At 35.7% G+C, this 139,827-nt stretch overlaps 17 protein-coding genes across 23 annotated transcripts; 8 read left to right on the forward strand and 9 right to left on the reverse strand.

Moving 5' to 3' along the window:
* The first annotated feature begins 9,240 nt into the window (after positions 1–9,240).
* LOC121252166 lies at positions 9,241–14,004 on the forward strand. Its single transcript, XM_041151664.1, has 5 exons — positions 9,241–10,040; positions 10,177–10,244; positions 10,391–12,172; positions 12,749–12,860; positions 13,050–14,004. The coding sequence occupies exons 1-5, from the start codon at positions 9,881–9,883 to the stop codon at positions 13,784–13,786; spliced, it is 2,859 nt and encodes a 952-aa protein (XP_041007598.1). The 5' UTR covers positions 9,241–9,880; the 3' UTR covers positions 13,787–14,004.
* Positions 14,005–14,303: 299 nt separating this feature from the next.
* LOC121252305 lies at positions 14,304–15,378 on the reverse strand. The gene has a single exon (XM_041151901.1). It carries the CDS (start codon positions 15,250–15,252, stop codon positions 14,560–14,562), a length of 693 nt encoding a protein of 230 aa, XP_041007835.1. The 5' UTR covers positions 15,253–15,378; the 3' UTR covers positions 14,304–14,559.
* A 684-nt stretch (positions 15,379–16,062) lies between these two features.
* LOC121252296 (chloroplastic group IIB intron splicing facilitator CRS2-A, chloroplastic-like) lies at positions 16,063–20,549 on the reverse strand. Of its 3 annotated transcripts, XM_041151885.1 has the most exons (10): positions 20,360–20,549; positions 19,625–19,862; positions 19,477–19,561; positions 19,302–19,369; positions 18,094–18,144; positions 17,912–17,985; positions 17,065–17,123; positions 16,886–16,962; positions 16,680–16,723; positions 16,063–16,420 (listed from the first exon to the last, which is right to left on the reverse strand). In XM_041151885.1, coding segments are annotated over exons 2-10 (693 nt in total). In that variant the 5' UTR covers positions 19,859–19,862; positions 20,360–20,549; the 3' UTR covers positions 16,063–16,419. The 3 variants fall into 3 exon arrangements, with proteins under 3 accessions (XP_041007819.1, XP_041007817.1, XP_041007818.1); XM_041151883.1 differs by lacking the exon at positions 16,680–16,723; XM_041151884.1 differs by lacking the exon at positions 16,680–16,723 and having other exon boundaries at positions 19,646–19,862; positions 20,360–20,548.
* A 485-nt stretch (positions 20,550–21,034) lies between these two features.
* Positions 21,035–22,288, reverse strand: LOC121252308 (zinc finger protein GIS3-like). Its single transcript, XM_041151905.1, has one exon. The coding sequence runs from the start codon at positions 21,888–21,890 to the stop codon at positions 21,216–21,218; it is 675 nt and encodes a 224-aa protein (XP_041007839.1). The 5' UTR covers positions 21,891–22,288; the 3' UTR covers positions 21,035–21,215.
* A 6,515-nt stretch (positions 22,289–28,803) lies between these two features.
* Positions 28,804–36,011, forward strand: LOC121252195 (plastidic glucose transporter 4). The gene is made up of 14 exons (XM_041151720.1): positions 28,804–29,094; positions 29,425–29,682; positions 30,648–30,759; positions 31,261–31,328; positions 31,757–31,889; positions 31,972–32,071; positions 32,180–32,292; positions 32,908–33,001; positions 33,132–33,285; positions 34,235–34,381; positions 34,483–34,556; positions 34,753–34,841; positions 35,028–35,142; positions 35,490–36,011. Exons 2-14 carry the CDS (start codon positions 29,433–29,435, stop codon positions 35,670–35,672), a joined length of 1,632 nt encoding a protein of 543 aa, XP_041007654.1. The 5' UTR covers positions 28,804–29,094; positions 29,425–29,432; the 3' UTR covers positions 35,673–36,011.
* A 2,369-nt stretch (positions 36,012–38,380) lies between these two features.
* On the forward strand, positions 38,381–41,921 carry LOC121252283 (delta(7)-sterol-C5(6)-desaturase-like). Its single transcript, XM_041151852.1, has 3 exons — positions 38,381–38,761; positions 39,611–39,916; positions 41,280–41,921. The coding sequence occupies exons 1-3, from the start codon at positions 38,533–38,535 to the stop codon at positions 41,573–41,575; spliced, it is 831 nt and encodes a 276-aa protein (XP_041007786.1). The 5' UTR covers positions 38,381–38,532; the 3' UTR covers positions 41,576–41,921.
* A 1,169-nt stretch (positions 41,922–43,090) lies between these two features.
* On the forward strand, positions 43,091–50,312 carry LOC121252172 (chloroplastic group IIA intron splicing facilitator CRS1, chloroplastic). Its single transcript, XM_041151669.1, has 8 exons — positions 43,091–43,942; positions 44,644–45,175; positions 46,425–46,555; positions 47,489–47,839; positions 47,922–48,078; positions 48,992–49,284; positions 49,413–49,472; positions 50,064–50,312. Exons 1-8 carry the CDS (start codon positions 43,190–43,192, stop codon positions 50,103–50,105), a joined length of 2,319 nt encoding a protein of 772 aa, XP_041007603.1. The 5' UTR covers positions 43,091–43,189; the 3' UTR covers positions 50,106–50,312.
* Positions 50,313–51,474: 1,162 nt separating this feature from the next.
* On the reverse strand, positions 51,475–56,777 carry LOC121252266 (alpha/beta hydrolase domain-containing protein 17C-like). Of its 4 annotated transcripts, XR_005938189.1 has the most exons (8): positions 56,235–56,762; positions 54,483–54,519; positions 53,898–54,134; positions 53,768–53,815; positions 52,753–53,215; positions 52,439–52,479; positions 52,246–52,342; positions 51,475–51,753 (listed from the first exon to the last, which is right to left on the reverse strand). XR_005938189.1 is itself a non-coding variant. In XM_041151823.1 (5 exons), the coding sequence occupies exons 1-5, from the start codon at positions 56,543–56,545 to the stop codon at positions 52,817–52,819; spliced, it is 1,032 nt and encodes a 343-aa protein (XP_041007757.1). In that variant the 5' UTR covers positions 56,546–56,777; the 3' UTR covers positions 52,603–52,816. The 4 variants fall into 4 exon arrangements, 1 of the variants encoding a protein (XP_041007757.1); XR_005938191.1 differs by lacking the exon at positions 52,439–52,479 and having other exon boundaries at positions 52,246–52,395; XR_005938190.1 differs by lacking the exons at positions 51,475–51,753; positions 52,246–52,342; positions 52,439–52,479 and adding an exon at positions 52,499–52,518.
* Positions 56,778–68,494: 11,717 nt separating this feature from the next.
* On the forward strand, positions 68,495–69,529 carry LOC121252132 (ATP-dependent DNA helicase PIF1-like). Its single transcript, XM_041151615.1, has one exon. It carries the CDS (start codon positions 68,495–68,497, stop codon positions 69,527–69,529), a length of 1,035 nt encoding a protein of 344 aa, XP_041007549.1.
* Positions 69,530–70,654: 1,125 nt separating this feature from the next.
* On the forward strand, positions 70,655–72,006 carry LOC121252133 (replication protein A 70 kDa DNA-binding subunit B-like). Its single transcript, XM_041151616.1, has 6 exons — positions 70,655–70,757; positions 70,843–70,921; positions 71,033–71,189; positions 71,346–71,503; positions 71,617–71,737; positions 71,848–72,006. Exons 1-6 carry the CDS (start codon positions 70,655–70,657, stop codon positions 72,004–72,006), a joined length of 777 nt encoding a protein of 258 aa, XP_041007550.1.
* A 3,035-nt stretch (positions 72,007–75,041) lies between these two features.
* On the reverse strand, positions 75,042–76,338 carry LOC121252333. The gene is made up of 2 exons (XM_041151940.1): positions 75,448–76,338; positions 75,042–75,266 (listed from the first exon to the last, which is right to left on the reverse strand). Exon 1 carries the CDS (start codon positions 76,149–76,151, stop codon positions 75,651–75,653), a length of 501 nt encoding a protein of 166 aa, XP_041007874.1. The 5' UTR covers positions 76,152–76,338; the 3' UTR covers positions 75,042–75,266; positions 75,448–75,650.
* Positions 76,339–77,149: 811 nt separating this feature from the next.
* Positions 77,150–84,809, reverse strand: LOC121252174 (LEAF RUST 10 DISEASE-RESISTANCE LOCUS RECEPTOR-LIKE PROTEIN KINASE-like 1.4). 2 transcript variants are annotated; one of them, XM_041151671.1, is made up of 4 exons: positions 83,602–84,809; positions 78,840–78,869; positions 78,421–78,744; positions 77,150–78,333 (listed from the first exon to the last, which is right to left on the reverse strand). In XM_041151671.1, the coding sequence occupies exons 1-4, from the start codon at positions 84,389–84,391 to the stop codon at positions 77,405–77,407; spliced, it is 2,073 nt and encodes a 690-aa protein (XP_041007605.1). In that variant the 5' UTR covers positions 84,392–84,809; the 3' UTR covers positions 77,150–77,404. The 2 variants fall into 2 exon arrangements, with proteins under 2 accessions (XP_041007605.1, XP_041007606.1); XM_041151672.1 differs by lacking the exon at positions 83,602–84,809 and adding an exon at positions 80,723–81,625.
* Positions 84,810–85,958: 1,149 nt separating this feature from the next.
* LOC121252295 (LEAF RUST 10 DISEASE-RESISTANCE LOCUS RECEPTOR-LIKE PROTEIN KINASE-like 2.7) lies at positions 85,959–87,292 on the reverse strand. Its single transcript, XM_041151882.1, has 2 exons — positions 86,533–87,292; positions 85,959–86,142 (listed from the first exon to the last, which is right to left on the reverse strand). The coding sequence occupies exons 1-2, from the start codon at positions 87,275–87,277 to the stop codon at positions 86,120–86,122; spliced, it is 768 nt and encodes a 255-aa protein (XP_041007816.1). The 5' UTR covers positions 87,278–87,292; the 3' UTR covers positions 85,959–86,119.
* A 5,111-nt stretch (positions 87,293–92,403) lies between these two features.
* LOC121252257 (EVI5-like protein) lies at positions 92,404–98,217 on the forward strand. The gene is made up of 9 exons (XM_041151814.1): positions 92,404–92,667; positions 93,441–93,736; positions 93,840–94,035; positions 96,016–96,186; positions 96,270–96,386; positions 97,277–97,474; positions 97,567–97,626; positions 97,706–97,804; positions 98,003–98,217. The coding sequence occupies exons 2-9, from the start codon at positions 93,594–93,596 to the stop codon at positions 98,102–98,104; spliced, it is 1,086 nt and encodes a 361-aa protein (XP_041007748.1). The 5' UTR covers positions 92,404–92,667; positions 93,441–93,593; the 3' UTR covers positions 98,105–98,217.
* Positions 98,218–99,086: 869 nt separating this feature from the next.
* LOC121252234 (putative glutamine amidotransferase GAT1_2.1) lies at positions 99,087–101,176 on the reverse strand. The gene is made up of 4 exons (XM_041151774.1): positions 100,908–101,176; positions 99,968–100,701; positions 99,629–99,835; positions 99,087–99,460 (listed from the first exon to the last, which is right to left on the reverse strand). The coding sequence occupies exons 1-4, from the start codon at positions 100,996–100,998 to the stop codon at positions 99,164–99,166; spliced, it is 1,329 nt and encodes a 442-aa protein (XP_041007708.1). The 5' UTR covers positions 100,999–101,176; the 3' UTR covers positions 99,087–99,163.
* A 2,609-nt stretch (positions 101,177–103,785) lies between these two features.
* Positions 103,786–112,599, reverse strand: LOC121252155 (RAB11-binding protein RELCH homolog). The gene is made up of 20 exons (XM_041151641.1): positions 112,261–112,599; positions 111,793–111,945; positions 111,027–111,205; positions 110,035–110,142; positions 109,068–109,238; positions 108,405–108,974; positions 107,947–108,021; positions 107,722–107,850; positions 107,565–107,639; positions 107,084–107,293; positions 106,712–106,864; positions 106,400–106,614; positions 106,107–106,224; positions 105,871–106,003; positions 105,604–105,802; positions 105,421–105,526; positions 105,194–105,334; positions 104,989–105,112; positions 104,528–104,644; positions 103,786–104,448 (listed from the first exon to the last, which is right to left on the reverse strand). Exons 1-20 carry the CDS (start codon positions 112,457–112,459, stop codon positions 104,069–104,071), a joined length of 3,555 nt encoding a protein of 1,184 aa, XP_041007575.1. The 5' UTR covers positions 112,460–112,599; the 3' UTR covers positions 103,786–104,068.
* Positions 112,600–116,838: 4,239 nt separating this feature from the next.
* LOC121252134 lies at positions 116,839–117,252 on the forward strand. Its single transcript, XM_041151617.1, has one exon. The coding sequence runs from the start codon at positions 116,839–116,841 to the stop codon at positions 117,250–117,252; it is 414 nt and encodes a 137-aa protein (XP_041007551.1).
* Positions 117,253–139,827: the final 22,575 nt, after the last annotated feature.

Consider the following 139,827-nt stretch of genomic DNA (forward strand, 5'->3'; position numbering starts at 1 on the left):
TCGAGCATTTCTCAAACCATACAACAAATCCATAACCTCAGCATATGTATTAGTACGATAACCAATATAGCCACAAACACCCAATATGAAACCACCCCCATGATCCCTTACAACTCCCCCACACCCGAAAACCCCGGGTTACCCTCGAGCAACCATCCACATTAAGTTTGCACCATCCATTTTTTGGTCTTATCCATCTCACAATTTTTTCTTTTTGAGCACCAACTCTTGGAGGAGGAATATTTAAAGATTGTAATAAAACAACATCACTTTTACATATAACATTCTTTCCTTTAAATTTCAAAGCCACCCAAGACAACCAATATTTAATAGAAATCCAAACCATATCAATAATTTCATACACACCTTCCATTCGGGCCTTACATCGTCTCCACCACAAACGCCATGTTATAATAATAGGGAGTAAACCAAGAATTTGTCCACGACAAGAAGAGCTTTTAGCACGTCTAAACCAACATTCAACATTTTCCTTCCAGGTACGACCATGCAATAAAGGCATACCTAGTTGTACACAAAATCTACTCCAAATTTGTGAAGCAAATTCTCCCATAGCAAGCACATGATTTTGATCCTCATAAGCACCCAATACACAACAATCACATTTGGAGACGATATTGATACCCACTCTCCGCAACCTGTCATCAACAGAAAGACAACCATTCAAAACTTTCCACATTAATATAGACATTTTTTTTGGAAGAAAAGGATGCCATATCCATTTTATCCAAGATTGTAAAGGACTATGAGAACGAATGCATTCCCATGCACTACGAGTGGAGAACTTCCCATCCCCATTTGGTATCCAAATAAGAACATCATCACCAACTTTCAAATTTCCCAACTTTTCAAGCAAAACATCCGTTTTCTCTATACCAACCAAACGTTGAAACAACTCAATATTCCATCCATCCACCATTTTACAATCAACTAATTTCAGAGAAGGCAATTCCATAATCTGGAATTCATCACACAAACGCCTCTCACCCACCCAATTATCCCGCCAAAAGGACAAATCACCATGTTTAACCCTCCACACTGAATGATTCTGAACATTCGAAACATTTTTCAAGATCATTCTCCAAAATCTAGTGCCCTTTTGAGTATTAACCATAGAAATATGTTCAGCACCAACATATTTTGATAAAAAAAATTGGGCCCATAAAGATTTACCTTGTAGAAAATTCCAAGCAAGCTTCATATGGAGAGAAGTTTGAACTTCCTCTAAATTCCTCAAACCAACCCCCCCTCCAAGACCGGTTTGCACATAGTGTCCCATGCACACCATTTCTTCTTTTCCTTTCCATTAGCAACTCCCCAAAAAAATGTACTCATTAATCTTTTAATCTTCTCAATAACCAACTTTGGCGTAGATAAAATAGACAAGCAGTGTATCGGAATACTTTGCAAAACATGTCTAAGTAAAAGAAGCCTAGCTCCTTGTGAGAGTAATTTACCTTTCCATCCCTCTAATCGGATCTGAACTTTGTTGACCAACTCATCAAAATGACGTGATAGCAAACGTCCTGAAATAATAGGAACTCCCAGATATTTAAAAGGTAATTTTCCCTCAATGAAACCAGTTTGTCGCAAAAGCATACGTCTCCTTGCCAAACTAATTTTATTAGAAAAAATTATAGATGATTTTGTTTTATTCACCATCTGTCCCGACCAAGCTTCATAATCATGCAAAATCTTCATGATAGAACACAAAGAATTCTTTCTCCCGCTAGAAAAAATGACAAGAACGGTTTTATTCGACCCATGTGAAAAGATTTCTTTATCAACCGAGAAAGAATTTCCTTAACAAGAATAAACAAATATGGGGATAGAGGATCACCTTGCCGCAAACCTCGACTACTCTTGAAAAAACCTTTCGGAATACCATTCATAACAATAGAAAACCAAGGAGTAGAGATACATTGATTGATTAATCCACACACGAAAGGAGAGAAACCAAGAGCTTCCAAAACATGAATAAGAAACCCCCAATCAATACTGTCATACGTCTTCGCCATATCAATTTTGAGGACCACATTTCCCCCACGTGCTTGCTTATTAAGTCCATGAATCAATTCTTGCGTCAAGCTAATATTCTCATAAATACTACGCCCTGGAATAAAGGCACCTTGTTCTGGAGAAATAATATTAGCAAGCAAAGGAGAGAGTCTATTTACAAGAATTTTTTAACATACCTTGTAAATGACCGAACATAGACTAATTGGGCAAAACTTATCAAAACTTGATGGATTTTCAACTTTTGGAATGAGCACCAAATATGAAGCAGTATAAAACCGAGGCAAAAGACCCCCACGAAAGAATTCAACCACCGCATCAATCACATCTCGACTAACAATATGCCAGCATGATTTAAAAAGCCAGAATTAAAACCATCCGGCCCCGGGCAACTATCCACAAGAATGGACCAAAGTGCATCATGAATCTCTAATTCTGATGGGATTCTACTTAAAGCATTATTATCCTCATCTTGAACCACCTTATCCACCAAAAAACCCAGATCCGGAAGTGCACTACACGGCCTAGCCTCCAAGAAATTCTTAAAATAATCAATTGCGCCCATATGAATCTGTTCCGGAGACGTAAGCACTATCCCATTCCCAAAATTCATCCTTTTAATCATGTGTCGATTTTTTTTACTGACTGCATGGAAGAAAACACTGCTAGCCTCTCCTTTTTCCAACCAAGTTTGCTTCGCCTGTTGAGCAAGGCGAGTTTCTTCTCTATCCATCCACACCAAGAGCTCTAGCTTGGATGCCAACAGGTCAGACTCTAGCTCCACAGAATGCCCATCAGCTTGCAACCTGGATTCAATACCCTGGATACGCTCCTCCAACTCACTGATTTGCAGATGTGTTCGGCCAAACACCATTTTATTCCAAGTCTTCAACGCAACTCTCAAGCGTTTCAATTTACTAGCCAACCGAAAAAGACCCAAACCAGAAAATTCCTCCTTCCAAACCCGAGCTACCATCTCCATAAAATCATTATGAGACGTCCACATTTGTTGGAATTTAAAGGAAGGGTAACCATAAGGAGCAGCATTCATCTCTAGTTTGATAAGCATTGGAGTATGGTCTGATGTATTCCGAGGGAGATAGGTAAAAGAACAATCTGGAAATGCTTCCAAAGCCTCAACATTTAATAGAGACCGATCCAATCTAACCCAGCTCCGAGCACTAGCTTGATGCCCATTACACCAAGAAAAAGAGTTACCAGAAAACTGCATCTCAAGCAGCCCACAAGCATCAATACAGGAATTGAACTCCTCCATGGCACAAGCCAAACGAGGGCTCCCTCCCCGTCTTTCCCCATCATGCCGAATAACATTGAAATCTCCCATAACAAACCATGGGAAATCTGAAGAATTCAAGCCAGCTAATGTACTCCACAGCTGTCTTCTCTCTAAATAGCTACATTTAGCATAAACAAAAGTTAAAAGCAAAGTTCGCATCTGCTCAACAATAGTCACTGTCATATGTTGCTCACTCACACTTTGCACAACCAAACTTACTTCATTCTTCCACATAACCCATATTTTCCCACCAGTCTCACCATTTGAACTATATGCATCAAAATCCAACTTATTACACCACCACTGTAGCCTAGAAGAATTAGCCATCGGCTCAGCCAACACAAGAATTTTCGGATGATAACGAGACACCAATTTTATAAGTCTCCTCCTTGAAGTACCCAATCCACGTGCATTCCAAAATAAATAAGAAACCATTAAAGATTAAGTCTAGAGAGTTTGCTTATAACCCTAGTAGAGCCACGAACCTTCTTTCCTTTATCTTTTTTTAACTCTTCATTGCAAACCCCTGAGTCAGACATAACATCTTTGCCCCAATCCAACGAGACACTATCATCCTCAAACTCCGTATCCGAACTCACTTGCACATGATCCTCCCAATTAACAATACCAGTAGGCAGAGGATTAGTCATCACCTCCATCTGTTGTATATAAATATGTGGCACTCTGATAATAGCACCCACCTCCACATTCAATCCATCATCAACACTCACCACAGGCACTATAGTACCGCACTCCTTTTCCAACTTCTCGTTTTTTTTTCCCCAAGATCATCCTCCATATGAACCTTATCGTGACCTGTTATTACCTCCATATATTTATCACCCATCCCTTGTAATATCTCACCATCACCAATAATAGCTTCTGCACCCATCTGTTTCTCAACATTAAGAGGCTCACTTTGAGTAGTACCATCAACCTTCTCCTCATCAGTAATATTCCTTGCATCATCCTCCTCCATCATAGGCAACAGTTCCTTAGAACTATTTCCATCAGTTGGCAATACCAGCACATCCCGATCTAGTTTCTGCCAAACTTTATCTTTCCCCTTCATAATTTTCTTCTCACGATCACTTCTGGTTAACTCCTTTTTGCATGTCTTTAAATTGTGTCCTTGCGTTCGGCAGTTCATGCAGTACGCAGGTAAAGTTTCATAAAGCACCTCCTGATACAAAACCTTAGGGTTCCTTGGTGTACCAATCCACAATCCCATCAACGGTTCCTTGGTAATATCCATCTCAATACAAACCCTAGCCCCATCCGTTCGGGTTGAGCAACGTGTAGAATTATCCCTCTTCAAGAACCTTCCAATCGGCGCAATTATACTACGCAAGAACGACTCATGATAGTAGTTTGGAGGGAGACCAGGTAATGTGATCCACACCGAGACCAGAGCAGGTTCCAAATCTTCTCGAAATTCTGTGCTCCAATGAAAAATACGATATTGAATACCTTCCATATCCAATGATTCACGAGCAAGAGCCTTAACCAGATCATCTTCCGTAGACATTCTAATAAATTCATTCCTCAGTTTGTTCATAGCAGAAACAACAGGCTGAGCCTGGAGTCCCCAGCGAGACCGAATGAAGGCCCGAATATTATCCAGTGAAGGTCTTTGTCTCAAGAACTTAAGGACCAAAGAAAACTTGAAGGGTTCAGCAAATTGTTCAAGCTCCTCCTTAGAAAACAGCACACATACAGCACCATCAAAGGTTTTAGGAGCACGAAACGGAACAGTAACCTCAGGGAGAGGTTGTGGAGTGTCCGCCATCATATCTGCAAAGGACCTATGCCGTGAACCAGACACCGAGACACCCCTGAGGGGCTCGGCGACAGCCATTGAACAGAAACAATACAAACCCTAGCAGAGCAAATTTTTTTACGTGCCATGTCAGCCCTTGGCTTTTTTCCCAAAAATTTTTAGATAGCATTAAATAGTAAATACTAGGAAGTGACAGACTTCAATTGCTCTAATTAATGATCTATGGTATCTACTTCCTGTCGATATAACTTTGCAAATTGTGTGGATTGAATGGTTTTTACTTGTATATTCATCTTGATGTGTAATTAAGAAGTTAAAATACATGCATCTAGAAAGTGGAGGAGTACTAAAGGGTTTGTATCAATAAGAAAAATAGATGAGAGACCTATATTATATGATGGAAGGGACAAGCAATGGCATAATTCAACTATTCAAGTGCACATGCTTTGGAGCGGTAAATGACAGGTAACGGTTACTTTCATGGCTGTCCCATGCATGCTGTTCTTCTTTTTATGCTTTTGATATTTGATCACTCATGGTCATGTACATACTTTGATTTGGTTCCCTTAATATCTGATCTTATGTTCTTTACATGATGAGGAGTAAAAGGTTAAGATTAGGTAGTTGATCGCTATTATATGCGTGGAGGAGTGTTTGAAATGTTCTTTGAATTTGATTTTGAGAGATAATGAATTGACAACTTTTTCTCTGTTCTACCTTTTGAGCTTGTTTTGTTTTGCTTTGTTTTTCCCTGCACAATGAATTCCAATTCCATGATCTTATGTGCTCATCATGTCATTTTCTCATGGCCCGGCCGTTTCTTCTTGTTTTTTTGGGTGTATTTATCATTTTATTTGTATGCATATGATATGATCTGCGTTGGGAAACTAGGACATGCTAGTTGTGTTGGTCCCACATGTTTCCACAGGATGAGTCAATGATTATATAGATTGCCTTGCGCATGCATGGTTCGAATCAATTATATATGCATGGACTCAGTTAATTATTAGATGAGCTAGCTTTGCAATAACATCATTTTCTCATGATCCTTTATATCCATATATCGTGAGGATTCATGAGGATGGATGAATTAATGTGGATTCAAGCATTGATTTCTTTGTGAGAGCTTCGGCCGCCACCAATTTATAAGACTCATCATTAGCAGACTACCTTTTGTTCGATTGAAAGGGTCTAATTCCTACTACAATCAGGAAAACAAAGCTCGAACAGATGAAATGGATCAGTTTGCACCATTAATGTTTGTTTGCTCTCCATTATAATGCAACGTCTGGCATCATGAAGTGTTAAAGAAAGATGGCTCAAATCAAAATTACAACTTGTTGGGAAGATAAAACATATCAGAAGTTTTTGAGTTAATAAGACCTTTTTCTTAATGAGTGTTAATGATTAGCCCTCTTTGATGGACCTTAATTCATGGACTTTTAGGACCATTTTTACGTGGAATTGTCCAAGCTGAGAGGCAACCTGTTATTATTCCTCCCAACTGTAAAACTGTAAAAAGGATTTTGTCAAAGTTTTTTTGTTTTTGTTTTTTGTTTTTTGTTTTTTCTCGTCAGGATCTTGTCGTGGCTTGATTTGGGCGGCCTGATTCAGTAGCTTTATGTTTTTTGGTTTTATTTGGTTCCTCAAAAGGAGAACTAGCACTGTTCAACTTCGCAAAATTGTTGAATTAGAAAAAGAAAATTAGGGGTTCCGACGACGAGTACCGAACAGTTTTTATTTTTATTTTCTTATTTGATGATTAAGAAAGTATTTTTTAATGATATTATAATTTTTTTAAAATATTTAAGGGATTAAAAATATATATAAAAAAAAAAAAAAAAGAATGCACGTATTAGGAGGATTCATCGATAGCTACCCATTAGAAAAAGGCCAATAAGGGCCAGGAAAGAGTGTCTAAGACTGCATAATATATAGTTCTGAGGTGAAAAATATTTTAGCTACACAACGATAATACAAAAATAAATCATAAATTGATATGATTTAATGTGATACGTCAGATTATGAAGTTATTTTTATTATAAAATAGATCTAACGAATTTCATGAAACTCCGTCAATTTATATGTTTACTAGTGTGTAAATTTTTCTTTGAGCAATGCTAAGGATCCCGCTGGGTGATCCCGTTAAAAAAATATTATTTAATAATATTTTCTTAATCATTACGTAACCAAAAAAAACTAAAACATAAAAATAACAATTGGAACGAGATAGATGAACAGGATTCCCAACGGGATCTTTTATGTCTTAGCGGTTCTCTTATGAGAATAGAGGAAAATAGGAGTGAGGCTGCTGAGGTGGGGGATGAGGCCGGATCCGGATGATGGTATAATGCAAACCACATGCATGCTCTGGATCGAGTAGTACTACAGCATGACAGGCAAAGATTGCTTTCATGCAATGGTTGTCTCCTTTTTGGTGTTTGCTTGCCCATTGTGAATTTACTTTTTGAGTACGCTGATCTGAAATATTTTTGGATACATGCATGCAAGAGAAAATGAGTTGCTTACTCGTGTACACTATATGCATGGAGGTACTAAATTGACGACAACAGTTACATCAATATCGAAGCATTATTGCTTTCAAGAAATAAATTGACCAGTTTATTATTCGTAAGTTTGTGTGGCGAGGACTGCATTAATGCCCGATTTTGCATATGGATTCGGCAGTGGCTTCATATCCGTTTGATCATTAAATAAGATCTCGGAGTAGGAGTGTCAATATCATGTGACATCTCCATCAATCCAATACAAATACAATGCAAAATTAGCAGATTTATGTTTAATATAAATAAGTTCGAGTCGCAACGAATTGACTTGTTAAGACATAATTAATAAACGGATTAATCCGCTTAATATTTGTAATATTGATATTTCTTAATATGCTTATGTTTTTATTGTTAGGATTGTAATTTTAGACTTATGCTCATATTTGTTATTGTTGAGTTTGTAATATTGACTCGCTTAATCTGAAATCAATCCGTTTAATTTGAAATCAACCTGCAATAACTTGTAATATTGATATTTCTTAATATGCTTTTATTTTTATTATTAGAATTGTAATTTTAGACTTATACTCATATTTGTTATTGTTGGGTTTATAATATTGATTTATTATAGGTTAAAATCTGAAAATATTGATATTTTTTTTTGTTAGTATGTAGTATTAAATTTTTTTTTAGATATTGTGACTATTAATAAAAATAAATTTCAATTTTAATGTAAAATTATGTTAATTATATTAAATAGATTATGCGAGTCAGCTCAACCTATTTATATACTAAAATTGATTGTTTCGAATAACCGAATTTTTAAATAGGTCGTGTTAGAATTTAAATGGCTAATTTGTTTAGCTTAACCTATTGCGTTTGAGTTGACCATATAATTTAATTCTTTTTGAGAGAAAATTTCAAAATAAGGAAGCTACGATTATTATTTTCAACTTTTGAAGCAATTATATTTTAAAACAAAAATATTTCTATAAAATAAAGAGAGCAATGGCGAAAACAAGTCATGCATCTATGATTGCTGGTCTATGGTTACTCTTTTTGAAGACTTTATGTGGAGCTAAACGTAGACGTAAAAGTAGAACAATTACGTGCATGCATGGCTGTTTCGAAGGACATGCCCATCGCTAATCATTAGACCGGGTTTAGCCAAATATAAAGCCAATGTTGGTCGCTCTAAAGTAAAGCGGTGTCACCATCTCTGCTGTATTCTCTCCTCGTTCACTTCTTCTTAATTAATAACATGCAGTCGCAAAACCCATCAACTACTAATTTTCGATAATAACATATACATTTATTTATATTTTCGTATGTTTAAATATGGAAAAATATTTTAATTATAAATTTTTTTTATAAAAATAAATTAAAACTGATCTAATTTAATTATACATTTATCTAATTTAATATGATAAATTAAATCGTAAAATTATTTTTATTGTAAAATTAAATATTTTATAAAAACTATAACATATTTTATTATCATGAAATAGCTGCGTAGGTGTTGACCAATAATCTGGTGCGCGTGGGGTCCTCTCTTTGTCCCCCCTCAGAGCTTATCCTAGTCACTCAACTCTCTCTCTCTCTCTCTCTCTCATGCGCGCTCAGCCCTGTGGCAGAGAGACAGAGAGCCTCACACAGAGTCTCGAGCTTCTTCAATCTGTGGAGCTTTGGCAGCTTTGCGAAGTTTATTCGAAAACATACATAAGATTCCATTCTCTTTCCCCCTTCATCTTCTCTTCTCGTCGACAATCGCTTTCCGAGTTTTGTTGTACCGAAAGCTTTTTGGGCTCAGGTCGTTGTTGTGTGCAGCGTTGTAAATACAGATACTACTGGCAGCGTTCTCTCTCTCTCTCCCTCTCTTTCTCTCTCTTCACCTGTGCTTCGTGGAGCGTGCGTCGTTGTTTTGCTGGCTCCGAAGTGTTGCTTTCCGGATTCAGCTTTTTGGTTTGTTGATTAGATTTGGCATTGGTATTGTTATTTCTGTACGGAAGGTTCATGTTTTAGGATTTGTGCTATCGCTAGTTCCTCTCTGGATTTCGAGTCTGATTGGAGAACTCGGCGCTGTTTCTTCAAAGTTCTAAGAGAGTTAGGGATGTAGTTTCGGTTTCTGTAAATGCATGTTTTAATGACAATGCAAGGTTGGGTTTGAGAAATTTGGAGGCTTTAGTGATTTTTTTTTTTTTTTTTTTGCTTGTATATGAGTGGTTGAGGTGATTTGGGGATTTGTCCTTCCGGTTTGGAGAAATGAATGAGAACACCGGGGACGCGTCGTCCTCTTTGGCCATTACTACAGAGAAGAGGACGCATAGGCCTGGTGGTTGTGTTGGGATCTTCCTTCAGCTTTTTGATTGGAACCGGAGATTCGCAAAGAAGAAGCTCTTCTCCAAGAAGCTCCTTCCTCCAGGTCACTCTCTTATCCACGGGACAAAACCCCTCATTGCTTCATAATTTCTCACTATATTTCTCGCTATGTTCACACAAAAACAAAAATACAAATTTCCCCTTGGAAAAAAAATTGATTTTTGTCTTGTGTGTATTAGTTCGAGCAAAGAAAGCTTCCTCGAAGTTTAAAGGGGATGAGAAGATGCCCATTTCCAAGCTCCATTTGGTATGCATTTTACTTTGTAGAAATATGAGTTCTTGCTGTTTGGTATGTCTCTTGGTTATGAATTTTTGTTTCTGCCCCTCTTCTACTTGTAAAGCTCCTTGTTTATTGTTTTGTAATTTGGCATTCCGGTTATGTTTGAATCATAGATTGCTGATGAGAACAGCGGGGGTTTCCCAAATGTGAAGAAAACTGGAAATCGTCGGTTGGATTTGGAGAAAAAGAATGAAATGCGGACTCCTGGTTTGGTTGCTAGGCTAATGGGTCTTGAATCCATGCCGACTGTGCATCGAGATAAGCCTAAGAAACCTTCATTCTCTGATAAATATGGTATTGAAGAGGAGAAATTTGTGGCTAGTCATGGTGGGCTTTATAAGGAGGAGTTGAATCGGGACGAAGGAGGAACCAAGCAGGAATCGAGGCCTCAGAAGCTTCGAAAGACTGGGCTGTTTGAGGGACAGACAGTAACTAGGTTTGGAGCTGAGGCATTACAAATTAAAAGTGTTTTGTCACGGTCGAGAAAGCACCATCATTATCACCCAAAGCTTGCTTCTCCGGTGAAGAGTTCAAGGATTTCCTCTGGGAGGAATGTGCCTCGAAGCTCTCGATTAATTGGTGCTGCTACTAAGATTTTGGAACCAGGCCTGCAAGCTACAAACAGAGCTAAATGCGCTCTTGCTTATTCAAGTTCTTTGTATCATTCTCCCAAGGATGAGATGGAGACAGAGAGAACCTGGTTTATGTCACCAGATACATTAGAACAACCCAGTTATAATGGGGGTTTAGCCCATCCTTTGATGGGGCAGACATCTTGTACAAATTGTGGTAATTTGGTGGCCTTGGGACCAAATGCAGAGGAAAAGCCATCTGCTTTTTTTGCTTCAAATGTTGTTGCTTCTCAGGATTCTGGATGGAGTAAACCAAGGCCACCTGAATCCTCCCATGAGCAAGAAAGGGAGGCATTTTTCCTAAGAAGTAAGGACCAGGTCGTTCCTCTTGTTGCCAAAGCAAAGGACAATCTACAAGACAATAATGATCCAATTACAGAAAGAGTGCCTCTATCACACGAAGATCAACGGCAATTGCAATTACTGAGCCACACATGCAAGCCTCAAGGAGACAAAACATCTTCCATGGCTTTCAAGCAGAAGGTGCAAACAGTGGATCGAATGTTGTTAGGCAGGGATAAGATTCCACCTAGGTCTAAACTAAGTAATCTGCAGAGCCGAAGAGTCTCATCAGCTGGAAATGCTGCTACTGGGACCAAAGATTTTGTCACTTTGAACCGAAGTCTAACCGGCCGAACCAGGCCCAGGGTGATTAGTAAGGTAGACACTTCTGGGTTTGACACAGTGAAGAAGGTTTGTAATGGACAGGATGAATCCTTACCGCAGTTAAGGACTCCGGTGCGAAAAAGGAGAACAATAAATGCAAGCGGGCAAACTGAAAGTACAGGTTTTGTCAGTTCAACTATTGCAAAAGAAAGAAATGTTTGGACTGATACTTCGAATGGAAAATGCATGGGACTTAATGCTCAATCCATGAACCAAAATATTGTGAGTGGTAGATTAGCTGGTCGAGGAGATGGAGAAAGAGCTGATGGAAATAAGGAAACCGATGTGATTTCTTTTACATTCAATTCCTCTGCAAGGCACAAGACTGGAATTCCTGCAAAAATAGAGGAGAAAATGAGGGATGAAAATGGGAAGATACCTTTTCAAAGGCCATTGCCATTGACAAGAGATGCTTTAGGGGTCCTTCTGGAACAAAAATGGAAGGAATTGACTCGTCAAGAAGATGAAGAGTTGATAAATGGTGCTCCAGTAAAGACATCCGCTGCTATAATTCTCCAAGAGTTAATATCTGCCTTCACAGCAGAGCAACCTTGCTCTCAGGATGGTCATATGTTCAATAAGGATATAGCTTTCAAGGTACTGATCATGCTAGCATCTTTCATAACTTATGTTTGTGTGGTTCAGCCGTGTTGCTTTACTTCAGCCAAATCTTTACTGTTTGGACAATTCAACCCACCCACGCAGAACCAAAAGGCGTTATTATTTTAACTGGGATTTTTAATTCCATATTTTGCCTTTTCTGTCAATGAATGCATGTAGAGATACCATTGGAACACGTATGTCTCAACTTGTAAGCCTATTAAAAATCGTCTTTGGTGGAAACGAATCATTACCTTAACCATTTACTGGGATAATAAAAGTGTCTTTTACCATTAGGATGAAAGGACGACTTGTGTCAAACAGTCGGTTAGCATTTAAAGTGTCTGGAAACTGCTGACAATTAGTTTAATTTGCTCCTTTCTTCAGCTAGGTTTTCCTTGTCGATTAGGAAGAATTTTATATGCCTGCTTGTTTGATTGTTTAATAGCTGGCTTTCAAATATGATTATTATTGGTCCTTTATGCCCTTTGATTTTGTGCTATTGTTGAGTGAATAGTGTTTTAGCAATTGTCTATTCCTAACAAGTGCAGTTTCTCTCGTTTCTTTCTTCAGACTAAAGCAGAGATAGATGGGCTGGTTGGAAGTTCATGTCAAAGTCATCATCTTAGCCCTGGATCTGTTCTTGAGGCCTCGTTTTCTTCTAGTAGTCTGGATGAAAGCCCAGGTGAAAAAAAGCTCTCGAATAACATTCTAGAGATTGGAGGACAAAGAAATACATAGTGCCTTTGTATACCCGCTTTAGATTGACTGATCTCTGAAATGAATTGTTGAAACACATCCTTTTTCTTTCCCATACATATGATTTCAATTTCTTCTAAGTGTTCTTATTTCTGCCTCCAATCTTTGCTTGCAGTTCCCAGACATAGGTTGTGTCCCGACCTTATGGATTACTCCTATAACCAGTTACAACCACTGGCACCTGATGCCGGTTTTTGGGACTCAGCAACCTCATCAAATAAAGGGATGGAAAGTAGACAGATGGTAGTCGATTATGTCAGACATGTCTCGAAAATATTGGACATCCTGAATCTTACTGGGCCAGGGCTGACGGGAATTAAGGTTGCTCAAGCAAAGGAGGTAATCTTGAATGCTGAACTCTTGTTTGGAAATGCAACCCCGCATACTTTTGATGGAATGAAAGGTTTTCTTATTAGCCCTCATCTCCTTGATGGAATGGAATCTTTTGGTCGTACTGCATGGACAAATTATATTGGCTTTATTGGGTTGGAGGACACCAAAGAAAGAAACCACCTACGGACATTTCTTTTTGACTTGATCGTAGAATGTTTAGACTCAAAATATGGTCAATACTGTAACTCCGGATTCAAGACATGGTCAAGGTTGCCATTACACATGGGTACAGAGAAGTTGACTCTAGATGCTGCAGAGGAGGTTAGAAGGTGGACAGATTTGGCTGGGATGATTCCAGATGAGATAATAGAATTGGAGATGAGTCATTCCTTGAGGAAATGGACAGATTTTGATACTGAAGCATTTGAGACTGGTGCCGAAATTGATGGGGACATACTTCAAATCTTGATTGAGGAAATTGTGATGGACCTTTTGGATGGCAGGCCAGGTTCCTTTTGAAATTTCGTATGCTGACTCACCAGACCTTCTCCGTTAAATAAACCATGAAGATTTTGTACAAACTGATCAATTGTATTTATTGAAAGTGGCTACTGGATTGAAAAGATTAGCACTGTCCAAAAAGACAGGCCTTCTTGGATGTAACTTGTCTTGAAATAGCCAAACCGTTTGTAAAATGGTTTTTGTTTAGTGAAATTTCAGTCTGGGATAACTCACTCCGAAATGAGCCTGTCCATTGTTTCAAAGCAGGATTGTTACAATTTTATAAGAACAGTCAGAAGGATCTCTTTTGTGGCTTGGTCATCGACAAATGGTTAATTTTGTAATAATTATAATTTTCTATTTTAAATACTTTTATAATTATGAGAGAGAGATACAGACATAACAAGTGGAGCTCGACCTTATACCATCTACAGTAGCATTTAATGCAGTGAGTCTAAAGATTGAATGCCAATTAACCCCTTTTTTCCATAAAGCTTTTAGACGGAATTTCAAACAATACAGACAGATGGCCATGTCCTCAAGTCTTTAAAATCCCATTACGGAAGAAGAGAGAGAGATCCACGGGATCTCCATCAGTATGTTACAATCATATCTGACATTCACATCCATAGCTAAAAGAAACAACTTCATCTTCAACATCTGGAGAACGCCGTGAAAGATTACTCTAAAAAACTCGTGAAACAAACCCAATTCCAAATAAGAAAAGAAGAACGAATGAATTGTAAATCCTATATGAAAAAATACCGCCAGGTCCGCCACGACCGGGACGTTCAAAACTGTCTGTACCCCAGAACAGTCTTCCCCATCCCTCTTCTGCTCCTTCCACCCCGGTTTTCTCCATTAATTGCATTCGCCGCGGTCGAGGACAGCCCTTTCAATTCCTCAACACTAGCATAGCTCTTCCTTGCCATCAATCCCCCAGCACCACCACCCCTCTTCTCCCCTGCACTTGCCGACTTGCTCCCTCTTGAATTGGACAGAACCCCATTAGCTTTGGACCAGTTCTTTGATGGCGGTGTCATCTCTTGCACTGATGGAAGGGTCATCACCGGCTTCCGGTTCTCTTTTCGCAATGCTGCTGCGAAATCGGGCACCGACTGCGCAAGAAGGGAGGACCTTTGGGGCCTAGAGACAGAACTCCCTTGAAACTTTACCTGTTTCTTTGGAGGGGTTAGCTTTGGCTCGTACGGTTCCGGTTCATGTTGCTTTATTTCCTTCATTCTTAGCTTTGCTTCTCGCAGCTCAGCGTAAGCACGGTATCTGGGGCCTCTCTCCATGATAAAGCTCTCCGTAATGAGTCTGAGCGGAACGGGTTGATTGGAGTTTGAATTCTGAGAGCGGATGAGAGATATGGGGTCGAGGGCGTGGAAGAGAGACTGAAGCACGGGATTCGGTTGATGGGTTTGCGGCAAAGAGCCGTTGGTCTCTGCCATTGCTGATGAACTTGAGGTTCGGCAGAGCATCGATTGACTGAATAGCTTTTGTAGTTTCTTATTGGGGTTCTCTCTTCACCTTTTGTAATTAAAAATTTGATCTTGCAACGGTCTGATAGACTCAGGAGAGGGTAAGGGACAGAGAGAGATAAAGATAGGCCCGTGCGTCACTTTCCAATCTTCTTTTTAACCTTTTGGGAAGTTTCAACGTTCTAATTGAGGCCATTTTAAAAAAAAAATAGAAAAACAAATTGATCGAGTCCATAACAACCGTCTGATTAGTTGGTATTCATGATGGACGTTTAGGATCTACCCGATTTTATAGGATCCCATAGGGATGGGATTCTTCAAGTTTAGGGTTTTTGGTAGGGAGTGCCTGCGGACCATTCATGGATCGTACGTTGAGGGCAACAACAAAGTCGTTTTTTCAAACAAAAATTATAGATATAAGCTCCACCCTGCTATTTAAAAATATATAATTTTATTTTTTTACAGATATCATATTGAATTGAAATATAAAATATAAAGATAAATAAAATTACATATTTTTAAGTGGTATGTAGATTAAACTTCTGTGTAACACAACTCTTTTTCAAAAGGACATTTTTGTTGTGATTTTGACAAAAAAGTTGCCAAGTCGGCCATTTGATCGATTTACATATGGCTGCAAATTAGGCTCCTTGTGACCAAATCGTATATAAGAAAGGGTCCAAACTACACTCGTAGTCTGAAGAATTCAGCAAGCTTTTTTTTTTTTTTTTTTTTTTTTTTTATACTGGAGTTACGTCAATCAGGCCATAAACCTTTGAAGGACGAACAAGCATTTTAGTGCACCTTGCATGACATAAACTTCCATCAATTGGGGAAATTAAGTTTAACGTGCTATAAAAAAATTGTGAAAGATTATTACACCTCTTCGGTTGCTGGTATAAGGAAGAATACTGCAGGAAGTTTCACCTCCTGGCTCAAAGATGAGAAGCAACCAACCGAGCAAAACACGCAAGGATAACGTCGATAGGCGACTTGTAATAGCGTCGGATTGACTATTTGTATCTTTCTTCAATCCTTCCATCCGTTAGAATCAGACTTTATGATACTTGTATTTCTGCCCCAAATTAAATCTATTGATGTTTTCACTAAATCCACGGAGTACCAGGCTCCTGACAGCCTCAACCCCTTGTTCAAGGGCTGCATCAATCTGTCCAGATAGCTACTGACAGTTAAAAATCTTTGATAAGTACTACTCTACAAAATTAAAAAAAAAAAAAAAAAGTGAAAATGCAGACACATGCACCAAGATATACACTTGAGCAAGCAACTCCACAAAATTTCATGCGGTGATTAGAACCATCTTAACAGCCACATGCACCAGAGGAACATAAATTTAGCCTAGTTAGTATATCGTTTTCTTTATTGGTAAGTTAAACACTTGCTGCGATCTTAAATGCCACACCCACCATGCCATTCTCTTATAGGAGGGGGCTGGAAGGTGCCATTTGTCCTACAGATTATTGTGGAATACCAAAACTATTAATGCCTCAGACTAGCATAATTTATGCAGGAATGCAAAACAGTTAGAAGGACCCAAATAAGATATATATGACGTAGCATATATTTCCAAAGGCAGAGAACACTAGGCAATACCACGTTGACAATAACAAACCTGTTTGCGCTCTACTGAACTAAACTTCTGGAGAAGAAAAGCTTTTAAGTCCATGGTTCCAGGGGGATTTCCGATGCCTGCAAACATGAAGAGTCTTGAACTTTTCGATGACGGGATGTGGAGCTCTCCAAATTAAGGAAATACTTTTGTATGCAAGTGATGGTACTTAAGGGACTGACCTATGCACAACCGAGGAAATTGTCGACAACCATCCAAATGCTCCATTACGCTCCTCATTCTGTAAAAAGAGATCCACTAGTTATAGAATATTCTAGCCATGAATGAGAGATTTATTAACTCTTAGAATTAAGATGCTATGAGGCAATTGAATGAATGGTAAAACTGGATAAACCCATCAAGTTTTTCTTAACTGAGAGAAGAACGAGTTTAGCTGTTTCACTTTAATTACATGGATTCTATTTGATGTAAACGTTTGGAAGCTGTCAACACTACTGCCCTTTCTAGAATCAACATACACGACTAATACAAGATAGAAAACACAAAAATTAAATGATTGTAGTTTTTTTTTAATTTAAATAATAAAAAATGCAGTTATGTTAGTTTAGTTGGAACTTGGAAGTATAAACCCAAATAAACTCAAACTTGTCAACATGCAGTCATATGTATGTGTGTGGGAAATTACATAGCTAATATCTCCCCCATTTCCACGAAGACAAAATCTCTCCCATTCCAGCAAGGCTGCTAGACTATGTCGGAAAAGAGAGATTACTAGAAACCTATAATCATTAGAAGAAGACAGTTCATATTGCATGCCAATGGCTTTGAATTCAATGGTATTCCCAACCTTTATAGGTGAGAAAAGTAAACCCTTGGGTTATGTAGACCCAAAAATAAACACTTCATTTTAACACACTTAGCAACGCCCATTAATTTGTAACATAATAACAGATATGTTGGCAGACTAAACACCTCATCTGCTAGGTTGCTAGTAAAAGTTTTCCCTGCTAGAATACAATATCCTTAACACCATACTAATTATCAGACAAGTGATATCCAGGAATATACCCATTATGATGGCCATGTCCTCCTTTTGGCTGAAGCCTCAAAACACCACTTGGTAAGCTCATCTCATCATAAACCTACATGGGTAGGTCGGGATAAAATATATTTTCATAATAATCTACTTAAAGTGTCATGAAAAGTTATTTGTCAACCAAGACAGTGGATGAAGGTATTAAAATGCATACCAATAAAATATGACGCAATGGTACTTGATAATATGCGGCAAGTGGCCCAACCTTATCGATGGTGAAAAGAAAAGAAAAGGTCAGGGATAATATATGAACATCTTAAGGTGCCTAGGAATGAAAACACGTGCATATCCACTTATTCTACCAATGAAAGGGGGAGACATTTGATTAGAGTATAGAGATAAGATAGAGTAAAACAAACACAACACAGACAATCGTAATAATATTGATATGCTGAATCAACATATAACCATGCCCAAGGTATTTACTGTCATCATCTGATAAAGATGTTTAATCAACATCAAGATATCATTTATTCATTTACTACATGCCAAAACAAGGTATAATTGTGTTGTGGTATAATTTACCACCCGTACGGAGGGAAGATCTGATACTATTTACTTAAAGTGAGCATTACATAGGCAGGACTCTGTAGTCCTCATGGTGAGTACCTTTCTACCAGAACTATAGTTGGCTCAAAACAACTGTAGAACACAGTAGCATGCTCTTAAAAGGCATTAGTTGAAGCATAACCAAAAAGATAAAGCCCATCAATTTAAATTATGATTGAGTGGTCTAGATCCGCAACGTTGATAAGTTACAACAATAATTTGGAATGTGTAGCTCGTACTTTAGTTGGGTTGGGGGGGGGGGGGGGGGGGGGGGGGGGGGTTAGAATTATGGTGTAGGCATTTATATGGATTTAACAAGAAAAACACCGGCAAAGCCACCCATGACCTTCTGCATAAATCAATGGTAACAGAAGATAAATGATACAGAATACCATTATGCAAAATCCACATATGATTCCAATGGAATTCACTTGGAAATTCCAAATTATCCTTTATGAAACTAAAAAATGATTTGCCTTCCAACATCACACTCACCATGCTTACCCTGCTAGTGATTGAAGGAAAAAGAGGAGGAACAGACCATATTATACAAGCAAGTCAAGGTTATTTAGTACCATGGAAGTATTTTTGTCGTGAGAAAAATCTTTCTTTTCAATTCTTTTTCACCTACATCATTTCCATTTGATGTGTTTTATCCATTCACCTAATGGTGCACATTGTCATTCTAATAATTTTTTTAGCCCTCAAAGAGAAGTTTCATATGTTGGCTGTGAAGAAAACATATGTACCCATCAAGACATTGATAAAACTAAGAAACCAAACTATAAAATGAAATATAAGATAAGAACAAACTGCTTCTCCACTGTAATTCACGTAAGCTTGAGGCTTTGCCAATAAAATCGGCACCTCGCCAATGGAACCTGTACTGATCACAAAAGGAAATCAGGATAAACATCACTCCCAATGAAAATGGAAACTTGAATATAAAAAAATGACCAACATGAGTAAGAATAGGGCTGATGAGCACCTATTCCAATTAAGGTCTTTGACTGTATTGTGTTCATTGATATGCCCTCTGCTCGTGAAATGCTATCGATCATTTCAAAACCAACCTGATAAATAGAATACCAATTACTAAGATGGAACAAAGGAAAAAAAATATAAACGTGAAGTACCTTCTGGAAGTATTGCATTACATTGTGCCTTGTACCATGGTACTTATTACCAGGGTTTCCCAATCCAACGATCAACCAAGGAGTATACTCCATTTTTGCACCATTGCTATTATCCGGCAATGAAGCACGTATAGAAAGCCTCGCTGGAACGGAACGCTTTCTGAGAAAATGAGGGCAACTGGCGCTTCTTGGATAGGATATGCAAGAATTTGGGGCCGAGACCGCATACAACATTGACCTATACACCAAAAGCTACCACACTATCAAATGGTTGGTTTCCACGGTTTGAATAATGAGGCGTCAACGATTAATTTGTCACTTAGGAGCTACAAAGAAATTCTTATATTTATTTCCTTTTGCTCCCCTTTTGTGGGCATCGAGTTTTGAAAACAATATTTGGCGAGTGTTGAAGAATTTAACTCGGCTAAGCCAAATCGTTATATTGATGAAAACTTCAGCATTCGAACTCGGTGGCGAGGTTTGTTTTCATTTTATGCATTTCTTTTCCAACATTTTCTCAGCAACCAAACGGGGCCAAAAGGACAAGAAACATATGAGCACGTAATTGCAACTTTTCATTCAAACCCAACATTGACCCCAGCCAGTTCTAATTACAGAGCGAAAAGCACAGCCAAAACAAGCTGTTTTTCACTTCTAAAATACCAAGTATCGGAATTTTAAAGTGCAAAAGATAAAATAAATTACAAAACAAAAACAACAATAACGGAAGCGAACCTCTTTGTAATCTGGACACTTGAATCGAAGAAAAGTAGGGAAGTTGCAAAGACAGAAGCAGAGGCTGAGAGTTCAGTTCAGTTCAGTCTGAAGCTTCGAAGGTTGTTGCGCTTTTGGTTTGGGAGCTGTACTGATAGATAGTATTTGGAAAAACAAAAAATACGGATTAGAGGATAGCACGAAGTAGAATCTTTTCACCTTTTTTTTTTTTTTTTTTTTTTTTTTTTTTTTTTTTTTAAGTTTTTAATCTGGGCTTCCAAACAGTACTGGATTGGCCCATATGCGAGCGTGATGGATTCGGCCCAAACCTTTTTCTGTAACATTTGTGTGAAGTTTAAGTAATGACAATATTTTTCTTTTTTTTCGAGTTATGGGGTAAATAACTGCTGATGAGAAGAATTATTCTTAAGTAATACGTCTCTAAAGTTTTCTTTTAAGAGTAGAAAAGAAAAATGTCAAAAAAATGACATCTTTATTATACTTGCATCTTATTATGCTGATGTAACTATCCATGAGTTCTTGATTTTGTTTTTTCATTTAAAAAAGACTTGATTGAAGTGCTGATAGATGATGATGTTACATCCATTTATATATATATATATATATATTTAATATATATATATAAGGACAAAATGGAAGAGAACAAGGGTAGGAGACAAAAAATGAAAGTGGTAGATAATTTTGGATTTTTTTATTTCATTATATATATATTTTTTTATTTTTTATTTTTTTGGGAGAGAATGTACATGACATTGTTTCACTCTTGAAAGTTGGAAAATTGGAAATCGACATGCCCAAGGATCCTAACTCCACATATTTCCCTTAAGAATCAATATGGGCTTGACTCAAGACCAACTTATGGCCCTCTAGGTCCAAGGCCAAGTTGCAAGTCCAGGCCCAAACCTCTGTCAAAGTGCGAACCTCCACCATCTCTGACAAACCCACTCCCCCCCGGCACAATTCCGGCATGGTTCCCGACCCCATGGGAGAAAACCGTCATCATAGGCTCCCCAACTCCCCCGGCGGCATAGACACGCCTTCCAGGCACCGAGGTCGTAGCCCCGGAATGATACACGCCACCGCTTGGCAGGGTGAAAGCTGGAGTGGCTGTACCTGCATGAGACATGAGAAACCACGAGGGGGACTGTGGCGGCGCCCCCACCGCCGGACCAAGGAAGTGTGGTGGTGGCGTGAAGGCTGATATTATCGGGGTTTGCCGGAGGTGTGAAGCAGCACCCATCTGGTTTCGACTGGCTTGCATTTGTGCGCGCTTTAGTAGCTGTCTTTCTTTCTTGTGGGCGTTTTGATGGCCTCCCAATGCTTGTGAGTTGGCGAACTCGCGGCAGCAGTATTGACACTCGAATTTTCGGCCTTCGGTAGATTGGAAAGCTTCTGATTCATGTAACCTAGATGGGGTTTTGCTTGAATCTGAGTCGTTTTCTTCAGAAACGTTCTGGATTTTGAAGCCAAAGAGTTTAAGAGGTGTGGTGATGGAAGTATTTGGTTCTGATAGATAATCAATCTCAGCCATGAGAGAGAGGGAGAGATCACTTCCAGAGATCAGAGAAGCAGATCAGAGGGTTGGAAGTGGATGACTTGGTAGTGTCTGCATGTGGAGCTAGTAGCTATATATATAGGATAAAAAGTTTGGGCGCTGTATAACTTAGAGATCGCTAATCATTAGGGGGATGCACAAAAGAAGAGGAACAAGAAAAGAGAGTGTGTTAGTTGCGAAAATCCCAAGGAGAAGAAAAGTTACATATATACCTTACTACCTAATATCCGGAAGGAACCCAGAACAAGAAAACTAACGATGGATGGTACGTAGATTATCATTTATAGTATTATACTTATCATAGCACTCTACAGAGATCACAGAGGGAGGGAAAGCTTTAAAATAATGATGTATTTTGCTCTGAACTCTATATGCTAGCTAGCTTGTGTACGATCTGGTATAAACCTAACACCGGCCATCTGTCTCCCACGTAGTTTTTCCATGACCCACATGTCGAGCGTAACCATCTGCATGTTTACTGTTGCCCAGGTAGTTTAGAAAAACTGACGCCTAATATACCATGAACTCCATGGAAAACTCGTTTTTTAAGAGCTTTGTAAGCGTTAGAGGAAGAGTGTGTGATGACTTGAAAGTAATCAGGGAGGTATATACGTGGGTCCACCATGACGTATCATGCTACACATGAGCTAGATTATCTCAAGCATGCTAATTGCGTGATTGACGTTGAGTTCCTCTTTATTTATTAGAGGAAAATCTCTTCGAATCTTACTGACTACCATGATTTGGGTTAATCAAAGTCTTGCTTTTTATACAAAAGCTTCAAATGCTAATTAATCGCCCGCTATACCTATGGATCCATTGTGATTGGTTCAAGAAAATGCTTGTCGTCTCCAGATACATGATCTCTCTCCTGCGCGCGTGGTCGATTCAACAGTTTAATTACATGCATGATATGAAAATTATAAATACAAGAATTTGGTTAGAATGAGGTGACTGAAATGATAAAGTTTATCTTATCATTGTGTTTATAATTGTGGATGAATGTAAAATATTTATTAACTTTATCTATAACAATATTAAGTTTAACTAAAAGTCTTAGAATTTGTTTAGATAAGTCAGTTATGTGAAAATCGAGTCTATAAAGATCTGCATTTATCCAGAATAAAAGATTGAAATGAAATCAATAGCTGCAGCGAAGAATTATTACGAAATGTCAGCAAACCGTTAAGAGACGTTCTCGCGACAGACTTGATCCTTTAGTAGAGTCCTACCCCAACTGGAACTCTTTCCAAACTTTATATTTAAATAGATTCAATTTAATAGCTCTTTAAGGAGTTTTAGCCATGAATTTTTGAGAGGATATTTTGTGTGCTTGAGAGAGAAAATTTCCTTGAGAATTTTCATCTTATTGTTCATCTCTACTTGAGTGTGATCGGGCTCCAAGTTTGGAGGATCGTTGATTGGATTTCAACCACTTGAGTTCCAGGAGAAAAGACAATATTTCAAGATCATCAGATGTTTTGACTGCTATTGTAATGGTAGATAGACATCTGGTCAAGTAAGAGAGTCAATTGATTAAGGTTTTGTAATTGAGAACTTAATTGTAATTTGATTTTCAAATAATAAAATTGTCTTTTTTGGGTTTAGTTGTCCTGTAAGGTTTTACCTTTGAGGGGTTCTTCAAATAATTTCCCTTCGTAACCAATTGTTGCGTTATGCAAATTTATTTATTTATTTCAAGTATTTGATTGTTTAAATAATCACAAGATTGAAAACTAATCAAGTTGTTCAAGTGAATTGATATACAATCTCGTGAATACACAGGAGTACATTGGAAATTTCAAAAACAGTCAAGACATTAATAAACATCATGAATATATGGTCATATATTATCATTTCATCTGAATTTAAGTCATCACTAAACCTCTTAACTTGTCTTTTCTTGTCGAAGCTGCCTTTTTTTTCTTCAGATTCAAATTACATTGAAGCCGGACCTGTACGTGATACATCTTCTCCTAATTGCTTACCAACAACTCCTCCAAACAAAGACCAGGCATGCTTAAAGCGATTGACAATGAGGCTAATCGAAGTGGGAACTAATTTGGGTCTTTTGTTGTGATTCGTCCTATCCTACCTGACCGAGCAAGTCCCAATCAGTTTTTGGACATATAGAGTAGTGAATTAGGGCGACTGCGAGTAGAACACTAGTACTAGATTCACGAAGAAAATTAATGAGACAAGGCACATGGGGCCATCCCCTCCATGCATGAAAACACATGTAAGTGGAATGAGCCCACAAATCTATTGTACTGGATCTCTCCCTCTCTCTCTCCGATCTCTAGATGTGATCTCGCTCCCAGGTTATATTAGTTCATGATGAGAGACTGTTTCATGATAATGAAGTACTACTCGATATATGATCGTTTTGTTATTGTGTAATTGTGCTTTCTAATAAAAAAACACGACCCTAAGAGTACTTGTTCTTCGTGCTTTCTCGAGTATATGATTGAAGTAATGCAGCTGTTAACGTTTAAAGATTTCCTGAATCTCCAAACATGGCCCACTAGGTCGTGCTTTCTAATGAAAATCTAAGGATTAATAGAACTATATGAAACTAGCTACATGTATATTATATTAATACACAAATTATAAGACACACTATAATTTGTCTATATAATATAAGGCAACATTGATAGTACTACGACTGTTAACATCATCCAATTAATTATAAGTACGAGTATAATAATACAACAATATTAATAGACCGGCATATATATATATATTATATATATAGTTAGTTTACATACAGTCCCCATTTGGGGACTACTCATGCAAGCCTATACAGTTATGTTTAAAAAAAAATTAAAATTACAATAATATCATTTTTAAAATGATTTTTTCTCCTTTTACTCTCATTCATTAATGGAACTGCGTTGCAATCCTCACTCAGAACTGTAAATAGAATTTCTCATATATTATATATATATATATGTATATATGTTTGTATAGATATATGCAGTACTTAGCTGTTTGGACTAAGTCGATAAGAGTACTTCGATCGGTTCATATTATTATATATCTATGGTATACAAACTCTAGCTAGCTAGCTAGGTAGTCGTTGCAATATATAGAAATTAAACTCCCTAGTGTAGTCTACATGGTTTTAACCTACTTCAATAATTGGTGAGGTTGGCTCGACTACTTCTTGATGATTAAAGGCTCGCTCTCTCTCTCTCTCTCTGATCTCTCTCTCTCTCTCACCTAATACTTAAGCGCGTAATACTCTTTTGTGCCCAACCTTATATGCATGCAATGCCGTATGCTCAATATTTCCTCGATCGATCGTTTTGTTCCTGCCTACAAAATGTAATTGGATCGTTATTGCATGCCTTGGAATGTCATTTTTCTTTCTCCATGTTCCTTCAAATGTACAGTCACCATGATGCACCCAGGTTTAATAATAGTCGTGCGAAGATGGATTTGCATGAATCATCAATCCGGCCTTTAATAGCTAGTCGTGCGAAGATGCATGGATCGTTAATTGGAATCAATGAAGATGATGTTATTTTAGCTTGATATCACGAAAATGATCATATTCCATCTATTAAAATATCATGTACATGTTGAGTTGCATGGCTTCGAGAAACCAACCTGGGGTTTAAAGCATTTTGATCCTGTTCAAAAGTACTTAAAAACTCTTTTTTAGTCTGAAAATTATGAAAGGTACATGTCAAGTTTAGCGATTAGATGAACTGTCTTTGGAATTTGAAGGAACTTGGCTTTGAAGGATCGATTTAGTAGATGCATTGGTCTTGACAATGACCAATAGTACGAGCTAGCGGTTTGGACAAGATAACTAATTAACTAACATATTGCAGTAGTACCTGATCTATTTATGAATCGAATTAAGGTAGGAACGGCAAATGTACGTGTTAAGATCAATATTTAAGTAACTGGGGGATGGAAAATGTAGAATCAACAAAGTTAGGATCTTAATTTGTTCTGATAGTATGTGAAATCATCACTTATCCTAAAATTTTAAGCTGATAGAAATAGTTAAATTTAATTATTTGTATTATATTATTAATAAGAAAAAATATATTCATCATCACAACTCCCATCATCCCATGATGTGACATTAAATAATAAGTTTACAAGTGAAATGTAATAAATAATTTCCAATCACCTAATGCCACATCATAGGATGATAGAAGTTGCGATGATGAGTAGCATTACTCTATTAATAAAGTTTCTCAAAATAGTACCGGTATGCTCATAAAAACTTGATCAAGAGAAATGATATATACAAATCTCAAATGTACAAGCCTTGCGCAAGCTATTTATAAAAAAGTAAATCACACCGTAGAAAAGTATGAAAGACTCATTTTTTATGGGGCTCACATTTTTACAAAAGGCTTATACGTACATTTAGAACTTGTACCTAGTATTACTATTTGAAGATACAAAAAGAAACACCATATATGGACAGTTTACGCCCCTAATACGCATGCACAGACACATGCTAATTATTAGGAGGAAATTGAAGTTTTATAGTGAAAGTTAAGTAGGAATTGGAATTTTCGAATTTAACTAATTCCTACATGCAGGATATAATTGATTTGTGCTTTTGAGTTCAAGTGCTGTATTTTTAATGGATTAGTGTATATAGATATTATTATTCCATCAAAATGCAGGCCTATATATGCATGAATCGGAAACTGTGCATGCAGAGATGGCCCAAAAACTAGGCCCATTCTGAAGCACTAAGCTTCCCTTAACTACTTAGTGAATGTTTGGGATTGTGATGAGAAGTATAATTTATAATTTTAGGACTTATAGTACATCACTTAAGTAATAATTTTTGCTTAAAAGGTTATTTATTGTTTGGTAATTATATAATTAAAACAATTTGAAACATGTTATGTTTGTTTAAAAAAAAATTAAAAAAGTACTTTCTGATATAGAATTTACGATTATTTGAATTTTTAAAAATTATAATTATATTTTTGAAAGTTTGAAATTAGTTGTAATTATCTAAAAATTATATGGATATTTTTATCTATTAACAATCATTTTAAAATTTAAATTACGTCCCGCATTATTTAAAAAAACACGTTTGGAAAAATGACAATGTTACAGCTCCTGCTAGGGGCTCCCGTTGGAGCTCTAGGATGTGTTTTTATGTGGTTTTTTTTTTAAGTTATTTTTATATAGATTTTTTTAATACTTTTAAATATTTTTAAAAAATAAAATAAAATTAGAACATCATTAAAAACACTTTCTTAATTAGAAAGTAAGAAAAAAAATATTATAAAATACTTCCTTAATCAATAAGTAAAATATAAAAATATAAAAATTATTTTTTATTTTACTTTGCGATTAAGAAAGTATTTTTTAATAATATTGTATTTTTTATATTTTTTCAAAATATTTAAAATTGTTAAAAAAATCTATATAAAAAAAACTAAAAATAAACACATAATAAAACACATGCTAGAGCACAGCGGGAGCTCCTGCATTATTTTTTAAGAAAAATATCAAAATGATATTTTTTTTCGAACGTAATTTTTAGTTTATTTGAAATTAAAAGTATTTTGATATGTAATATTTAAATAAATTAATTTTTTTTTTAAAAAAACTTTTAAGATTATTTAATCACTAAGGCTCTTATCGCAATTCCAAACAGGCAATTAAACTACTTTAATGAGTTGTGTTGATCTGGATGAGAAGATTACAGAGGGGATGTGTTTTCCATATACGCAATCCTTTGTTCGTTGAAAACCATGTGGCATGGGCTGCAACCGGATCCAGTCTGGCTGGCCGGCTTCTATAGTCGTCTCCCTTTAATATCCCTAAAAAATATACCAAATAGAAATATAATATAAACTTCAATGGATAAGTTTAATTTATTTCCCACAAGTGAAGATTTTATATAAGAAATATTAAACAATCATCAAATTTGCATTCAATACCTAAAGTGTGTTTAACATATAATAACAACAAAAGTATTAAAAATACAATTTTTTTTCCTTTTTCAATTTTCTTATATTTTTATACACTATTTTATAATTTTGTAATGATTTTCAATTGGACTATTATTTTGATATTGTTATTCTCTATCTTTGATTTTATTATTTATATTTAAATATTCGATAGTTTTTTAAATATTAGTTTACTTAATCCAAATTAACTCTATGAATAAATATGAACAATAATGAGAAAATAACATTATTCTAAATAATATGACAACATAATTTATGAGAAATGATATTTATAATTTAAAGGTATGGAAGTTGTACACACTATTATAAAAAAGATTAATAAATCTAAAATCTATATTAAACAAATTATTTTTTTAAATAATAGACTATAATTATTTTTTAAAAAATAATATATTTAGGCCTGATTTAGATATAAGAAGTGTTTCATCTCATCTCATTCTATTATTACAACTTTTTTATATTCTCACAAAAATATAATAAATAATTTAACTTTTTCAAATTTTAAAATAATAATAATATTAAAAATAATATTTTAATAATATTTATTTAATTTTCAACTTAATCAAACTGCAACTTAATATTACTCTTTTGTTTTTAAAGATGAGATGAGTTGATATTAAAGTTAAAAAGTTGAATAAAATATTGTTAGAATATATTTTTTAATATTATTTTTGTTTTAAAATTTGAAAAAGTTAAATTATTTATTTTATTTTATGTAAAAATTAAAAAAAATTGTAATAATAAGATGATAAAGTTTTAAAATTTTTAAAATTTAAGATTTTAGTAAAGCCCAAGCCTTACTTTGTGTGAGAGCAAGACTGTTTAGCATTCACATCGAATGAAAAAGTTAAGACGAAAGCCAATCAGTCTGTCCCCCGTCACGTGCACACGCAACATCTCAAACATAACCCAAATCTAGTCCGAGATCCTCATCCAACGCGGGACTCGTACCAAAGTTTGCAGTAAATTTTCTACCTTTTTTTTTTTTTTAATTTTATTTTCCATCGACAAGAAGGGAAAGGAAAACCCGAAAAGATGGAAAGGAAAAGAATTGAATTCTCCATCAAATTCGTTGCAAGTCTCACGCTTTTCCGCTACCTCCCTGCGGACATTCCCAAGTTTCTCCTTCTCATTTCCCTCACAAAAAACAAAGCAGAGCAAGTGACAGAGCAGCTTACAAAGCTGATAAGGCCATAGTGAAAGAGTGCTCTCTTTGGGTTGGTTCTGTTTCTATCACCGCAGTTCCTTTCAATTTTTTTCTTCGATTTCTAAAAGTTCTATCTTTTAAAGTGACAACAGTAGATTAGATCGTCAGAGTAAGAGCATTGTCCACCAGTCGTTTTCGTAGTAAACAATCTAATTTGATCGTAAATTTGATCTTAGTTTTGATTCTCATGCTCTGTTTTTAATACCCTTCAATACTTGCTTATATTCTTATTATGAGATAAACTTGTTTCTAAATTAGTACATTCTCTTGCTTGGTATACTCAACTTTTTACGGGTATTTACTCTGTTTGACTTTTATGGGCAATGGGATTTCCACTCAGGTAAAAAAATGCAGGCGTCAACGTATGCAGTCAAAGGAGGCATCGGTTTTGGGGTTCAAAAGCGCACAAAGGTTTTGAAGCGTTTTGTTGAATTTGGGAAACCAAGTTTAGGATTGAGAATGACAGATAGGACTGCCTGCTGTGGTCTACGCCTCAATTCGATCGCTATGGAGGCTGAACTCACTAGTGCAAGACTGGGTTCTAATGGCATTTTCAGGTCATCGGTCAAGTCCAGATCACTCAAGGCTCAGGCTTCTGGTTTGTTTGTCACTCCCTGATTGATATCTTTCTTTTCAATTCAAGAATCGTATAGTTCAATTAGGTCACGGTTTTCTTCTTCCAAAAATTTGGCAAATCATTACGATTTAGTGTCATCACTAGTACGTTCTTTGGTTCTTCGCTACTGTCGCTCCCTTCCGTTTTCGCGTTGCCACAATTTCTAGCTGTTTGTGTGCGTGTGTTTGTGGGTTTAACGACGGCAGTAAAAACTCTTGAGAATTGCTACGGCCACTTGTGGCCTTCCACAAAAAGTAAAATCACAAATGTTCTGTTAGGGCTGCATAATGACAGTACGGTCACTGAGGTTTGAGATTATTTGCACGAAACTTGACGCTTCAAAAGGGCATTGAAGAGCCCACTTCACAGCCATTCCTACATTGCCAATGGATTTGCTTGTATTTTCTTTCTGGGGTTTGAAGAACCAAGCACAAAATCCAACTTAATAATGTTCATCATTAAGTACGTCTCTTTGTATAATGACCTGCCATTTTTAATTTTTTATTACCAAATATATATTTTTGAAATGCAGATATTGCTGCATGGCTCTACTTTTTACTACGGCTGTGATGAAGTAATAATTCATCTCTTGATTTTGCAATCTGAAATAAAATTTGCGCTTCTGCCTTGAAACTTGCTGGCTCCATGGCATTATTATCTTGCATGAACTTTGCAGTCCCATCCTGATGCTATACCGAGGACAGAGAATCTGAGAATGCAAAACGCTAGCTTGTAGTACTGTTTTGACCAGCTATGACCCTTTCCTTTCATTTTGGTGTTTTAATATTGCATTGACGGGGCGTGGTTCTTTGAAAACTGACTATATATTTCTTGTTTATGAAAAGTCTATATATCCAAAAGTTTATACATGTTGCACTGACCCTGATACTCTAGATTTTCAACTAATTTCAATATTCTTACATGTACGATATGAACATGAGTTTCAGATGATCTTGAGAGTGTTGATTCCTTGGTACCTCAGACCAAATCTTCAGGAACAGTCTTGCCATACGTTGGTGTTGCTTGTTTGGGAGCTATTTTATTTGGTTACCATCTCGGGTATGGCGTAGTTTATTTTTGCAAATTGCATGCCCTATTAGAGTTGAAAAATTCTACTCATCATCCTCACACCACACACCACACACCACACACCACACATAAATTTTTTATTTTTTATTTTTTATTTTACTTTTTCTCTTACCAAATGTGTGATCTATAGATGATGAGTAGATGAAATCAATTAGTTTATGAAAAATATAACAAAAAAAAAATTAAAAACATTTAAAAAAATTAAAAACAATAAAAATAAGTGTAGTGTGTGGTGTGTGAGGATGATAAGTAGCAAAACTCATTAGAGTTTGTGTGCATTTGTAACAAATTTACATCAAATTCCTACTCTGCGGTTTGTTGATTTGTGATGAATAAGTTGATCGTAATGTTACAAGTAGTTGATGTGCAAATGTTGAGCTGATTTCGGCATATCTTTCTGTGCTTAAATGTCGTGTTTTGTAAGATATCCACATTGCGAGGTGTTTATCACACACTGCTTTGGTTGTGCAGGGTTGTAAATGGTGCTCTTGAGTACCTCGCCAAGGATCTTGGGATTGCTGAAAACACCGTGGTACAAGGCAAGTGCAGTAACTTGCTTGATTAAATACATGCAGAAAATTGTAAGAAATAATGAGATGTTTGTACTTTTTTTGGCTCCTACCTCTCTCTTTTTTCTGTGTCTTTTTTCCCCATGTTGTCCAAAAATCAGCCTCTCTCATACCAACAAAGGGTATGCTTAATAAATTTAATGAATTTACTTATCAAAAAAAAAAATTAATGAAATAGTGAGTCTTGTCTGTATCGCCTTTACCATCTATTTCAATATGCTAGAAGAAACATTGTTTTTTAAGTTATTGAAACCTAAAGTTGGATTATTAATTGCTCCATGCTGACCTATAAAATTGTAATCTTTGTTCATTGTAAAGGTTTAGATTGTGTGAACCGTGTTCTTTTTGTTATAAGTATATTCCTGCTGATACTTTTTCACAATGTAATGTTTGAGTAGGATGGGTCGTTAGCACACTTCTCGCTGGTGCTACTGTTGGTTCATTTACCGGGGGAGCATTGGCTGACAAGTTTGGTAGAACAAGGACTTTTCAATTAGATGCCATACCACTGGCAATTGGAGCATTTCTATGGTTTGTCGTTTTTCATTGAAGAAAATTTTTTGATATTTGATACACCCACTGAACACTAAAGCTTTGTCTTCAATATTTGCAGTGCCACATCCCAAAGTGTGCAAACCATGATAATTGGCCGCTTACTTGCTGGTATTGGAATTGGTGTTACATCTGCTATCGTACCTCTTTACATATCCGAGGTAGTATTACAGGCATTGTGACCATGCCCTAATTATATCGTTTTAGCCATGTTCTATGCATATTGTGTATATATTGAGACTGATATCGTCCAACATTTTAAATTACAGATCTCACCAACTGAAATTCGTGGTGCACTTGGATCCGTGAACCAGCTATTTATATGTATTGGCATCCTTGCTGCACTGGTGGCTGGATTACCTTTAGCAGGAAACCCTCTATGGTATTTTCTTTTAATTTGCTGAATGTCTTACTTAAACCCCTAGCGGTTGGCTCAAGTGATAAGGGTCTTGGTCTTGGTGGCATATGCTCCCACCGGATCTAAGGTTCGAACACTTGGGTGCAAGTAATTTCTAGGGGCCATGTCCTATCAATGAAAAACCAATACTTTACTTGATCTGTGTGATGGGGACACATTACATGGGTCCATGGTTTAACCTCATAAAAAGACATGCTGCGTTTGCACGGTCTCCAAGATTTCTCTTCATAAAAAAGAATGTTTTACTTTAAGTACTACTCAACTAAGCCTTAATCCAAGCTCATTGGAAAACCACTTAACCGTAACATTTAATTTACTGCTTCATGATTTTTATGTTGGTCTTGTTAGTCATACTTTAGTTTAGTTGTTGATATAATTCTCTCTTTGCTATATTCATTATTGGTGAGAAATTAATGTGCAAACCATGGCTGAAAACTTTATATTATATTATCCGTATATGCCTATATGGTTATATAAGAATTATAGTTATTTTCTAGTTTTTATCTGTTACATTTGATGTTTCTTTTCTAGTGACCTTGTTCTCCTCTCTTATTCTATTATTTTTAATATTTGTAACAGGTGGAGGACAATGTTTGGTATTGCAATTATACCCTCTATTCTGTTGGCATTAGGAATGGCATTTTCTCCAGAAAGTCCTCGGTGGCTGTTTCAGGTTTTCTTGCATGAATGTGGAGTCACAAACTTCTTTATAAGCCTTCTAACGAATTGTCTTTGCTGTTGATGCCATATATATTATTGAGTTTTTTGTTTATTCATAAAAATGCTTAGCTATCATTTTGCAGCAAGGGAAAATTCTCGAGGCTGAAAAATCTATAAAAACTCTATTTGGAAAAGAAAGAGTTGCTGAGGTTATGCATGATTTAACGGCAGCTGTTCAGGGTTCTACAGAACCTGAAGCAGGGTGGTTTGATCTGTTCGGTAGCCGCTATTGGAAAGGTATACCTGAGGCAGCTCTGTTACCTTAGTTCCTCTGTGGCTAAGTTTTTTTTTTATAAGTAAGAAATTTATTGAACCACGTAACTAGTCATTGCCCAAGTACACTGGAAGTAAACAAGAGAAAAACACCTAATTACAAGCTAAAGCTGAAAAGCAGTACAAAAATCATCAAGGCTACTCCCATCCATTACAATAACCGAAGCCCAAAGTAACTAAGTATAAAAAAAAGCTCTAATCCCATCCACCGAGCATTCTTTATTGTCGAAACAACGCCCATTCCTCTCATTCCAAATACACCACATGAGACAAAGAGGTACCATTTTCCAAACAACCACTATTTGACGATTTCCTTGAATTACTCTCCAACAGGCCAAAAGCTTCACCACCCTCTTAGGCATCAACCAAGCAATGCCATGCTTAGCAAAAACCTCACGCCACAAAGCCTTCAACACATCATGATGAAGAAGAAGGTGATCCGCCGATTCTCCACACCTTTTGCACATAAAGCACCAATCCATTGCAATGATACCGCACTTTCTCAACTTATCAATAATAAGAATTTTCCCATGAGAAGCCAACCACCCGAAGAAAGCCACCTTGAGAGGCACTTTGCATCTCCAAATATTTTTCCAAGGAAAAAAATCAGTAGAAGAATGTGACGCCAAGACCTTGTACAAAGATCTAATTGAGAAGTTCTTATTACCGACTTCTTAGTTGATTTACATGCTTGGGCATATTGAATGATGCTCTCAACTTTGCTTCGTATGTGGCCAGTCGTTTTGTTCACAAACAAGTTTGCTAAGAGATATATAATAACAATAATGTTAATATGTAGTCCATACCTTAATATTTTGTTCATCTTGTTCCTATAGTTAGTGATTGATATGATTAAGCTCTGTGATGAAAATTTGGTGAAGCACTTACATCCATGACATATGTCTTGCTGCAGTTGTAAGTGTTGGTGCAGCACTTTTCTTGTTCCAACAGTTGGCTGGAATAAATGCAGTGGTCTATTATTCGACATCTGTTTTTCGTAGTGCCGGAATTGCCTCTGATGTTGCAGCAAGTGCTCTTGTCGGGGCAGCTAATGTCTTTGGTTAGTTTTCTGCTATTTTTTTCTGGAAAATGGGAAAATTTTGATATTGTGTTAGGCCTGTTATGTTTTATATCTGATGTTTGATCATCTTGCAAATGCAGGCACAGCCGTTGCATCATCCTTGATGGACAGGCAAGGAAGGAAAAGTCTTCTAATGACAAGTTTCAGTGGAATGGTACTATTATTTGTTGCATAATTACAAACATGTTATTTTTCTGAAGTCAGTGAACACAATTCTCCTGATACCTTCATATCATAATCATGAACTTAGGAAGCTGTAATATTTTATATTCATATGCAAGTATATTCATCCTAATTTCAGATTATATAACAACTGATAACTCTCTCTCTCTGTGTTTTTGCTTGTCAAGGCTGCTTCAATGTTGCTGCTTTCTCTGTCCTTTACTTGGAAGGTCCTGGCACCATACTCTGGCACCCTTGCTGTTCTTGGAACTGTTCTGTAAGTCATAACTTCTTTTTATGTGTTTGAACGTTCTCTGTCACCCTCTCCTCCTCCTCCTCTTGGAGGGGGTGGTTAAGTGAGGTCAAAAGGGCTATTTTCCTTGGCTTACTGAAGCTTCTTGATCTTGTTTGCATTTTTGTTTAACATATGACCTAAACTTTGCTTCTGTTCTACCTAATACAGTTATGTACTGTCCTTTTCACTTGGTGCTGGTCCTGTGCCTGCTCTTCTATTACCAGAGATATTTGCTTCCAGAATCAGAGCAAAAGCAGTTGCTTTGTCATTAGGAATGCATTGGGTAAGATAAAGCATGCTGAAATATTCAGTTTGCATGTAAATCGCGCCCCTAGGCTGTAGCATGTTTTAATTTCTATATCTAAGGAAAGAAAAGCAGAATTTTGTTAGATATCAATCTATAGGAAACCATATGGACTCATACATGCAAGTGTGCTAGAGCAAAATTTCCATTTCCAATCATGTGGCCTTCTATGTTTCTATATGCCAAAAAAGGGAGAACATGATAGAAATTCTTCCAAGCATGTCAATATATTTAGCCTTCCATCTATTTTCCATTTTCACTTTCATTTTTAAGTAACTCTTTATCTCTCTCTTAATTTTGTTTTTGTGGTTTTTCTATCCTATCAGATCTCCAACTTTGTCATTGGCCTCTATTTCTTGAGCGTTGTGAACAAGTTTGGAATCAGCTCTGTGTATTTGGGATTCTCAACTGTCTGTCTTCTTGCTGTCCTATACATAGCTGGTAATGTTGTGGAAACAAAGGGGCGATCATTGGAGGAAATAGAGCGTGCTCTTTACCCTGCAGTTTGAGCAGAATATTTTTCTTAAGTGCATGCCGTCACAATCTCACTGCAGCTCGTTGGTTTTTGAGGTTAGGACAGGTGCTCTGCTTCTTCCTTTTGGGGAAATTATTGCCTTATCTGCTGGGATTCAATACTATCTCGTTTACTGCCCCACAATTTGCTATCTAATGTTAAAATGTCGAATGTTGACTGTGAACAGCTATAGCGTAGTGTCTATATTGAGTTTCTTAGTCAATGTCGCTGCAATGTGATATAAATAAGGAGAAATGTGTCTCTCGATTCTTGTGTGTTCATATTGAATAACTTGATAATGGACATTGTTTTGAAAGTTGTGAAATTTTCTTGATATCTTTGTGGGAGGCTTCAAGCTAATCTGTATCATTTGGCAAGTAACCTGCCCCAATGTTTTGTTAAACGTGGATACTGGAAGCAGAAGGGAAAGGGGGAAGCCTTCTGATTATGATAAATTGGATTAGATATTTGCATTCTTTTTTCTTCTGCAGTACCTAGAATTATTTTGTACTGCTTTAATCCACCTAATGCAGAGCAGTTTTCCAACATTATGACTCAGTAATCCATGTTCTCAAGGATCTATGCTGCTATCAAACCTCCTTAGCACTTTTCTCCCACATTTGATTTTCAATCAAAACAAATAGAGCAACAATTGGGCTAAGCATGCCACAGATTCGACTTGACAAGATTCCCCTGTAATATTGTAAGAGTTGCTGCAAAAATTTGGATGGGGTGATCTTTCAGATTTTCTTTTTAAATAAGAGAAATCCCAAAGAGATTAGAGTCATAATAAGGGTAGATAGATCTGGTCTTCCTGTGGTTCTTTGCGCATAATAGATAGAAGTTGCCTAGAGTGGATTTGTGTTTATATAGCTGTTTTGCTTTGCTTTTATACCTTGTCTTCTCAAAGTGTCATTATGTGTAATGTTTTGTTCCAAAGCAAAGATATTCATGGGTGGTTTGTCCTATTCAGATATTCACCACCTTATAATGCACTAATTGCTATTGTTGTTTCTATTCCTAATTTATCCACTAGGTCAGTCGGGTTGGTTCTTTGTGCCTAGTTTTGGTGTAGCTGCTATATTTTATGAGTAATATTATATACAGTTGTGGAGTGCGCAAGTGTCGTGCAATCTTTTTGAAAAAAAGTTGGGTCTATTATTAAAAAATTAATTTTTTTTAATGTAGATCTTATATTTACTCATTTTTTTTTTAAAAGAATAACACGGCGTTTGTGCACTACATGACTACAAATATCATTTATCATATTTTATTACTTGTGTCTACTATTTAGGCAAAATACTGTCACCCATTATTACTAAGAAATTGAAAAAAAAACCTCAAAAATAGAAGAAAGGGAGGAAAGCGACGAGGAAACATGGTAGAAATAAAAACAACTTCCGAAACAAATGAGACTAAACAAGAATAAGATTATCACAGTAGTTGTTTGGCACAAGTAAGAGTACATTAATAAAATGAGTAATGCTAGTTATAAGTTGTAAGTGTACAAGTTTGGCGCACGTCCTTTATAAAAAGGTGGGTCCCGCCACAAAATGTGTTTTTATAAATTTTTTTTTTTATGACAGAGCACACTTTTTAACAAAAGACCTAAGCGAAACTTATATATTTAGAAATTGTACAGATCATCACTCTAATAAAATTTACAAAATTCATCTTTTCAAGAAGCAAATAAAGAAATAAAAAATTACAAACCTAGCTTTTGACATATCCAACACTGTCACTGAAGATTGTGGGACTTGCAACAAGTGATGCAATTAATAAAACTCGAATAAAAAGAAGAAGAAGCTAGAACTAAATCCACCAGCCTGTAGCATCATATTATAAGACCATAATAATGTCAAAGACCATGAATAAATGGAATGCCAACCAATTCAGTAATGTGAGTGCCATCATTATACTCTCTACTCAATTTACCCAACAATATGTGTTATGTGCTCCAATTCTAGATTCTTGATTTAAGAGACGGTTTAGATAATGAGATGAGATCAGTTGAGATAATTTATAAATAGTAGTGAGATTATTAGTTAAAATTAAATTAGATGAGATGTCACCTCTATATCCAAACTGGCTTTAAAACTCTCATCGATGGTTATCTGTTCAAAAATTATTATTTTTTAACATCTATTTCTTACAGTTTAATGTTAATTAAATAGTAAAAACTAAAGTTAAATAAAAATAAACAAATAAGTTTCGATATCTTATAGTCAATTCAACTCAACTCTGAATTCAAAAAAGAAAAAAACTCAACTCGATATCAAACCTGCACACTGAAAATTGACTTTTAATATTAGTAAAAATAATGTAAAATCGAGCAGTAAATGTAAATATAAATGAATAAATATAGATAGAAGTTACTATTAGAAGTATTCATTTTGCACACATAATGTGGCATCATCTACACCACACATCTCCCTAAGTGAGTGTTGAGAACAATCAACTAAAAACAATTATGCAGTGAGTGTAAAGTATAATGTTACAATAATTTCTCTCTAGCGTTACTCATTTTAAATATATGTAAATGATATGCTTTATGCAGACTGACTCGATGGTGCGCCGCACGTGCGGGCTATAAAATCCCTGAAACCAAACGCTCTAAAATTAAAAAACATATTATTTTATGATAAGTTGTAAATAAATTGTAGTTAGATTGTAAGGCTATCATCTCCCATCTGTATTTATAATTATGTAATCTGAGCTCTTGGTTCGGTGAATATTTTAGTTTGATTCCAGTTGACGCCTGTTCTCTCTCCGTCTCTCTGTTCCGAATCGCCGGTCACATTCTCCGGCGAGCCATTGGGCAATCCGACTTGACATCCTCGGACCTTCGAACGAGCATGGAAGACCATGGTAGTACATATCTGCAACTGTTCGTGGATGAGACCACCTTTTACAACCGCATCGTGCTGGGGAGCCTCTTGCCGAGCAGGGTTTGGGATCCACTTCCCCACTTCCTACAGACATGGCTGCGCAACTACATTGGCGGCGTTCTTGTTTACTTCCTCTCTGGCTTGCTCTGGTGCTTCTATATATATTACTGGAAGTGCAACGTTTATGTTCCTAAAGGTATTGACTTTTTTTTTTTTTAACTTATTTTGGTAGTTTTAGTATCGGTTGTTTGGTTTGGATTGAAAGGGGGTTGGTCCTAGTTATTAATTCTTAATCTTTTTTATTTTCCTAGCAATGAGTGTATATAAGGTTGTGAATGTTTTTCTCTGCGATTATTGTTTTTTTTGGCCCCCATCTGTTGATATACGGAATTGGTGGTCAGTTTCGATCTGTCGAGGTATAAAATTTCCAGTCAATTGATGGGTGAAATAAAATTGACCACCTCTGTCCGTCCATTTTCGTTGGCATCAATCAGGTCTTGTTTGGTTGAAATTCTCCATTTTCTTAAATCTCCTTTTGATTCCTTCACAGGAAATGAATTTCGTTTTCCTGTTAATTGTCGTACAGCCAAAATAAAAAGAAATAGATTTTTCTTTTTAACTTCTGTTTGGTTCTCTTGTTAAATGGTGTTATGTTATGGAACAGTTCCACTGATGAGATCTTCATCAGGGAGCAATTAGACTCGTATATTTGCAGGGGTAAGATATGCAAGGATTATTCTAGTGCTTGTGGGTTCAGCTTTCTTATCAGCAAGATTTTATCTCCAATTAATTCGGCGGAAAGCATAACTTGATATCTCTTTCCAAGATTTAGGAAGTCTAGATAGCTGTTCATACATTGAGTTGGAATTAATGAAAATCCACGAATCTACAAACATTAGTTTGTAAAACTGATTGGCTGGGTAATTCATGAAACTTCCAGCTTGGAATTGTCCTCTATGTTGCATTGATATGTGAACAAGAGAAGGTATTCTGTCTGGGCCCATGTTAACATTTTTGTTGGATATGTTGAATACTCTTGCTGCAGATGCCATTCCTTCTTACAAATCCATGCTCTTGCAAATATATGTTACCATGAAAGCCATGCCATGGTACTCTGCTCTTCCAGCTGTTTCTGAGTACATGGTTGAAAATGGCTGGACAAAATGCTTTTCAAGGATCAGCGATGTGGGTTGGCTTGCCTACCTGGTGTATTTGGTGATTTATCTTGTAATAGCAGAATTCGGAATTTACTGGATGCATAGAGAGTTGCACGACATAAAACCTCTTTATAAATATCTTCATGCTACCCATCACATCTACAACAAACGGAATACCCTTTCTCCATTTGCAGGTAAGTTGTCAATCTCCTGAATTCAACTTCCACTGTTTTATCTCAACTCAAAGCCCTTTGGATTTTGGATGCTTGTATGTGTAATCTTTTGCCGTTTCAGATTTTTATATATGTTGAAGGAATATCATGTACGGAATGTCTTTTTTTTTTTTATAAGTAAGAAGTCAATTTTATTCAACAAATGAAATAGGCATAGTCCGTGGACACATAAAGTAAACAGAAGAAAACACCTAAATACATTCTAGCTTAAGGGGAACACTTTTATAAAATTCATGTACGGAATGTCAAACACCAATAACAGCTTATAGACCAGAACAAGGTGCCATTGATACTACTAACTGTCAAAATCCAATCAAGGATTCTTATAAAGGGCTTAGGAATCTTGCATATATCATTCCCTGTGAAAAGAAGAAAAAACATATTGCAGTTTCCTAGAAGTTGATGTGGCTTCTTTCGTGTTTCATCCATTTGATGTTTGATAACTATAATTTCTTATGCGACTTACTTTTACCTTTCAAAACAAAAAAAAAGATTCTTATGCTGTTTAAAGTTTGAGGCGTACATAGTAGCACTATTGGAGTCCGGAATTAACTTTGTTTGAAACTCTTGTGGTCCATTAAGAAGGGCTTTGTGAAAGAAAGTGAAACCAAGTTAGTGAAGGTGGACAAAGAACTCTGTAGTTGACCATAGCGGTCCTTTTTCAGTTCGGTCTTTCAGTAATCAAGCAGAAATTATACTGTTAGAATACATTTCTTAAAATCTTTTTAAGCAGTTGGGTCACTTTGGCATGCATTCACCATTACTCATTCTTGGTTAGATTCGATTGTTAATGATGTTTCTGGGATACCAGTTGTACAGACTCCATCCTTTTTCTGATACAAACACCCCAACAAAAAGGAAAAGAAATAAAAGATCGTTAGCTCTTTATGAGAATCCTAGATTGGATGTTCATTTGATCTAGAAACTGACCTCCTTTTTAGAACCAACTTTGACTTGGAGTGTGACTATAGTATGTTCTTTTCTTTTGTGCTCCTAACTCCAATGAAAAACAGACAGTGGAAAATTATATACACCAATGTGGCCATGATGGGAATTCATTTCTTTCAGGCTATTGTAAATCCCGATATATGAATAAAATCAATCTTGTTGAAGAATGAATTCCTCTCTAGTTTTCTTGGGGTACAATGCTTGAAACGTGATTTCCTTTTTCACACTATCTGCATCTTTGGAGATGTAAACTAGTTTTCTTATTTGGGGGATTTAAAAAGCAACTGAGCTATTGTTTGCATCTATAGCAAGGATGTATATGTAATTTGAATAACTGTCTATTGGTTTACTTACAGAACGATATATGCTATGTCAGGTTTGGCCTTCCACCCGCTTGACGGAATATTGCAGGCTGTTCCACATGTCATAGCACTATTTCTCGTGCCGACCCATTTTTTGACCCACATATTGCTCCTCTTCCTTGAGGCTATATGGACAGCAAACATTCATGATTGCATCCATGCCAACTTATGGCCTGTGATGGGTGCTGGCTACCACACCATTCATCACACTACGTACCGTCACAACTACGGCCATTATACCATCTGGATGGATTGGCTCTTTGGCACTCTTCGTGACCCCCTGGATGATGAACCCAAGAAAGTTATGTAATGCTCCTTCCTTCAAACCCGATTGCTCCTTCAGTTTTTCGAACTCTAAGATGCCAGTTGGATTATTTTCTCGTATGCTGTCTTTGCAATGTGAATCCTGTTGGTCGTTAGTTTCTTTTATGTCTGCGACTGCAGAATGTCCAAAATTAGTAGTGATAAGGGATTCAGGTGTCATATGGAATTTTTCTTGCTCTCTCTGTTACCTCCAAGTCTGGCAAACCAATGTATTCAATTGAATGAAGTCTTATGGTAAAATTTGTGGGGCATATATTGAATGGACTACATACTTCTCTACCTCTACCCAAACATGGAGGTGTAGCAATGGAATCGTCAGCATTTAAAGTGTATATTCAATCTAAATTTCCTATCTTCCTGTTCTATGTGCTTCATTAGGTCTCTCAAGTTTATATAGATAGTTAATTATTAGGTAGTTGTAGGAATGAAGATGGTACTTTTTTTTCTCTTCGAAGTATAACATCAGCAAGCTCTTTTATGGCCGGTGGAACGAACAACAGCAAGATCTAGGCCCCGTATGGATAGGAAAAAAATAGTAAAAACGTTTCATCTCATCATTACAATTTTTTTTATATTTTTATATAAAATATAATAAAAAATTTAACTTTTTAAAATTTTAAAACAGTAATAATATTAAAAAAATAATATTTAATTTAACTTTCGACTTCAATTCACTGTCCAAACGCACCCTGGACATATACTAAACTGGAAGAAATTTCTGAGTAACAAAGCCTGGAAAGGGGTGCAGTCTAAACGTTAAGGAAAAACAAAATTCCAACCTATCGATTAATTAAACACACATATTTTCACAATAATATTATATGATGATATTTTTATAATTTTATAGGATATTTTACAAAAAATTCCTTATTTAAAATATAATTGTGTATAAGGCCTAGTTTTGATACTGAGAATAATATTATTAGAATAATTCATTATTATTCATTATTTAATTATTACTTTACATCTATGTTTCACTACTATTCAATATTCTATTATTGTTTTTTCATTATTTTATTACTATTATTCACAAAATATTTGAAAATACCTTACTACCCAAAGACATCTTAAATCATTTTTCTTTTTAAAAGTATTGCTCAATATTCACCCTTCAGAAAACAGAGCAGATGAATGGAAATAAAGATTGCTATTAAATTTTAATGTTAAATTTTATTATTTTAGGATTGGTTTAGTTACACAAAATCAAACAATTTCATCTCATATAATAATTATAATTTTTTAAACTTTCACAAAAAGTATAATAAATAATTTAATTTTCTCAAATCTCAAAATAAAATAATATTAACAAATAATATTATAATAATATTTAATTTAATTTTAAAATAAAATATTTTATTTTATCTCATCTGAATTATATAGTAGAACTTTAATTATATTATTTAATATTTGAAATAGTTTTATTTATAGAAGTTATTTTATATTTGAAATAATTAGAGTCCAGATCGCTGACAGTTAAAAAGCCAACGAATAAATAGGATATCTGCTGCTCCAAATCCAAACAGAGTTGGAAACTGAAGAAAGCGAGCCCAAAATCTCCGTCAGTTGCGCGAAAGCTCCACCACCACTCACTCACCCACCCATGCCGGCAACTCTCTTTCGTTTCCCCTCCCACTCGTACCTCACCATCTCATCCTCATTAAACCCAAAACCTCCCCAAACCCCCAAACACACTCCCTCCTCCAATCCCACAATCGCCAACAACCCAGAGTTCTCTCTCTCTTTAAAGCAACCTCTTTCGCAATCCGATGCCGCTGTTAAGATGCCCACAGCTCCGTGGATGAATGGCCCCCTTCTTCTCCCACCCCATGAGGCTCTTGACCTCTCTAAACCCAACAGCAAAAAGAACTTAAACAATGCCAGAGTCGAAAAGTCCGATAAAGCGCTGACTGAGAAAATTGGCGTGAGAGGGGAAAGAGCGGTGAACAAGATCGTCAGGAGCATCGAAAAGCTTCGAATGAACGACGATTCAGATGAAACCCAAAAGGATTCTGGTAAATTTGGATTTGGGGATTGCTTGGAACAACTTGGGGAAGATGACTGGTCGAGATACGGAAGGAAAATGCCTTGGGAGAGGGACGTGGGGTTCGCTCTTCGGAGAATGAAGAAGGAAAAGGCGGTGACTGAGGCGGAATTGAGGCTTGACAAGGCGTTGCTCGAGAGGCTGAGGGTTGAGGCCGCTAAGATGAGGCGATGGGTGAAGGTTAAGAAAGCTGGGGTGACTCAGGGAGTAGTTGATGAGATTAAAACGATCTGGAGGAGGAATGAGCTTGCCATGTTGAAATTTGATATCCCTTTGTGCAAGAATTTGGATAGAGCACGAGAAATCGTCAAGGTTCGTTTTTTTTTTTCGATAAGTTAAAAAAATATAATGTACTGGGTTTACTGCAGAGGAAAAAAATGTGCCGGGTTCACTTGGAACCAATCTATGGGTACAAAAGGAAAAGAAAAAGAGAATATTTTTGGGGGACTGATTGAAATGGCTATGTTTGAATATAAAAACAAAAAGGATTGACATGACTATGTAGTTATTTGATAATTAGTTGGGTATTTCGGATGGAATGAAAACTGCCGCCACATGGAATACTAACGTCTTTCGTAAGGGGGAAAATACTGTTGATTTAGAACATGACACAAGCTGGAATTGAGCTGCTAATGAGGAGGGTCAGCTGAGGTCATTCTGCGTACCATTAAACATTCTTCGGTTTAGCCAAGAAGGAAAACAAAAAAAAGGGCTTTGGTTTTAGAAAATTAGCTGGAACATTCTCTGGTTGTTGCGCAAATGGAATATGCTTCTTGTTTAAAGTTTAAACATATGTTATTGTTCAGCAGACTGTGTTAAGAGGTCCAAGTTTAGGTGATTTTTTTGATAAATTAATACTACATATGGATTTCATGGTAGTTCGAAATTTTCTATTCCTTGTAATGCTGCTTACACATATTATATTTAATTTCATATAAGTTCTATAATTGTTGTTTTCTGTATATTGGTTCTGATGGTTGCTTTTATAATTCATTTTTGAAAAAAAAAAACAGATCAAGACTGGAGGCTTGGTTGTTTGGAGTAAAAAAGATACTCTTGTTGTCTATCGAGGGTGCAGTTATCAGCCGACTTCAAAGAACATTTTAAAGACACGTGCTAGGCTTGCTGGCAGTCAAGCAGCACCTTATTATGAAACTGGTCTGCCGAAGTGGGAAAGAAACTATGAAGTTTCTCTAACTAGCTCCAATGAAAATGGTGTAGATGAAAAGATGTGTAGAAGTGAAGGCGAGGGAGCAAATTTGCCGCCTGGAATCTCTTCAAAAGGGGATTTGAATTACCAACCAGTGAGTGGATCACTTTATGTGAGAGAAACAGAGAGATTATTAGATGGCTTGGGACCTCGTTTCCTTGATTGGTGGATGGACAAGCCTTTGCCCGTAGATGCAGATTTACTTCCTGAAGTGGTTCCTGGATATAGGCCTCCATTTAGACTTTGTCCACCTCGTGCCAGAGCAAAGCTGACAAATGACGAATTGACGTACTTGAGGAAGCTTGCTCACCCTTTACCTACTCATTTTGTTCTTGGTATTACCTCGCTTACCATTGTATGTCAGTTTTCCCTAGAAGATATGAATTTCTGGAAACATATAATTTCACAATTTAATATTGATAATAGAAGAAAAGTAGAAATATTCTTATAAAAAAAAAGAAAGAATAAATTAAGAAAACGTGTTATTTATTACAAATGTTATTTACTTGTGTATGGCAATCATCATTGTCATTTTCTAAGATGAGAAATAAATTTTTGGAGACAACTATTGTTGTATAAGTCTTGTGCAATCATTTATGATGACTTGCTTGTGTTGTTGTCCTAAATAGCGTTTAGTAATGCTGTTATTATATCAATTTGTTATGAGCAATAACTTTTGGATACAACTTACTGGGCTTTTCTTTGATATATAAGATCTGTTTTAGAGGGTGATGGCATATGTTAAGCAGATGCTAGATTTTATTGTCGGAAGCTTCCTTGCTCTCAAAATCTTTTCTGTAGATGGGATTTATATTCAGAAACTTCCCTAACTGCTGATTATGTTCTTGCGTTTGGAATACTTGTAAAAAAAAAAAAATTGTTCTTGAGTTTGGAGCAGAATAATATTTAATCAGTCCTTCACATGCAATTAAGTTTTGTTTTTCAAATTTTATCATACACTGAGACTTTGTGGTACTTGGTTTTAAAATTTCGCCTGTATTCATTTTATGTATGAAGAACAGCTCCAATTAATCTGAATCTCAATGGCTTATTAGAACACTGGAAACCTTATTCTTGTATAATTTTTTTCAGTTATACTTGTATTGTGAGTTGGTAAAGCTATTAATTTATTTGGATTATAGAAAAATCACTGGATTGTTAAGTGTTTGATCGAGTTTGGATATCTCCTGGATATCTTCAATGTAGCATGTGGTGGATTCTTATGTAGCATCCCCAACCCGATTTAGTGTATTCTGCAATGAATGAGTTAGCAATCTCATTTATCTTTTTAGACATGAACTTATCCAAATTTGCGTGGGTTTAAAGTTTGAGCAAGCATGGCTTATAGTCTACCCTATTCATGTTTATACCTGGCCTGAAGATAATAAATCAATATTAATGTTTTTAAAAGTTGGAGAATGATCAGTATGAGTCTATTTTAGGCACATCACTTTGAAATCATAAAGACTATTATTAGGTTCTGAATCTGTTCATCCAACTAGATATTCATTGCCATGCTAGTGGTGTGCATGCAGATGTCTGTGTACACAAGACTTTAATTTCAGTTTTACTCTTTTTTTAAAGGGAAAAACCGAAAACTTCAAGGCTTATCTGCGTCCATCTTAAAACTGTGGGAGAAAAGTCTTATTGTGAAGATTGCTCTGAAGTGGGGAGTCCCGAATATGAACAATGAGGAAGTGGCATTGGAACTCAAGGCAAGTTGAATAGAATATAGGCTTTTGAGTGGTAAGACAGATTCATACCATGACATGCTAGCATTCCTGTTGATCCTTGTACAAAAAGGCAAAGCCTGCCTATATTGGCAGGCTTTACCATGCTTGTCATCTTCAGGTAACAGTAGGTGCGTATTAACGGTGACCTTTTGAGGCTTGGTGGCCTACCTCTTGATCTCCCTCACATGAACATCATCCTTGTCTAAACACCATAGTTGCTGATTCTTGTCTTTTGTGCTTAAATCACCACAGCACTGCTGCATGGGATGTGGTAGCTGCTTTTTTTTTTTTTTTTTTTTATAAGTAATCAAGAAGTTTTATTCATAATAATAGGCAAAGCCCAAGTACACAGAAAGTATACATGAGAAATACCTATCTATAATGTATAATGGAAAGAAGAAAATCATGGACATTAAGTCCATTACAAACAATAGCCCCCACCCAAGAAAACAATGTTTTAAAGAAAAAAACTTTCAGCTCCTCCATTGTTCTCTCTTGGTTTTCAAAGCTTCTATCATTTCGCTCCCGCCAAATACACCAACACATACATATAGGGACCATTTTCCATATTGCTGCAACTTGTGTATTTCCTCGAAGGCCTCTCCAGCATGGTAGAAAGTCCAACAATCTGCCGGGCATAACCCATGATAAACCAAGTCCTGTAAAAAAATCTGAGCACCAGAAACCTGTACGGTGATCTGAGCACCAGAAACCTGTACTGATGGCTGTTAGACTTGAATTTAGAAGTTTGGTTTTCTGGAAGGATCATGGGGTTGGTTGTTGTGCCTCAAACATTAGCTGTGCTTGCCTCTGCATGTACATCCATAATCTATGCATGTGATGCTGACTATCTATGCTTGTCTATGCCTTATAACCATGGATATGCATGTATTTGAACATTGAATACTGTTGCAGCATCTTACAGGTGGAGTTCTTTTGCTGCGTAATAAGTTTCTAATAATACTTTATAGAGGCAAGGATTTCCTCCCCTGTAGAGTTGCAAATTTAATAGCCGAGAGAGAAACTGAGCTCAAAAAATACCAACTTCATGAAGAAGGTGCACGGGTGAAAGCAATTGAAGCTGTCTGTATGGATAATGGATTAACAGCAAACACTAGCTTGTCCGGCACTTTATCAGAATCCAAGTATATCCAAACTGAGTTCAGTGACCTGGAAAAAGGAAATACAGAGGTTGAAATCAAATTGGAAGCCGAAAAACAAAGATTGGAGAGGGAACTAAGAGAGCAAGAGCGCAAACTTTTCATTGTAAGGGTCCTTGTGGATTTCATTTCCCTGTCTTATTATCGCATTACACTGCTATTTGAAAGATCCATTGTGGTTATGGCAGCTTAACATAAAGATAGATAAGTCGATGAAGGAATTATCAAAGTTGACTGGTGGATGGGCGCCTACTGAGATGGACGCAGACCGAGAAATGATAACGGAGGAGGAGAGAGAATGTTTCCAGAAGATAGGACTCAAGATGGATAGATGTTTAGTACTGGGTAAGGAAGAGCTTACTTCTCTAGATGCATATTAGATCTATCCTATGATGAAAAAGAAAGAAGAGTCAGAAAGGGGAGTCTTGTTTGTTTGTTATTTTTTTTTTCCTTTTCTTTCAATTCAAGCATCTTACTGGAGAAGTTTTGTTTTTCAAAGAAATCTATATTGTTGGTTAGGTGTTTTAAGTTTTAAACCGTAGATTAGTCCAATATCAAGATTGGAAATAAAGTTTACTCTGTAGTGTTAGAATTGCTGATTGGATAATAATAATTCTGTTTCTGATTGGTTAATAGCAGACACATGTTACTGTTTCTAATATATGTTATTTTATATTGATGAGCAACCTTGTGAGCTGTTCATGTATCTTGTTACTTCTGCACTAAAGCACTCACCTTTCAGTAACTGATATCGACATCCTGAGCTCAGTAGTAACTGTCATAGACAGTGGACTCCTTAGTGGACCTTCCTGTTCCAAAAGAGATGTTTTCAAATTGAGATGATTGTTGGAGCGACCTGCAGTGCATTAGTGATGAAAAATGTCCCTAGATCTTCCAGCAACTTTTGATGTGCAAGGTCCTTTGCTTTTCAATAATGGTTTTTCTGGTCTTATTAGTGAAGTTAGTTTCAGAGCTGTGATTTGGAAGCAGATAGCTCAACTAACTCAATAGAATATATTTTTAGTTTATCTGTATATATTAATACCACTATTTGAGTATGTGAAATCACAATAAACATAAAACAATAGTGAAAAGTTTGAGATCGTAAAGCCTGTCTTTGGAACTCTGTCTTATCAAATGTTTGCTTGCATTTGTTTGAAATATTTAACCCACTCTTGAATATGCTATTAAAGTAAGTAATGAAGGGACATAATTTGAATCTTCTGCTCACGCATATTGTGTTTAATCTTGGCTTCAGGCAGGCGTGGGGTCTTTGATGGTGTAATAGAGGGCCTGCATCAGCACTGGAAATACAGAGAAGTAGTCAAGGTGATCACAAAGCAGAGATTGTTTCAACAAGTCGTTTATACTGCTAAATTCCTGGAAGCAGAAAGTGGAGGAGTTCTAGTTTCAGTAAAAAAGCTAAAAGAAGGTCATGCTATAATTCTTTACCGTGGGAAGAACTACAGAAGGCCCCTAAAACGGGTGCCCGAGAATCTTCTAACTAAGAGAGAAGCATTACAAAAATCCCTTGAGATGCAGAGAATCGGGGTAAGTGAAGATCTTGTTTTGTCAATACTTCACCATCTCCCTGCCTCTGCAAGTTTTTTTTTTAGTCCTGAATCCTCATGTCATCATGTGTTTAGTGACTCTGACTTGAACGTTCTCTTTTGTCTTAGTCGTTGAAGTTTTTTGCTTATCAAAGACAGCAGGCAATCATGGATTTGAAATGCAAATTGGTAATCTTGAAACCTAAGCTTATACTTGCATCCTTTTCTTTCTTTTTTTCATTTTTTAATACTTGCACCTTTCTAAAGTAGTTTTTAATTAGCTTGGAAAATCCTAAATGTATACTCCATGAGTTCTTGAGCAACGCCTATTTATATGATTCAATAAAATTTTATATTACTTATAACTCCTAGGGGTTGGCTCAAGTGGTAAATACCTTGGTCTTAGTGGTATATGCTCCCTCTAGAAGTAAGGTTTGAATCCTCTTTGCTGCAAAAAATTTTTTAGGGGCTATCGGACTGGGAGAACTTCCCTTTGAATTACGGAAACTCCTTGTCGAGGGCCTGTGCACCCCCAGAATTAGTCAGGATTTTGATCTTGGGCACCCGTTGCCAATAAAAAAAAACTTGTATATTTAAAAAAAATAAATAAATAACTTGGAAACATCAAACATCCTAAATGAAGCAAGCTTTCTGTGTTTTCTCATCAATATACCACAGTTTCTACTTACTCCAACATGTCTAATTTATTTCATTGATTGTCTAATTGGTTAACGCTACAGGTAGAAAATTGGGTTCACTTTTTAGCTAATAATTTTGCAGGAAGATCTGCAGCAAAGCAAGTCTATTTATCAAAGAGACTGAAGTTTAGCATGCCATGGTTCCTCTTATACGTTCAGTTTATTTGAGGAACGAAGGATGTAAATATCGCATGCAAGGGGAATTCTGCATCTGCTGGGCTTCATTAGTTCGCAAGTAAGGCTTTAACCTGTACTCAGTTATTTCTTCATAGAGATCTTAGCCTTTTACTTATTAGCTCCATGCCATAAATTGATGGCAAGTACCAAGATTAAGGCCTTGTTTGTTTTCGCAGATGAAATGAGATGATTTGAGATAAAAGTTGAAAGTTGAATAAAATATTATTAGAATATACTTTTTTAATATTATTTTTATTTTAAGATTTGAAAAAGTTGAATTGTTTATTTTATTTTGTGTGGTAATTTGAAAAAATTGTAATGATTAGATGAGATGAGATGAGAATAGTTATGAAAACAAACTAGGCCTAAGTTCCCAGATCAGTCCTGCATTTGGGTTGCAGAGGATTCTCAGAAGTTTAAACAAATCAGATAGGCAGTTTATATACTTGGCATTTATGTAAGGGTGCTTGTGTGAGAGTAGTACTAGGATGGTCACCTCCTGGAAGTCCTATAAAAAAATATATATATCCTTGGCATTTATGGTGTCCCTCAAAATGATTAATAAGTAAACCAAAATATACAATTTACCAAGACTGACGTGCTTTACATTGTCTGTAGCCTTAATATTTTGTCCATGTTTCACATTTTCAAAAATGCTTATTTATCTATTGAAGTAGAAGATATTCCTGATTGAAAGGGGTTCCACGGTTGACATGAACTTGAAAAGTTTTGGCCAACTTATTTGAATTAGACACACTGAGCTTATACTTCTTTTCTGAGAGAGAGAGAGAGAGCAGTCTCAATATTTACTTGGAGGTAGACTTCAAAATGTGGTGCTAGTTGGATTTCATTTGTTCAAACTGTGTTTCATGGTGTTCTGAAATCACATAGATAAATTTAATGTGGTTCAAGATGTAAGTTGTGGCTTAAACATGCTGCAAGACTTCATATTCTGCTGAATTGTGATACTGTTATGGTGGAGTAGAAACCATTGCTGGCGTGCAGGAAACTAGAAGAGAAACTATGGGTAGTAGATCAGACAACCAAATAAGTCATTCAAAGTTCTCCATCCCATCTCCTTTCAATGTCAAGTGAGGGATTGCATTCCTCATATAAAAACTTCTACAAAATTTTCAGTGTGATGGTAGAGCCTCAGCACTGTCGTTGAATGGACTTGGAGAGGAATTGGTGGAACCTCCTGCTTGACTTCCCAGAGGGGAAAAGGCTTGTGTGGAACTAGAGCAACTTCATGACTCCCGAGTCTCTATAATATATCGATTATCTTATTCATGAAAGGCCAGTTTGCCGGATATTGTGACTGATGGTTTGGTCTGAGAGAACTTCGGCTTAAATCCTGTAAACCCCGATAATTTTCTGGGAATTATTTACCTGAATGTTTACAGCAATTATTTGTCAAACCAGTATTAAAGCATAATTTGTTTTGTTCCTATCTTCCTTCAGCGATTTGTGATAATCTGCTCTGAGAGAACTTCGGCTCAAATCTCATAACGCTTTACTCAGTTTCCCATTTTTCAGGGAGACGCACCATCTAATCATCTCAATCAGCTACAAGTAAACGAAAACGCAATGCACACCTATAAAAGCCGTAAGAAAGCCAAGAGCATTCTCATAAAACCCCAATTCAAATTTAATCATAATTTAGAAACCACAAAAAAAAAAAAAAAAAAAAGAAGAAGAAGAAGAAGAAGAAGAAGAAAATTGGAGCCACAGCTAATTGTGATAAACAAATCCATCAGACTTATCACGAACTCTGGCCTTTTAATAACTAGTACATAAAAAGGCTTAAAAAAAACTGGTGCATAAAAAGAAAAGTCACGTTCCTTGAGAGATTTCTTGCTGTAATAAGAAAATGATGCCGGATTTTTTTCTTTTTTTTTTTTTTGAAGAAAGATTTCCAGCCCTAGTAGTAGGAAGAAATCTGTCCCAGGAGAACAAAGTAGATCAACCCAGTCACCTTTTTCCATTACATCAAACCCAAGAAAGCAAATGCATGCTTAAAAAAAAAGGCATGTCATAGATATGTATTTATGTCGAAAAAAAGAGGCACGTAATAATCAAGTTGTCACAAAGTTGTCATTGCCCTTCCACATTCTGGCAATTTCATTTGCTAACACTTCGAATGGCCAAATGCAGCTCAGCCAGTTGACTTACAATTCCCAAATCCTATGATACGATCCAACAGAAGACTTCAAAACAAGCCCAACCCCTAACAAAAACTGAAGCAATAGAAATGAAAAGGAAACATATAGATGGATTTACCAAAAGATTGATAACACCAGTAGATTTCCAGGACCCTCGCCCTAGTAGAATGCCACGCACAATTACGTTATCAACTGAGACTAATGAAAGAAAATGACTGAAACTACCTGATTTTAGCGTTCAAAAGAAGCTGTTGATGTTATAAAAGACAAAAAGAATTCAAATTTGCAAGATTCGTCTCCATTTCTGAGCATATATACACAGATTTTTTTTGAAAAAATATACATATTTACGTGAAAGAACACTATCACCTTGGTTATATTCCATATTAGAATTGACACATCATTACATAATCAGGATTGAGAGTAAATTACCTTCCCAGGTATATATTAGCTCCATTATTTATTTAATTGCTGTGAGCCTGTGTGTGTAAATTAGTCACCAGACTAAGCCCTTTCTTCTAAACCTGTCAACACGGTCAGTGCTCATGCGAGACTTTTCAGGCTTGTTTGACTTTCTAGACTTCTCGAGTCGGCTATCTAAACTGTTTCTAGAAGCTTCTTGGAGATCCGGGCCCAATTCAAATTTATCTGTAGTTCCAGTTTCAGATGGTCTGCTCTGAGCATCAGATTCTACTGCAGTTTTATGAGAACCATTTGTGGTTGCTTTCATTTTGGCAACTGCCCGTACAAACTTCTTCAGATGTCTAATGAACAATGGGTAAAGCTCAAGGTTGCAATGTCCACCTCCACTTAACCACAATGGTTCGAACTTTTCCTTGGAAAGCTCCCAAAGCTGCTTCCCATGGGACCAATCCACAACTTCATCTGCAGTCCCCTGAACACGGAATATAATATGTGTACGATTAATTACGGTAAGTATATTTGGGAAAAGAAAACAGGATTTTGGATTGCTTAATCTCGAAAGCAGAATAACTGGAATGAAATATCATCACTTGGGGAAACAAAACTAGTCTTAAAAGAGCTACTCTGGCCAACCCCAACTAGAGCATGACCAATAGAATGAAGCGTATAAAGAAACCAAAATGCTTCATGCTTGATTATCATGAAGATTGGCTCCAAACATTAGTAGAGCATCATAAAGGATCCCTTTAATAGTTCAATACATACGCAAAAAACTTGGCAGAGGCAGGTGGTCAGATGGATTTGAATTGCTATGGTAGTGGGTCCAGAATAGCTTAAAAATAATCAGTTCTTCAGATTGTACGGTTCTTTTGTGTATGCATAGGGAAGTTTTGCCATTTACTCGCACACACTCCACAAACCACAAACATTGAGAGAGAGAGAGAGAGAGAGAGAGAGAGAGAAGATGATTACAGTTCGATTAAAGAGCAAGACTAGACAGAAAATAAAACGAAGTATTACTTACATGTATAACGAGAACAGGACAGCTCACGATACCAATTTTGTCTATATTCTAAAAGTTAAAACAAAAGAACATTAGTGACAATCACCAAATGAAACAGGTAAATGCAATAGGGTCAATGTTCTGAAGCTACCTTAAAGATATCAAACCAGTATGTCCGTTTAACTGGGTACAATACTCTCAGCCCAGACAGAATTGGGCTATGCAAAACTACTCCACTTAACTTTGGTATTCTTGAAGCAAGATCAAGAGTGGGCCCACTACCGACAGACTGACCATATAATACTAATTGTTCATCTTTAACACCATACTTCTCCTTGAGGCATTTATATGCTGCATCAATGTCTGCATATGTATTACATTCAGATGGCTGTTTCAAAAGAAAATGAGTGGCTGTCATATTAGGAGGATTATTGTAAGGAATATAACAATATCCATGAAACTAAAACAAAAATTTAGCCAGACTCGTTCAAGTGCAGCATTCTGCCAAGTAATAAATGTTGAGTAGGTCCTGCATTAACTTGAACCGACATCACATATACACATTACATGTAAATTTCAAAAATAGGATATCTAAGTACTCCATAAATGCACAAGCACAATGATATATATATATATATATATATATATATATATAACTGCTAGAGTTGATATAAGCAAATAATAAAACCCTTTTCCCCATTTATAAAAAACTAGGAATAGGAAGCTAGCATCCAACCTTCCCAGTTGATTGTCCATAGCCAGAGTAATCATACCTGCAGAAGACATGGAAGCAAGGGTCATTAAATCAATCCAAATGAAGGCTATATTATAAGAGTTCGAGAGAAATTGTACCATCAAAGGACAGTTCACTTCTGTTTTACTTTCAGCATTTTTAATTGATAAGATATCTCCAGTCTGCATCTTCAAACTTATGTAGCTCTAATAATCCAAATGATTTTTTTTTTTCGTATCGTTTGAAGAAATTTTAAATAAATCTATTGCAGATGTTATATCAGAGCAAATATCATCAAACAGGGATGCAAGTTGCAAGAAGCTCGCGAAAGAGGAAAATCAAGATCAAAATTCTTCGAAAGTATGGTTTAACTTCACTGTGGGGCCTAACGAGTAACGACCCCTTCCATATTGCATTAGCTACTGTCAAGCCAGAGTTTCTTTGATAAGGTCCAATTTTCCACTAAACTGAAATGAAGCATAATTTACAATAAATTATTTGAATGTCCGTGTTTGATAAACTTCTACACTAGGCAGCTAGGGAAGCAATTACGTGAGATCACATGGTCAACATACTGAACAGAAACGGAAAATGCCCCAAAAAGAAATATTACAGGCAAAAAATAAAATCCTTGATGTAGTGCGGAAAATCTAGAATTTGTAGCTGCTAATAACTAATAACAAAACAACATTGGACCATGATTTCTGTTACTATTAATTAGCAACAAGCAGAAATTCCAGAACCTTACGCATCCAAAAGAGAGATATCTTTAAGCATTTCTACCAGATAACTTCAACTTTGAAGGGAAAATAGAAGCATTTCGACCAAAAAATTGTTGGATCAGATACTCTCCGGGTAAGATTTTGAAACATCAGCACTATAATTAGTTGTCAAGTTGTTTTCTTCGATATGGTGTTTATTAAAACCAAGCACAAAAGTGGAGAACTTATTAATTCTGTTATCTGAAAAATAAGAAACTTACGGGCATTATCTATTTCTAAGTATCATCATCAGTATCTGCAACCCACAAGTGCATACAAATAATCTTTGTTTCACCACCCTACTTATTTATTTAAAAGAAAAAAATAAAATCTTTCTCCACCTATTTATAATAAGCATAAAAGTAGCTACGGGTTAGGCTTCTCTAGTCTTCATGGGGACAAGTTTATGCCAACGTTTAGTTGGGTAAACAGGTATCCCTTTCTAACTAAATTGTGGGGCAAACAGAATATTCACCAGAGGAGATATCCTGTCAGATCAGGAACAGACGAAGAGTATTCATTTTTTATTTTTTTGATAAGTAGAGACGAAAAGTATTCGTTGATCTCGACAAATTGAGAATATGCCTAGACAGCCTTAATTCCGATTATAACGCCTACTCTGCTGTGCTAGATTCCATCATACCCTGTCCTTGAACTAAAGCTATCACCAAACTTGTCAACTTTCTCCTTCAAATGTGCTACGAGTAACAAACCATTCCTCTTCTAGATCGGTGCGGTTTAAAGCAGAACCATCAGCGTTAAGGTTACACATCAAAGACCACAAGTGCAATTCTAAGAAGAATTCACCAAACTAAGCAACACCCATCAAGTTTAAACCCAGAAATCAAGGCAAACATATACCTCAAGGCTCAAACGACGAAGAAACCCATAGCTCAAAACCCAGATTTCAGCTCAGAAAGAAAAAATATAGAGAAAACAAGAACAAAAACAGTTTGTTTTTTCAAAAGAAAAAAAGAGCACAGAGATAAATCACCCCATGAGATTGACGCGAAGCCGAATGCTGAGTTCGACAAAGAGCTCGAACATCTGTCCCAAATCAGCGGCATTCCCGTGGGAGTAGAGCAAAGTGGCCGATGCCTTGTGATTCTCGACGTGGATGGCCACGATGTCGTTTCCTTTACGGTTCCGGAGCTTGAGGACATCCACGTTGACGCCGTCCCTCCTCGGGGCCTCGGGAATATAAAATCGGTCGCCACGCGTGTCGTCCTCTATCACAGTGTATGACGGAGGGCTCGGTGGGAAGAAGGCGAACTTGGCGGCAATTGAAGACGTGACTCCGCCCATTCTGTTATCATCGACGGCTACAGACTCATAAAGCCCAAAACCCCTCAGATCAACACCTAGAGAGAGACGGAGGACAAAAGGCGGGAAGCTAAAGGGACTGGTGGCGCGTGGTCTAGTCGAAAAGAGCGGCGTGTCATACTTTCGCCGAGGAACCTTTTTTTCAACGTTGAAGTGGGAGAGTGAGACGGTTCGGTTCGGTTGGACATTGTCGCCCGATTCTGATTTATTATTATTTTTCTAGTCCTATTCTGATTTATCTGTATAGACTATAGCGTATGTATATTCTATACAATAAGGAGCCAAAAATGGCTGTCTATTACAAAAAAAATAAAGGATATTTCATATTTATAATCTTACAATTATTGAACACTCTTTTTTAAAAAATAAAAAATAAATTTAGGATATATATATATATATATAATTATTTTTTTAATAATATATTCTATTTTTTTTTTTTTAAAGAATACTTGAGAATTGTACACTCAAATATTATATTTATTTATATCCTTAAAAGAAAAACAAAAAATATATTACAAGAATTCAAATTAGGAAATTTTTATTATTATATTTAAGTCAAGGGAAAATATACTTCAAATTAGCCTACTAAACCGAAAATATTTGTTTGAAGGATTTGATATTTCGAGTGGTAGTTTTAATTCTTTTTTTTTTTTTTAGAGTGAATTATTCTCAAATATTATGTGAATAGTAATAAAAAATAATGATAAAATATGAAAGAACAATTAATAATAGTAAAAAGTACATGAATAATAATAAAAAAATAATAAATAGTGATGAAATATTCTAAAAATATTCTCAACATTTAAACTAGGCCAAAATAACGATAAAATATAAGAAAAATGATGTGCATTGATGAAATGTCTATTTTTTTCTTAATATTTTAAAAAAATGACGAAATGCACATAGGTATATTTTGTCCATGCTCCTCCTCGATTCCTCTTGAAGAACCCAAAAAATAAAGGATGGCATCAAATTTTTAATTATTTTTATAAAGAGTAATGTTAAAGAAAAATTATTATAACAGTATATACTTTACATTCACTATATTATTGTTTTTAATTTTTAATTTTTTTATTTTAGATTTAAGAGATGTGTGATATAGATGATGCCACATCATATATATATATATAAAATAATTACTCTCAACAGTGACTTCTATCTATATTTATTTTTTTATAAACTAAATAATTGAAATTGGACATGTGACTCGGAAAATGAAAGAAAGTTTGGTCGTACGAGAGAGAGAATCTGTACAGTCAATCTATAACGAACTGTGTACGTGCCACGTGGGGGGTGTCGGCAAGATCATAAGGGTATGGATGCACAGTCGATTGCCCTTTCCTAACCCGTCCACGTACGATATATCTTTCGTCCATTTATTAATGTCTTAATATATAGAATAATTCTCTTTATCATTTTTATATCATATATACTTAATTTATTTTTTTAATTTTTTTAATTTTTTTCTTAATAAATATATAGTATAGAAATGATGAGCAGAAGAATTTAATTAATTTAACAAAAATAAAAAAAATTAAAAGAATAATAATATATTCTGTAGGCAACTCTTATATAAATATATATTTTTATTTATTATGAACTTAAAGAGTAAATATTTACACTTATTCTTTGTTTGGCTCCATCAGAAAATTGAGTTTCCTACTACTTTTTCCGACTTTTGACTCCCGGAATCAATTTATGGTGGTCATTTTCATACAAAAATTTTTCTGGGTTCGCTGATAAAGTATTAAAAACTACATGATTAAGTTATTAAAGTGAATGAATTGTTTAACCAAAAAAATAAATTAATCACTTAATTATGTAGTAATTTTTAGTACCAGACTCAATATTAAATTTTGATATTTTATACTTGAAAAGAGTAGTAATGTAAATGATCCACACAAAGAATTAATATGCTAAAATTTTACTCTCATATCTTACTTATGTTGCAGGACATTATAGAAAATATGTTAAAAGCATATGAGTATTATTGGAAATACCCAACAAGCACGGCAGCACCCAAAGGCTAAGAAGCTAGGGATCGAAAACAAAACAAAGAAAAAGAAATGAAAGAAGGCTTCACGCACGGACAGCGGGCTTCACGCACGCGGAAATGCACTGCATGGGAGGCACGATCGTGGCCTCACAGCAGAGCACTCACGCGAACGCTGGGCTGGAGAGGAAATGGTGCAGGGCGACTCACGCGGGCAGACCAGGAGATGAAACGCGCAGCTGAAGACGCGCACTGCAGGACCAGACGCGAACTGTAGAAAAGGGAACAAGCACACTGCAGAGGCGAGACCCACTCACGCGAAATGCTGGGCTGAGACACAAAACGCATGGGCATGGACGTGCAACGCAGGAACTTGGGATGGAGATGAAACGCAAGAAATGCAACGCGAAACGCAGGGGAACGCACAGTCTAAAAAGAAAAATTTATTTTCGTGCGGGGGGTTTTTTCCTTCTCTTCGGCTGCTTTGTTTTTCTATTATTTTTCTGGAGTTTTGTTGTTTTTGTGTTGACGGGGAAGAACTTTCGGCTGAGTATTTTATTTTTTTTATTCCCGCAATTTTTGTTTAGAGCAGTAGATAGAGATGTTAGAATTTAATCATTTTGGACATTTTTCTCATCTAGAAATGATAGGTTAGATTTTTAGCTTGAGATTCAATAAGTAACCTATAACTGTTTGGTGTTGGATTTTCTTTAATATTTTATGCTTTTGATGATTAACTTGATAGATTATATTTTAATTTACATCTAGAAAGGATTGGAGTTCTTTGGTCTTGGTTTAGCTCAGTTGTAGACGTAAAGGCACAATTGATACTTTAACAAGTAACATGACTCTGATGGTTTTCTTTCACTATTTTATAGTTGTCATATAATTTGTCAAATAGTTTTATTAGATTAAAATTTGTGGTTCATAGCTATATTATCCGACCATGATTTTTAGGAATGAGAGAATGGTCGAGAGAAGATGAAAAAAGAAGTAAATCCATCACCAATTCAGTGGGTGAAAATTGCATCACAAGTGTTTGTTTTATTGCTTTTTACAAGTTTAAGTCAACTTCTACATATTTTTTTTAAATCTCTTGATTCTTAGTAATTTTAGAAACAAAATAGATTCACTTTTATTTTCAGCTTTACTCGTGCTTGAACTTCCCAACAATTTCACTCTTAATTCATTCCACACTCCCCTAGTAAATAGTCCCATTTTGGTGTCGATATAGATAGTGGTTACCTTTTGAAATTTATTTCTCATTTCTTATTTTTTGTTTATTGTTAGATCATTTAGTTTACTGTTTTCTTATTATTTTAAAATTTCTTATCACCACAAATGATAATATGTTGTCTTGCGAATATGAAATATTTATTAAATTCTCATTATCTCTGTGAATTCGATCTTAAAATTTACCTTCGTATTACTTTGACAGCTCTTATGCTTGGAAGTCGAAATCAAAAGCTGATCATTTACTGTTTTGGACTGTAAACTGGACAGATCATGTGACTCTGAGTAAATCAGGGAAGAAAGAAAATATAAAAAAACTGAAATCCCCAAAAATCTGTGAGAGACTAACTGTATCTGCAATAACATGAGTAATAGGAGGATTATTAAGGTTAATTTACTTGGCTAGTCGTATGAACTAGTGATGCTGACAGTGACGGAATAGTTCATATTCATGATTGGAGGAAAGTTTACGAGGACATGATGATAGGAATCAGCAAGTAAATAAAGATGAGAAGATTACCAGATCATCAGAACTAGACAACTCAAAAGAGATTAAAAAAGTGCTTATTATATATATATATATATCTTCCTAATACTTAAAAGCATGTATAAGATCTACAGTAGTGAACAGTGTTTCATCCAGTTTCTCGTTATTCTTTCTCTGTTCTTTCTCGTTGCATTCGAAAATTTCGTTCCCTTCTTCGTTCAGTTAGCATGATCTGAACAATCAAAATATCTCAAATGATAAAATATCTAATCTATACACTTCAAATTCAGATTTACATAACAATTCTCAAACTCAACTACACAATTTACAGAACAATTTTCAAACTCAACTCGAGGAAGAAAAAAAAATTTCCGTGAGATTTCTTCTCACCGTTGGTACGCAATTCTCTTCTGATTTCACCTCTAACTTCTGCATCTTGTTTCTTTTTTTTTTCCTGTATTTCTCGCATGTTTTTTTTCTTTCTAACTTCTCCATCGCACACTGTGAATCTCAGATTCACAGTGTGCGATGGAGAGGCAAACGGAACCTCGTGGTGGGTGGCTCTGCTAGAGGTTGTCGTCGGTGTCAACTGGTGGAGGTGCGGTGGCTTGGGTGGCTGCCTACGGCCGCAGAATCGGTGAACAAATGGGTGAAACCCATTTCGGTTCGGTTTCCGTGGGGGAGAGAGAGGGCTGCGCGTGGGGGACTTCGATGGTGGCTGGGATGGTCGCCGCCTTGAGGGAGACTCCTCGGTGGTGGTCGTGAGGTTCGGTGGCCACGTACGGCGGCGTAACATGACACAAATGGGTGAAACCCATTTTGGTTCGGTGTCCGTGGGGGAGATCGAGGGCTGCGCGTGGGGAACTTCGACGGTGGCTGGGTTGGTCGCTGCCTTGAGGGGGACTCCTCGATGGTGGTCGTCAGCTTCCGTGGCCGTGTACGGCGGCGGTAGCTCACATAAATGGGTGAAACCCATTTTGGTTCGGTGTCCGTGTGGGACATCGACGGTTGCGCGTGGGGGACTTCGACGGTGGCTGGGTTGGTCGCCGCCTTGAGGGGGACTCCTCGATGGTGGTCGTCAGCGTCGGTGGCCGCGTACGGCGGCGCTAGCTCACACAAATGGGAGAAACCCATTTCGGTTCTCTTTCCACGGAGGAGAACCATGGCTGCGCGTGGGAAACATTGGTGGTGGCAGGGATGCTCGTCGGCGTGAGGGGAACACGCCGGTGGTGGCGGTGATCCTGGCCGGGGCTCGGCGGCGCCGAGCTGCGCTGGAGGAGAAGAAGCCGCGCGGATAATCGCCTAGGAGAGAGAAAATTTGGGAAGAAAAATTTCTTCCTGCAAAATGAGTTAAAATCGATTTTATATGTTTTAATATTTTACAAGTTTTCATCTGAAAACATTAAATAACAGTAAATTTTTTTTTTTTTCTTTACAACTTTGCTTTTGTCCTTACTAGAATATTATATTGTTGAATTTTTTATATAGGTTGAACTCTGTGAAGTTGAAAGTGGAAACAAGATATCCCAACAACTAGCTATTTATAAAAGTGTCAAAAGTATGAATCCTTTAACTTTTTAGTTTCATATTGTAAATTAATAACTGGAATAATCTATTTTTTTCTCTGATTTTAAAATCTTTTAAGTCATTTATTTAATGTTATTTATTGAATAACTTACATCAATATTTACAGTCTTACTTATATAATTACATGTAATCAATTATTAAAATATTGAAAATTTTAAAAAAGAATTTAATAAAATAGAATACGTACTCATTAAAAATAATATTCTGCATAAAATTATACTCTAAAAAATTATTGAAAAATAAAATGAAATAAAAATTTTGTGAATATTAATAAGAAATTTTGTGAATAATAGAGATGTAATTTTGGATTAAACACTTATTGAATTTTAAAAAATGAGATATAACAGTTAAATAAAAAATATTATCAAATTAAAATATTTTTAAATTATAATTCTATAATTATACCTCTTTTAGTATTATCTTACTATTAAGCAATTTTTTTTTCGTTTTGGTATTTATATTTCAATTAAAAACTTCAGAATTTATTCTTATTACATAATATACAATAAAATTAATTGAATCAATCAATATAATTATATAATTTAATTAAAAATAAATTTAATTTTATAAAATTTAACATTTTTTTGCTCTTTGAGTTTATTTTTATCATCAAGTAATATCAATTTCTTGAAGTTATAAACTTATAAATTAACGTTCCGACATAATTACATGTTATATCTTATTAGTTATATATGCATATTTATCAAAAAAAAAATTTTAACAAAATTGCTATAAAATTATTCATAAAATTTTACCAACAAATTTAGTTCTATATGTAAATACTTACATCAATACTTAGAATTTTACCCATATAATTATACATAATTAATTATTAAAATGTTGAAATCTTTAAAAATTCAAAATTCAATTAAAGAATTTGATAAAATAGAGTACATATTCAATGAAAATAATATTATGCATAAACTTGTATTTTAAAAAATGCTTCAAGACTCAAACAAAATAAAAATTTTATGAATATTGATAATAAAGTTTGTAAATAATAAAATTTATTTCTATTGTAAATATAGATTAAATAGATTAAATATTTCGAATTAATTTAAAAATAGTACTACATTTTAAGAAGATTTTTCCTGAAATCTTCCACTCTAGATTATCTAGAGTATTTTGCAAATATAGCAACTTCTATATAAAAGAGAATCTATTATAATTCCAAAATAAACAATTAGTTCTACCTGTCTTAATTGACTTTAAACTATAAGTTTATTTCTTTTATAATTCCAAAATAAACAAAATACATTTGCCATTAGAAAAATTACATCAATATTTACAGTCTTACTTATATAATTATATATAATCAATTATTGAAATATTGTAAATTTTAAAAATTGAAATTTCAATTAAAGAATTTAATAAAATAAAGTACATACTCATTAAAAATAATATTCTGCATAAACTTATATTCTAAAAGATGCTTGAAAAATAAAATGAAATAAAAATTTTGTGAATAATAGAGATGTAATTTTAGATTAAATACTTATTGGATTTTAAGAAATGAGATATAACAATTAAATAAAAAATATTATCAAATTAAAATATTTTTAAATTATAATTCTATAATTATACCTCTTTTACTATTATCTTACTACTAAGCAATTTTTTCCCTTTTGCTATATATATTTCATTTAAAAACCTTAGAATTTATTCTTATTACACAATATACAATAAATTAATTGAATCAATCAATATAATTATATAATTTAATTTTATAAAATTTGACATTCTTTTGCTCTTTAAGTTTATTTTTATCATCAAATCATATCGATTTCTTAAAATTATAAACTTATAAACTAACGTTTTAACATAATTAAATGTTATATCTTATTAGTTATATATGCGTATTTATCAAAAAAAAAAAAATTTACAGAATTGCTATAAACTTACTCATAAAATTTTACCAACAAACAGTTCTATATGTAAATACTTACATCAATACTTAGAATTTTACCCATATAATTATACATATTCAATTATTAACATGTTGAAATTTTTAAAAACAAGATTTATTTATAAGAGGAAGGGAAAAAGTTGGCTTCCCCAAATCAGACAAAAAATACAAATAATAAAAGAAATATATATAAAAACTTGCAAACAAAATATAACATTTTTATGGATTTCAAAATTTGTTGTTTCTTTTTATTCGTTTAAATAATTGATTTAATTGTGAGTTTTTAATTTCTACTTTCTTCATCTGCAATTCATGCTATAACAGTCATATAATTTCTATACCTATTGGTTATTCATTTCTAATTTTCATTCTCCATTTTTTGCAGTTTCGTTGAATTTGCTAAATTGATTGGATTTTTTTAGTCTTTTTCTGAGACTACCAAGGTAACCAACGATGCTACAAATATATCTCTTTCAATAGATGATTTTATTTTGTTCAAATATATACTTAAATTGAAAAAGTTTTTGATTTTGCATCATTATAAGTTTTTCTTTTATCCAGTTATCGACAAGAGTTCTTTCATTCCATGTATAAATGAAAAGTGGTAAGTTTATATTAATAAATTAATACAAATTTAACATCATATAATCAATTATTTATTTCATATTATTCTTACTTTAATCTTTGTTTAAAATAATTCCCAAGGTGCTGCAAAACATCCTAAGATACACAATTTACATGAGACTCTTTCTTTAGAAGAAAAAGAACATGTACGACAAAAAAAGAAAGAAAGATATCTTCAACAAAGGAACTCTACGAATGATACTACTCAACATGAAGAACAATTTTTCTCCCAACGAATCGTTCATAATGAAACAAATGTGTTGGGAGATCATATAGAATTCATACACAATAATGAAGACGTCAGGCCATATTGTACAAAAAAACAACGCACTTTTCGTGCTGATGCTGGAACCAGTGATATATCCTCCGTTGGTAGTTCCGGAGCTCCCTATCAGGAAATAAACACAGTTGAAATTATGTCAACAGAACCTCTTTCTTTGGACGATACCACAATATCTTTAACACTTGGGGCAACAAATACATGTACAGAAAATGTACATACATCTGGTTCTCTCCAAATCGAACAGGTTTATTGTATTTCCTTTGTTCTAACCGTACTTTCCCATCAATCATTTTATTCTTTTTTATTCAACATACTTAATTCTTTATTGAATAGGCACATTCCCTTCCTCAATGCCAACCCAACTTTGACACAAGGTTGTTAACAAATTCTCAGGGTAAGAAAGATATATAAAATTAAGTCGTACTTCTTCTCCTTTTTTTCCTCCCTTATATACAGTTTCATTCAACGATACCTTTATTAGAAATTATAGCAACTTTAAGAATTTACCTCAATTCTATGGTTCATTTTTCCTCCATAGGAAATCAGCATCAACAATCAGCTGGTCATAGGAAAATATTACAAACAGTGCCATTTGAGGCAACTTTTTTACCATCAGTTCCATTCTGTAGATTTTGTGAAGCAAAGAGATTTCAACATGAAACGAAGGGTTTTTGTTGTGCCGATGGAACAATCTCTTTAACTACAAATGATGTTCCAGACCAACTTTACCATTTGTTTACTTCTAATACAGTTGAATCTGTCAACTTTCTTACGTATGTTCGCACATACAACGACAAATTTGCTTTTACATCATTTGGAGTTAAATTTGATAAAGATTTGTGTAGAAGAAACAGAGGTATTTATACATTTCGAGCTCAAGGTCAAATTTATCATTACATTAATGACTTGGTTCCTTTGGATGGACATCCTTCATATCTACAACTATATTTTTATGATACCGAACATGAATTGGAAAATCGTGTTTATGACATCGAAAGATTGGATTCATCAACTGTTGCTCAACTAATGGATATTCTTCATGTTAATCCATACTCAACATTCTTTCGAAGTCTTGGGGATTTGCCCAATTTAGAAAATCACAAAATCCATATTCGATCAGATGCGGGTTTGGATCAGCGTGTTTTTAACACACCGTCAGCTTCCCAAGTAGCAGTCATTTGGATTGAAGATGATGATTCAGAACATTTAAAAGGACGAAATATTGTGGTATTCAATCATGCAGGTGGAAGTCATATAGTCCAATACTATTTTGGCTGTTATGATCCACTGCAATATCCATTGTTATTTCCTTTTGGTGATACTGGTTGGCACCAAGGAATATTAAGAGTAAAGAAAGGGGAAAGACTACCACAACGAGTAACAAGAGCAACAATTGACCCTCAACAATCAGTATCAGCGGAACAACTGCTTATAAAGGAACAAGAAGGTTAAAATAATTAATCTTCTTTTAACTTTTAATTATTCTAATATAACAATATTATATTTCTAATTTGTTAAATTTATCATCTTACAGTGCTGAAAAAGAATAGAAAACAACAGGTCGTTTCATGCCGCGAGTACTATTGCTACAAACTTCAAATTAGGAAAAATATAAAATCTATTTTGTTGCTCTCGGGACGTTTACTGCAGCAGTTTGTTGTTGATATGTACGTAAAAATTGAGACATCAAGATTGGATTATTTTCGTAATAAGCAACAAGAGATTCGATCTGAAGTGTATCAAGGAATAGTTGACAGTATATCAATTGGAGAAAGCAATGCTTCTAAAGTTGGTAAACGTATCATTCTGCCTTCTTCTTTTATTGGAGGTCCAAGAGATATGCGCAAAAGATATATGGAAGCAATGGCTTTAGTCCAACGCTTTGGAAAACCGGACATCTTTTTAACCATGACATGTAACCCAAGTTGGAAAGAAATCTTAGATGAGTTGGGTCCACGAGAAGAAGCACAAAATCGTCCTGATTTGATTGCACGTATCTTTAGAGCAAAATTAGGAGAACTGAAGGATGAATTATTCAAACGGGAGATATTTGGGAAAGTTTCAGCATATGTATATGTCATTGAACATCAGAAAAGAGGACTACCACATGCACATTTCTTGATCATACTACAAAGAGATTGGAAAATCTATGCTCCAGAATCTTTTGATGAAATTGTATCAGCAGAAATACCTGACAAAGAAAGAAATTTACATTTGCACAAGGCAGTAATAAGACATATGATGCATGGTCCCTGTGGAGTACTAAATCCGAGCAATGTGTGTATGAAAACAAATGGCAGTTGTAAAAACCACTTTCCAAAAGGCTTTGCATCTAACACAACTGTTGGAATCGATTGTTTCCCACAGTACAGACGTTGTGATAATGGAATAACTGTCAAAGTCAGAGGTAAAAATTTGGATAACCGTTGGGTTGTTCCACATAATCCATATCTCCTCGCAAAATTTGATTGTCACTTGAATGTAGAAATTTGCTCAACAATCAAAGCAGTCAAATACCTTTATAAGTACATTTATAAAGGTCATGATCGTGTTGCTTTCAACTTGATTCCTGGACAAAACATCCAAGATATAGATGAAATCCAACAATTTCAATCAGCTAGATGGATTGCTCCACCAGAAGCCATGTGGAGAATATATGGCTTTATTCTTAATGAAATGTATCCATCAGTTTACAGTTTACATCTACATCTTGAAGATCAACATCTGGTAGCTTTTCATGCACATAACGACCTTAACAATGTTCTGAGATCTGATTTTACGGCAAAATCAATGTTGACTGAATTTTTTTCAACAAATCAAACTAATGAAAATGCACGAAGACTACTGTACAAAGAATTTCCTGAAGCTTTTGTTTGGAATCAACAACACAAAATATGGACTCCAAGAAAGAAGAAAACTGTTATAGGCCGCATTGTTACAGCAAGTCCATTCGAAGGTGAAAGGTATTACTTACGGATATTGTTAAATCATATAAGAGGCCCTTTATCATTTGACCACATCAAAACAGTTGGCAATGTCACTGCACCAACCTTTCGTGAAGCAGCTACATTACATGGTTTGTTACAAAGAGATACCAGTTTGCAAGATTGTATGCAAGAGGCTTCCTTATACCAAATACCACACAGTTTAAGACGGTTATTTGCAACAATTTTAGTATATTGTAACCCAACAAATCCTAGAGAACTTTGGGAATACTTTGAACAAGATATGTCAAGCGATTTCCAAACAAGTGTTGCAACATCAGCAGATATTAGGACAAAAGTCTTACGAAGCATCTCTTCTACACTTGAATCGATGAGAAAAGACATAAACATGTTCCATTTAATAGAACATGATGTTTCTTTTGATCAGAATGAAACTGAATCTAGGGAAATAAATGATGAATTTGCAGTTTTGATACCAGAAGAAGATCTTATGGCTTCGATGAGTCTTAATCCTGAACAACAACATGCATATGAATCAATTTTACAGAAAGTCCTTCTAAATAAATCTGCTGCATTCTTCATTGATGGTCCTGGTGGAACAGGGAAAACATTCTTATATAAAGCACTTCTCGCTACAGTGAGATCAAGAAACTTAATTGCTCTTGCAACTGCATCGTCTGGTGTTGCTGCATCTATTTTACCTGGGGTCGAACAGCACATTCACGCTTCAAAATTCCATTACATCTTGACAAAAATAGTACTTGTTGTGTAAGCAAACAAGGTGCTCTTGCCAAATTGTTACGTCTTGCAAAGTTAATCATATGGGATGAAGCACCTATGTCTAGAAAAGAATGTATGCAAGCATTGGATAAAATGTTACGAGACATAACTGATTCAAGATTACCATTTGGTAGAAAAATTATCGTATTCGGTGGAGATTTTCGTCAAGTCTTACCAGTGATTCGTAAAGGCACAAGACAAGAAGAAGTTAATGCCAGTTTAGCATCGTCATATTTGTGGTCCACTTTAACTAAGATTAGTTTAAGTGAAAATATGCGAGCAAGATTCGATCCAAACTTCTCAAATTATTTACTTCAGGTCGGAAATGGAACAACACCAATCACAATTGAGAATAAGATCAAAATTCTCAGTGAAATGCTCATTCCTTACAAAAATGATGTGGAGTCTTTAGATGATCTGATCGATGCAGTCTTCCAGGATATTGGAAGTTATTCAGAAAATTTATCCGAAATGACAAATCGAGCTATATTGACACCAAAGAACAACTCCGTCGATGAGATAAATACAATACTTATTCAAAGATTTCCTGGTACAGTTACACAATACTATAGCTTCGATGAAACGATTGATACATCAGAACAAGGCATCATGGAGGATTTCTTAAACACATTAACACCAAATGGACTTCCACCCCATGAATTATTACTAAAAAAAAATTGTCCTATCATGTTACTCAGAAATGTCAATCCTTCAGAAGGTTTATGCAATGGAACACGTCTTATTTGTCGCAACTTTGAACGAAATATCATTGATGCTGAAATTGCAGTTGGTCACCACACCGGAAAAAGAGTTTTCATATCAAGAATTCCTTTCTTGCCAAATGCAGACGATAATAGTGGTTTTCCATTCAAAAGAACACAATTTCCTATCAGATTAAGTTTTGCGATGACAATAAATAAAGTACAAGGGCAGACATTAGATTTTGTTGGTGTATACTTGCCTCAACCTGTATTTTGTCATGGCCAACTATATGTAGCATTGTCAAGAGCCAAAACTTCTGTTTCAGTAAAAGTTCTTATAAGACCAGTATCAACTCATGATTGTGAAGAAGCTGAAACAAATAATATTGTTTATAGAGAATTACTAACACTAGCATATCCATCATAAACTTCTGTGAGTAATCAAATTTCAATATATACCTCTCAATTAAATACAATTTGTTTTTCCACTATGTAATTTTCACAACTTCTTATTATTCTTTTATTAAAATTGTTTTATTTAAATTCAATTGTTTGGACTAATATTTCTTTCTTTTAATTCATATGTAGGCTTCAACATGCGGACTGTCTATACATCAATCAAAAACATTACTCCAAGTACAAGAAATTGGAGCATCAAGATGATTGTGTCAGACAAATCACCCAAACGTACTGCACAACATTCACCAACAAAATATCAAAATCTGACATTGATAGACCCTGAGGTAACACATTGACATCAATATCATACTTGCAAGAACATACTTAATGTTTACATTGTATTCTTTCACATGATATATTCAAAATATATATGTTTTCCCCTTACAACATAGATTCATTCTAACTATATTTTGAAATTAAATCTTATATATATATATATTTAATAAGTACTATTTTCTAATCAATTGAATGCAAATAACTATTTATTTATACAATATTATGCAGGGCAACCGACTACAAGCAACAATTTTCGGCAAAGATATAGACCTACGTAATGACATGTTACACATATTCCGGTCTTACTACATCAGTAATGCTTATGTTAAGCCTTTAGATCCCAAGCATAGAATTGAAGCACATGAATACCAGTGGATCTTAAATTCAAGAACAATCATCGAAAACATTCCAGATGACGAAGTGGAATTACAACCACCAGAATATGATATTATCCCATTCACCAATCTGCATGACTACAAAAACACTGGAACTGAAATAGGTAAATATCACATCAATATATTTAACATACTTCTTGATACTCTTATTCAGTTTTCACAAAAAAAAAAATTCAACATAATTGAACAGCTATTCTGGCGATCGCAATATACATGAAACCTCCCAGAGAAATTACCTCAATACATGGGCCAACAAAAATTCAAGAAATATATGTTATCGACCAGAGGTAAAGAAGATTTCTCAACTATATATGTGATATTAATAAATTCTTTAACTACCTTGTTTTCAATATTATTTCATCATACTACACTTTTAAATACTTTATCCTAAATTTTACAGCCTGATGCCGATATGGTTAACTATGTGGAGTCGATTTGTAGACGGTGAATGCCGAGCAATCTCTGATATTATTGAAGCTAAGCCAACTCTACTCGCAACACGTTTAAAAGTCGGTTCATACAATGGTATATTACACAACTTATAATATCAACATTTATTAAAAATAGAATGTTATTATCTACTAACAAATTTTTTTTCTTTATAATATAGGTCTTTCTCTTTCATCTCAACCGACAAGCGTATTTACCTTAAATCCTGTCATCCCTGCTGCAACTCCATTATGTCAATGGTAATTCTTCAAAATATATATTCATCAACTAGCTCTAAAATTGTTTTTTCTTTTATATCTTTTCCTCCATGATTTCTCTCATTCATTTTAAATTATTCTAAAAATATTTAGGACGATGCTTAATCATGCACTGCTTGAAGAAATCGTCGAAAAAAATCTACATCATACAACGGCATCAGCATCAGCATCGACATCAAATGTTGACATGAAAGACATAATTAAGCTTGATGATCTTGCTGGTTTTCTTAAATCACTACAACCAATGACGGTACAATTCTACGGTCTTCTTAAACTTTTTTTTCTTTATATATATTGCCTTCTAAAAATTTTACACATGCCTTTTCAAAATAAATATAACCTTATCTTAAGGCTACATACTATTTACAACCATTAAAAACATATATCTGTTCCAAAATTAATGCAGAAAGCAAAATTTTGGATTAAAGCAACTATTTGTGTGGTTGATCTCCATCAAATATTCTTCTACATGTCCTGCATTGGGTGTAAGAAGGGGACTGGATATGAGCAAAATGAAAAATTTCAATGTTATCATTGCAAATACATGAGCAATGCACAACCACGGTATATATGTTATATTCATATTTTACGTCGTAAATGTTTCTTTAATCAATTTTATGTTATATTTAAATTATTGCTTAATCATTCAGACTAAAAAATATAGTTTGTTTATATAGCTGTCGAGCTTACATCGAAGTTGACGATGGTAATGGACGACTTGGGGCTGTCATGTTCGGTCAAATTGCAGAAGAAGCTCTGGGTTGCACAGCAATCGAACTAATGGAACATACAGGAAAGGTAACCAACTTATTCATATTCCAATTTGTATTTTAAAAACATTTAATCTTAGATATTCAAATAGAAAGTTATCAAAAATATCTTTTACATTATATTTATTCACCATACAGGAACATTTACCGTATATCCAAAATATTGCAAAATTATGTTCAACCAAAAAATGGATCATACAATTGGGTGCAGATTTAGATCAACTCCAAAAACAACGTCACAAAAACTTCAATGTTCTCTCCATAAATGCTGTAAATGACGAGAACACACCACTTTGAATCCATAACCAGCAAACTTTACTTTCAATAACGAAAGAAACAATTATGTAATATTTAGCAGTTTCAGACTTTACTTTCAGTAACGAAAGAAACAATTATGTAATATTTAGTCGTTTTAGACTCTACTTTCAGTAACGAAAGAAACAATTATGTAATATTTAGCAGTTTCAGACTTTACTTTCAGTAACAAAAAAACAATTATGTAATAGTTAGTCCTTTTAGACTCTTTTCTTCTACACTAGATGTTTATATTTTAGAATAATTTAATACAGGGCAAACGTGCATCGCACGTAAATTCACTGCTAGTATATATATATATATATATTTTTTTTTGAGTGGCAAGTAGAAGAGAAGCTGAAAATCTTATCCTATCGAAACATTGCAATTAGCGTGCTTAAACGATGGTAGTAATAAGATGATAACTTTTGAGAAATTCTCGCGTTGCATGGTAAACCTCATATTTTCTTAGAACATTCTTATTGGCTTGACCAGTTAAGAAGGATAATCAAAATTTGAATAATCTATACCAAAAAGATCCCACATTGGGTTAGATATATCTAAAATAATTTTAATTTCAGCTATAGTGCTTAGTCAAAAATAGAAGATTATTGTTGGTTAATCAAATATTAAAATACTAGTTTTTCACTGTAAGCAAAAATACAATTTGATTTGTAATTAAGAAATTTTGATAGAATTTTAGATGAGTTTAATGAAATTTTTTTGTTATTAGCATTAAATGACTTTTGAAAATATGATTTTTTAATATCAGTTTAATTAGGATATAATTGTCATTAACATTTAATTGGTAGAATTACAAAATGTGATAAAAATAAATTAAATAAAAAAATTATTAAATTAATAATATTTTATTATTATATAGAGAGAGAATGGATAACCCAATGTGAAAATTGGATTTAAATGGAATAGACAAATGCAAAGAAGTGTAATATTGACTAAATTTTGAAGATGAATTTGACCAAACCAATGAGGATGCTCTTATATATATAAATAAAATAAATAATAATAATAATAAAGTATGAAAACCTTACTTCCTAACTTTTTCCCATGTTCATAGGGAGTGAGTCGATGTTGATTTTTAAAAAATATGTACAAATTGCTTCCAAAAACATCAAATTTTGGTATACCTGCGAGTTTCAATCTGTGAACAAAGTAGCATCAAAATGGAACCTAATCTAGCTAGGCCATCCCCATCCCTCTTCATCTCCCCCTACACACCTTAGGCTCAAAATCAAAGTAGCATCAAAATGGAACCTGATATTTAGTTATGCATTAAAAGCTTAGACTCCCAAAAGGTCATTTAAGGAGTATAGGATTTGCGACTATCCAACTATAAGGTGGGAAATCAGAAAATAGTACTACAAATTTAGAGAGAGACATGACCTGCCTATAAATATATTAGATAGATGGGCCATCAAATGCTCCTTTTCAACATCATTTGATCACAACCTATACCTAAAAATCACTTCTGCAGGGGCGGGACCAAACTAGCCAAATTCTTATCATGTGGGCATAGTTTTTAGTGAGTTTGGCTCCAATCCAATGTCTCTCTCTCTCTCTCTCTTTTTCACTCTAAACCATTGAAGGAGTCCACAATCGTCAGTTCCATACAAAAAGTCATGAATTCAGTCACTTTCTACTGAAAATCTCAAAAGCATCTTTAGTTGTTAGTAGTTACTAAATGCATACCATTTTACAGCGGTGAGAGAGAGAGAGAGAGAGAGAGAGATCAAGTCTCATTCTCGTATGTTGCAGGGTTTTGTCCATGGAAGGAAACCTGATTAATCATTGATGAACTGACAACTAATCTAAGAAATCCCAAAGCAGATCAAGCTAGCATGTGAAGAAATTATTGAAAAACTTAAGAATAATTAAAGCTGAAGAAGCTCAAATTCTTTGAAGAGCATGGCTATAAGTGGTTTTAAAGACAAGATTCGTAAACTTGGACATACCGATCAATTTTGCTTAGTACCGTGGTGGAGAAAGCAGCACCAAAGAACACGGAGCATGTTCATTACAAAGACGAGATAAAACAAAAAAAGGCTTGGACGATCCTTGATCATGGAGTTGGGCCAGATGAATTCTCACTGCTTTTTCCCTCAGAATTTGGTCATAGTCTAATAAGTGAGCTACCCAGTCTGATTAGTCATGGTCCATGTTACTTTTTGCAACAAGCAAGCCCAATAGGATATGGAACCATCATTAGTCTGTTATTAATTTATTATTATTATTATTGTTATTCTTAAAGTTTGAAGGTTGACATGAATTAAATTCTCTATAAATAGTAATGAGTTAAGATGATAGAATGGATTTTGTAAAGTCTACATAAAATGAGTTTAAATGTATTTGTATATTAAGATGAGTTTATATGTATTTATAGAAAGTTAAAAAAGATTGAAAGTTTCACATATAAAGAAGTTTTAAATTAAAAAATGTTATAGGTCTCACGTGTAAATAAGTTTTTAATTGATATGAATTTAATAATTTGAGAGTTGAATATTTAAATGTTAAATTTAGCTTAAAATTAGACTAAACTGAATTGAATTAAGATACTATTAACAATCAAACGGGCTTAAGCCTTCTTTTTATGGGAATCTTATTATGGGCCAGATTCAATCAATGCTTAGCCATTTATAGGAACCTTTACGTTTGTTTAAAGAGCAAGATCATTATTCCTGGTGTCCGCTAAATGAATGTAAAAGAAGTCGACGTGTACAAGAAGGAATGCACCATGCACCCGCATTTTGGGGGTGGGGGTCCGGAGGCCTAAAGGGCAGCTTTTTGGGAGGAGCAATATATGTGGGACTTTCTTTTTGTTTATCATCCCTTGAATGCTTCAAGGGAGGTCGAAATTACGCATTGCAAGTACAACCATCTGAAATTCATATATGGTTAACATGATGATCGATATCAATATGTTCTCTAATGGCCAAAACAGAAACAAAAACTAGTTTGTTATGGGAAAATCTCTGAACAGCAACGCATGGAAACTAATTAAGCAGCAATATTGGAGTTTCGAGAAACTAGCATGCAGCGTTTATTAAGAACTAATTAATTTGTTCATGGTGTCCTTTGTCTTGACCTTGTCATCATCATCCAAGGCCACCACCCTCATGAACCCAACCCCACACGGCCACCCCCAACACCAAAACAAAACCACTTTTAAGACCCATGATTTCCCAGATTTTTCATTTTTTTCCTAAAACTTTTCCTGTAAGAGGCGCCTGTCCTGTCCAGGCCACCTCCCTCATGGTGTCCTTTGTCTTGACCTTGTCATCATCATCCATGGCCACCACCCTCATAAACCCACACGGTCACCCCCAACACCAAAACAGACCACTTTTAAGACCCCATAATTTCCCAGATTTTTCATTCTTTTCCTAAAACTTTTACTGTAAGAGGCGCCTGTCCTGTCCAGGCCACCTCCCACGTTCCTGCTCCATTTTCTAGCCGAATAGGTTCAGGACTTTACGCCTTCATCAGACGCTCAAGATAGCAGTTGGCCGTGCTCGTTAGCAAACCAACAAAATATACACAGATTTTTCCAAAAAAGACCAAAAAAAAAAAAAAAAAAAAAAAGAAGGTAATTAACGGAAAAAATCCGTACATTTCGTTGCTTTCTGCTGCTACTCTGCGATCGAGACGAGTACCGGTCGCCAAGCTCTTCTGAGCAATCTATACCGGAACGTCGTTGTAAAAGAACCGGCTCCTCCGTTTCCCCCACGACGAGGAGCGGGGCTTCCACCATCACTACTCCCGCTTGCCAGTAACAACCCAGCTGCTCGTTCTTCTGCTTCTTCTTTGTCGAATCTCTTATCCGAAACCCTATCCTCAAGCGGTGGCGAGGACACGAACAGGTCCTTCAGCTTGTGCCGGATCCGAACCTCCTCGTTCTTCTTCTTCTTCTTCTCCTTCTTTTTCTTCTTTTCCTGCAGCGTACGATTGGGATCCACTCGGAGCTCCGGCAAGTCGTCTCGGGAAAAGAACCCGCCACGGTGATCGTTGCGGTAGAGGAGCATGCGGAGGGTCTTGCGGCGGCGGAGCTGTATGACTGGGCTCCGCGACGGGCTTGCAGCCGCTATGGAGCACTGAGTCGCCAGGAGCTTGAATTTCTGTAAGGTAGCCATTGGATGGACCTCTTGGCTTGATTTTGTTTGGCACTTGGGCGTTGCTTGTTAGGGGAATAGAGTGAGATCTGAGGGCATATTTTCTTCTTTAGACTGAAGAAATTGAGCTGTGAATTGGATTTTCTAGATTGGGATTGGTTTGGGGGTGGGGACTGGTAAGAATAGCAGTGGTGGGTTTATTAGAAGAACAAGGAAGAAAAGGGAAGAAAATATATATGGGACAGTCAATAATACCGTTATGCGTCTAGTCGGGACAATTACGTTACCCAATCCCATCCATTCCAAATACTTCCACGTGGCATATGCTTGATTCAGCTAGCCTTCATCCGTTTCTCTATTATTAATTCCAAATTCAGTTTCGGATAGAAACTGACTATATAATATTAGAAAAATGATACATATAGATTTTTATTTTCCACGACTGTTTACACACCAATATTTTAAATATTTTCATTTTTATAAAATAAATTTATAAAAATAATATTTTTTTGTAAAATTATAATTCTATATACAATCGTGAAGTGTGTAAACATCGCGTAATCATTTTGAAAAAGAATAGAGTCTACTATTAAAAAATTAATATTTTTTATTTAGGTCTCATGTTTTTTACACTTTTTCAATAATTGTACAATTTACAGTTGCAAATATCTTTTTTCTTTGCTAGTAGAAATATCCTCAATTTAGAATGCAATTATATAAAGATTCATAAAAAAAAAATTATACGTGTATCGTTATTTATAATATTAGTCTAAATTATCAAATGCAGATCTGCATGCCTTTGATCAACTTGTCTATATTAACATCTTGGCCTGTATTTTATAAAAGAAAAAAAATAAAAGTATTATTTCAGTCATCACATTATCAGAATTTCTGTTGTTCGATCATTTAAGTGATAGGCAGACGTCTAGCTACAAAGGACTCGTTGCAATTTTACATCGAGTTGAAAGATTCACTAAAACAGTTTATCGGATTGAAATATATCATCATCAAAGTAAGTGTTTAAAGAAATACATCCCAACTTGTATTAAGAAGTTCATCGTTGGCAGTTCCATTTACAATGTACATTGCCCAACAAGCATCTGTGATATTTCTCTTTCATCTATCTGAATTATATCAAGACAAAACAAAACCAACCAATGGTGCAGATAATGAAGCATTGATCCACTCATTGACATCCGACTATGAATTTACAATACTTATCTACTTTAGAGTTGTATGCCCAAAAACTGAAAAGGATAAGGAAATCTCAACTGCTAGAAGGAGTTGGGTGTAGTAGAGTCGCTAACCCATTTACCAGTCACAACTGAATCAGGTGAAAGCGGGGGAGGAATGTTCTTCAACTGCCCAACATCATCCACCCTAATATCCACCACTTCTGCTTTCTCCGCACCCATCTCTTCATTCTTGATCCTCTTCAAAACCTCCAGTACTTCATCCATCTTAGGCCTCATATCCCTCTCTTGCTGCAAACACCGAAAAGCCAATCCTGCAACTGAGGTTGTCATCCTCCTCACAGCATCATCCTTTTCAAACCCAAGAGACGGATCAACCAACTCATGTAATGAGTGATTCTGAATCTTGTTGATAGCCATGCTAGCCAAATTTATATCGTGCCGGTGTCTATTGGTGTCCACAGCTGGTAATGATGATATAAGCTCAATCAAGACAACTCCAAAGCTATAAACATCACTTTTGTTAGTGAGTTGGTAGCACTGGTAATACTCAGGATCAACATAGCCAGGCGTCCCTTGTGGAGCAGTAGAGACATGCGTGACATCTGTCGGAAATAATCGTGACAAACCAAAATCAGCCACTTTAACACAGAAATTCTCATCTAGGAGAATGTTGTTGGTTTTGACATCACGGTGGATAACATCAGATTGATGGAGAAAGTTCAATGCCTCGGCTGACTCTATGGCTATGCTCAACCGAATGGGCCAAGTCAGTGAACCAGTGCTTGCTTTGTTTCCATTGAGATGATCGGCCACAGTTCCGTTAGAGATGTATTCATAAACGAGGAGAAGTCCTTGGCTACGTTTTGAGGTGCACCCGTACAGTGTGACGAGGTTTTTGTGCCGTAAGCGAGTTAGTATAATCACTTCATTCATGAACTGCTCAACTCGTTTGAAATTGTTTTCATACAGGCGCTTCACAGCAACCACACGTCCATCATGGAGCTTGCCTGGAAATAATTAAAAGAAGGCTTCAGAAAAAAAAAAAAAAATATATATATATATACACAACAATTTGTATGAAGTTACAATCCTACCATAGTAAACTGTGCCAAAGCCTCCATCTCCAAGTTCTCTAGAAGGGTCAAAATTGTTAGTGGCTTCTTCCAGTTCCGCATAGCTGAAGATATGAGCTCCAAAGTACGTGCTTCCCTTCTCAAGATCTGACTTTGAGTGGGCATAAGATGGGGTGCTTTGAGACAAATTAGTTGAAGAATCAGGAATGCCTTTGCCTGAAGGAGGTGTAGTAGGCAGCTCTTTGATTTTAGCGTCCTCCGCTCGTTTTTTCTTCCGTTGCCTGATGGAAAACATCCAGAAACCTAGCAAAATGCCAACAATGCCCGCACCACCTATGCCAATGCCTGAAGATGAAACGAGAGTTCACTTAAATTTTCTTCTTTATATTACTGACCTCAATGAAAACATGCAGTATGGTTCTAACACCATAAAATATTACCTACTCCAAGTGATACTCCATTCTTCTTGCCTGCAATGGTTGAAAAAACAGAATGTCAGTCAAAACGAAACACGAACAGATATTGTAGAAGAACACCTTTAACAAACATGATCACAAAAGCACAAACAGCCGTGATGTAATATAAACTTGAGTAATCCAGCAATGGAAAACAACTGTCTAGGGGGAAAAAGAACCAAGTGAAAAATCGAGAACGACAAGGTAACAATTAATTAAAAGAAAACTAGCAAATAATCTCTTTTCCATATATGCTGAAAATTATGAATATTGGTAATTTGGTATTCATACTTTATACAAATTTGGTGATAGAAGGTTTAGATAGAAGTTGGAAATAGTATCTAATACCAGCCAGAATAGGTCTCAAATAGATGTGGACAAAATAGATCACAACTAGATAGGCCTGTTCCATTACCGCTCTCATCTACAGTACTGTTCTTTGGAGAAAGGTCCATTTCATGTCAAATTGTTAAAATAACTCTTTTTCTATTAAGCTTGTAATAAGGTCGTTATAGATATTTAGTGGGGGGCGTGCATCAACTAAAAATCTCAGAACTCTGCTATACTAGAATTATGTGTGCACTTGTATATGTATAAATAGACCATATAACCGGTCTTGCCTGGGACCCATGTATCAACAAACACAAGCAGGGAATTGGTGGAACTTAAGTCCGCAATGCAAAAGCTTAATATCTTTTTCTATGTTTGTACCAAGCTGCAATCTCAAAACATATTCTACCCTCTCAAAACTAAGCACCGGTCTTGCATGGGACTCACATATCAACAAACACAAGCAGGGAATTGGTGGAACTTCAAGTCTGCATGCATAAGCTTAATATCTTTTTCTATGTTTGTACCAAGTTGCAATCTGAAAACAAATTCTACCCTCTCAAAACTAATCACGTTTAGATATATAAAATCAGTTCTAAGTAGCATATGGAAGATGGAAGGTCAGGTCAGAAATGTAATTTTCGTATAACAAGGAGCAAGATCCCATGTTCATTATTGGCTCCAGGAGTGGGATCGAACAACAGGAGAAAGATATGTGCATAATTTAATAACAATTCGTTAGCCTATCAGCAAGGATAAATTTTATAAAATCCATACTTCCCATAGCATATACATAAAGAGGCAGTGCAGCTTGAGGCAGCTTCCCTGTTAGACTCTTAAGGGCTATCAGACAGACCAAATGCAACAAATCCACTGAGTTCCAAATTAGAGAGAGACCATCAAGACAGCATCCAGTTTAAAGCACGGGCTACACGGAACACATTAATGACTAGGGCCACTAAATTCAATAGAGACAGGACAACTCAAGGATTGCAAAGCTGTTCTAAACAGAGATTATCAACTAGAGCGGCACCCCAAAATGAAACTTTTTTAGGTGCGGCCCGCATTCAAGTAGACAAAAAGCAAGAATGTGACAGAGTGAAGGTAATACGTAGGCTTTCAAATAAGAGACGAAATTACATCCAATAGTCAGGAATAACACGAGAAATGGAAGCTTGGTGTGATTTTTCGATATATGGAAGTCACAAATACATCTAACCAGAACGCGACCATCATTAAGGCCACTCCACTAAGGCCCTCAGCAATTAAGGGGGAGTGTTAGGCTATTCAACTAGTCTAAATACTTATTCTAAATCACTCAAACCATCCGTAGGCACAAAGACATAGATTAGCACCAACCATTGCACTGTCTATAATCCAAATTCGATAGGCTATTAAAATGTTTCCATTGCCATTTCTACGGATAAACAATGTCTGCCTTAGCCCGTTCCAAATTACCCATTTTGACAATTCATGTCCATCTCAACGATCATTCCCAAGAGAAAACGCTAATTTTGTCTAGAAAAAAGCTCGAATACCTGGTGGCTGGGGACAGGGATGATTGTCGCAAAGGCAGATGGGTTGGCCTGAATCCTTATCAAATCCACACTGCCTACCGGAAACAAGACAATCGGCACACTTACCATAATTCACACTGAAACCCGCCATCAAAACCTTGATAAGGGTTGACCGATTGTTTGTGAGCTCAAATGCTTCCGCCTTGAAGATTTTCTCTCTAAGACCAAAGCTACAGTTAACAATGCGCAGAATCGGATCGGTTGGAACCGGACCGGTCAGAAAATAAGCGTCGTTACTCGAATTCCCATTGATCGTGCAATGGAATCGATTAGTAGGTGTCACTGAACTCAGATTAGAGCAACCGTAGTAGATAGTGAGGTCCTCAGTGTCCGTACCGTAAGGGAATACAGCGGGATTCAGGGTGTAATTAAAGTAGTTGTGAGGGCAGGTGTTGTTCCAGAGGTCGGAGCGGACGAGGGTCATGGTTTTCGCGGTCTCGTTGAGACGGAGGACTCGGTAACTCATAGAAGCAACGGTCAAACCGGCAAATTCGTTGTCGCAAGTGAGTCGGAACTCAGAATGGCCGCATTCTCCCCGGTTACTGAAGGGGTAGGAAAGGTTCTTGAAGGGCCCGCAGTCGAAGGTCTTGGGGCAGTCGAAATAGGGGGCGGTGGCTTCATCGGAAGGAAAGGAGGTGGCGACGAAGACGGAGAAAAGGAGGAGGAAGACGGGAGGGATAGTGATTGGGTGCATGGCGGAGGAGTGGAGAAGTGAGAAGGCAACATTATTGGAGTGGAGGCAATAGGATTAGAGGCAGTTTGGTCGCTGCTGTTGGTGGGAGGAGGTTGACTGGTAACAGCGCTGCTATAGTTGACTTGGACTGTTCATCGAGTAGCCTTCAAAAAATGACCATGGGCCGTATCTTTCAACGATTAATAAAGTGGGCCTTTTGACGAAAAGCCTCAGCTTGTTCACATGGTCATGGACTGGTTTATGGTCAACTTAATGATATATTATTATTATTATTAACCTAAAGCAAATAGCAATTAGACACGTCAGCCAAACAATATTTCCAAATCCGCCATTGAATTTGTGGTGTATATAAGTTGTTGACCAACTCTTTTCTTGGATACTTGGAAACCAGAAAGAGACGTCAATGGATGTTTTTCATTGGCATGCAGGACATGAAGCTTGTTAAAATATAAAGTAATTAAGCCGATTTCATATTGATGCCTGCATGCGGTCCATTCTGTCAACTATATATCCTGATCTAGAATCATTTGTCGCCATTAATGTGAATGGCCATCTAGTGCATGATACACGCGATGCAAGGAAATTGTCATATGTTTCCATGTCGAAAGATCACCATCCTAATTAATTAAAAGCAGCCTAGCTAGCGATTACGTACGAGGCATTAAAAAGAGATGTGGAAGTTTATATATGCACAACTCAAGTTGGAGTTTTGAATTGAACCTAGCCTTTGTCGTTGGTGCAAGAAATTATTAAAGGACTTGGCCTGGATATTGGAATTGAAGACCAATTATATATATATATATATATATATATGAGTTAGAAGAATTTGATGGCGGTTTAATTTCTAATGAGAATGGGAGAAACTTTAGCACCTTTTTGTTGAAGTCTCATTTAACTAGATCACCAAAATGGGCAATTGACTTGATACACGAAGTTGTTTAGCGGTCATGATGGGTTAGGTTTGTTTGAATGGAAGATAAGACAGGTTTTATTGGTCATCTAACATTAAATAATTGACAAATTACTAATTCTTTATATTAGAAGTACTACAGTTATAAATAGATTATACAAAATATAACTCACAAACTGATGTACAGAAGTTCATATGATACGTTAGATCTATTTTACAATAAAATTAACTTTACAATTTAATGTACCACAACAAGTCACATCGATTTGTGAGTTTATTTTTGTAAAACTTTTTTATGACTAAAATTTTTATTTATTTTTACCTATCTTCCAATCATTTGATGCAACATAATAATGAAAAAATGATAGTTAAAAAAATTATGAATAGAATTTTAGAGATTTTGAAAATTGTATTCGATCCATTTTAAATCTAGCTAACACAAAATGCCACATAATAATGCAATTGTACATGATAATTGCTGCTAGATGATGTTTGTGTCTAAGGTGAAGATCAGTGTGCTAAAGACTAACCCAAGAAATCCCCCCTAAAGAGATCCAACGAAAAAATCACTCTATCATCTCTAGTTAAAATTTTAACGGAAGAAATCTAATTAATTAGTACTTATTAATTACTTTCATCTATTTATTTACTTTGATCTCGTCCAATATGCATTATATATATCCTAATGATCATTAACTCGATCGGACTCCGTATATATAGTATTATTGTTCCCAGCTCCTACGTACGTAGTTAGATTCAAACCCAAATCATCCATCAATTCCATATTCAAGAATCAGTCCATCCTTGACCAGAATAAATATTTATCTTCAAATTAACCAAAGTAATTAGCAATTAATTCTCCGAATTAAGCTACGCCTCATTGAATTCGATCTGGAAGTAAGTAATGCCTCCCTCCGATTCCCCTCAAAACAATAATCATCATCATCATATAATCGTCACCAGATGCTCATGGATGTTTCGCATATAGGATTTAAGACTTATCCTTGCCCAGCAAACAAGTTCGGAGTTTTTCCTAAATGTTTGATCTTAATTTCTTAATACTCTGGTCTTGAGAAGTTATCTTAATTTATCCATTCAAGCAGTACGAGAAAGGAAAAAATGAAAAAGGAAAAGGTAGCTACCGATCAAGATATCAGCGACCCAGTGTCTAAACGATATATATATATATAGGCAATATTAAAATGAAATAAATTAACCAGCCAAATGGATACTTACCATCTGATTCATCACACGTTGATGGAAAAGACCCAGTTTTACAGTGGCAAGCGAAAGCATTCGTGCTGGTGTTGAACCCACACCGCCCACCGGACCCATCACATCTATCGCACATGCTGTTATTTGCATTCCACCCCACCGTGAACCCAGCATCAATAGCTTCCTTCAGTGCATATTCAGTAGTTATAGTGCCTGCTTCAGTTACTGGAACTTTAACGTTGTTCTCACACAACCCCAATAACGTGATTGCAATCAAGGAGTTGCTCGAATGGTAATTGGTAAAGCCGGTACTAGCGTCTCCGGGGCAAATAAACGAAAAACCATCCGCCGGCTGAGTTGGAAGAAGAGATGAAGTAGCAGGGCAATGGTAGTAGAGCGTCAGGTTGGTAGTAGCTGAAGTATGAAAAAAGAGGCTACTGCGATCTATGGTTGTATTAGCGTAAGTAGCAGGACAGGTCGTGTTCCAGTAATCCACTCTAGCAACCTTGAGACTCCGCGCCGCGCTATTGATTTCAAGGACTCGGTAATACATGTCCGCGACATTAAGCTGCGGGGGATCGACGTTGCAGTTCAACTCGAAACCCGGGTACCCACAATATTCAGGCCGATTTGATCCCAAGAAAGGATAACCGATATCCGAAATACCCGCACATGCAAAGGTTTCGCTGCAGTTGAGGTACCGCTGATCATCATCAACAGCGTGCACAGATGGTACTGGAAATTGGACTAAGGTTATTGCTATTATGATGAAGAAGAAAGTGGCCGGAGCTGGGAAGAGATGGTTATGCATTTTGAGAGAGAGAGAGAAAGAGAGAGAGAGAGAGAGAGAAGATCGAGAGAGATTGGAAGCAAGCGTATAGAAAAGGAATTGACGAGGTGGGGATGTGTGGCTTCCCAATTCCTATCAGGCATCATAAGGAAACTGGTGGCCTTTGACGAAATGAATTCATGGGAGGTTGAAATTTTCAAAAGAGGTGCTTCTATTGGAATATTACCAGCTCGATCTAGTCAATCCACAAATTAGGTGACATAGTGCATGAATATAAGCATTCCCCTGCAAGAAATCTTGATCTTCTAGAGATTTTATTTATTTATTTATTTATATATAATATAATACTTATTAAGTTAACATGACTAGATAGGAAGTTCTGTAAACATTTTAAACTCATTTACCGAGTCAGACATAGCAGCAGAGATCACAGCCGCTCCCATAAACAAATTAAACAAATTAATGATCATGACCCCAACTCTAAGTTTTTTTTTTACATAAATTAAAATAATAATAAAATATCAAAGTCATAAAGGTACATAGAAGAGTAATCTTTAAACAGCTCTCATTTTTTAGGTTGTGTTTAGACAATGAGGTGATATCAAATATTCTATAAAATATAATAGTAAAAAAATAATGAAATACTATTAAATAGCAGTGAATATAGAGTAGTAAAAATTAATAATAAAATAATAAATAATAGTGAAGTATTACAAGAATACTCTACTATCCAAACTAGAAGTCTTATTATTCCAGATTTTTTAATATCTCCCTAATTATGAGTTCATCCGAGTGGAAATCTCCAATGATCAGTACTTCTATTTCTAGCTAGCTAGGCCTAGGAGGATAAAAATATGATCATCTTGATTATGTTATCCGAGAAAAGAATAAGCTGGAAGATAGGGATCAGATCAAGAAATACATAATCCAGAGGCCAGACAGAATTTAAAAAAGAAGAAAGAAATGTAGTCTTGGGGCTGGGGAAATATATAAGAATTTGAGGAACAACAGTCAAGATCTTGAAAATAAAACTAACCAAGCTAATTAGCTAGGCATGAAAAACTTGGAGGATGCATGGATGCCTACGGCAACGTGGTTTCTACTTTTAGGTGGAAGGTCGTCGATGAACTCGTGTCTGCTCCGTGGCTCAATCGAGTTTTCAATTCAAGCCTATAGAGCTAGTACTAATCAAACTCGTGGTGCTGAATTTTATTTTTTTTCCACCCTTGAACCACCAATTTCTATACTGGCCGGCCTCTACGCGTCATGAAGTCCAATATCACTGCTATATGTGCCAACATTACTACGATATATATAATTTGCATTTTGCCGTATATAGAAGATTAATGTATCCTACTCGTCAACATATATAGGAAGGAGAAACGACCCGAAAGTCCTTATAAAGTAACATATATAATATAATAAACGTGGATCAATATTGCTATTGATCATATAATAGTTTCAATTAAACAAGTCTTCATGTTGAACATATATATAGTTGTCCCGTTGCACGTTTATATTATATATATTATATTATATGTTATAAGATCAATATATATATCGATGAAAACGAATTCTATCACATAAGAAAATCTACTTAATTTCTTGATCGGAGTTGAGACCATCAAATAAGAGAGATAGACATATAAAACGAGTCATATTTTATGCAGAGTTTAGACATGATCTTAATCCCACGCGGAGAGAATTCAGGGTCCATTAATTGCCTCAGCATTAATATTGTTAACGTGATCATGATGTCTTCTTGGACCCACTTGAAACCCAAAATGTCAAAATGTGAGCTCGTTTGGATAGTGAGATAAAATAAGATAAGATGAAATAATTTTAAATAAGTTGAATAAAATATTGTTAGAATATTATTTTTTAATATTATTATTATTTTAAGATTTAAATAAGTTGAATTATTTATTATATTTTGTGTGAGAATTTGAAAATGTTATAATAATAAGATGAGATGAAATCATCTCTAAATCCAAATAGGGCTAATCAGGGCCAAGAATAATGCATGCGCCAGTGGATGTGATGTAGAGTGTATTGCCGTTCAAAACAAATATCTATCTTATAACTCATGTTCATTTGGTGCAAATAATTAACTTTTTTCCTAAATTAATTAATTAGCTTAAAGTGGTGGGATGGGGGCGTACCTGGTTTAACTGGTGAATAATAGCAAGTTGGTTGATTCAACTTGAGGTCATAACCACAAGCTCCCTTCAATCCCACGCAGTCACTGCACTGAGCACTATCCACCTTCCATTTCACCTCAAATCCCTCTCTAATGATCTCTTCCAATTTCGACTTAGTTCCTATATCCATCAAGTTTCCCAGAGTACTCAGAGTACTGACGGGGATAACAACACTTTGATTGCACTTGTTATTATTAGGCAATCCAGCTACCAACTCCATCTGCACATCCCCATTTACATGACAAGTGAATACTCCAGGGACAGGTAAAATGGAAGAAGAAGTGCAGCCATAGAATAGCGTCAGATTCTGGTAAAAGAGGCTAAAATCGAAAAGTGTATGATCGAGTGTGGAATTCACGTATTCTGGGGAACAAATCCCAGTCAGGTAGTCCTCTCTCGAGATTTTGATTGTCTGGGTGTTGGGATTGACAGCGAGCACTCGGTACGTCACGTTCATGATCTCTATGGTGGCAACGCTTCTCTCGCAGTTGAGCTTCAATCCTGGATATCCACAACCATTGGGTCGATTCTCTCCCCAGAAAGGAAAACCAATATTGTTGATGTTTCCGCAGCTGAACCGCGAGTCGCGGCAACTCGAGAATAAATCTTCGTAGCATAAAGAAAGAGGAATCATGGCCAAAACCATGAATAAGAAAGATAAAGAAACGAGGGAAGAAGACGACGAGAGAAGCCAGCTGGGATCCATTTTCTGAGAGAAAAAGGTTGGTAGAAGAGTAGGAGTAGGATTTATGAGTAGAGATCGAATACAAGAAACAGAGATGGGTAACCACCGATCGAGCAGCAGTGGGGGAAGATCAATAATTTAGGAAAATGATAGCTATGAGGCAAGGGATGTATGTGCTGACTTACAAGTTCATTGATTTCAACGCCCAACCGATTTTCGTCGTGCGAGTGATTACTATGGGATGTTAGTACGTGTGGTCAGTAAGCTAAGGAATACTCACGAATTGACATAAATGCATTTTACTTCATCCATTAATTGGTATTAAAAAGTTTATTTTAGACCATTTCCATTTCAAACTTCTCAACCACAAGTACGTTATCCTCAAACTCTCCCAAACTCAAACTGTGTGGTATTTTTTTTATTTTATTTTTGTGTTTTTCGGACAAAATAAGGGAGGACCGTCGTTCGAGTTTGTCCAGCCATCACCCTTCAACACACACTCCATCGGGATGATGCCCAGTTGCCGATCTTCAAGACCATCGAATCTGACATCCATCAGAGTGGAGCATAGCCCACACGCATGGGAGGAAGTTCTAGATCTCGTCTACGTGTGGCCATCATGCGCCACCGAGGAGCCTTCTGCCGATGCCACGCTCAGCTTCTTCGGAACCCCTGACTCTGGGACTTCCAAGATTGACCGTCAGCTTTCCTCTCAGAATGACTAGAGTTCTGCACGAGCCACTAGCGACGCTTTGTGCACTATTAATCCATTTTGTTTCAGTGTTTTTGTTTTGTTGTTGTTTCGTTTCTTCATTTTTACCTAAGTGAGGTGTTGAGCTTTTGGATCAGATACAATCTAGGGCAAGATCAATTCGAGAGAGGCGGGTGACGCTACGACCGGTGGTCATACGGCCAATGCTCGTGTGTAGGTGCCGCCTGCGCAGTGGATGCTGTTTTGTCCATGCGTGAGCTAGGTGCTTTTGTTGTCGGGGCTCGAGATGCCGATGCTTGTGACTATGTAGTTGTTAATGTGTTTTATTTGTAGTTTTATTTGTTATTTTAGTTATTAATAAAATATAAATATGCTATTGGATTTGGTGTCCATAACAATGTCCCATACTCTTCCTTCTTGAGAGAACAGATGGGGCTTTTAAGTTTTATTTTACAAAGTGTTTTCTCTATTAGGAGATAGTTTTTTAGAAATTAAGACAATGTCCGTCACAAAGGAATTTGTGTGTGAAAAAGTCCAGAGCTTATGCGTAGTTTGGTTTATAGTCTGGATTTTCCATGTATTAATAAGTCAACAATGTAACTTCAATTCATTAATAAAATGAGTCTATTCCATAAAGAAAGAATATTTTAGAGGGCTTTAGCAATAAAGATTTGTCAAACTTAAGTAACTATTACTAAAGTTAATAATATAAATGAGTTAAGGTCTCGTTTGGTTATGCATATGAGATGAGAAATTTGTAAATAGTAATGAGATGATTTGTAAATAATAGTGAGATAATTTGTATATAGTAATGAAATGGTTTGAGCTAAGATTTTTATAGAATTTTGGAAAACAATAGATAAAAAAGTTGAATAAGAAAATCATAAGTTAAAAGAGGATTATAATATAATTTTTGTTTTGAGATTTGAAAAAAATGATTTTTTTTTTTTTTTTTGTATCTTGTTTGAAAGTTTAAAAAAATTGTAATGATTATATTAAAAAATTAAAAATTGAGAATTTGAAATTAAAAAATGTTTACATTTAAATGATGTTTGGATGTTGAGATGAAATGATCAAATGGTTTGCAAGGTTTGTGAAATCAAATCAAGCCTTATTCTATTTTCAAGCCAGTGTGTTGAGGACACGATCACATCACTTAAATGGTAAGATCTGATCTATAAGATTCCAGTTTTAACATTTCTTTCAAATTAAATTATGTCATTAAGTACTTTATTAGATGTACACTACACACTGACTTGAAAATTAAATTTTTTAATATAAATCATATATATGGGCGTGACCATTCTAATAATATAGAGGCATTAAAGTGAACGAAATAATTTTCAGATTAAAATGGAAAATATTCTCAAATTCTTGCCAAAATATTGAGTATAAAAGAAATAAACACATGAAATTTGTCTTATAACATTCATTATTATTCGTATAAATTTTTAAAATAACATTAGAAGTTCAATTTGTACATAGGGAAACTGATTTGTACATGTCCAAGATGTATAAGCGAGTTATTTCTTTTTAAGGTGAGGGTGTTTTCTTTCTTTTTACAAATCTTGTATTTAGTATTATTCCGTACTTATCTTTTATTTGGAATGAGAGAATTGAAATTACTTTTGATTTCAAACAAAAAGGTTTGGGCGGTGTGGGGGCTGCAAGATCGAAAGAGAAGTGTTTTAGATATAAATATATTCTATAAAAATAAATATATAAATCGATATAATTTTATATTATTTGTTAAATTTATTTTATAATAAAAATATTTTAATAATTTAATAAATTATATTAAATTACATTAACGTATAAAATTATTTTGAATAAATTATTTCTGAAAAGAACGAAGAAGGATGAAAAGCATGACTTTACTAAGAAGCAAGTTTCGCATTCAGTATGCCGGGAGTAATAAATACTAATAGAGCCCAAAGTAGGTGCGGAGCCTTTGGATGATGTAGCCCCGCAACTAGACTTGGCCCCATTTGGATTGAAAATTTATTTTAATTTATCTCATTTTAATTTTTTTTAAATTTATATATAAAATAAAATAAATAATTTAATTTTTTTAAAATTTTAAAATAATAATAATATTAAAAAAATAATATTTTAATAATATTTTATTTAACACATTTAAAATCATCTTTAACTTATCTTTAAATTGAATCCAATGTTCTAAGATCTGCTGTACTTACGTACACCTACAATTCGCGTTTGGCACTGCCCGTTTCCCCCTACCACCCACCCACCCACCCTGACGACGTCGTTGACAAGGTTTTTTCAAGGGGGCGGTTACTATGTCGCCCCATTTTGACCGCTGGACATATCATCCAGCGTAAATTTTTTTTTTTTTTCTTTTCATATTTTTTTAACATATTTAAATATATTTAAAAAATAAAAAAATATATCAATACATTTAAAATCACTTTCTTAACCACTAAGTAAAAAAAATAAAATAAAAAAATAAATTTTGACTAGGGATCAAATAGAGGTGTCAAATTAAAGAGGCAAAGTAGACTTTCTCTTTTTTCAATAGAGAAGTGCTACAATGTTTTAAATTTCGTTTCAATAATCAACAGATAAATTATTAAAAGTGATGAGATTTTAAAAATTGAGAATGAGTAGATATATATATATATATATATATATATATATTTAAAGTTACAAAAAAATTAAAATGATATAAATGACTTCTAAATTAAAATCACATGAATGCTCTGTGTATATATATATATATATGTTCGTATATATGTATTTAAAATTTATAAAAAAATATAATCCAAACTCAATAAAATTATAAATTTTTCATTTAAAAAATTTGGAACAGAACGTAGACTAGAATAAAATTCCAGCCGGAATTTAGAACACAGAATTAGCATTTATAGTATATTGGGTACTACATCTAAATAGAAAATTCCAACCTTTCCACCAAGAAATCGACATAATTTAAAACTATGGTTACAATCATAAAGGAATTTCACAAAAGTAAATTTATAAATTGATATTATTTTATGTAATACGTTAGATCTATTTTAAAATAAAAATAATTTTACAATATAACATGTTACATTAAGTTACGTTTATTTGCAAGTTTATTTTTATAAAATCTTTATTGTTAAAATATTTATCATTTTAGTATTTCAATATCTCTTCTTTAAAAACATTATCACAGGTGACACGACTCAATCTTACGCTTTCTAGTTGGAACATGACTTTTATATATAATGGTTATAAAGAAAGTCCAAAATATATTTCGACCCATATCCGAAAAAAAGAATTAGTCAAAATTATAATTTAACTTATCATTCTCATGCAGTAAATTCTATTCACAAACATATACATTCTGATATCATTTATAAGTGCACATTTGATCTTTTCTAATACACAAGTTATTCTTATATGTTAGTAATGTATGGTAATCCAACGAGCTAATGAGTCCAATCAAATTCTATATGAGTTTATTGACCAGTAATATCTCAAGAGTGTGGCTATACATCAGCTGCACTATCCGAGTCCGCATACTTTACACGATATTTTTTTTTTATTCCTCAACACAGTGTGCTGCGGCTACAACGACTGATGTAAATAATTTTTCATATCCCAATGAATAGATTTTTACAAGAGTGTGTATTATTTAATAATTTAAAAATTGAGAGGTTTTGGTTTCTATACAAATCTTATACAAAAGAAATTTACATATTATATCGTTTTAATTTATAATTAAAAAATTTTATAATGTGATATATTACATTAAATCATACTATAAATTTTTTTTGAAAGGTTTATGCGAAAATAATATTTTCTTATTTAAATTTTATTTACGTTTACAAAACCATATTGGATTTACACGTGGAATGTCCTTGTTCGGTCCCATCCTCAACAGCATTGCCTCTACGGTCGTCACAGTTTCTCCGGCCCAAACAGAAAGCTCAACAATTTTATTTTTAGGACACGTTTGAAATTTAGGTTGAACTGAAATTAATTCAATTTAATTTTAAATTAAATTTAACATCTAAACATCTAATTCTTAAATTATTAAACTCATCTCAATTCAAAATCTTTTTATACATGAGATCTATAATTTTTTCAACTCAACACATCTTTACATACGAAATTCACAATCTTTTTCAACTTCTTATAAATACATATAAATTCATCTTAACGAAAATTCTATACACCATACTACTATCTTATTTTTATTTCTCTAAATAAGATGTAATACATTTATCACTATTAAATGATTATTTATTACATATTTTTTATCATCTAATAATAATAAATATACCATATATTACTTAGTATAATCAAAATAAAATAAAAATATAATGTATAACATTACTTAATATTTAAATATATTTAAATACTTCTATTTATAAATAACTCCACTCAACTCGACCTGCCAACGGGGGCTTAAAGTCATTGTCCTGAATTCGTCGCTATCATCCGACCGGTCATGCACGATTGTTACGCTAACGCGTTACGCACGCGTAGAGCTCCATTTGGTCTTTTCAGCGAAAAAAGCAATTCACCATTCGTTGATAATATAATCGAGTAGACTCGATTAGATTGGATTTCCAGCTTTTTTCTTCTCTGAATTATCATATCGGCACACATGCGAAACAATTGGCTGTATACACTGGAAGAAGAAAGAGAGAGCCTCTCATCACTCCCACACTCATAACTTTCCGAAACCTAGGTTGGTTTTCTCATATCCCGCGTCTGGCTTTGATTTTATTCTCTGAATATGTTGAGATATTTGTAATTTTGTGCTCATTTGACGTTTATGCAAAACACTAATGGGTTTCCATTTCCTCATTGGTATTTTCAAATATCCTTGCCGTTTCTGTCCTCTCTCTCCTGTTTTTAGTTTAAGTTGAGATTTGCAGAGTTAAGTCTTATGGGGCAGTCGGAATTTGGCAAGTTTTCAATTCTTATATTTTATTGGGGTTTCGGACACATGATTAGGGTTAATTGCATATTGTTGAACTTGTTGCTTGGTTTACATGTTAAGGAATAAACCAAGAACATTGTTCTGCTGTATTTTTTATTCTTTATTTTTTATTCTTTATTGTTCTTTATGTTGTATTCTAGCAGCGTGGCCATAGCATCTTTCACGGGCATTGATATTTACTCCTTGTATCTTCTTTGTTTCTTGGAAATTACTTCCCTTTCCGGCAATATTGATTCAATGATAGTTGGACAGTGATTTTATAATTGTAGATAGCTGTTCTGCTTGGGGATTACCCTGTCATAGATTTTGTAATTTACCATATATTGCGATTATCAATCTTAACATCTATAGCTTGTCTTCATATTCGTTGATGTGCTCGTGCATATTCTGCTAATCTGGTATTTAACTGATTTTGGGAATACTTGTCATTGATGAGCTTTTAACATAATGACTATATTTAACTGTCAAGTGCTGTTGTACCTTTAGATTCACTGATTACCATATCTTTTATTTTTCAGCTCTTTCAGATTTCGAAGGAGGATACTTATTAAAAAAAAAAAAGATGTCACTTGAGGTTGTGAACTGAAATTAGTCAACAGATTATCATGTAGAAGAAAACAGATGTATTTATTTACCCTTTAGCCGTGTGAGAGCTTGTTTGAGGTAGCGGAATGGAAAAGAAAAGAATAGATGACTATGAACCAGGTCCCATTCCTTCACCAAGACCATTGGACAGATTTGGGTTTGTAAAGCAGGAACCTAATAGCTCTCCTGATGGTTTAAATAGAGGCAGGTCTGCTCATGAATACGAGAGGTATGTTATTCTTTTACTGAATCATATAAAACTTTTCTGCTGAATGATTACGCATGATTACACATTCATCTTGTTCATTTACATGGACATTGATTCCTTTAAGGGAGGAAGGAAGGGTTAGAAAATGGAGGAAAATGATTGGGGTTGGAGGGAGTGATTGGAAGCATTACGTTAGGAGAAAACCCCATGTTGTCAGAAGGCGTATACGGAAAGGAATCCCTGATTGTTTAAGAGGACTTGTTTGGCAGTTGATCTCTGGAAGTCGGGACCTTTTGCTGATGAACCCTGGGGTTTATGAGGTATGCCTTTCCTTGTCCTGATAAGTAGCCTTGAAATTTTTTCGTACTTGATAAGTGGAAGATATATCCATTTAACCATTGCCATTGCCTGATATATCTCTGTGGACTGCATGAGTTTGTGTTTGATTCTTTAATGATCAATGGAAAATGAATTTCACCCTCTTTGCTAATTCACAACAATATTTTTAAACAATATTTCACTTCTCATGGAATGGGCTAGTTGGGATTAGACTTTTTGATTTTTGTAGAATAACATGAATGATATGTGGATTTAGATTTCGAGTTGATTTGCAGTTTGACCTGTGTTGATTGTTTTGGTGGGCACATAGTAATTCACCTTTTTGTATTTATCTTTCTCTTATAAAAACCTTGAATGATGAAAATATCACGCCTCTTAATAGGTGAGATGGAACTGCTGCATATTTTATATTTGCTTTGAACTAGGCTGCTTTTTTTCAGACAGCCTTCTGATAATTGCAAGCAAGGGTGATGCTACTGGCAGTAGCCTAAAGTTTAGGGTTTAAATGTCACATCCATTCCTAGAAGAACATGCTCGAACTTCCCAAGGTCCATTTGCTTTAATGGCTTTCAGCCTTTCCCACCTTATTTAGCTGCATATTACTACAAATGAGAAGGACCAAGGCATAGATTAATTCACCACAATTGTTCTATTCCAGATTAGCCATATTAACTGTTGCAGGTTTGCATCATATTTCCCTGCATATCTAAATTTTTTTTGTATATATTTAAACTGAAGCTCATGATCCTACTGCAGCCATCAAAATGATTTCTTATTTAGTCATCCATTCACAGCTAAGGTTGCTTGCTCGACTAAGAGAAATGTACTTAGTATGTGAAACGATGACTATTGAGTATTGAATCTGCATCCATGATGCAGTGAAAAGTGGAATGAGACTGGTGAGAAGCCTAGGGCGACATTTATGACATGTTGGCTGAGAAACACCTCTTGGGTGAATTTTTCTTGATAAGTAACTCTTGAATGAATTCTACTTGAAAATGAGTGTCTGACTGATCGTTAGGTATGTTTTGGTCAACCTTTTGCACTACCAAAGTGGGGCTTGGTTGGAAGATCGCAACTATCGTGGAAAAAGATGGTAGTTAGTTGAGGTTCTGGAGCTTGGTTTCTGTGGTGCAATTAAAGTGCCCGGGAAATGCGGAGGTTTTGTTTGACATCAAGCAATAAATAATCTGGTAACAGAGCTTTTGCTTTAGTTAGGGAAGTTGAGCATGGTTCTTAGTTGTAGCGACTCAGAATTTCAGGTTATCTTATGCTTTACATATATTTGATCATATGACCATTTTGACCTGGTTTGTGTTATATACTCAGAAGATTGTTTTCCAGTATCAAATTTGATGCCCTAGGTGGATTGTGGACATTAGCTTTGTGCTGTTAACTTAGCAAGTCCATACTGTTTTATTTTCTAATCTCACCAAAGGGTTCCGACTCAAATCCAGTAATCTTTGCCTGAGCTAAGCTAATGTTGGCCAGCCTGGGTTAATTATCAAATTGTGTTGGGTAAAGAGTAATTATCAAACTGTGTCTGGATAACTGCCTTCTTTTTATTAATAAAACTTTAATTGTACTTGTAAAAAAAACTTTGCTGTTAAATGATAATATTAACTTGGCTTCCATACAGTGCTATACACCATGATAATGTGGAAGTTTTGGGTAAAAATCACATGTCATTCTGCTAATGTCGTGTTTTTATCTTGCCAGGCACGAGTGTTTCAAGTTAATTAATTCTTCCTTCTTTAATTTCAAATAACTAGCACTGCTCTTATCCTGTTCAGCATCTTAACAGAGTCCAGTCTGTTTTCCTCCCTAACAGAATCGATATTCTTGGCTTTGGTTGATTCTTGAAATATTTTGGGTTCATTTTCAATTAATGCCGTTCTTCCATGCCACAGACACTTTCGCATCTAGTTGTGTTATGCTGATGGGATTTTATGTTCATGCAGCAACTAGTAATATATGAGACGTCAGCTTCAGAACTAGACATAATACGAGACATTTCTCGTACATTTCCCTCACATGTTTTCTTCCAGCAGAGACATGGACCTGGTCAAAGGTCACTTTACAATGTTTTGAAGGCATACTCTGTCTTTGACAGAGATGTTGGATATGTTCAGGTTTGACTCTTGGATGCTCTAATTGCTATTCTATTTACTGTGTCTATAAATCTATGATACTAAATGATAGATCTGAAATGCAGGGAATGGGTTTTTTAGCTGGTCTCTTGCTTCTGTATATGAGTGAAGAGGATGCTTTCTGGTTATTGGTTGCATTACTGAAAGGAGCTGTCCATGCCCCAATGGAAGGATTATATCTGGTAAGCTTTTTCTCTGTAAATACATCCTTTTTCTCATCTTAGAGGTGTAGCCAACTTAGCATGTCGGCTAAAAAATGCAAGGCTATAAGAATGACTTTAGGCCGACTGCTAGGTCAGTCGGGATTTCAATCTATATAGTTGAATTTCTTGTTTTTCAAATTTCTTTCGATAGTGCAAAAAGAAGTGGCTACAATTTAGGAAAAACGATGAACTTGAATATAAATTTTTGCTCAATGCTAGCTTGTGTAATTATACCCCACGTTATACCATAACAAATTAGGCTTAAGAGTGGTTTGTTGAATCACGTTGAAGCTGCTACAGATTAATTTTCTAAGACAAGTCTAAATGGTATCTTTCGAGTCAGATCTTCTAATACTTTGTCATATGCTGGCCAGAAGAAAGGGTAGTCTCTAGTAATAATCCAAAAAATTATATTTTTTCCCAGAGCATGCTAATACTGTTCTAAGCATTTTTTTCTGTTAATTAAACCATAACAACTTACCAAAAAAGACTAAACCATAACTTTCTGAGAAGTAGTAGATGTTGACTTCAGGCATGGATGGCATAAGTAGGCAAAATGGGGGGGAGGTTGTTTGGGGGGGAGGTCCACATGTTTTACTCTTAGCCATCCTAAATCATAATTTGAAGTATTTTTTCGTCCACAAATATTTTGGAATGATGCTAATCTCACTTGAAGATGAAGGTTATGATTTCGTATAAATATTCATACACTAAAGGACTGTGAAATTGTCTATTTTTCATTATCAAAGCCAAAGTCCCATCTATTTTGATTTGACTGCAGTGAGAAATATATATTTGATTTACTTATAAAAAAAAAAAGAAATATATATTTGATTCTCTTAAATCTCTTGTGATATGTTTGTTTATAGGCAGGGCTACCTCTAGTACAGCAGTATCTTTTTCAGTTTGATCACTTGGTGAGAGAGCATTTGCCGAAACTGGGGGAGCATTTTTCCCAAGAGATGATAAACCCTAGCATGTATGCAAGCCAGTGGTTCATTACAGTTTTCTCATACTCTTTTCCATTCCACTTGGCTCTTCGAGTTTGGGATGTCTTTCTCTATGAGGTTAGTGACTGGTAACATTATATGTCTTTCCTTACAAGTATTTTTATTGTGTTTGGAACTTGATATATATATCTATTATTTATATTTTTCAGGGTGTTAAAATTGTTTTTAAGGTTGGTTTGGCCCTATTAAAGTATTGCGCTGATGATTTGGTGAGTATCAGAAGATCTTTTGTCTGCTCAAGATTTGACCTAATAGTCTAATGCCTGCTTGCCATGTTTTTTTTATTAGACAAAATTACCTTTCGAGAAACTCATACATGCTTTGCGCAACTTCCCCGAGGATGCAATGGACCCAGACACATTATTACCAATGGCCTACTCAATCAAGGTCCTCTCTCTCTCTCTCTCTCTCTCTCTCTCATCCACCTTTAAATGGTGTTGGTTTTGCAAGTGCCTGTGTACTCTGGTCGTCTCCATGTAGTCCTTTTCTGGTGCTTGAAATGCTTTGTTTGAGGTCCTTGGATTTTCATTCATCACTCTATTTCCGATTACTTGGTGTAAGTACATTTTTTTTTATGATGATTAGGTATCTAAGCGTTTGGAGGAACTGAAGCAGGAGTATGAGAAGAAGCATGGAAAGACAGTGGAATCAGCAGAATCTAACGACAAGCAGAGACAGTCGCAATGAAGCTTCTTTTCGTCTAACAAGGAGTTTAAAAATAACTCACCTAGACACGCACATATATGTGTATTCCAATTCTTTAATGCTTTGGTGGAATATCGCATGAAGAAACATGCCTTGAAAACATTGACCATGTAATCGTGTGATTGTTCATAGCTGCTCTATCCAGACTGTTAATGTAAGAACTCTACTAAGTCAGTTTACACGTGAAAGCTTTTACCAGCAAAATGCCTCGTTTGTTAGGCAGTTCAGATGAGATGAAATAAGATGTTTTGTTGAAAGTTGAATAAAATATTGTTAGAATATAATTTTTTAATATAATTTTTATTTTAAGATTTGAAAAAGTTGAATTGTTTATTATAGTTTGTGTGAAAGTTTGAAAAAGTTATAATGATAAGATGAGATGATTTTATATATCCAAACCGGACCTTAAACTTCCATCTTCTAATACTGATGAAACCCATCTGATGTATACACTATTTCATTTGGAAAAGTCAGAGAATGTCTAGGTGGTTGTTTCTGTAAATAGATTATGGTTTATGTTGTAGTATGCGACTCATATCAAGTGTAACAAGTATACAAGAGAAAGTAGGTTGATGCCGAAAGTGGAGTGAGGGGAGCGTAGCGTACCGAGCAGAATAGAGCATAATTTTCTAATACTTCTATACAGTTAGGGTTAGTATAATACATATGATGTAACCTTACTTTTGACAGTTAGCGAAAATTTAGCCCTCGCTCCTATGGATGCAGGCATATTGTCGAACAACGTTAAATTTGTGTATTTTTTTTACTTTCTCCCTTTTTATGTATTATTTATCGTAAATGCCGCAAGTAGCACAACAGTTTATTATTTGACATTGTTGGTCTTTTTATGAGGGGTAGAAATAGACAACATGAATTACAATCACGAAAGTTGTGAAAATTGTTCAGAAATTATGTTGGTGGTTTTGTTTAATATTCATGGAGGGAAGGAAAAGAAAAGAAAATTAAATAAATTAGCATCTTATTCTCTCGCAGAAAGAAATAGATGAGAGAGATACACAAAGTCCATAAACCAACCAAGAATCATGTGAGTCCTTCAAAGGAGTACTGGTCCACTGGATCATCCTTCCAAGAACCAAGGTCATTGACAATGCCACTTAGCTTTTTTTCCAACACTTCTGAACATATCTGCCCCAACATGTGGTAGAAAGACATGAGATCAGACAACTGTTCTACTGTCATTTTCCCCATCACGATCCTTGCTAACCTTTCTTTCTCCGCGTTCAACTTCAATCTCTCTATGTAGGAACCCGCATTCCTCACTGTTGCACCCATCTGCTTCAGCCTATTTTCTTGCTGCACGCTCAGCGCTGTGTTTGACTGCAACTCAAGATGATCAAAACAAATAAGAAACACAATCGGAAACATTAACACAAAATCATCGAATCATGCCTGTATTTGTTATAATGAGGAAACCCACAAAAAAATTGTTTGAAATATATGTCAAAGCTGGATTCTTTGATCTATATTTCGGTACATTAATAGTACCTCAAGAAAGTCTGCTCCAGCTTCGAGTTCAGATTCTTTCCAGGGATGCATCCCACGGCCAGTTGCGTAGATATTTTTCGCGAGTGAGAAACTCCGCACGATAACTTTTCTTTTATTCTCCATTTCTTGATCGAGCTTTATGGGTTTTGACACTGATGTTGTGCTATTAAGTTTCTTCTGATAAGCAATAACTGCCTTCACAAATTCCTGCCAAATGATTTCTCATATCAACAGTAAATTAATCGATTAAGAAATGGATAAACCAAACATCAATTTCATTAGATCTGCTGCATATATCTTAGATGAGAGATCACATATATGAAATCACAATCTTGAAACCTGATAAGCAAATGGACATCCTGGATAATCAAATTCGTCAGAGTCCGTCTGCCTCATTCTCTCTGGATGAAATTGGAGTCCCATAATGAATTTACCCTCATCTGGATTATAAGCATCCGCATCATAAAATCCTTCAATCAAACCATCGGGTGCAAATGCCATTGGAACAAATCTCTGAGCCAATCTCTTGACTCCTTGGTGATGATAGCTATTCACCCAAATCCCCATTTTCCCTTCTTCCTCCAAAGAATCCTTGAACCAATGATGCAAGGGGGTATTCTCCGCCACCTTAACCACATGCCTATGCCCATCATAATTGTCATAATCAATGTGCTTGACTCTCTGATCATCTGGGCACTTGCTTGATACTTCTTTCTCTATGTCTTGGTAAAGGGAACCCCCACATGCAACATTTAATACCTGCGAACCCCTGCAGATTCCCAAGTAGGGTATGTTTCTTTCTAGGCAAAGCTTTGCGAGCCTCAACTCGATCGTATCCTTCTCTTTATCAATGGCGGTATCACTGGAATGAAGCCCCCTGATTTCTTCTAATTCTTCTGGCGAAAGGCCAGAGGTTTCTTCTTCATATAGAGATGGATCAATGTCCTCTCCTTCACAAAGAAGAACGCCATGGATGGGCTCAAAGCTATCTAATAACATATGAACCCCATGAACACGGGGAACAATGACCGGTACTGCACCATAGCCTACTATAAGATCGAGATGATACTCACCTGAGAATTATTACATGATCAATTTTAGCGTATTCTTATATAAAAAAATAACAACAATATTTCAAAATTTCGCCGTATTATTAAAGAGGAGAAAAGAAATGAACAATATACATACATACATACATACATACATATATATATATATATATGCCGGTTGTGAAACTTGATTATACAAGAAACTTTGATGTGAAAGAGAACGTACGTACCCACAAAATCGACGAACTTATTTTTGCGAACGCTACGTCTAGAGACGATGAGAACGCGAGGGAGGATCACGGAGAGATCATCTGAGGCCATGACAGTGATGATCAGAAGGATTCAACTATGGCTTTCAAGATTGGATATACTCTAATGGAAGTTTTTCACAAGTTGGATTTCTTTCCATACACACACACACATATATATATATATAGATAGATATATATACAGCTTAAGAAGAAAAAGAACAGCGCTATCATTTTTCTTTTATTTATATTTTGTTAGTCTTTGGTTAAGAGTAACGGAAGTCAGAAACATGCGCGCAGTCGGCCTGGCGCCGCGTATGATCGATCGAAATTCCATTTAGGACTTGGGTTTTTGCATTTATCAAAATTAATTAGGTAGGTACTTTATCCGAGATTTATAAAAATAAATTTATAAAATAATATATTCTGATACGTTAAATTGTAAAGTTATTTTTATTATAAAATAGATTTAATTAATATTTTATATAAAATCATATCAATTTGTGAGTTTTATTTTTATAAAATTTTTTTATAATTACAACATTTCTCGATTAATTAAAGATTAGCGTTTGTGAAATATTAAGATTTTTTTTTTCTGGGTAATGTAAATAAATTAAACCTAGCTACCTAATAATTAATAAGTACGTTTTATGAAAAGAAAATGTGATTTATAATGAGATCTCAACTCATGGTGCAAATTATTAAAATATTAATTACTAGATAGCTAGCTAGCTAGCAGCTGCACCTTACGTTATAACCAGAGTGTAGTTACCAAGTGTTGGTCGGGAAGATGCATGTGGCAGATTTAATGACACTTGGCTGGTTGCTTGTGCTTATCTTAATTGGGACTTAATTAGGTGGACATAAAAGGGTCAAATTAGGTGAGGCCGCCGGAAGTTGTTGATGATGAAGATCATCTCGATAATTAATTAATTAAATAAATTAGGTAAGAGTATTTTTTTTTTTTTAATGAATGGATGGATGGGCACATGATGATGCGGAGGAATTATAAGTGTATATATTATTTAGGTGTAATGCTATACGTCACACTATCATTCTATTTTGATCATATTAAATAGTATGTGACACATTTATTATCATTAAATGATAAAAAAATATGAAATAAATAATTATTTAATAGTAATAAATATGTCACATCATACATAATGAGATGGTAGTATAATGTATAGAATTTTCTATTATTTAGAAGAGGGCTAGTAGCTGTAGTACTTATCCACTTGCATGCATGCTAGAGTACTAGTCAGTCTTCTAGTGATGGTCATGAGAGGAGAATTAGAAGGCATATAATATAATGATTAGATAGAGGTTTATAGACGGCCATTTTTTGGATAATATTCCAATAATATTCGCGTCTCAAAAGAAACATATATATCGAATTAAGCTGCTTAATTATAATTTAATTAATTCCAAATACAGCGACGTATTAATCGCATCATGCATGTAGCTTGTCATCGTGTCAGCTCTTATCCAAAAACTAGCACGTAGTAGTTCAGATCAAAACATACATCCTCACGTACATTACCAGCAATTGTTTCAAGAGGGAATTAGCTGCCTCCGATAATTATCAATTAAAAGAGTTTGTGGGGGAAAAAGAAATTAATAAGAGCTTTATGGAAACATATCTCACAAATTTCATGTGATAATTAATTAATGGTTTTATATGATCATGATCAACGTAATAAATAATATATATATATATAATTAGTACTCGATCGGAACATGCAATGACATAAATTAATTTCATGGTCGTCAAATATATAATAGGCCGACTCCCAAGTGAATAGACGTTGATCAGCTAATTAAATGCAGAGATCAGATTAAACAAACGTACAAAGATACAGATCCGCGAGCAGCTAGTTCCTCATCATGATGATCACGGCCAAAGATCAGTTGGATCAATAAATGCATTAATGATATATAATATGCATGCAGGCCCTCGACCACCTTGTTAATGTCATTTTTTTTTTTTTTCTTTTTTTACAGTACCTGGATCGATTGATCGATGCAATATGGCCGTTGCATGCGTACGTCCAACTGATGAATGTTTGTCAAAAGGTCGGTGATAATGACTCACTGCTTACGCGTCAGGGGCCAGGGCTGCCTCTTGTTCCAAGCCATGACCAATATGACTGCATGCATGCCTGCTTCTAGTTCAAGCTTTGATTGATTCGATTCGTTGAATCGCCAGAACGTCCCTGCAGGTCCCAGCGACGTCACTGCTCATTTTAATTCCATAAACAAACTATAAAAAAAACATGCGTTTCTCCCCATTTTCTTGCAACCTACGTATACATGAGCAAGATTTTTTTTTTCCTCAGATTAATTCTAAGTGAGATTATTGATAAATTACGAAAAATATCAGATCAACTTTGAAACTCGCTCTACGTACGTAGTGCCCAGCCATTATGAAAATTATTTGGAGATAATTTTATCACTTTCATGTAAAATTATTATATCACTTTCAAATTCGTGAGATTTGGTTAAAGAGATCGATAGATGGGTCGACAGATTATTCTCACTTTCAAATCCCTTTACTTGCAAGTATAGGGATTTTGTATCTTTCCTGTCTCTTTTCCATGAACAGTTTCAAGAAATTTGGTAAAAGTACAAACCTTGCCCGATTAATATATGGGGTTTGACTCCATGGCTAGCTAGCTACTTTAATAAAACGATTATATATATATATATATATATATATATATATGATCTATACATCAATGAAATCTTCTTGAACATTTGAAGATAAACATGTGGAGATGGATACATGAGAATTCGAAATGATCACGATGTCTTTGTTATCGCCAACAAGCTTAAAATCAAGGCAGCATACACGTTCTACTGAAGATTGAACAATGTTCATATCATTTTGTGCTATTAGGAATTAAAACGTATCAGAATTTCAGCAAGAATTTACCCCCCCTCTTTTACTTTTGATATCCCACAATGAAACCATCAAAAGAATAATAATATATATATAAAAAAAAAAAAAAATTCCTGTTTTCAGTCTATATATCATGACCTGATAAACAGGGAACAAAAACCGCTTCACCTGACATATTAGGAGATAAAAATAAAATAAAATTATCCCCACAGGACACCCATTGATAGGTCAAAATCAGACTTCATGGGTTTTGAGTTTCCTCTTGGCTCTTTACTTTTACCCTGAGCATGTCTGTGAAATTGCCCCTCATGATACGACCAAATCTAGTGTCCTCTACTGGCAGCGGTGGCAATGGATTTGGGGACTTGGGAGGCTCTTGTGGTGGCTCTGTACTTTCTTTCTTGCCCAGCAGCCCACCTTCCCCAAAGAAACTACTTACTGATGAGGCAAGTCCGAGATGAGCACCCATCACCTTACTGATTGTCTCAAAAGTTCCACCTGATCTTTCCTTCATTATGATTTCAAGGGCTTCCTTGTGTGCTGGATCCAGTGCATCTGTGTCTTTTAACAGGTTCTGCACAGCAGGTAGCAGGAAGTCTCTAACACTAGTTGCTGGAAGATCTGCAATAAGCAAAGATTATTATATCCAGCATCATACATTTAGCATGTAAAGAAACAAAAAGCGAAAGAGAAAGCAAACCTGTAGCATCCAGAGCACGAATTGCCTCACAGAATGCATTGGCTTTCTCACGACGACGCAGCACATCACTTGCAGAAGTTGGGGTGGTTGAGAGTTGGAAAATCTTGGACAAAAGATGTATCTTATGTTAAAGAAATAAACAGCATCAACTGGTGGCTTGGTATTAGAAGCTAACTAGAAAAATGATGCATCTACTTGGAACATAAAATGAGAAGCAAGGAAAAAAAAAAAAAAAAAAAGGGTCAGGGTGCAGCCTAGTGATAAAAGGGCAGACTTGGGATGAGCCGTAGACTCGGATATCCTGGGTCCGAATTGGCACCATGGAGCTTTCCCAGATTATCTGACACATGGTTCTGGTGGGTGGGGTTGTGACTCCCTATGGGAAGGGTCCAAAGGGTCTTACCTTGGTGAGGTTCCACGACCTTAAAAAGAAAAAATCTAAAGAAGAAGGTTGAGGATATAATCTCGCAATTTTTCCGTTGTATGTGGTACAGCAACAACCATAGCACGAACCACAGCAATAGTAGCTTCATGAGACCCATCTTCAAGAAAAGCATCCATTTGTACGCGTATCTTATCAACAATCTAGGAAATGTCAAAGGTTTGATCAGCCAAATGCATTAAACTGTCCCATTACCATGTCAGGGCAGAAAAAAAAAATTGTACCATATCATTTTTAAAATGCTGGGCCACTGCTCCAAATGCATCTATGCTTGCATACTTCACATTTAGGTTTTGGTCAGAGCCCAGAGTAATTAGAGCAGGCAAAATGTGAGTAGAAGCAACTTTTGCATCGATATACGGTACCTGTTAAACAAATGCAATTATAAAAGTCTTAATCTCAATGTCAGATGCAGCTGGAAGTCATAGTTTCACAAAGTGGGTATGCTTACAATGACTTTCAACAAATTAGCAGCACTTATTTTCATATTTATGTTGGAGCTGACAACCATTTCCCACAGAATATTAAAAATCATACCATGATGTTCTTCAAAGGTGCTGCATTACAGAAAAGATCCATCAGTCAAACAATGTAGAACAAATAATTCGTTCTAAAGTGATGCTGATATACCAACCAAAGGAAACGGATAGCATTGAAAATCTCATTGCGCTTTGTAGGTGTACTTTCCTCCATGCTACCTCCAATCAACAACTTTCTCAAGTAATCTGCTAACTTTTCATGGTTATGAGGAGAAGCCAACACGCCTGCCAAAAGTAGTGGCAAGACACACATAGTAGCGAGTTTCTCGGCCATGGCAGTTCTTGGTCTCAAACCTGTAATCAAGCAACAGTCAAACATCTCACCATGATGTGAAAGAACAGAACATGTTAAGATCCACAACCTTTTATTCTTGATTGGACTCTAGAAGGGAAAAATGTCAAATCAGCATCATCCCCAACTGCTACCAAAAATACAGGCAGCATTATGTGCGTGAGGTAAGAATCCCCAAATCGTTCAGATACAGCCAACAAAAACTGCATTACCAAGATATAAATCAAGAGCAACTGGATGAGTACTATTCCCATCATATAGACAAAACATGTTAACATGAACAGCCCTAAGGTTATGCATTGGTACCTTTGTAGTTCGATTTCGTAAACTATCTTCTTTCTGAGGTAACAAACAGGCAAGCTGAATCAAGTCAGGAAAGCAGTCAACATGCATCCACTCAAATGCAGGCCATTCAACATGTCCCCTATTCAGTCATATACAAAAATAACTCAAGAAATAACTATGGTAGAAACAAGGCTATCAAATGAAATAATGAAATTATCTCAAGAAAAGGTTATGTAAATAACCAGAACAAAAAAAGAAGAAATTTATAAAATAAATTAATTAATAAAAAAAATACAAGGGGAAAAACCAGATACCCTGCATACAACTCAAGCAAGGAGGTTGAAAATGTTGTTCCTGATGTTTCAGGATCATAAGACAATGGGCATGTCTCAAGTGCTTTCTGGTGCACATAAGGAAGCAATTCTGTCAGCGATCTCAGTAAAACATCAACACTCCAGCGTTCCTGTTCTCCTAAAACTCGAAGATGCGACTCCATGGATCCTTCAACCCCAGAAAGAGGTGGACAGCGCTGCAATATTAGATAAACAAAAGATAAATATATAATCCAGAGCGAATGGAATGTTCTCACTAATAACTGACTACGCAATACTAAGAAATCAGCATACCTGAGCAGAGCTCAAGATATGGGAAAGTAAAACTCTCAAAATATGGTCTAATTTGTTTCCCCAATTTATCACTGCAGGAACTAGTTCTTTGAGTGTAGCTTCGACCACAACTCCAGAAGGATCGCATATTAATTGGAACATGAGCTCCTCCACCTGTCAACAAACAAAATAAAGCATTGGAGAAACTTTTTTTCCGATTTATTTTACATCTTCTCCTATCTTATAAGTCTTCATATTATGGTAAGGGGAAAAGGCTCCATTCCCTAGATCATGCGTGATCGTCAACCTGTTCTAGAGCTTACATTGCAGCCAAATCTGTCAAGTCAGAATTCTTCTCCATGACTGCCTCGAAGCATATTTAGTGAGGCTGACCTTGAAATATTTCTCCACATTTGGACAGCGTGGAAGCAGCAAAGCCAGATTATGAGCAGCAGCCTCCCGGACAACAGTTGCAGAATCTTCAATAAGTTGTTGCACAATAGACAAAATTAGAGAATCGCGAATCTCAGGCCGGACAAATTCTGCAAGCTCTCCACATGACTGGGCAACAAGCAGCCTGCGCTCCTCATACATGTGATTTATCTGCACATTCAAACAAAATAATTTTTTTGATAAGTAATTTGATCTCATTAGAAAAGCATAGAGGGGTGCAGCCCTTCACACAGGAATTATATAAGAGAGCCCCCTATTCAGAAGTAAAGGAAGAACAGCAACTCAGATAATCAGAAACAGAATAGAAAAGTGCAAACCATTACGTGCTGCTAATAAAACAAAAGAATAAACACCTATTTCTTGAGGTAAAAGCAACAGAATGGGTATAATGATATCTATTCACCAAGAACGCAAAACTTACTTGTTCCCAGCACTGAGGAAGCAATTCTGTTTCTGTTCTCATTTCTCCAACATTCTTAGCAAGGCTGACACATGCCTGAAACAGTGTTGAACAGATTACAACGTTCAGAACTTAGTATCCCTATTACACAAATTTAGTTTTTCAAGCAATAACCTACATCCATTATAATTCGTCTCTGCTGCTCATCTGGACGTTTGATTAAATTAAACAAAGTGTGGGTCAACGAATCTCTAGTGGTGCTATCTGGATGGCGCTCAATCGCACACATTATCAGAGGAAGAAGTTCCTATAGAGAAATAACACCAATACATCATAGACACAACATTTCATTGGAAAACTCCAGCGATAAATGGCAGGATAAAATATGTTGCTAAAAGCAAACCTCACGATGGTTGATCAAGACATAAGGAACAATCTTGGGCAAGGCATCTGCCAAGATCTGAATGGTTTCTAAGCCCTGTCAAAGTAGAAATATATGTCAAACATGGACTGCCAAAAATTAGGAATATTGATCCACGGAGCTAAGGTCTAAAATATGGAAGGAAGTGATGTTTTTGCAACTCTACCTAGTTAAATCTGTTTCCACCATATAAGCACATGCAAATTATTCGTTTAAATTTTTGGGGAGGTAGGGGGGATGCAGATTTAAAGTTCTTAAGTTCTTAAATTGAACTTAAGAAGTTTTGAATTTAAATGGAGGGGCCCATCAAGAACACTAAGGCACCACAAGGTTGACACAATAAGAAACCCAGGCCAGGCCCCTTTCGAAGAAAAAACTTCCGGTGGAGCCCTGTGGGGAAGACTATGTAATGACCTAAAGCTAGAGTAAAATGAACTTGCCGTTTTTTCTGGATTAGCTTCACCAGATAAATTGTCTGATTTTAGAGGTAGCCTGCTTTCTTCTGATTGTGAATCACCATTGGGTTTGGAAACATTCTCACCATTTTCGAAGATACTAATATCATTTGAAGAATTTATTGATGACTCTTGTGAAACTTTCTCAGATCCATCTGTGTAGTCATCAAAAGTTTGGGTAGCCTGTAATTGATAAACTAAATTGTCTACAACTTCTGATGCTGCATCAGCTGGATTAGATATTATACTTTTATCTTCAAGTATCTCAACAACTTTCTCTTCCGTCTGGGCAGATTCTTTTTCTGAATTGATAGAATTTATAGAACCAGAAGCAATCCTATTTTTTGCTTTCAAACTTTCTAGTTCCTTCTGCAGCGAATTTATGTCTTCCTTGTATTTTTCTAAAGACTGGGATTGGACATGATCAACATTGCTAGCTACCAAATTTCGTCCCAGATGAGATACTTCTATATGCATTTTCAGTGCAGTGATTTCAGCTCTGCAATCATTGAGCTCCTTCCGTTGGTGCTCCAAGGACTGCTTCAAATCTTGTACCTGAAAGTCAAGAAATAACCAAAAATAATTCTCTCACATAGTCAAGAAATAACCAGATCTTCTAAAGAATTCATTGCAGTAAGGGAGAACTACCAGGCTTTCTTTGTCTTTAAGATCCTTCTGAAGAGCTTCTAAGGATCTAGTCAATGTACTTATTTGACCATCGGCCAAATCTTTGTTCTTTAATAGGAACTCCTTTTCATGAGTAAGCCTCTCATTTAATTTTATCAATGACTCGTTTTCTCGAAGCATGGCAATTTTCTCCTGCAACAGAAGGTGCACTGAAATTTATGCACAGTTCAGAGCAAGAAGACAATTGAAAGAGTTACAAAAAGCATTAAACGAGGTGACCTATGCATTTACAACATAGGGATCAGGTATCTATTACAGTAATGTCCCGATTAAAGGATTTAGAAAGAAAGGAAAAACATACTGTAAAATGGCAATTGGCAAAAGAAATAGCAATGAACATATGGACAAAATTCACAACTCTTAAGGATAAGACTGGTGTCAGTCCAAATCTGTAGATCTTAATTTGCATATTAAGGTTAATAATCCAGTGAGAGAATGCTAGTTTGAGGAATGTTGATCTACCATATTAATATCCCAGTATTGACAGTTCTATTGTATCACGTCATCAATTCCAAATGACACACTGATATGTGTGCACTTTCAAGTCAACACATCCAGTATTATGTCTAACTGAAAAAAGGGTACAGGGATTAAATGTTTTCATGTGCTCATTATATGCAGTAGACTTTAGTTTATTTCTGTTCATCCAATCATCTAAAGTTCAATTCATCAGTTAACCTATTTATTTATTTATTATCGGCACCGGGTGTCCAAGAACAAAGCCCTGACTAATCCCAGGGGTATCAGTTAACCAGTTTATACTCAGTGACATAACATCTATTGAGCATACTGCAGATCAACTGTAAGAAAACCAAAAAGGATCACAAAGGTGCAAATCCTCTTTTAACCAGCCAGGTGGAGCCTAGTAAAAGGCAATGACTTTTGAGAGTACATAAGAAGCAATTTGCCTATATATCTCAGGGAATACCTCAGCAGCCTCCGTAGTGGATGAAAGATACTGATAATAATAATGCCGTAAAGCATCTGGTACACATGCTGGTGAATTCTGCCAAACCTCTAGATTCTGATCAGTGATCTGAAATGAACACACCGAAAAGGTTATGATAATTCTTCAAGATTTTATATAGTTTCCAGTTCCATCTTAACCGCAACCACCACTGAGAATCAGATATCCTGTCTAATATGATAGTTTTCTAAAGCTTCCCTCATTTGTTATATATTTCCTGTAATGCATGAAGACTTTACAATGACTTAAAATGTTAGAAATTTCCCATTCCCAAAAACTGTTGTTGCCAATTTATTGTATTTGTTAAGCATCATTGAATAAAGACGGGATGCTTGGCTAAAACTTTTTGATAGATATTAGAAACTAAGGGGAAGATAAGAATGAAGAGAGAGAGAGAGAGAGAGAGAGGGGTAGAGAGATGGGCATGCCATTGATTGATTCCATATATTTGTGCATACGTACATACATGCGTAAGCTTCTGTATGAGAGTGCATACATGTGTATATGTACAGACCAAACTGACCAAAACAAGCATATTCTAATGCAAACCACAAACCCAAATATTAAACCTTCTAAGCCTAGCCCCAATGTACCCGTATATCAGGAATAGGAGAATGCCACATCCTAGTACCCATATCACGATCCAAATATACCATGTTGCACATAACTTTTGAGTTTTGAGTCATGTAGGATTTTACAATACAAAAACTTACAAATATACACTCATAGCAATACTCTCTGGTCAGGCTGGCAAGACAGCTGACAAATGCATGTCAGTGATCGTTACAGTCTTCTAATGGTGATTGAAACAGTTTGACTAAAAACCAAGGAAAAATAGGAGAAAAAAACTAGGGAAGAGAACATAGATATGCGAATCTCAATCACAAATAGTCATCCGAGAGAGAGTGAGAGAGAGCAGAAAAGAGACAAGTGAAATCGATAGTCTTGCATACCTCTTCATAAAATGTCATTGCAGTGAGCCGATACCCTGCTAAAAGCAAATATTCCTTTACAGCACAGTTAAGATCTCGACGTTCATTTTCCTTCAAAGGTCCCAAATCGGAGAGGGAAGAATCCCTTTTTTGCCGTTGAAACTCTGGCCCATGATTTACAGAAACATCTATATTTGACTCTGCAAAAGAATCCAAGATAGAAATCAAAATGACGGTAGTCTAGCTAGTAGACAGTGAATCTTAATATGCCACTTTTTACAGTTAATTATGAGGGTTTAGACAAGAAAAAACTGCCAACAATTGTAGAAAGGGTGCAAATATGTGTGTCCATCTCGAAAACGTCACGTAGCAGGTGACTGAAAAATAAAATTCCAGTGCGTACACACGAGCATGGTTGTCAATTCCTCAATTGCAATTTGAAAGAACAAAAAAATAGGTTCCATTATTATTTTCTGATATAAACTCACAACTGATTCACCTAGATATATTTGGTGAGCTTATTTGGTAGCTCATCGTGAACATAAAGTTTCATCGATTAAAGAACTAAAGATCACGGAGTCTTCAAATAGAGTGCAATGTCAATGTAGGATATTATCTCGCCAAATCATATAATTTCAAACAGCATCTCATAAAAGAAATACACACACACACACACACACACACACACACATAATCTCAAACAGCATACAGAAAGATCTGTCCTCCAAATTAGCCGGAACTTACAGAAGGACACCGTTTAAAACATCACGCACGCATGAGAAATTACCACTCGATTCTTCACGAGGTATTTCTGTTTTCTTGTTTAATTCAGCCTTCAATTTTGAAATGTCCTCTCGGGCTAAACGAAGCTCGTACTCACTGATTGCTAGTTTTTCTTCCATTGCTTCTTTCTCTTCTAGCAAACTCTGAGGGTCTGCAACTGCATTTGAAGAATGAAAGAGGAAAAAAAGAGAGTCAGTAATGTTACGAGGTCAGCATCAATAAAGAAATTTATGAATTCAGTGAGAAAATCTAAAATCAAATTGGGCACGTCAATTCGGGATTCAGGCATGAGCTTAAATCGTCTAAAGGTGCATTCACTGTTTGATTAGCTGAATGCTTCAGGCAGAATATAGTGCAATTCTTTTCTCGGAGTTGACTGTTCTCTTGAATTTTCGGTTTTTGCTTCATGAGAGAATAAAGAACACTCAATTTCTTCCAAATTTATTGCGAGAGAGAGAGAGAGAGAAAGAACCTCGGAGCGAGTTGAGGCGAGTGATCTGATCGGGAGGGAATTGAGAGGGATCGGAGAAGAAGTCCTTGAGACGAATTGCCTGGGCGTCTCGGCCATCGTCGAGGAGCTCGTGGAGTAGCTCGAATGCCGTTAACAAATACTTCTCCTCCAACAGAAAGTTCACCACGCAATTACACAACGAAGACCTCTCCACGTCCATTTCCCCTACTCTATTCAGACGACAGATCCAAAACCTTAATCTCCCTCTCTCTCCCCAGCAACATTGGAGGATGACAGAAGCTCTTGAGTCTTATGCTAGATCTGTGTGTTTGTAGAGGGGAAAATATTACAATTTACAGGGCTTTGTGCGTGCTCGAACCGTTGTTGGAGGGATGGGAAACGGTGTTTCGGTGCTGCGCATCAGCATAAGAGTTCATGATTAGCTAGATTCACGTTGACTCATCTAGATAATCCTAAACGTTGGATTAGGCTGACTTCGCACATATTTTAATGAAAGTGGATGGTCTGGATGAGGCAATATTCAGGTTAAGCAATGCTAAGTATAGTTATAAGTTGTGCACGCCGTATACTCATCCTGAAAAAAATAGAGTTTATTATTAAAAAATTAATTTTTTTATGTAGATCTCATATTTATATACTTTTTTTAAAATAAGTACGTGATATTTGCATACTCTATAACCACAAATATCACTTATATATATATATATATATATATTTTATTTTTCAAAATGCATCGTCTAATTAATGAGAATATTACCTTGAATGTTGACTTATGGTCTAAGTTCATTTCCAAATTCAAGAAACCTTTTATCTCTATTTGAAGTCTCTTATGTATATGTAATTATATATACCTAGTCAACTTGCGGTAAGCAATTAAGAAAGATATGAAGGTGGTTTTTGTCTTTATTCGAAAATATTTCCCTCAAATTTTTATTCAGATTCGAAGAAACAATTTTCATTTACAATTGGACGTTGAACTAAATTAAATTAACTTTTTTATGAATAATAGTGAGTTAAATAGTGGAGTGAGTTATGTGGAGCTTATTTAAACTGAGTTTAAAGTGTATTTAAATGTTCAGATGAATTTAGTACTTTTTATGAGAAATTAAAAAAGGTTTTGAATCTCACGTATAAAGATATTTTAAGTTGAAAAAGGTTGTGGGATCTATGTGTAAGAAGTAGGCCTGTGCAAGAAGCCCAATGGGCCGCTCAACCCATGCGACCCGATTGGGCCCACCCGATAAAAGTCGGGTTCATCGAGTTAAAACTTAAAAACGGGTTTATAAAGTCGGATCCGTCGAAATCGGTTTTGGACAATCTCTTCTCCCATTGCGAATCCATAGCCTCTGTTGTGTTCTTCGTCGAGTACATACGTCTGCATCTCCAGTAACAACTACACCTTCTCCAACTGCTCTGATGCCCTCAAGTTCCTAATGAATCTCACCCAGGTCGAGCTCAACAATCTGTCGGTGGCCAAGGATGTGGGCAAGGCTGTTGGGCTTCTCTCGAGCAGAGCATGGTACTGCAAGACATTGGACTTTCCATTGCTTTTGCCGAACCTGCTCAACTTGTAGAACTTTTCTACATAAATATTTGGATATCAGCATATTTTCACTCCTGTAGTAGTAATTATTGAATTTGTTTCAGGCATATTCTATTGTGGACCAAGTTTCCTTCAAGATCCTTCACAAGATCGCCAGTTCTCTCTAATTTGGGATTTGACTTGTTGAACAGCCTTTTAGCATACGACCTGGAAAAGGTAAATTGTGTTTGCAAATTCTTGAAGTAGAATTTGATTCCACAACTCGGAGGGTTTTTATGCTCCTGAAATTTATGAAAACCTTCTTGTCTTTGCAGCGGAGGCTACCTAAAGCATGATTGGTTTCATGAGGTTCCTCTTCTTAGATCTGATTTCAATTGTAACTTTTCTGTCTGGCAGCCCTAAAGCATGATTGTAACTTTTCTCATTTAACAAATTGATACTTGGCCAGTGCAAGAAGCCCGATGGGAAGAAGAAACCCTAGCTTCAATCCCTCTACCGGTAAAGAAGAGGAAATTCTTTTTTTTAAAAAAAAAAAAAAAAAAAAATTAAAGTCTATCAGTCGGGTCATACGGGTTCGACCCGCTTTTATTTTGGCAGGGTCGGTTCGGGTCGGATTGGGTACAGACCCGGTACTTTGGTCTTGGGTTGCAGGCCTTTAAGAAGGTTTTGAGTTTGGATGAGTTTAGTAATTTGAGAATTAGATGTTTAGATATTAGACTCATCTTAAAATTAGATCAAACTCAATATTTGGAAACCAAACGTAGTCTTATGAAATGAAATACTCTTTCTTATTCTTACACATGCTCTTATTTATATAGGAAAAATTATAATTTTTAAGTGTAGATTTTGAATTATTAGTAGTTTGAAAGATTGATGTTAAAATTAATAGATAGTTTAAGGGATCAGAGGAAATATCATGAGACCATGTTATACAAAGCAAGAACTTGCATGCATGCATCCTATATATGGTTACTGCCTAGCTAGCTAGCTAGCTAGAAATTAACTAACTTGCAAAGGATCGATATTAACTAGAATTTTAACACCAAGTACGAATAGAATTATTGGATGGGCGATATGGGGTCGAGGTACCCAAGTTCGTTGATGCTGCAAGCTGGGAATCGAATATCGGGTACAATTTTAGTATATTTCTTTAACTTTAACGCCAACCAACCCACCAACAATAATGTTATTGACTGCAATAATAATGGACTGGGAAGGATTTAGGGTTGAGATTGATGGCGATACTTTTTACATGTATTTTCGTATGGAAAATAATAGTATGATGGTCAAATATGTTTATCAAATATGTCTATTCATATATTTTTATTTTTTTTAATAATTAAGTAAATGACTATTAGTGAATTTATATATATTTTTATTTTTTTAATGATTAAAGATGTTTAAAAAATACTTAAAGAAAAAGAAAATAAAAATAAAAAATTTATTTGTATTAGTATGCACAATTGGTGGACTCATTTAGTAGGGCACTGTCCATTATCATATACGGGCATAAATAGATCGGGCGTGCAACTCGAGCTTAGTACTTGGCCGGAAGTGGATCGGGTTATCAACAGGGGATAAAGCATGGTATATAGCAAGCTTAATGTTAAGGTCCTGTTTAGATGCTGAACTGAGTTAGAATGAATTGAATTCTTTATGAATAATAGTGAATTGAGATAGTAGAGTGAGTTTTATAAAACTTATCTAAGATAAATTTAGATGTGTTTAAAAGTTAAGATGAGTTTAGATTTATTTATGAGAAGTTAAAAAAGATTATAAATCTCACGTATAAAAAAATTTTAAATTGAGATAAATTTAATGATTTAAAAATTAAGTATTTAAATATTAAATTTTATTTAAAATTAAACATAACTGAATTGATTTCAATTCAACCTAAGTACCAAATAGGCCAAAATGTAAATGGGGCTTAAATGTGCTAGACGAAGTACAGCTTGCTTCTGTGCGTGCGTGCGCTTTTTGGAGAGGGTTGAAACTTTCAACAGCCACCTTAAGGACCAAAGTAGGTTTTCATAGCGTATATTATTAATTATTATGGGCCCGTCTTTCTGTTACTTCTAGCTCCTCCAATCCGTGGGGACAGAAAATTTGAAGAAGCTAGCTAGCATAGTCAAGATTAAGCTTGTTGTTAATTAGCCATTCGTTTATTAAATATTACGCGGATAGCGATGCCCCCAACAACCATAAACCTTCAATTTTCTAAGCTGGGGCGGCCCAATTACAGCCATTCAACAACGTCCCACAATCAGTGTTGCCATCATATACTATCACTAGCTAGCAGTACTAGTCAATGCAAATTATGATTTATTTTTTATTTTTTAAATCTATTTATATATAGAACCTATACACATAATAAAATATTTATATGGTATAATTAAATTTTAAAAATAAATTTTAAAATTTGAATATATCTTATTAAGCAAATCTTACTATGTAATTGATACGTTAGTTTTATATACACTGACTTGAAAATATAAGAATTATTTCTTCGCAATGAGAATCTATATATAGACGATTTCTCTGAGTCATTCCCGAATAAATATATATATATATATATATTTTTCAACACCTACGAAGTATTTTAGGATTCTGTCTCTCTTTGTTTTATTTTGTTTTGTTTTGTTTTATTTTGTTTAAGGCATGATTTGTACGTTGATCCAGCTGGAATATTTAGAAAACACGAGTATTTGTTAAATTATATATGTGGTGAAAAGGTTTTAAATATTTGTCAAAAGGCTTTATAATGTTTGTTGTCATTGTTGATGGCCAATCCGGCCATTATATCCTCCCTAAGCAACTTAAATAGTAGTCAAATCAGCTTTATTTGACCTGACTTTCTTGATCTATCACTTCTACAGGAAACATCGTGGCCTGCTGAATTTGAATTTGTCATGATTTCCATGCTCTCCCCCTTCAATATATATATCATGATTCGTGAGACTCACCACTTTGTCATACTCAAACTCTCTCTCTGATCTCTTTCTGCGTCCGTCCGTCCGTCTTCTTCCTCAAGTTAAATGGAGTTAATTCCTAAACCAATTCGGGGTAGCCTAAAGAGATGCTGGCGAAGACAACAGTACCAACGATTATATGGATCAAAAACCAACCGAAGGAACATGAAGGTCATGAGGTTTGGAGACAGCCCTCGTAGGGTTTGGAGGATTAGATCAGCAATTCCAAAGCTGCGCTGGAAGATTGGGTCACCATTCAAAATCTGGGCAAAGCTAAAGAATGCTTACATCAACATGATGGTTAACTTGGCCGGCAACGTAGGGTATTTGAGTACTGCCAACGTTTTTGGAGGAAAACGCATTCCAAAGGGTCGCCAAGGCACTGCCGCTGCAGTTTATTCCGTTGAAGAAGTTGAGAATAGACTGATTTTTGAGATATATAAGGTTTTACAGGCTTCTCGTGAATTAAGTACCGTGTAGATCATCAGATATTGCTATATATTGTCTGTATTGTCTTTTTTTTCTTTTGTAAGTAACTTTGCATCTGATCCTTTTGAAAGTAATTTGGAACGGTAGTGTTGTTTTCTCTTTGTGTTTACCTTGTTTTTCATTTGTGATTCGTTTTCCTTTGATCTTAATTTTTGTCGGGGGAAGCTTTAATGCCAATAAATTAGTTTTTCGGGACATGCATATATATACTCTCATGTTTAAGTTTGCAGGAACGAATTCGAACTTGTCTGAACAGACATACATACCGCGTACTCACCCCCATGCAACAAAACTGATAGGATACAGCTTCTTTAAAAAAAAAAAAAAAAAACAGTTAAAAGCTAGATCCTTAAGTGCTAAATCCTTAATCCATGACTATGGCAATTTACTAATGGGAAATAAATAATCATGAATTTTCAGATCGAGGAAAGACCACATGATATATATCATTAGCCTTAGATTGGTTTAATTAGTTGGGATCTAGGTTTCAAGGGAGCATTCCTTTTACACTCATAACTATAACTAAGTTTTACACGCTGGTTAAGAATCAAATTAGTATCTATCAGTCTAAAACTTTTGAATTAATGATCAGATTTTTAACAATTAGTATCAGAACAGGACCACGTCAAGAGTTTAAGTCAATTGGTATCAGACCAAGGAGAGAGCGACTTACAAACTAGATTAAAATATCTTAGTACTATGTATAGACATAATGTTAAGTCATTGAATATTGATGGAAGAGTAAAACTGTTAAAAGAGAAAAGGTTACTATCGAATCAGTGTTGACTATAGAATGACCCGTTGTAGATATCAAATTTAAAAAATATGGTGGAATGTTATCATCGAGAAAATTAAAAATTTAACTAAATTAATATATATCCAATAATTCTAAAACTTTTACATCAATAGTTGTTTCACGTACGCAGACAGTACTTTGCCTTGATTACGTACCCAAGATACCAGCTAGCTATGAGGTGCGTGTCTTACTCTTTAATGGTTTTGAACAGTCGCAACCCGCGGTGCGTACATTTAATTCCTTTTGGTGTTGCATATTCAATTTTGTTGTCGTGTCAACCCTAGCTAGCTATGTCGTTGAAGATGGGTTGTTGGAGATGTCGTGTAACACTTGGCCGCAAGCAAGTCAACTAGTCTACATTTCATGATAACATTAATTAGTTTTGAAAATTAGAAATACTTTCTTTTTCTATTATAAGTGAATGGGATAAAATATTCAACCCTAAGATCAGTCCAGCTCACCTGAAAGCCACCACTAAAAGATAAGAGGGAGTAAAAGTAGAGGAGGACAAGGAGGGAATGATAAAAGGAAATATGTTGGAAGAAAAGTTTGAAAATAATAAGAGAGAAATGAAAAAAAAAAAAAAAAAATCCACACCACTCTTTAGGGGTGTAATCGGTCTGATTGAGTCTTATTTTGGATAAATTTTAGGATCAAATTAGTATACATTGATTTTACATTTTCAAGAATCGATATTGTACCGGTTATCCTCTTAAATCGGTACTTCTGCTTTTACCGATTTCGGTCCGATTTTTCAATTTTTAATATATATTAAATTTCTAATCTCTTATACTTATATATATTAATGTATATAAATATTATTAATACACTAATACTATTAGTATATAGTAATACTATTGGTATAGTTCTATTACTATATGTTAATGATAATATAGTAATTAATATATTAATGTATATTAGTACTACTAATATATTTATCAAAATGAATATGTTGTGAACTTATCAAGGCATAAAATGTAATTAATATATATTTTATATTTAAAACATATGACCAAATAAATGTTCATGTTTAAGATTAAAACTTTATATTATAAATTATAATATAACATTATTTCAAATATAATTATAATTTATAAAAATTATTATATATAATATTAATATTAAAAATTAAAAATATATAAATATGTGAATCGGTCCTAGAAAACATAAAACCGAGATCGGACTGATTATGACCAATTTTTAAAATGGAGAAACTGGTCCCGGACTGAACCAACTGGTCCGGGCCAGTTTAGGCTGATTTTTCGATTCTCCAATTTATTTTTACAGCCCTACCACTCCCTAAGGGCATGCAGAAAGAGAGATCAGATAAAAAGAAACGGCCAGACGATTTCAAGGGGACTTTGACTTCTTCTTTAACCTCTCGAAATGAACTCCAGCAAAACATCTTCTCCAAAAAATATATTCAAGATCTCAATTGTATAGTGAGAAATAAGAGACTATAAAACAAGCATATCATAGTAGATTTCTTCTCTCCAAACACCTCATGGACGTAGGCAATATGTCAAACTAAGCAAATATGTGTGTCTATCTATCTTTTACATTCTCAGTATTTATTTTTCATTCACTATCATGGACGTACGCATAGCCACATCGGATCGCGCCGAGGGCTCTGGATCACACCAATCGAGACTTAGATCGTCATAGCGGGTCAGGAATTACTCTTTCTCCCATTCCGGCCTATTGTGAGATTTTTAGAATCAACAATAAAGATCATGATACTAAATTATTATTATATATATTGTGAATGGGTAAAATACAACGGGCCCAAGACCAGGCCCAATCCACCAAGCCACCGCTAGAAGACAAAATATGAGAGAGGGAGAGGGACAAGGGGTGAGGGTGTCAAAGAAAGTGAGAAAGGAAGAGAGGGTAAGACATGCAAAACGGACATCCCTCACCACTACTGAGGAGCACGTGTGAAAAGGATAAGATAAAATGAGAGGTCCAAACAACTTCAAACGGGTTCTTATTCTTTGACTCTTTCTTCTACCTCTGGAATGGGAACTCCGCCGAATGGCTTTTCTCCAACAAATATATTCAAGATCTCTATTGTACAGTGAGAAATGAAAGGCAATGAGAGACTGTAATAAGCATATTGTAATGAATTTCTCCTCCTTAAATGTCGGTGGACGTAGACATTATGCTAAACTGCGTAAATCTGTGTGCTCATTTCTCTTTACTTTTTATGAACTTATTTTCTATTCATCGCCATGGATGTACATACCGACACCGTACAGCTGCACCGGACCATTGTCGGGGGCTCCAAACAATATCGATCGAGGTCCGAATCGCCATAGCGGGCCGGGAATGACTCTTTCTCCCATTTCCGGCCTGTTGAGTAATTTTTCATTTATCAATAGTTGGCGCCGTCTGTAGAATCTGATTTACTCTCTACATCAAAGATGTGAGAATGATGATTTTTCGACACACTGAATAATTACAAAACGAGTAGACAACATTCTCCCATATAAGTGTCCTTAATTTTTCAACTTTTATATTTATAAAAAAACTGCTACAAAAAAAAAAAAAAGGCAGGTAAACTTTTTCTCGCCCAAGCAGGAACCCAAACTCCTTGGCACTGCACTCTGTACACTTTGTATACACTGCAAAGAGGGGGTACATGGCTAGTACTATTCACATGAGAGGCACTCTGACCAGGCACATATACTTCTCGAGTTGTTAGCATAATGCACTGCACACGCTAAAGATACTGTACACTTAAGTCCATAGTAAAGTGCACAAGGGGAGTGCATAGTACCATGCACATTCCGACATTGTGCATAGAGAGAAATGGAAAGTAGGCATGTGCACTAAGACCTGCTCAAGCACCCAGTATACATGCACTACATGTGTTACAAAAGACTTATGCAAGTACCGGCCACCATGCCATGCATGCATGGCAATACAACCGGTGCATGTCCCTTGCACTCGAGACCCACCTCGAGCACACGTCGTGGGCTAGCAAGAGAGAACTCTCGGCCACCATAGAGACCGCCAACATTGTCTGTAGCGGCCGTGGTGGCCACCAGCGATGATGACTGTGTACGGCGGGCAACAACTGAATGTTGCCCCACATGCACTCTAGGACCGCCGTGAGCCCTCTCGCACCCTCCTCACCACTTGGACAGCCAAAGGTTTCTGTTTCCAATCGGTCACCTCTCGTGAACGGGGAGAAAGCCAAGCGCGGCACGCGGCACTGTGCCCTTCTAGCTAAGGCACAAAATGAGAGGCGTGCGGAGAACAACCACGAGCCCATTGAACCTGTCGACGACCACCACGTGGTCTGCCGATAGTTTTTGTCTCAGACCGGCTCATCCCCACCACCGAGGACTGAGCATGGTGTGCCTAACGGGTGCATGGCTAGGCCGTGAGCCCGCTGAACTGGACCTGGCTGGCGGCCACCACGTGGCCAATTGGCAATTTCTTTCCCTGCCTAGACATTCCCCGTCAACTAGAACTATTCATCTAGGTTCCGATCCGGGAACTTGGGTATACCGAGACTGGAACCCGAGTTTCAAACCAGGGCTAGAACCCGAATGATCAGGGGTTTTTTTAAACCTAGATTTCGGGTTCTGGGTTGAACACAGTTTTTCTTTTTCTATTTTTATGAAGTCGAGGCAGTCGATGAGGATGACAGAGAGTCTGAGGGAGAGGTGGCTTAGGAAGTGTGAGCTGGATGAGTCTAGGGAAGAGGACATGGGCTGCAGGTAGGCCTAAGCGGCCTGCTTCACGAGGCGGTTGCAGATTGAGACCTCGTAGCTAGAGTTGGCAGCAGAAGTCACGGTGGGAGACTCGACGACGCCGCCAGAGGATGGAAGCAAATCTTTCAAGGAGGTGTAGGCTAGGGAAGACTTGGGGGAGGATAAGAGTTCGAAGTCCAGCACTAACACAATGCCATTTTGGTACTGGAAGCTGTTGGAGCAGTGAAGCGGCTTCGTGGTGCTGTTGGGGAGAGAGAGCTTTACGGGAAGCTCCACTGGTGTGGTGATCGAGTTCCTGCGCCATAGAACCGACGATAGCAGAGGCAGTAACACTGGTTTCAGTGCGACAAAGTTGTCCATAGAGGTGAGAAGGAGAGAGGTTTTAAGGTTCAGTTTTCAATAGAAAGGCAGAGGCTGACGGTGGTTGCGGCTGATTCCTCTTTGCTACTGTTAAGCATGGACATACATTGTCTGTGTCTTTTCTTTAAACTATCTGCATGTTTGAAAGTTGAACGCATATCACATGCGTCTCCGTGTTTTCTTAAATTCCATTACTAAATAGGCAGGTAACTAAATGAAAATGCTAGGGATGAAAGCGTCTTTTCAATCAGATCATCGTATTGAGAAGGCCATTTGAATTTTGTAGACAATTTCTTTGACTCCTGCGTACAGAGTTTGTTGAATCCGGATAATAAAAAAAGAAAAAAAATGGGTGCTAGGTTTAAAACCCAATACCCGGCCTGGGTGTACCCGGGTTTAGTCATGCAGGTACTGACCTAGATTAAATCCTAACCGAAACCCCTAACCAGACCAGGGCGGGAAGAAACCTGGCTCGGATGAATAGTCTTACCATCAATGGGGGACATGCACACCGTGCGCTGCAAGAGGCAACGAGCGCATGATGCCTTGCGCACGGCGACCCCCTCCGACGGCACTCGCGAGTTGGCAGGATCACTGCCTGGAACTACTAAGCCCGTCGACGATTTATGTCACCAGCAGGCCACTCCACGGACCAAGTCCCTCGCCGTTCTAATCGTGGGCACCCCAACTCGACCTGAGTGGTTGTTCGGCCACCTAGTGGCGGGCGTCCCTCCTCAGCCTGAGACCTTCCTCAGCCACCCCATGATGGGCAACCACTTCCTCGCCCGCCAGCACCTCAGCCACCCCATGGTAGGCAACCACTTCCTTCGCCACCGCATGGCAGGCACCCATCACATGCTTGGCCAGAATATCCTTAGCCACGTACAACCTCTCGGCCAGAGCTACTGCTCAGCATGAGCACCACCTCAGAGTAACTGCTTGAGTAGGGCAAGTTGCTCGGTCAAAGTTGCTCGCCTAGTGCCTTTCCTAGCGACTATTTGCTCGGCCAGAGTTGCTCAGCCACGCACACAGGCAAACCAGCGTCTTGGCCATGCATCCCGACCCCTCTTCTCGGCCTCATGCCTCATAGCCCCTCAGCTCGGACCCCTGATTAGTTGCTCGGGATCTACTTGCTTAGTAGCAGCCCTTGGCCGCAAGGGACACACTTGCTCAGGAGCAGCCCTTGGCCGCATGGGACATACTTACTCGGGATGATTCCTGGGGTGCGCAGGGCACACTTGCTCAGGAGCAGTCCCTTGGCTGCATTGGACAAACTTGCTCGGGATAATACCTAAGATGCACTGGACTCACCTGCTTGGGATAGTTCCTTGGACGTGCCAGACACACTCGCTCGGGCAGAGTTCCTCGACTGCACCAGAGTCATTGGCCCACATGTAGCACGATCCTCCCACGTGGTCAAGGCTTATCTCCCGAGAGAGTTACATGTTGCTACACGAGTTCCTAATGTATGTAAAAAAAAAAAAAAAGAAAGGAGCAATGGAGGAATTGTGACTAGGACAATTTTCAGTCAAGCAGAAATCGACTACATAGGCAAAAACACTCCGGTTTGTCTCTCTCAAAATCTGTGTGAATTTATTTCTACTAACAAAACTAACTTCATGTGGTGTGGAACACCAGCCACATGGCCTCGCTTGGGCAATGCCCGGAAGCCCAATATGACTCTGTCGAGACAAATTATTTGGTGCTAACGCGCATGCAGGCACGTCGAACCTCCGTCATTGTTGAAACATGACAACCCACAGGCCTCATCGGCACATCTCCAACCTTCGCCGCGCTCCATCAGAGCAATTCAGAATGGAGAAGCGGCTTCGTCAACAAAACCAAGTCCCTAGACTCGTCGCGACACAACGGTCGAACACAAGTCCCTAGACTTGTTGACCCTTGCGCCAGCAAAACTGAGTCCCTAGACTTGCCAAGACATAACGGTTGAACACAAGTCCCTAAACTTGTCGACTCTTGTGCCAACAAAGCCAAGTCCCTAGACTCACCACAATGCATTGGTCGGGCTAGAGCCCCAGTGCTCATCCACACGACCAGTCGAACATAAGTCTCTAGACTTGTCAACCTTTGTACCACCAAGTTGAGTCCATAGACTTGCCATAATGCATTGGTCGGGCTAGAGCCACAGGGTTCGCCCATACAACGAGTTAGACACAAGTCCCTAGACTTGTCTACCTTTGCCCTGACACGAGTCCCTATACTAGCGCCGAATGTCACACTCGAGTCATAACCGCTGCTAGTAGGTTACTTCTGAAAACGAACCTTCGGAATTAATGGGTCTCTGAGCTCCACAGTCGCCTTACCCTGCGGTTACCTTCGGGAACGAACTGACAGGTTTGTCAACTGTCTAAGGTGGACCCAGGGGGTCGACCGATCCTGTGACTTTTTTGCATGGGTTACTTCATACAAACTCTGACACTAACAGTAAATCGAAAACGGGAACATCGGGCAACCCCGCCTTGCATGGAGACACACTGGTAGGGGCAGTAGTGGGGCCCCGCCCCATCCCCCACCTCGCACCCGAATTTGTTTTTTTTATATAAATATATATTTACATATAATTATTTATTATTTTTACTATATAGAAATATATTAATATATATTAAGTAGAACTTTTACTTAATACTTTGTGTAAGTTGTAGTGTAGCAAGGTAACCCTTTTGTAGATTGCCTTGACAATACAAATCTCATACTTAAGTAATGTGACTCTTGTATTACACTACAATTTACACAAAATATGTACTAGCAAATTTAAAAATTATATAGTCTTTAAATTAGAGTCATATTTGAGTTTAAAAATATGTTTTTGATTACTTTTAGACCCATAAATAATTTTTGAATCTAGTGTACTGTAGTCTATTATTAAAGTGGACAAGAGGCAGGGCTGATTGGGAGTTCGCCCCCGCCCGCAGTGGTGGACCCCCGATCCATGTGGGGTGGGGAGGGGGCTATCTCGTACTGTATAGTAGTGCGGGATAGCTCCCTTACTGCTAGGAACTCCAAACAACACCGATCAAAGTTCAAATCGTCATAGCGGGTCAAGAATGACTTTTTCTGTCCTTCTGAACTGTTGAGTAATTTTTCATGCGTCTAAACAAAAAAGAAAAGGGCGGGTGAATATATGAACTTTTCATGTCCCGAAGTAGGAATATTTCGCATTGTCCGTTTTCAAATGAAATGGAGAAAGGGCCTAACTTGTGCGAAGTTTTAGACGAATTTGGTTCTATATATATATATATATATATATTAGGATCATTTTGCGTGGTGCAAAAGCTACTTTGAGCATCTGGAAATTTGGTGTAACGAAAAGGATAGCTACAGAAAAATAGAAAAGCAATGGAAGGTTATGATGAGATCTATGACTATCGAACTTTTGTTCGGCATCAAAGAAAATGCTTGGAGGTTTCTGATCTATATAGCCTTTGCAAAATTGGTCAGGCTCGTTTCCCACGCGAATAATTACAAAAACTATTTTACAAGGTGTCTCGACTATAAAATTATTTTATATTAAAAAAAATATATAATGTATTATATAATATCAAATTAATTTATAAATTTATTTTTATCGATAACAATTTTCAACTTATCAACCATCTACTGAGAAAAAACTATAAAAACAAATAAGTAAAACTAAAAGGATCATTTTGCAATTCAGTAGCTCTATAGGGGTGGGTAGGTGGCGTTGCGGTCCATTAGGGTTGGAGTCTCTATATAAGGAAGGCAAAGATCGAATTGGTTCTATCAGAAGTTATTTATGGTTTGGCGGCCATACTTGAGAGTGAAAGCAAGAAATTAACAAAAGCTGTGATCATGTAACTGAGAAGAGGGAAGGGGAGATTGGAGCTACTGGAAGTTGTGGGAATGGGCTGTTTGGGATGAAAGAAAGTGGAAGAAAGTTCTGATCTTTGCGGAGTTGATTCTTCCCAAAGCCGCCCATTCCAATGATTTCCGGCGGTTCCTCCCTTTCCCTTCCATCTCTACCCCTTTTACCGGTTTTGGGTTTCTGCTATTCTGCTCGTTGAGTAATCTGTACAAGGTATAATTTTTTTTCTTCTTTTTTTCTTAACATATTTTCTTGATCCAACCCTGTTTTTCTTATTCTTAGTAGCAACTAATTTTCGCCACCCGCCGGCAGAAAGAGGGAAACGGATGGAAAGAGAACAAATTCAAGTGTTTAGATCTGAATATAAGATGCTCTTTCTTTTTTTACAGGATAATTATAAGATGCAGTTTCATATAGTGGATCATGTTATTTTCCAAATTTGGGTTCTTGTATAAATCCGGTGGGCAACCCTGTTTGGATCTCGGTAGTAACGAGGGGAAAATAATCTGGGAAATTGATTTTTTTTTAAATGATTGCTTTTTTTTTTTTTTTTTTTTTTTTTGATTTCTTAAATGATTGATTTCTGGATACTGTAATTTTTCATTTATAGTTTATTATTTATGGCTTAATGGTGGATCAGTGGAAAATACACGATTCAAACAGTCAAGCTTATGGGCTGGCCGCTGGTTGAGGACTTGGTACTCCGACACCAAAATAATATGGGGCCTAGCTAAATAAATAACTCGGCCACTTCCATGATTTAAAATTTAACTTATCGTTATAATTTTTTTAAATTTTTATATAAAATATAATAAATAATTAATTTTTTTAAAATTTTTAAATAATAATAATATTAAAAATAATATTTTATTCAATTCATTTAAAATCATTTCAACTCAAATTCATATCCGAAGGGCCCTAAAATTTTGATTAACCGCCTTGCGATATAAGATAAATCATAAAATGAAAAAAAATTTTATCAGTTATTATTTACTATTTCATATTTTACATTTTATGAAAAATATTCATATATTTTATAAATAATATTTTCACATCAAAAGTTATAAATATGAGATGTGTGATGTAAAAGTTGTTGATTTATAACTATACTCTTATAAAATTTGAATCATGTTAAGATTGTATTGAATGTTGGTTTATAAATAGTAATTTAGTGGATTCTAAATAGATTGAGATACGAATTTAACATATGATGTAAGAAGATATAGTTAAATTTTTTGTTTATAATAAATTAAAAAAGTAGTAGACGGGTTGACGATCGGGTTGAGATGAGTTCACCGATTAATTAGTTTAAGGCTTCGTTTGGAAATTTAATTCATTTTAACTTATTATTATAAATTTTTTAAATTTTAATATAAAATATAATAAATAATTTAATTTTTTTTAAATTTTAAAATAGTAATAATATTAAAAAATAATATTTTAATAATATTTTATTATTTGAATTCAATTCAGTTCAATATTTAAACGCTAACTTAAATTATGTATGATTAGATATGATCTGTTGATAGATATGGACGGTGTGCTTCAAATTCGTATCATTTAAAAGGTGGAACATGTGGCCTTTGTGGAATCTAACGTATGATTTTGGATGATGACTGAATGATGCATGTATCTCTTCATTCAATAATCAAATATCTTCCAACTTTGGGCCAAAAAAATGTTAATTTTTGTTTCACCTACTTGATCTTTTATGGTTCCTTTATAGAAGTATACGGCAGCTTCTAAGTTCTAACAAATGTTTTTAGTGACAACAGAGAGAGAATCTTTATAGATATAAAGAAATTATATAAAATAAATTTATAAATTGATATATTTTTATGAAATTTGTTAGATTTATTTTATAATAAAAATATTTATAAATTGATATATCATATTAAATTATATTAATTTATGAATTTATTTGATGTAATGGTTAAAATATTTTCATGTTGAAAAATCTGACGAAACTCGAAGTCTCCCCAATTTCCGTACAGTCAAAGGATGGGTAGCCATTGGCCACTCCCAGCCGCATGCTTTGGGAGGGGTTGTTTTCGGGGTTGGGGCCTATCGAATCATTGATAAGCCCATTTGCAAATGACAATTTCTCCCACGCTAAGGTACCTGTTGTGATGAGCACAGCAAATTTATAAGTCTGAGCAACAGCCATGTTGATATATTGCATCATCTGGCTGCCAGGTTACCCCATAAAGGACGTTATTCTATCCAGTCTCGTCTCTACTTGTTTTAGACATGAACAACACATAGTCATCAGATCCAAATAATACCCTTTCGGGTGAAAATAGTAAATGAAAAAAAAAACGTTTCACCAAATTAATAAAAGGGACTTGTCCCGTTGTTAAAAGTTAAATTCTATGTAGATGACTTGAGAAATTGCGTTTCGTTCAGGGAGGATTAGTGCTGATCAGCTTTAATGATATGGATTCATACAAAAAAAGGGGGAGGAATCCAAGTTAATTTGTTCAAGCAGTGTTGTATTTGTAAATAGTACGATTTCAATTCATCTCAAATTGATTATTAATGGAACTCACTATTTTTTTAATTTTTTCATAAAAAATTAAATTTATCTCAACATACATTTTAATAGATATATTAATTTATTTACGTTGAAATACATCTTAATAAAACTCACAAAATATTATTATCACCGTATTAACTCAGCATCCAATCCAAACGCAACAACACCAGCGCCCACCTGTAACAGGGTGATAAAGTAATAGAGGAATAGAATGGTAGTACTTTGTGATCAGGGCAGGCAGGCAGGCAGGCAGGCATATCTCTGATACTGCTGTTAATAAAATTATTACTATCTATTGTTTATAATTTATTTTAAATTTTTTATTTTTTGATTATCTTTTAAACATCTTTAACTATTAATAAAATTATATATTAGAAAGTGACTATTAATAAAATTAAAAAATTAAATATAAAATAAATAATAAATAAAAAAAAAAGAAAATAGTAAGTCAATCATTTTCCTATAAACAAATTAGGGTCAGAAACATACAGAAGAAGCCGTCCGAAAAATTTAGCAACCACTTTGGTGCATGTATGGCGGTGACATGACTTTTTCTTCTCTCTCCTTTTTTTTTTTTTTTTTTTTTTTTTAAATACCTTAATTTTATTGAAAACATTCACTTTTGCTACAGAAAAACCGTGATAACAAAACAAATACACGAGGATTACAAATTTTCATAAAACCCAAACCACATAAAAAGCCATAAACCTCGAACTATTTTACACTAGTATACAAAAAAAAAAAATATATATATATATAGAGTCGTTTGAATTCGGAGATGAGTTGAGATGGATTGTGAATAGTAGTGAGATTTGTGAGTTAAAATTGATGAATAGTAATGAAATGAGTTGAGATGACTTGTGAGATAGACTGAATATATAAAGTAGATTGAGCATCTTTATATGAAGTAGACTGATCATCTTTATGCGCAAAATTCCTTTAAGACAAGAAGGAATATTCATTGAGGACCACCATCGGCAACTACTCCCTTCCACATCCATCTTTATCAGAAAATTTGTCGAGGCATTGCTTTGTTGTATATTTTTAGAAACCTGAACTTGCAGAGTCTTAACAACATCTATAACTTCCTCCCAATAATTCTCAAGATATCAGTTTTTACAATTCTACTCCTTTAATAACCACTTAACCACCAACAAAGAATCTAACTCCACATCAAGTTGCACAACACCCATGTTTAATTTTTTACCATTCGAAGGTCACGTAACAAACCCATCAATTCATCATAGTTATTCATGTACATATACTGTTGTATCAGTACGTACGATAATATATATTCTTTATGATTGATGGCATATTGTCATGATCAGTCGTTAATTTTTATTTTTATCATTTTGTAACGATTTCTAAGAATATTTGGTCATTCCTTGAAGTTGATGCCCCCACATGAAGTGCATAAGCATGCACTCATTAATGGGCGATAAAAACGCATAGTATATTAATACTGAATCTGTTCGTTTTCCCTGCAAAAAGTTGGACGGGCCGGGAATCACTATCTAAATAAAATACTCGCATTAACGACAGGAATATTAAACATATATTCGATCGACCACCTTTAATTTTGGTCAAAAATATTCAGATATCTTACCAGTTTTAATTTGTTTGATCCAATTAATGCGCATGTTCTTAATTTATGGTGTCTATCAAAGGATAGTCCTTGATATTCTCTCTGATGCGCGCTAACAGATCTGCATGTAATTGTATAGCAAGTCAATGGAGAAGAGAACCGATCGATCGACCCCACATAGACCCAGGCCGGGTTTCAAAGTGCTGATGAAAGGCAGCAACAAATTAGAAGCTATAAGCATGCATGCAAGAATAAACTCAAAGCTGAACATAACAGAAAGAAGTTGCTCACTAAACGGCAAAAAATAGCCATGGTGAGCCCCCTGAGTGGTATATATATGTAAAGATGACTCATCAATCAGCACCATATATATATGATTCTCTCGGCCATGATCCACTCGTGCATGGAAAATTCCTCCCCTACTTATCTGATCATTCATGAAACCACTACAGACCTAGCTCTTCCTGCATGCAGTACCACACTCTTAATTCTCTGATATATCACTAATTGCATGCAGATTAACAATATAGGACATAAGCATATATAATAGATCACTGGATTTTATGTTACACTTAAGAACGAGTTAAAGAGTGAAGAAATTAAGGATTATGAGATGACATAATTACAATTTTTCTGTGATTAATTTCAAGCTTGGCTGCAGATCTTAAAATCACTAAATATTGTTAAAAGACAAAAACTTTTAACTGAATTGTAGATATATTTGAATGAGATTCCATCAAAGAGAAGTCGATCCTTCACATGACGCGCTCACGAGTCACGAGAGGTGCAAGTTGTGAGGCAGGGGCTGCAGTACTGCCCAAATGGGGAAAGAATAAATCAAAATCTTCTTTATCGATTGTATAAAAAGAAGGAGCTGAATGGGATAAGTTTAGGAATGGGCACACATCCTCCTCATACTCATTGCTCTGAAAGATTATGGGACCTTACCACTTATAGCCAGTTGCAATGATTCTCCCCTCCCCAAAGTAAGGGTTCTTCGGTCAGAGACTCTTGCCTGCTGCTCTCTCTTTTGTCCCTTTTTCCTCTTCTGTGTGCCTGTCTTTACGTATTCTCCCTCAATGATATTCGTTATTCGAACTCTTTGATGGTTATACTTTATATATAATGGGATATGCGGCAATTTTAGTTTTTATTTAAAAACAAAACCCAATTGATCTTGTCTAATTTAAGATAAAAAAAATATATAGGTCATGATCTAAACTGATCAGAAAACCAGGATCTTGATTTAGAAGTAATGGAAACCGAAAAAAAGAGCAATGAGGAAGGAGCTCTGGGGGAGCTGACAGCTGGAAGAATATAAAGTAGTAGTGACCACTGACCGACCCCTATTGGGTGTTAGAAAGATATTGTCCCAACTTCGATGATGAGAGCAGGATAAGGCTTTCGTGGTGGGGGATTCCCCAGATTTTTGCTTTTTTCTCCATGGTTCTCTTCAACTTGCATGCGTGAAATGATCTGATCTCTCTGTGGCGAGAATTTCACAGCTAGCCACGATGATCTCAGCTGATCATTTCGTGATCAGAAGTTACACCAAATAATTATGATCATAATTGCATTATATGCTAGCAGTTGGCTCTTACACGGATCGTATCCCCTGCTACAAGTGTCGTTGCCATGCATACTGCAAATTAATCAACAAGGTTAACAAGAAACACATCTGGGAAAGAGATAAAAACCGTTTACTGCATATTACTGCAAGATGAGTACCTAGTATGATCGTAAGGAACAAAGCCACTACGTACGCACAAGTTTGATCTGCACGAACTAAATATTACTATAAATGGCTTACAAATATATATATATATATATATATATATAGTCTGGTTCTGTTGTACGTATTGATTAATCTACATGAGCAGTACTCGTGGTAGATTAATACGCCTCATGAAGTAGAATTACAGGTTAATGGTTTTCTTTTGTACAGGTACATGCACCTTGCTTGTGATCGCTATACAAGTAATAATTAACGCAGGAACACATGCGGATTAGTACGTAATGGTGCTAGCAATACATACATACATACATATATATATATATATATATATCATGTATGGGAAAACCTAGTGCGAGGTTTTTAATTCCCAGTTTATATAACCGACTACGACTACAGTCTCCATGTGCACCTAATTTCCAATTAGTAAAGGCGTAAATACCACAAAAGGGAGATCATCATGATCACTTCTCATCTAAAACAAATGAAACCAATCTGCATGCAGCCGGAAATTCAAATAAACTAATTGTCTCAAATTAGTTGTATGGAGGGTTTTAACAGAGATATATATCAGATATATATATATATATATATTATATATTTGCACAAATTAAGCACTTTTAATTTGTTAAAAAATTGTGTAGCAAAATAATCAATTAATAAATGACATTCATAGAAAAATAACTCCAACATTCAAAATAATCAAAGCGTAGGAACATGATATCATCACCTAAACACGTACACTTTATTGTAACAGGTAGAGCAGATCAACATTAATAGTTGAGTACTCCTGGCCTCTGCATCATATATAAGTTTTACTGGCGTTTACGTACACTGCAAGTACTAATATGGGTATATATATATATATCAGTATATGGGATTAATTCTAATTTTCACTAATTAATTAATGCATTCAAATATATAGTGCAGTAGTAGTACTACTCTATTAGGATTTAAAAGATTGCCCATTTAAATGCCCTAGTTAATAATTAAGTTCGTAATTAATTAGGACAATATCGATCGCACGTACAATTGTCCTAGAGTTTACCGTTTTATTTATTGCGGCGAGCGAGGACCATGCACCAATAAGAGTGATCAGTTGATGATCAGGTACCAGCTAGCTAGTAAATGGAAGGCATAAATATTAATGGTTTAATTCTGGATTTTCTTTTTTGGAAGCGAGAACATAGAATATCATGAATTTTATGGCGACAGATTTTATTCTTTCATAAAGCTCGCGAGAGATCTAAGCTATATAGAGGATTGGGAATTGGCACAACGTACTATTTCTCTATAAATAGGGGTTTTGATAGTCTTTCAATTAAGGTCATCCGAAACACTAAGTCGAGTGTTCTTACACAGTACCCCCCTGGCCTCTCCGCCCCTTTCTCCACACACTACTCTATGATCCCCTCTCTCCCCTCTCTTATCTTCCCTCAGCTTTCCTCATAAAAGGCTCGTGTAGGAAGTACTCCTCTAGGCGGCCATTAGAAGGCTGTAAAATGCGCAATCTTTTTTTTTTTTTCTTTCAAGTAGAGGGGGCAGTAGTAGTGGTGATGTTGCTGACAGAAGATAGAGAGCACAGATGATGAAATGCAAATTGGAGCGGCAGCATCTCACTCCTTTGTGCTCCCTATTCTTCTGTCATCACCCTCAGCTAGCTCCTGATCAGGATCATCTCATCTTCATATATTCTAACAAAAAAAGTAGTCTGGTATATATCACTGCCATATTACTGATCAAGTTAATTAAGCATGCGCGCTCTATTTACAATCTCCACTCTCAGTAGAGCATTTTAGTATTATCTTCGTATATATATGCTCCTGTACGTGCTTCTCATCATGTGCTTCTGTCTATAATATATATAACTAGCCCTAGCTACACGATCTCTGTATTACGTACTTCTTCGATCCTGACATTAGATTTTACGATTTTGTTGAGGTTATTTGGGTCAAGACTATAGTTCTAGTCAGAGATCTAGCTAACAAATTAAGAAGTACTTTCTTAATTTTTGAGGCCAGTGATCATTGGTACCCATCGCATAACTCAAAGGCTAACCTAAACGCATGCAGTAGTACTATGGCATGTGAAAATATATGAGAATAGGACTATGGATTTGTTCATGATCATGTGCATCGATCCTGCCTCTTACTTTCATCTTATCAAAATCCCCTAATTGCTTGCTAACAATCGCGAGCTATATATGCTTTTTCGATCCCCTTTTTATTCTGAATATGTGAAATTAGGTACTCATGTGTTCACGGCACCATTTTTTGGGTGAGCAGATCAAAAACTCATGTGAGCTAGGGAATTAGTGCTGGCTGGGTTTTCTTGAAGCTAGCTAATTATAAGATCACTTCCTTCTTAGTTCCGAACAAATCGTGCTGATTTATTTTGGGTGAGCATATATACATGCAGCATGCTGCATATATATATGTGTGTGTGTGTGTATATACACTAACATGATAATTAATTCAAGTCATGTAGTGTAATATTCTGATCGATCGGTTTATATTTCATGTAAAGAATTATTTGGAAATTAAGGATATATATTATGCCTTGGAGTTAATTAATATAGTTGCATTAATACATTAATTTCTGCATTTTTTTGGCATGCATATATGCAGTAATATTGACCATAATGAAAATTATGAATAAGTATAGCTATGATCATCGATCAGATCTCATGCATATGTAGTACTAATTAACAAGATATACATCCAGGCAACAAGCTAGCTAGGTTGTTTTGTCGCTAGCACATGAAGCAACGCGCGTCCCACGCGTCTCGTATTATGAATGAATGCATATATATATATATATATATATATATATATATATATAAAGTTCCTAATGTTAGAAATCAACACGAAATTATGACAAAAAATAATGCTATATATATAATGGTATTTCGTGTGCCTGGAATTCAAGGCAACACCTAATAATTAATATTATATACAAAGGTGACTGATTATGATTGGGTTACATAAATTAATTAATGTTGGTCCTGCATGCGCGCATGTATTGATTAATTAATGCAATATTATAATTAATTAATTAACTTTTTTAATTTTTAATATTAACGATCTCTTGATTTTCTCACTTCATGATTTAATGTAATATTGTACTTTCTTTTTTAGTACTACTACTGATCATGTCAAGGATATACTCGTGGAGATCACTGATCAGTAGCACTTGGGGTTCTTACAAGGACATTTTTCGATTTAATTTATATATTGTTGCATAAATTGGCCGCAGCCCTTTGCAATTCATTGCATTGCAAAGTACTGCGTGGTCATATATATATATATATATATATATATATATATATATATTTAATGTTCTCGATCTGCGGTTTTAATTCAACGGGCCGGCTTATATAGTCATATATATATATATATATATATATATATATATATAATTCTTGCGTGTTGTTTCGGATCGATCGATTGCTAGCTTCAGTAATTAACCAATCTTAATATATATATATATATATATACACACACACACTGGACCTATCAATGTTATGATCAAATGGTAATAATAATAACGAAAAGAATCACATTCAACTCTTAAATACAAGATTTGAGAATCGTGATAGAAACCAACTTTCAAGACAATCCACATCCATGGATCAAGTAATTTTTAAATACGCTATCAGCTTTCCTTTTTCTTTAGAAGCGTTATATTTACAAATAGATTTTATAAAAATAAACTGACACTACAACATATACTACTTTTTGCCAAGAGGAACTATGGTCAGAAAAAATATAAACTTAGTGACAAAAGGTTTTTTCTCACCAAATTGGTCCATGGCAGCTTGGTGGCATATAACTGGTGAAGTAAGTCTCTTTTTCCACCAAAAGTTTAATTCATGACAAAAAAGTATTTTTCTCCAAGACATTAATGGTGGAGAAAACATACAAGATTTTGTGATAAATAGTACTAGACCTACCCTCAGCTCATGAGAAATGAGTGAATTTCCCATGAAATTCAGTGGTGGATAATTGTTTTACTCATGACCATGTTCATGGAAAGTGCTTGCATTCCTGTTCTTTCCTAAGAAAAATAGTCATGGCAATTATAAATTTTGCATGTTCAACATTCATGAGAAATAACCATTTTCAACCAAATACATAGTCAAAACTAATTTGATTACATGATTACATTTCATGGCAAAAGACCAATTTTTCACACAGCACAAAAACATAGTTGTCAGAACAAATTACCAACCATCAGAAGAATATCACAGCTTTTAGACTAACTCAACTATACAACAAATTAAAGGCCATTCACTTCATAAAACCAACACCTGAAGAACTTCAACAAAAATATCAGAAATATAAATTATATATATTATAATGCTTTTACACATTTTTCAACTGGGTTAACCAGTCAATCAAAGCCTGCTGATTTACGGTATATGTTTGCAAATATGGGAGTACAGGAGGTAAGCCAACTACATCAGTAATGTTCATAACAAAATCCTTGTACATGTATACATATTTCTTGTTCTAGACACATTACTGCAATAACATGTGTGTTCCAATTCAACTTCATTCATAGTTGGTTGCAAAGCCTCTTAATCCACAAATATGAGGGACTCATAGTTACCTGAAAAACCCATTTTCTGATCTGTATTAGCCATTAGAAAACATTGCTTACCTAGCTACTAGGACATATGCTTAGCAAATCATATTTAGAAAGATGATACAAACAAGCTGGAATCTGGGATGTTTTGTGGTTTACAACCTCTATTTAATAGCCATTGAACAAGATTATAAGAGACTTCAAACTATAACTCATTGTAATAATTTTGATTATAAAACATATATACAACACCACCTCTTACTGCTTTTACATACTTGCTGCCCTATATATATATATATATATATATATATATATTTATATATATATATATTTACTTTATTTCCCCCAAACCCTATAATTCATGAGTTGTGCCACCTGAAGCAATACATACTTCAAATTTATTCCTAGCCATTTACATTTTGACTGCATCTATCTAAGGTGCACCATCAGTTTTTTTATCCAAACATACTCCAACCGCTATTTGATATATTTTTATATTTATACATATATAACCAAATTGTAAATAACATTGCCACCTTCCATGTGCAAACAGAGATGTACTAGGATAAGTCATAACTAAGTTATTTGTGAATAATTAGAATCTCAGTAAAAAAGACTAATGTTATGTTAATGTTAAGTCTGAAATAACCAATACACAAAGTCTACAAACCAAATCATACTAAACTATAAGATAATCACCCCTTGATGATAACTAGAAGTCTTCTGAAACAAGAAAATTCTTTCCTAAATGTATATATGCAACCAACCCAGAGTTAGATCTTACACACTTCCTCAAGCTCTAGACAAAAGTTTTAAAACCACCACATTTTCCCTGCCACTTGTTCTAACATACCCTACCTATAGCTATTACTCCCACACAGCCCCATCAAAATATTTCCCTTACAAACTGCCATGGCCTTTGGATTGATACAATCTACAAAAAATGCCCACAAAAAATTCTGCTAGACCCAAATTTAGCAGATGCCTAAGCATCTCGCTAAGTCTCTCTATGAGACTCACTATTGTAGTGCTAGTTTATAAATGATGAAGTCATAGTACAAGTACCTTTTTTTTTCATTTTCTAAGAAAAGGTTGGAACAACTGAGTAAGGGCATATCATAGCATGCAAAAATGTGTGCATACCAACACATCTACTTATATATATACATGCCTACATCTAGATATGAATAAGAAAGGCAACTATAACTCAAGTGCAAGAAGATCCAAGCACAAAGGTGTAGGCATAGTGTTTTAAAGCGTGGGATGGAAATTAGGCCACTGAATTATATCAACCCCACACTAGTAATAATAATATAATCCAACAACAACTCTAATTTCAAAACAACAACTCAAAGTGATTAATAAACAAACTATTGAAAGCCTTTATAGATTTGGCTTCAAATAAACAACTATGCTAGGAAAAGGGGCACAATCGTACATATAGGAATTCATAAAATAAACAACTATGGAAGAAGAGCTTTGGAGAGACTAATCTGGCAGCTTCTATAAGAAGAGTTTTGGAGAGAAATGAAGATATGGAAACAAAGATCCAAGTCTTTCATATGATTTTATACTCATACAAACTAAAACATATAGTCCCAACCACAATACTATCAAAAACACCTTTGAGGCAACTTAGTCACTACTCAAATTATTTCAGTTAACATAAAAGCTTTGCCTTGAGCCATTTACTAACCTAAAAGAACATATAAACAACAAAATTGGATTAATAATGGCTCTGCTTCTGCTACATACCATGATCAATAATGCTAAGATAGCATACTCTGAAATCGCAAATCATCAAGTTCAACTCTGGGCAACCACATTATTGACCTCCAAGTGGCATCGTTGTTATTCATCAAGCTAGGGTCAAAAAAATTTAAAATTAGAACTTCAAGATGGTATAGATTTCTCTAAATTATGAAAAGAAAAGCTAAAATACACACCACTCCACCAGATTATTAATGTAAAGAAATAAGAATTTTTTTCTTTTTGAAGTGGAACCTTACCAAGGCAAGGAAGCCCTTCGAAAACCTCTAGAGAGTAAAATCCCGCATACACGACCCCACCAACTACAACCATGTATAGATAAGCTAATCCAAGTGAACTCCTAGTACAAAATCAAAATCAATAACTAGAAGTTTCAAGATACTATCAAATATAGAAGGCTTAAAGAGATTTCATGTAATACTAGGATGTTCTAGGAAAATTGATTAAGGCAGTAGATGACGTTTGTGGAAAAGGCAAAGTTCCTATTTTTTTAACATAGGGTTCAAAAACATACCATATGGTCTTCCTTTGTTGCTGATGATTTCAGATCAAACCGTGAGGACAAAAATCCCCAAATCCATGCATAGCCCAAGCATACTCCTCTCATTCTAAGCCCTAAAATCAAAAATTTATAACTGAAAAACACAAGAAATTCACAAAAGCAAAACAATAACTTCTGTTTTGAGGGAGAAATAGAAGAAAATGATAGAAAGAACAAAGCTTACCGCATGTGACTTGGTGAACACAGACGATGGTGGTCGCCCAAGGAGCCAGTGGCAGTAACAGAGTAGCCCAGAGGGAGCCTACGAGGGCCTGTCAGTGCCGTTGATAACGAATGACAGTGGCTTGGGTGCGGGTTGCGACATCGACGTGGAGAAGCCAAGAGGGAAGGAGGCTCGTTTTGGGGGAGGAGAGGAAGAGGAAGGCATAGTGGGGAGGCTGGGTTTGGCGAAGGGTGGTCGCTGGTGAAGTGGTGGTGGCGCGGCGCTGCAGTGGTGGCCGGCGGATGGGCTGTGGTTGAAGGAGAAGAGAGGGAAGAGGGGAGGGGTTTCGTCGACTGCAAGGGGGAGGGAGGAGAGAGAGGGCAAAGAGAAGTGAGGGGAAAAGAGAGAGTGAGATTTTAATTTAGGCGCTTTATTTTGGTCTTCAAATTGGTATGACAGTGAAGATTAAACTCATTTGCGTTGACAAAACGTTGCTGCAAGTATTTTCGCTGCAAAACCCTTTCCCCCTACAAAGTATGGTTTTACTCACCGCATAATTTGATGGTAAAAAAGGTTTGTTTTTCCCACGAACAATTTTCTTGAGAAAATATCATATTTAATTTTTTTATTATTTTCGGCGGGTATTTATCATCGCAAAACTAATAATGTCATTAAAAATTCTAATAATCCAAAATTAAAAAAAGTTTGACAAGCAAGATTATTTTCGACGACAACGCGTCGCCAACAATAACTAACAACTTTGTCACAAAAAACGAATAATCCACGATTCCTGGAAAGTTTATTTGCGGCGACTTTTTATCACCACAAAGAACGTTTATGTCGTGGCCAAAAGTTATTTCCCACAACGTTTTACTTGCCGACGTGATCTCGTGACAAAAAGCTTATTTTTTTTCCCACGAATAATTTTTG

The sequence above is a fragment of the Juglans microcarpa x Juglans regia genome, chromosome 2S (genome assembly GCF_004785595.1).
Source record: "Juglans microcarpa x Juglans regia isolate MS1-56 chromosome 2S, Jm3101_v1.0, whole genome shotgun sequence".
In the NCBI taxonomy this organism is placed as follows: Eukaryota; Viridiplantae; Streptophyta; class Magnoliopsida; order Fagales; family Juglandaceae; genus Juglans; species Juglans microcarpa x Juglans regia.

What these genes read in the sequence shown, in the direction of transcription:
- LOC121252166 (XM_041151664.1), top strand. Translation starts at nt 9,881, where the DNA reads ATGAATGAGAACACCGGGGACGCGTCGTCCTCTTTGGCCATTACTACA. An exon ending in CAAGAAGCTCCTTCCTCCAG is followed by an intron (nt 10,041 to 10,176) that starts GTCACTCTCTTA and finishes TGTGTGTATTAG; the next exon opens with TTCGAGCAAAGAAAGCTTCC. An exon ending in ATAAGGATATAGCTTTCAAG is followed by an intron (nt 12,173 to 12,748) that starts GTACTGATCATG and finishes TTCTTTCTTCAG; the next exon opens with ACTAAAGCAGAGATAGATGG.
- LOC121252305 (XM_041151901.1), bottom strand. Translation starts at nt 15,252, where the DNA reads ATGCTCTGCCGAACCTCAAGTTCATCAGCAATGGCAGAGACCAACGGC.
- LOC121252296 (XM_041151883.1), bottom strand. Translation starts at nt 19,858, where the DNA reads ATGTTGTATGCGGTCTCGGCCCCAAATTCTTGCATATCCTATCCAAGA. An exon ending in TGAATTACAGTGGAGAAGCA is followed by an intron (nt 18,145 to 19,301) that starts GTTTGTTCTTAT and finishes ACCATCGATAAG; the next exon opens with GTTGGGCCACTTGCCGCATA. An exon ending in GTTCAGTAGAGCGCAAACAG is followed by an intron (nt 16,421 to 16,885) that starts GTTTGTTATTGT and finishes CTATCTGGACAG; the next exon opens with ATTGATGCAGCCCTTGAACA.
- LOC121252308 (XM_041151905.1), bottom strand. Translation starts at nt 21,890, where the DNA reads ATGGCTGAGATTGATTATCTATCAGAACCAAATACTTCCATCACCACA.
- LOC121252195 (XM_041151720.1), top strand. Translation starts at nt 29,433, where the DNA reads ATGCAGGCGTCAACGTATGCAGTCAAAGGAGGCATCGGTTTTGGGGTT. An exon ending in TTATTTGGTTACCATCTCGG is followed by an intron (nt 30,760 to 31,260) that starts GTATGGCGTAGT and finishes TTGGTTGTGCAG; the next exon opens with GGTTGTAAATGGTGCTCTTG. An exon ending in TGACAAGTTTCAGTGGAATG is followed by an intron (nt 34,557 to 34,752) that starts GTACTATTATTT and finishes TTGCTTGTCAAG; the next exon opens with GCTGCTTCAATGTTGCTGCT.
- LOC121252283 (XM_041151852.1), top strand. Translation starts at nt 38,533, where the DNA reads ATGGAAGACCATGGTAGTACATATCTGCAACTGTTCGTGGATGAGACC. An exon ending in CAACGTTTATGTTCCTAAAG is followed by an intron (nt 38,762 to 39,610) that starts GTATTGACTTTT and finishes CTCTTGCTGCAG; the next exon opens with ATGCCATTCCTTCTTACAAA. An exon ending in TACCCTTTCTCCATTTGCAG is followed by an intron (nt 39,917 to 41,279) that starts GTAAGTTGTCAA and finishes ATGCTATGTCAG; the next exon opens with GTTTGGCCTTCCACCCGCTT.
- LOC121252172 (XM_041151669.1), top strand. Translation starts at nt 43,190, where the DNA reads ATGCCGGCAACTCTCTTTCGTTTCCCCTCCCACTCGTACCTCACCATC. An exon ending in ACCTACTCATTTTGTTCTTG is followed by an intron (nt 45,176 to 46,424) that starts GTATTACCTCGC and finishes CTTTTTTTAAAG; the next exon opens with GGAAAAACCGAAAACTTCAA. An exon ending in AAGAGCGCAAACTTTTCATT is followed by an intron (nt 47,840 to 47,921) that starts GTAAGGGTCCTT and finishes TGGTTATGGCAG; the next exon opens with CTTAACATAAAGATAGATAA.
- LOC121252266 (XM_041151823.1), bottom strand. Translation starts at nt 56,545, where the DNA reads ATGGGCGGAGTCACGTCTTCAATTGCCGCCAAGTTCGCCTTCTTCCCA. An exon ending in ATGGACAATCAACTGGGAAG is followed by an intron (nt 54,135 to 54,482) that starts GTTGGATGCTAG and finishes CTTTTGAAACAG; the next exon opens with CCATCTGAATGTAATACATA. An exon ending in GTCCTGTTCTCGTTATACAT is followed by an intron (nt 53,216 to 53,767) that starts GTAAGTAATACT and finishes TTCCGTGTTCAG; the next exon opens with GGGACTGCAGATGAAGTTGT.
- LOC121252132 (XM_041151615.1), top strand. Translation starts at nt 68,495, where the DNA reads ATGTTACGAGACATAACTGATTCAAGATTACCATTTGGTAGAAAAATT.
- LOC121252133 (XM_041151616.1), top strand. Translation starts at nt 70,655, where the DNA reads ATGTGGAGTCGATTTGTAGACGGTGAATGCCGAGCAATCTCTGATATT. An exon ending in AAAAGTCGGTTCATACAATG is followed by an intron (nt 70,758 to 70,842) that starts GTATATTACACA and finishes TTTATAATATAG; the next exon opens with GTCTTTCTCTTTCATCTCAA. An exon ending in GCAACTCCATTATGTCAATG is followed by an intron (nt 70,922 to 71,032) that starts GTAATTCTTCAA and finishes AAAAATATTTAG; the next exon opens with GACGATGCTTAATCATGCAC.
- LOC121252333 (XM_041151940.1), bottom strand. Translation starts at nt 76,151, where the DNA reads ATGGCTACCTTACAGAAATTCAAGCTCCTGGCGACTCAGTGCTCCATA.
- LOC121252174 (XM_041151671.1), bottom strand. Translation starts at nt 84,391, where the DNA reads ATGCATAACCATCTCTTCCCAGCTCCGGCCACTTTCTTCTTCATCATA. An exon ending in AACGTGTGATGAATCAGATG is followed by an intron (nt 78,870 to 83,601) that starts GTAAGTATCCAT and finishes CAACCATTGCAG; the next exon opens with GCAAGAAGAATGGAGTATCA. An exon ending in TGGAGTATCACTTGGAGTAG is followed by an intron (nt 78,745 to 78,839) that starts GTAATATTTTAT and finishes TTTCATCTTCAG; the next exon opens with GCATTGGCATAGGTGGTGCG.
- LOC121252295 (XM_041151882.1), bottom strand. Translation starts at nt 87,277, where the DNA reads ATGGATCCCAGCTGGCTTCTCTCGTCGTCTTCTTCCCTCGTTTCTTTA. An exon ending in TTATTCACCAGTTAAACCAG is followed by an intron (nt 86,143 to 86,532) that starts GTACGCCCCCAT and finishes TTTGGGTTTCAA; the next exon opens with GTGGGTCCAAGAAGACATCA.
- LOC121252257 (XM_041151814.1), top strand. Translation starts at nt 93,594, where the DNA reads ATGGAAAAGAAAAGAATAGATGACTATGAACCAGGTCCCATTCCTTCA. An exon ending in TGAACCCTGGGGTTTATGAG is followed by an intron (nt 94,036 to 96,015) that starts GTATGCCTTTCC and finishes ATGTTCATGCAG; the next exon opens with CAACTAGTAATATATGAGAC. An exon ending in GGGATGTCTTTCTCTATGAG is followed by an intron (nt 97,475 to 97,566) that starts GTTAGTGACTGG and finishes TATATTTTTCAG; the next exon opens with GGTGTTAAAATTGTTTTTAA.
- LOC121252234 (XM_041151774.1), bottom strand. Translation starts at nt 100,998, where the DNA reads ATGGCCTCAGATGATCTCTCCGTGATCCTCCCTCGCGTTCTCATCGTC. An exon ending in TAAGTTCGTCGATTTTGTGG is followed by an intron (nt 100,702 to 100,907) that starts GTACGTACGTTC and finishes AATAATTCTCAG; the next exon opens with GTGAGTATCATCTCGATCTT. An exon ending in GATGTCCATTTGCTTATCAG is followed by an intron (nt 99,836 to 99,967) that starts GTTTCAAGATTG and finishes ATCATTTGGCAG; the next exon opens with GAATTTGTGAAGGCAGTTAT.
- LOC121252155 (XM_041151641.1), bottom strand. Translation starts at nt 112,459, where the DNA reads ATGGACGTGGAGAGGTCTTCGTTGTGTAATTGCGTGGTGAACTTTCTG. An exon ending in AGAGACGAATTATAATGGAT is followed by an intron (nt 107,640 to 107,721) that starts GTAGGTTATTGC and finishes ACACTGTTTCAG; the next exon opens with GCATGTGTCAGCCTTGCTAA. An exon ending in AACGGAAAAATTGCGAGATT is followed by an intron (nt 104,645 to 104,988) that starts ATATCCTCAACC and finishes AACATAAGATAC; the next exon opens with ATCTTTTGTCCAAGATTTTC.
- LOC121252134 (XM_041151617.1), top strand. Translation starts at nt 116,839, where the DNA reads ATGGAGTTAATTCCTAAACCAATTCGGGGTAGCCTAAAGAGATGCTGG.